At 35.7% G+C, this 144,113-nt stretch overlaps 2 protein-coding genes and 2 long non-coding RNA genes across 10 annotated transcripts; 2 read left to right on the top strand and 2 right to left on the bottom strand.

Annotated features, from left to right (window-relative positions):
- Positions 1-8,414: 8,414 nt before the first annotated feature.
- Positions 8,415-98,685, bottom strand: LOC141378774 (uncharacterized). The gene is made up of 3 exons (XR_012394109.1): positions 98,496-98,685; positions 20,747-20,883; positions 8,415-9,805 (listed from the first exon to the last, which is right to left on the bottom strand). It is a non-coding gene; the product is annotated as an uncharacterized lncRNA (long non-coding RNA).
- LOC794432 (F-box only protein 40) lies at positions 65,407-103,552 on the top strand. Of its 7 annotated transcripts, none has more exons than XM_073930066.1 (6): positions 95,368-95,685; positions 97,517-97,599; positions 98,376-98,412; positions 98,514-99,697; positions 100,278-100,349; positions 102,994-103,552. In XM_073930066.1, the coding sequence occupies exons 3-6, from the start codon at positions 98,410-98,412 to the stop codon at positions 103,070-103,072; spliced, it is 1,338 nt and encodes a 445-aa protein (XP_073786167.1). In that variant the 5' UTR covers positions 95,368-95,685; positions 97,517-97,599; positions 98,376-98,409; the 3' UTR covers positions 103,073-103,552. The 7 variants fall into 7 exon arrangements, with proteins under 7 accessions (XP_073786162.1, XP_073786163.1, XP_073786167.1 ...); XM_073930065.1 differs by lacking the exon at positions 95,368-95,685 and adding an exon at positions 96,823-97,117; XM_073930067.1 differs by lacking the exon at positions 95,368-95,685 and adding an exon at positions 97,289-97,416.
- A 1,862-nt stretch (positions 103,553-105,414) lies between these two features.
- ttc36 (tetratricopeptide repeat domain 36) lies at positions 105,415-109,291 on the bottom strand. The gene is given in 3 exon segments (NM_001007388.1): positions 105,415-105,789; positions 107,859-108,047; positions 109,132-109,291. Coding segments are annotated over 3 exon segments (564 nt in total). The 5' UTR covers positions 109,238-109,291; the 3' UTR covers positions 105,415-105,520.
- Positions 109,292-111,187: 1,896 nt separating this feature from the next.
- Positions 111,188-116,988, top strand: LOC141378775 (uncharacterized). Its single transcript, XR_012394110.1, has 3 exons — positions 111,188-111,346; positions 113,739-113,871; positions 114,678-116,988. It is a non-coding gene; the product is annotated as an uncharacterized lncRNA (long non-coding RNA).
- The last annotated feature ends 27,125 nt before the right edge of the window (positions 116,989-144,113 follow it).

Below are 144,113 nucleotides of genomic sequence, written 5' to 3' on the forward strand. Positions count from 1 at the left end.
CAATTCTTACTAGGACTATGTTTGTCGAAAATCAATGTTACAAAATGTTTTCATACCAACCTGTTTTAAACAGAATTACCAATCAAACAAAAGAAGAGTAGGATCTCAGAGGTTACGGCACATGAAAATGACAAAATGCCATTTGTTTTCATATGGGCTGATTTCCTCCAGCTTCGATCAATAAACACTCTGAGTTGAACCATCTGACTTTTTTTCAAAAATGGCTGCCTAGCAAAGCAAACAGGAAATGACAGGTAGTATGTCACAACCATCAATGTGAGCAAAACAATTGGATATTGATTGAAACACTTGCTTCAGCACATTTTTCTCCAGCTTTTAATGGCTGTCCAACTGATATAGATTTTTGTCAAGGTCAACATGACATTGCACAGGGTCATGAAACTCATCTGGTAGATATGGCTGATAGGAATAGTTAAAATTTTGTTCAAATTCTGAAATCCTGTTATCATTTATTGACGTGTTCTAAACATTATCAGATTTTTTTTTTTCTTATGAAGATGCACAAAACAGGGCAGCTTCCTATGTTCTGCTATTGTTCATTCAACAGTCAATAGTTATATTGTTGTCAAGTTCCAAAAATTGTGTTTTTTACAAATAAAGAATCTAAAAGTCACAGAAGTGCTGATAAAGATCAAGCTTTTTAGTTTGGCATGTGGCTCATTCGGAAAATGTAGCCCAATACAGGGAAAAAAGTTTTTTTTTTTTTTTTTCCCTCTACGCTGTCGCCTCTGGCTTGCATGGTTCAGGATAGGTAGAGCTACGCATCGATGAATTTGCTCTTCAGTGTATGGACTGTCAGTAATGAATTTAAACCACACTGAACTGAGCTAAACTGAACTGAACTTAAACACCAAAAACTGAACTACCCTAATCCAGTTACTATGACCATTTATGTGAAGCTGCTTTGACACAATTTACTATGTAAAAGCGCTATACAAATAAAGCTGAATAGAATTGAATTGAATATACATTTCTGGAAAGTGCCAAATATGTCCCAGGAGCTACGCTTTTTTCGCAGATTTTGTTTTTGCCTATCCACCAGAGACCGCTGTGTACGCTTTTTAAGATCTCAAGTTTCTTTTGCAAGTGCCATTCGTGCCTGCTCTTCTCATGTAAATCCACCAGAGGTCGCTGTGACTGACCAACCGACCAATATCCCCACCCACCCCCTTTCCTAAATCCAACTGATAGTGTTTTAAAAAGCACTGACTGACCAGCGCATACTTACTTCCCTTAACCCAACTGACAGTGTTTTAAAAAGTAATCCAGAAAAAGAAAATCCCTCACGGCACCCTGATTTTACCACATTTTCAGATTGTACCACATTTTCCCCCTGTTATTTACTTGGTTATTTTATTTTTTGGCTTTTGTTTTTGTCTTACCTGCTTTCTGGAACCGTTCTTCACCAAACTCAAACCCAGGACCGTTGTAAGCTTAACTGGCGCTTTGGACAAACGACGATCGTGTCCCCTCATGGTGTTCACACAAGTGAAGAGCGGTAAGGGGTTGGGGTTGTTGTGTTGTAAAAGAGAGTGAAGAGCGGGTGGTTGGGGGCGGTGGGTGGTGGGGATTTGGGGGGTAGGATTTGATTGACATGGACAAAAGATGGTGTGTCATAGTAGACAAAAGTGGGCAGTAGTAAGAAGCAAGTGGTTGGATTGTTGTGGACGAAAGGGAAGTGCGGTGTTGGAGGGGGGTGGGGGTGTTGCGGACGAAAGTGAAGAGCAGGAGGATTGTCGCAGATGATAGTGAAGAGCAGAGGGGCTGGATTGTTAAGGACTAAAAGGAAGAGCAGGAGGGTAGGGGTGTGTCGCAGATGGCGGGGGATTATTGTTGCGGATGACAGTTAAGCAAGGGGGTTGGGTCTACATGCCATCCCAAGCAAGAAGCGCCCTGGCCAATCGCCCATAATGCCATGCCTAAATCTCTCACTGCTTGAACCCTGTTGTTGCGGTTAACTCCACTCAACATCTCAAGTCTGCTGATGTATGGTGCGAGCCACTAGCCGTCCATACAGAGGTAAGCGGTAAAAAGGTTGTGCTAGCAGCTGACCTTTTCTTTAGTCATTTGCCAATACTACAGCTTGAACCACCACAGTACTCACTATCTTACAAGGGTTTTTCACCATGCAGTCTATGTGGGTCCTAATGCCCCAGTACAGAAATGAGGATAACGGTAAGAAGCATTGTCTTTGGATAAGATGTTAAACCTAGATTATCTGTGGTCATTAAAAAACCCATACCAAATAAATCCTGGCCAAATTCTCTCTATCAGTCCTAACTATTATGGTCTCATAATCATCCCCATTCATGGAATTGTCTCTATCACTGGCTCTCCTCATGAACTATTGCAGGTGTGTGGTGAGTGATGTGCTGTGACTGCCATTGCATCATAAAAATGGATGCTGCATACTGGTGGTAGTGAGGAAAGACCCCCCTATATGACTGCAAAGCACTTAAGGCATGTGGCAATACACAATAAAGCACTATATAAATACACAGTGATATTGACCCCTAGGGCTAGAGCTGCTTACTTAGTGTCTGAACCTGTTCCTGGAGAGTAACTTGCTTAAGGCAAATGTGCTAGAGCTAAACTCTGCTAAACTCTCATGCTCTAGGATCAGGATTGGCAGGACCATTACTTCTGTGCCTTCTTGATAAACAAAAATGAATAGTGGTTGGCAAAAAAAAAAAAAACTGCAGGGCATTACTTTTGTGTTACTTTAAAGCAAGCAAATTTAAAACAAACATATAGTTGTTGGAAGAGGTGGAGACAAATCTAGTATTGATATAGTCAGAGACCTTTCACCAAGGTCTCTCAACAATGGTCTGAGGAGAATAGATCTTATCATTGGTGCGGAACAAGTACCAACACTTGTTACTGGCAGTACTGTACATTCACAGAGATTCTTTCTGAGAATTTATCACACTGCTGTTGCTGACATAAAATACATAAAAGGCCTGTTGAAGATCTACACAGGTGGTTCTGGTGTGTGGAAGAGTTTTTGATTACTTGCTGCACATTGCTAGTGCATAAAATGCCAAGGTGTTTGAATGCAGAGCTTTTTGGCTGCTAAAGTGATTGCAACCAATCACCATGTAAAAAATGATATTGTTGGAAGCTATTGGATAAGGTGCAATTAGTCTATGCGCACATAAAGTTTCAACACAGCCTCATTCTGAAAATGTAGCCCTATATACATTTCTGGAGATTGCGAATTATGTAGCCAGAAGTATGTATGGCAGCATTTTGTCCGTATGATGTGTTCTTTTTTTGTGCTTACCAGCTGACCGCTTACCTTCATATGGATTGCTTTCCCGCTGTTACCAGTTTGCCCAGTTAGCTTGCCATGTACGTCAGCAAACTTGAGACGCAGAGAGAAGTTGACTAGGGTTCGAGTCTGGTGAAGAACGGTTCCAGAAAGCAGATTTAAAAAAAAAAAAGACCAAAAATAAAATAAACATGTAAATAACTGAGTGAGAATGTGGTAAAAATCAGGCGAGTAATTTTTTTTTCCTGGTTTGCTGTTTAAAACTGTCAGTTGGGTTTGGTAAAGTAGGCTGGCAGGTCAATCGGTGCTTTTGAAAACAATATTGCTTGGGTTTAGGGAAGAACGAGGGTGGGTCAGTCGATCAGTCAGTCAACAGTAGCCTCTAGTGGACTTATGTGAGAACAGCAGGTGCGAATGGCATCACAAGAAAATTTGAGATCTTAAAAAGCATATACAGCAGCCTCTGGTGGACTTAGCTCCTATATGTATATAGTGTTCCTGTGGGAATAGCAGCACTGCACATTTTCCATGTTTCCTTAAACAAACAAACCTGATTCAGATCATCAGCTCATAAGCAGGGACTGCAAGATCTAAAATGATTGTGGGCAGTCAAAGGAGGCATGCAAAATGTGCAGAGCTGGTGGTCCTCCAGGAACATGGTTTAGAACCATTGGTTTAGCCCATGGCTAATTAACTCTTGACTGCTGAAATATGGATGACTGCATTTTACAGTATGAAAGCAGAGCCATCAAATGTAGGGTAAAAATATGTGATGATTCTCAAATGTAAGGCAAAAAGATGTGATCCTTCTTTGGCTCCCTAACCATGTCACACAGCCACATCTTACACTCAAGTACCTTAACTATGGCCATGTGTGGGAGATAAATACCAAGGTAGCAACAGCAAGGACATGAATTTAAATTTCTAGGAAATGCATGAAAGACCTGCAATGTAACAGAAGTAGCTTTGGATAAAAGAACCTGCCAAGTGCATACATTTACAAACCAGGGCCATTCTGAAAATGTACTGCTATGTACATTTCTGGAGATCACGAAATACGTTCCAGAAGGTATGTTTTTTTTTTTTTGCAGTTTTTGTTTTCGCGAATCCAACAGACACTGCTTTGTTCTTTTTTCGAGATCTCAAATCAAACAAAATCAAAAATTTCAAATCAAAATTTCTTACGTAAATCCACCAGAGGCCCTGTCGACTGACTAACTGACTGACCAATTAACTGACCCAGACTCCTCCTTTCCTAAACCCAACCAATAATGTTTTCAAAAACACTGATTAAAAGCAATCCAGTAAAAGCAAAGCCCTTGCTTGGTTTTTACCAGGTTACACATAATACAAATACACATTACATTACATTGTTTATTTCATATTTTGGCTTCTGTTTTTGTCTGACATGCTTTCTGGAACTATTCTTCACCAGACTTGAACCCTGTCATCCTGGTTAACTTCTCTCTGCGTCTTGTGATGAGATAAGATGCCTCTCCTAAATTTTTCTAAGTGACATTAGGGGGAGCTAGTTTGACCTGTCCTTCCTAGAACTTCCGAACAAAACTTCCGGGGTCAAAATGGAGAAAGCAAAAATTTAGGAGGGGAACAGAAGGTCATAAAAGAGGGAGGAAAAGAAAGAGAGAGCAATTTTTTTTTTTCTGTCTCTGTGTTTGTTGGCCAAGTCTTGGGGAGAGAGAAAAGAAAAATGGTGCAAAGGTGGAGAGCTGTTGGTTTTTGACGAGTGTGTGAAGACATTAAAAAGACTGTGGCATGTAGTGATTGTGCAACTTCACAAGTGATTATTTTGTGCAAGGGGTCTCCTGGATCATCGGTGGAGGCAGTGGGGAGCTTGACCCTTGCTCAAAGCCAGCGACTGACATAGTCTGGTGGGAAGAAATCTTTAAAACTGTTTATCTAATGATTTCACAGTGAAAAAAAAATAATTATATATATATATATATATATATATATATATATATATATATATATATATATATATATAATTTTTTTTTTTTGGAGAAAAATTCTTGGTACTGTGTGTTAATTGTATAACTTTTGATTTCATGTGAGTTGAGTTATTTAAAGAGAATCTTAACTTTTTTTTTTTCCTTTTCTTTTTTATTGTGTGATGGTGGTTATTAGTGCTTGCTGTGGCTATCCTGGGTTTTAATTTATTATTTGACAAGGTAAACCTGTCTGGCACCCAAGGGTTTATGAAAAAAATTAAATAAATAAAACTATAACTATTTTAACTATTCTATAACTATAACTATTTTTGTTTGTCCTTGCTTTTTTGGACTAGCGGTTGAGCGTTGAACTTCTGTGCTGGCGGCCCGAGTTTGAATCCCACCGGGAACAGTTTTTGGAAATTTGAATATTTTTATTTTTTACTTTTTTCTTCTTTGAAAGAATATATAAGACTTATTTAAGCCAACAAAACCACCGTTACAGTCTCAAGTCCCCCGATTTACATGGCAAGCTAACTGGACAAACTGGTACAGTGGGAAAGCCATTCATAAGAAGGTAATCAATCAGCTTGTAAGCGCGAAAAGGGAAGCTGTCGTACCACCCTGTAGTGTCAATTTGTAAAACGAAATGCAGCCATACATACTTCTGGCTACATATATCGCGATCTCCAGAAACATATATCGGTCTACATTTTCAGAATGAGTCTGTGCTGTACATTTAATATTAACGAAACTGTCTTTTTGAAAGCAAAACTATACAGCTTTGCAATGGCATTAGGATAAATGACAGAAATTTCATTTTCAGGTTAACCAGTCCTTTGTCATCCTCATGCACCAAATCTATTGTTAGCATTCAAAAAGGTATAATGACATGTCACTAACACAGAGAAAAATGTAAAGAGGAATATTTTATATGAAAAAAAACGTTCATACGAGGAAGAGACCTAGTTATTCCTCAACCCATGATGACACAGAGGCAGCCATGGATGGCAAGAATGAATCCCGGTTCGAAAACTAAATTGAGGCTGACTCTATGTTTGATGAGACCATGGTTGGGTCAGTGTCCACATGTGAAAATTGCCACCGTTGTTTGAGAGAAGGCAGGCATGAGAGTGTGCTTGCATGCTGCAGGGTCATTTCCAGGGAGAATGCGGCATGCTAGTAATGTCGGCTGAAAATGCTGACAAGCTACGTGAGGTACTTCAGTGGACACACCAGCAGAAAGAGAAATGGTGGGATGGTTCAATCACGGGGGCCCCAGAGCAGAGACGTAATGAATCCACAGTGCTGGAGGAGAGAATGACCACTGATGCCTCAGACGCAGAAGATGTGTGCACAGCATCTCATTTCGGCACCGTCTCTCAGGATACACCATTTACACCGTGTTCCACTCATTATTTTTTTTTAGGTTCCCAAAGGGGAAGATGGAAGCAACGATAATAACAAATTTCAGTGTGTTGTGTGGGGTGTTGTGGCTTGAAATAATTTCTTGTGATGTCCTTGACCTGGTAGTTGGGGTGGTAAATTTGACCCAAGGCACCTGACAGTAGCACTGAATTCATCAGATTTATTTGTCTACGGTGCTGTTTTTCTCCGCTGGCAGCCTCTCAGATGATAGCCTTTCAACCATTTCAATCAGGTCTGTTTTATCTAGTAATGTGCACTAGGCCGTGATGCCCCTTTTCTCTGAAATGAACCTTCAAAGTAGATGGAAGCACCAAGGATGCTTCTTAACTAAGTTCATACTAAGGTGACATGCTTTTTTTACTTTAAAATATCTCTTTCTATCTCTTCTAGCCCAGTTTAATGTGCAGAGACAACTATATGTAGGCTGACTTCTCTGCGGAAGTTTCCAAACATTGCTTTGAGCATCCCAGTATAGCAACTTCTGCCCTAAACTCACGCCAGCCTGTAATAAGCTGTCTAGCTGGGAATACAGTGCAACTGTAATGTTTTGACACTAAAAATTCTGTTAACTTTCGAAATAGAAAAACGGATGTTCCTCATAAAGGTATAAAAAAAAAGCTCCAAGGTTGTTGATACTTGCTAGATTACTTTGCTTCCTAGAGAATAAATTAAATGTGAAGAACAAATATTAAGCAAGATACACAAATCAGATCAATTGATACGAATGCCAACATGCAATGCAAAGAATGTATCCAACTGCAGAGAAGTGTATACAGTTACATTAGACGATTAACTTATCATCCTATAAATAAAAACAATATCAGCAACAACATATTCTACACTCCTAAAACAAATTACATTTGAATGTTATGCTTATAAAGATGTCAAGTCACTTCTGCAGCATTGTATACGGTGTAGATTGTGTCAAAGCCACTTTACAAGGATGAACAGGCAGATAATAAAAGTCAGACAAGGGGATATATTCAATATATCAGTCAGGCAGTAGAAGAGTTGTATTTCACTGGTACAATTCTAGTTGTGGGGTGTGATTTTGCCAAGTAGGATGCAATTCTGGATTAACATCTACCTTCATCCTTGAATTCATTCTTGTTCAATATATAATCTATACCTAATTAATTCCTAACTCTAACCTTAACTGTGCATTAATCCCAACAAGGTGGATTAATAGTTGGATAACGATCATGTAGAAGCAAATTACCTGTAACCCCTGACGTAACACAAAATGTAAACGTATCCTTTAAATCTGATTGGCTAATTGGAATGTTTTTTCAGGACCAACATATATTTGGATCCAGGTACATATCATAATTGGTGAAATCACACTAACTAGTTCTAGTTAGGGTGGGTGTGATTTTGCCAAGTATAGGATGCAATCCTGGATCAGCATTAATGTTGATCCTGGGATGTCAATTGTAACCCATACCTAATTGTTGTTCCAGGATCAACAAAGATGTTACTATCTCGTGTCCTACTTGGTGAAATCACACTAACCTTCTTGTTAGATTCAAAAACTATTTGTTTCGGTTTGATATTAAGGGTGCTGTTGTAGAATGATCTACTAAATGGCAGCTTCACTGATCACAACTAAGCAGGCCACGTACAGGCAAGGGTAAGGGACCAAAACAAACAAACAAACAAACAAACAAACAAACAAACAAACAAACAAATAAATAAATAAATAAAGTGTTTTAAAGGTACTTTACAAGGATGAACAGGTAAATGATCCAAGTTAAACAAGAAAATATATGTAATATACCAGTCAGGCAGCAGTAGAGTAGTATTTCACTGGTATTGTTCTAGTTGTTGGGTGTGATTTTGCCAAGTAGGATACTGTAACCCCAATTTTACCATAAACTGTAAGCATATCCTTTAAATCTGACTGGCTAAATGGAATGTTGCTTCAGGACCAACATACTTTGGACCCAAGAACATGAACTACTTGGTGAAATCACACTAACTAGTTCTAGTTAGGGTGGGTGTGATTTGCCAATAAGGAGGTAATTCTGGATTAAGATATATGTTGAGCCAGGAACATCATCTGTGTTTAAAAAATGTAACCCATACCTAATTGTTGACCCAGGATCAACATAGATGTTACGACCTCATGTCCTACTTGGTGAAATCCCACTAACCTTCTAGTTAGATTCAAAAACTATTTGTTTCGGTTTGATATTAAGGGTGCTGTTGAAGAATGATTTAATAAATGACAGCTTCACTTATCACAACTAAGCAGGCCATGTACAGGCAATGTATAGGGACCAAAACAAACAAATAAATAAATAAACAAATAAATAAATAAATAAAGTGTGTTAAAGGTACTTTACAAGGATGAACAGGCAAATGATCCAAGTTAAACAAGAAAATATATTCAATATACCAGTCAGGCAGCAGAAGGGTAGCATTTCACTGGTATCGTTCTAGTTGGTGGGTGTGATATTGCCAAGTAGGATACTGTAACCCCAAACTTAACATACACTGTAAACATATCATTTAAATCTGACTGGCTAATTGGAATGTTTTTTTCACGACCAGCATACTTCCAAGAACATGACCTACTTGGTGAAATCACACTAACTAGTTCTAGTTAGGGTGGGTGTGATTTGCCAAATAGGACGCAATTCTGGATTAAGATATATGTTGTGCCTGGAACATCATCTGTGTTCAAAAATGTAATCCACACCTAATTGTTGGTCCAGGATCAACAAAGATGTTACTATCTCATTTCCTACTTGGTGAAGTCACACTAACCTTTTAGTTTGATTTGAAAACTATTTGTCTGATCACAACAAAGCAGGCCAGATATGGACAATGGGAAGAAACCAAAACACCTAAAAAAAACTTGGGACAACCCAGGCTCAGTCGAAGGGATAAGTTCACCTCTGGCCAAATGGATAAGAGGCATAGCTGCAGTCTGGAAAGCCGTGGATGATGTCTTTAGCGTCCATCGTGGTAAAGGTGCGGCTCTAATGTGAGGGTTCAAGGTGGCCGAGAGGATCTCAAGGGAGCTTGACTCATTGATGTTCTCTTTGACCCTGTGGGGCTGTGCTGAGTTTGTCTTCTGTGCAGGTCAACCACCTTGGCTGGAAACAAAACAGGTCCAAGTGGCTACAAGAACCTTAGGACAACGGAAAGTAGACAAATTAACATTAGTGTTGTAGATGCCATTCTTCTTGCAATGTCATTTTTGGAAGTGTTCCGGGTCCTGGTTTCCCTAATTAATGCACCCTAACAATATCTTGAGGGATTTTAAGTAAACAAATATTATTTGAATATATTTTATAAGAATGCTTGCTGTGTATCTGCAATTATTTCTAATTTCATGTGAGAAATTGTTAAAAATTTGCCTAAGTAACAACAAATACCATGATAAAAGACACTATTCACTATTTAGTGTTCTGTTCTTTCTTTCTAATTTCTATATTCATTTAATTTTTAGCACATTTTCTAAACTATTTTATTGCCATGCAAAATATGTTGAAATCAAAATGTATTCTTGTTCCTGACCTTGACCTTAAAGACTGACTGTGCATTAATGAATCTTAAAGATTTGCACCACGGTGGCTCAGTGGTTAGCACTGTGGCCTCACAGCAAGAAGGTCACTAGATTGAGTCCTGGCCAGACCAGTTAAAATGTCTGTGTGTAGTTTGCATGTTTTCCATGTCTTTGGGTTTCCTCTGGGTGCTCCAATTTCCTCCACAGTCCAAAGACATGCGGTACAAGTGAATTAAATAACATTAAATTAGACCTAGTATATGCGTGTGTGCGTGTGTGCGTGTGTGCAAATGTGAGAGTGTATGGGTGCTTTCCAGTACTGGTTTGTGGCTGGAAGGGCATCCACTGTGTAATACATATGACGGAATAGTCAGTGGTTTATTCTGCTGTGGTGACCCCTGATGAATAAAAGACTACGACGAAGGAAAACGAACGAACGAACGAACGAACGAACGAACGAACGAACGAACGAACGAACGAACGAACGAACGAACGAACGAACGAACGAACGAACGAACGAACGAACGAACGAACGAACGAACGAACGAACGAACGAACGAACGAACGAACGAACGAACGAACGAACGAACGAACGAACGAACGAACAAACAAACAAACAAACAAACAAACAAACAAACAAACAAACAAACAAACAAACAAACAAACAAACAAACAAACAAACAAACAAACAAACGATTGATTAACCAAATTTTTTATTTAAATGTTGCTTCCCACCAAAACCTATATACCAGAATTCTTGGAACATGCCTCATGAGAACATACAAGGGGTCAGAGATTATGCGGATTGCATTACATACAGTAAGTACCTCAGCTGTAAGAAGAAAGAAAGAAAGAAAGAAAGAAAGAAAGAAACTCCTCTGCAGCAGTCCTGCAGTCAGACTATATATTTTGATTTGGCATTGACACAACAGCTCAAGACCCACATTGCAGCAATGACTTTTAAATATATAAGTTTCTTTGAGAGAAATATTTTAGATATCAAGAAACTCTTTCAAAGTTTCTACAGTTACAGCTGCATGTTGCATCCAAGTCAAAGCTGCCATCTGTTTAGACACTACCTTTAAAGATGTCAAAATACAAAGGCACCAGGCCTAACACCTGCTATCTCTGACACCACTTTTTGTTTAAAAAGAACCTGTCAATTTTCAAGTTTCCCGTGTACCTGCTGTGCCTTCTCACATTTCACCCCGCTCCACCTCCTTTAGTTCTCACTTTTGTATGTGCATTCATCAGCATCCACATCAGCACCAGCCAGCCCTGGAAATCAGCATTATAGTGCATCAACAAGACACAAATTGTTTCCTAAAATCTCGGCTGCAGTAAAACTGCAATAAAGCCATACAGCCCTTTGAAGGAGGTCATTAAAATTTGACAGAATGAAAAATCCCTTCGGAAAAATGCTGCTGTGAACTTGGTGTAGATAAAATACTACCATTAAATTATTAAAAACCATTTGTGACAGGGAGGCTAGGTGCTAGTCAGTGTGACAGTCATTAACCATGACACGATCAATCATCTCATCACCTTAAGCAAAAAAAAACAAACAAAAAAAACGTGAGACTTACACTCACTGGCCACTTTATAAGGTACACCTTACTAGTACCAAGCTAGACCCCCTTTTGCCTTCAGAACTGGCTTAATACTTAATACTGGCATAGATTCGACAATATTTCCTTTTCCACCACATCCCAAATGTGCTCTATTGGTTTGAGTTCTGGTGACTGTGGAGGCCATTTGAGTACAGTGAACTCATTGTCATGTTCAAGAAACCAGTTTAGGATGATTCGCGCTTGGCTCGTTATCCTGCTGGAAGTAGCAATCAGAAGATTGATACACTATGGTTATAATAGGATGGGCATGGTCAGCAACAATACTCAGGTAGGCTGTGGCGTTGACAGAATGCTCAAAGGGTACTAATGGGCCCAAAGTGTGCCAAAAAATGATCCCCCACACCATTACACCACAACCTGCCAAATTACCTTACCATTGGAATGTTGCAGCAGAAATCGAAACTCATCAGACCAGGCAACATTTTTCCAATCTTCTATTGTCCAATTTTGGTGAGCCTGTGTGAATTGTAGCCTCAGTTTGGTGTTCTTAGCTGACAGGAGTAGCACCTGGTGTGGTCTTCTGCTAAAGCAGCCCATCCGCCTCAAGATTCAACGTTCAGAGATGCTCTTCTGCATACCTCAGTTGTAACGAGTGGTTATTTGAGATACTGTTGTCTTTCTATCAGCTGGAACCAGTCTGGCCATTCTCGTCTGACCTCTGGCATCAACTAGTCATTTGCGCCACTCACTGGATATTTTCTCTTTTTCGAACCATTCTCTGTAAACCCTAGAGATGATTGCGCGTGCAAATCCCAAGAAATCAGCAGTTTCTGAAATGCTCAGACCAGCCAGTCTAGCACCAACAACCATGTTACGTTCAAAGTCACTTAAATCACCTTTCTTCCCCATTCTGATGATTGGTTTAAACAGCAGCAGATCGTCTTAATCATGTCTACATGCAAAAATACATTGAATTGCTGCCATGTGATTGGTTGATTAGAAATTCGCATTAACAAGCAATTGGACAGGTGTACCTAATAAAGTGGCCGGTGAGTGTAATTGCAAGGGCTTACAGACTAAAAGGTAAAACAATGAATGTATGTGACACAAATGTGCACGGTGACCCCCAACAGACTGGCCGTCATCAGTTCTGCTAACAAGACTTAATACCTCAGTCATTAGCATGTGATTATGAACGATACAACAACGCTAATGGAAATAAATTAACAAGCAAATAAAATTAGTGGCCGATAATGACAAGAGGCCTCTTGAGTGAATGTAGTCTATGAGCCATGGCCTGGGTAATGACTCTGGGCAGATCTTACAAGTAGCAGCCTTTGCAAGAATGTCTTTTTTATTGTTTGAAAGGGACAGCTCTTTCTCTGAGTGGAGAGATTTATTATGTTGCACGCTGCCTCCAAAAGTTATTTTCTAGTACATTATTTAACATCGCCATCCCTACCTCGTGTTCATTTAATTGGCACGCCAGAAGACGATGTTATCTGAATATATCGATTACCGAGCTGCAATATTTTAATTTGTGCTGCTCTTGGTAGATTGTGTTGGTCATTATGGAAATGAGCTGCTGTGTCTGTGTTCTTTAATTTGTGCATTGTCAGTAGATCACCCAAAGAACTTTCTTTTCCCATTGGTACATATACGTGAATGTGGTGTCAATTGCCCCTTTTAGTAAATCTGGCCCTAACTGTCTACATACTATTTAGTGCATTCGATGGACTTGTGTGTGTTAGACCTTGTAGACTTGTATATGTTGTGGTTATGTGTGGACTTCCAGCTATTGTGCGATGGCTCAGTGCACATGGACACAGTGATGAATGAGAGATATGCATTGTGGGAGGCTATAAATCAATATCGCCTCCTCTCCCTTTTTCTTTCCCTGTCTTGTTCGAGGAGAACAGTCAGATGAGAGTCTCACGGCTAAACGGACACTAGAGGACCAACCCTCACACAACTAAACCTACATTTCCTGCTTCTTCTCTCTATTAGTCTAACATACTCAAGTACGCCAACACATTTTTACATAGTGCGCGGACAACTTCTGAAGTGAGAAGTTTCTTCTGTGCCTTAGGATGTTTTAATAATGTAACTTCATGGTCCATTATATGTTTACAAAGGTTACCAATCAATACCAATTCTATTTTTAACTCATCAACATTATTTTAGTGACAGTTCAAATGAATGTGATGTATTCCAGTCAAAAGTAAACCCTCTGGGAAGCTAGGAAAGTATTCAGCATGGGAAAATAGAGATGCTTTCCAGGACACTAAAGTCCATGTCCATAAAGGTCTTGTAAAGTGCTTTGAAATGTCAGTTTTGGTTCGATGTTTGACGTAATCTCAACTGAAAAAGGAAGACGAGGAAATTAAGTAGCACCCTTTTCCAATAGCCAATAGCCTTTTCTCAGGCTAATCAGGCTCATGACAGCCACAGTCTATAAGAGCAATACTGACTTGCAAGTCTGACTTGCAGTTTCTGCGTTTCTATGTAATACAAATGGGTTGGATACGATTTTTAGACATGATTCATTCTAGGCTGAAGCAGACTGTACCTGCATGGTAATTCACTTGACATTAACATGAAAGCAGACTTCATTTGTCCCAAGAAAATCATATTTAGATGGTTTATATCCTTATTTAATACTTTTTTTTACCAAATAAAAAGACACTATGTACAAGATTTCATTTTCAATCTGCTTGTGTCCTGTATGCTGAGTTTGGCCCAATTCCAATTTATTTATTTATTTTATTTACATCGTGGCCATATTCATCTATTTAAACACATGATAACATTAACATCATACCAAACAATGTAAAAAGCTAACTCCCAGCCATTAGACTTTTCTAACAGGGTACTCAAATGTCATCGAGTGTCAGATGTGATATTGAGTAATGTATGTTGAGGGACAGCTATACAGGGGTTATTATTAGGCATTACAGTTAGCAAAATTTGGTGTTTTTGTTTTAGTGTTTTTTTTATTTTATTATTTTTTTTAGCACAACGGTGAAACACAAATGCCATTATGAATGTGTTAAAACATATGCTTGTTTGTTGTAAAACTTTGTAAAAATGACAAAAAAAAAAAAAAAAAAAAGTAATTCATGCATCTCCTGACACCTGACGTTTAATTTTGTACCTCTTGGTTTCAAGTGTGATCCTGAAAAACATCAGTTTTAAGAGTTATCTAACCTTTCCCTTAGCCCTATGCCTTCAAGCTAAAGAGAATCAGGATACCTCTACCCCTCGTTTTGTGCGTTCACATAAAGGGTTAGGGGTGTCCAAATTCTCTTTAGCTCGAAGGCGTAGAACTAAGGGGAAGGGCTAAATACACCTGGAAACAGAGATTTTTTTTAGGACCACACTCCTGAAAGGGGAAGGTATGGTAAGGTAAGATAAGGTAAGGGGAAGGGGAGGATATTCTTAAAATTTGTTGTACCCCTTGACTTTGAGTGTGGTTCTGAAAAACTTTGGTTTCAAGACTTATCTAGCCTTTCCCTTAGCCCTATGCCTTTAAGTTAAAGAGAATTAGGACACCCCTACCCCTCATTTTGTGCGTTCAAATGAAGGGGTAGGGGTGCCCCAATTCTCTTTAGCTTGAAGGCGTAGGACTAAGTGGAAGGGCTAGATACCCCTGTAAACAGACATTTTTTAGGACCACACTTCCGGAATGGGGAGGTAATCTGGGAATTTTTGTACCCCTAGATTTCGAGTGTGGTCCTGAAAAATCTTGATTTCAAGGGTTATCTAGCCTTTCCCTTAGCCCTACGGCTTCAAGCTAAAGAGAATTGGGACACACCTTCCCCTTGTTTTGTGCGCTCACGTGAAGGGGTAGGGGTGTTCCAGTTCTCTTTAGCTCGAAGGTGTAGGGCTAAGGGGAAGGGCTAGGTACCCCTGGAAACTGAGATTTTTCAGGACCAAACTCCTGAAAGGGGAAGGGAAGGTAAGGGGAAGGGATAAGGAGTAGAATTGGGATCGGGCCTTTGTATGTGTGTGTGTGTGCACATGGCTTGCTGTAGAGAGAAGCTGCACACATGTCAAAGAGTCAAATAAGGAGTTCAGATCAACAATTTAACTAATGTTTATTATTATTATTATTATTATTATTATTATTATTATTATTATTATTATTTTCTTGAAGAAGGATGTACCAAATACCAGAGCGCATTTGACTGGTCAGAAGATGAAAAACTGAAGTATGAGTTGACTGGAAGTGTCAAATCTAAAGATTCAAATGTTTATATCTTGTGAATGCACATTTTGTGACTGCTTTGGAACACACTATCTGCTAGATGAACATACTGATGCTAACATTAAAAAAAAAAAAAAAATGTTTCACATTACTCTAAGAATCTGTTGTATATGAGTATCTTCAGATACGAGGAGTAAAATTTATGTTCAGCTCTTACTAGCTAGTCTGCACTCACTCCACTTCCCATCCGGGTCTTGCGTGTTTCAAACAAGCGTTCTTGACACAGAATTCATAACCTTTAACAAGGGCACTAAGAGCCACAGAAAAAAGGCCACTCTAAAGGCTTCTGATGTCAGTCACTAGTGTGTCTCCCGAGGCCAAGGGAGTGAGGTTTACTTGTACAGCTCGAACTAGCTAGCCTCCATTACACTCACTTGCCTAAGCCTTTCTCCCCTCAGGGTTGCACAACCATGTTCCAGTTCTTGTAATGATCTAAGTTGGATTTGAACCAGTGTCTTCAGAATGGGATGCAGACCTGCTAATAAGGATGCTAAAGACTGCAGTAAACTCTAGTGTGCCTCTTGAGATCAGGTGAATGAGGTTTAGGCGCAGATCAAACCATCTGTTGCTACAGTAATGCACCTCTTTAGATTAAGAGTGTAAGACTGACCACAGCACTTACTGGCTAGCCTTCTATGCACTCTACATGTTACATGTGAGGTGAGAATTATCAGCCTAACACATTTGTAGAAAACTGCCACTGTACTTATGCAGCCTGGATGGTTAGAAGTGTTATTTTTAACAAATGCCTTACTTTATATACCCTAGCTATCAAGACTTGTATGCCTTAGTATGTATATATATATATATATATATATATATATATATATATATATATATATATATATATATATATATATATATATATCACCGGCCACTTTATTGGGTACACCTTACTAGTGCTGAGTTGGACCCTCTTTTGTCTTCAGAACTACGTTAATCCTTCATGGCTTAGATTCAACAAGATACTAAGCCTCAAACGAAATCGAGACAAGAAATCAGGACTCATCAGACTAGGACACTTTTTTTCTAATCTTCTATTGTACAATTTTGGTGAGCCTGTGCAATTTGTAGCCTCAGTTTCCTGTTCTTAGCTTACAGGAGTGGCACCTGGTGTGGTCTTCTGCTACAGCAGCCCATCCGCTTCAAGATTCAACGTTCAGAGATGCTCTTCTGCATACCTCAGTTTTAACAAGTGGTTATTTGAGATACTGTTGTCTTTCTATCAGCTGGAACCAATCTGGCCATTCTCGTCTGACCTCTGGCATCAACTAGTCATTTGCGCCGCTCACTTGATATTTTCTCTTTTTCGAAGCATTCTCTGTAAACCCTAGAGATGATTGCGTGTGCAAATCCCAAGAGATCAGCAGTTTCTGAAATGCTCAGACCAGCCCGTCTGGCACCAACAACCATGTCACGTTCAAAGTCACTTAAATCACCTTCCTTCCCCATTCTGATGTTCGGTTTGAACAGCAGCAGATCATCTTGATCATGTCTACACACCTAAATGCATTGAATTGCTGCCATGTGATTGGCGTATTAGAAATTCGCATTACCAAGCAATGGACAGGTGTACCTAATAAAGTGGCCGGTGATTGGTTATTAGTTACTGTTGCCTTTCTATCAGCTTAAACTAGTCTGTTCATTCTCCTCTGACCTTTGGCATCAAACAGGCATTTGTGCCCAAAGAACTGCCACTCGCTGGATATTTTCTCTTTTTCAGACCATTTTCTGCAAACCCAAGAGCTGGTTGTGCTTAAAAATCTCTTTAGATCAGCAGTTTCTGAAATACTTAGACCAGCCCGTCTGGCACCACCAAATATGCCACATGCAAATTCACTTAAATCACCTTTCTTCCCATTCTGATGCTTGATTTGAACTAAAGCAGATCGACTTGACCATGTCTACTTGCCTAAATTCATTGAGTTGCTCCCATATGACTGGCTGATTAGAATTATATATATAGCAGTGCCATTTGTAAACATATATTAGACCCTTTTTAAGCATAATGTGACAACCCCAATTGTCAATTGATATGTTGCTCTGTTTTGTCTAATTATGGTATGGTTGGTTACCTAGCAACTAGTGGTTCATTTTACGGTATTTATACTGGCATCAGCACCCCTGCTTTGTGACTCACAACACCAACAATCATTACTCAATGCATCAGTTTTATTCTATTGATGTCTATTTTCAAAAGAAGAACATATTTCTCGTGCAATGAGTACAATCAAAAGTGTTTTGTGAACATGCATTTCAACTGCCAACAGGGGGTGAATACTGACATTTGCACATTGAGGATTCAGACAGTTACTTGATCTACATATTTTTTTCCCTCTACAAGCAAACGAACCTGGTCGGAGAGGGTGGGGGGTACTTTCACTGAGAACTCCACTTCTAAATACATCAGTCAGACAGCATGAATGATTCATTTAATGGTTTGAACCTCATTTCTTCCCACCGTGTTGTCTGTTGACCTGCTAGCTGAACCACTTTGTCTTGGTCTCCATTTCCTGAGAGAATATTGGCATTTTAAATGCACTAATCACACAGGAGTTGTGTGCATGGCAGCTGTGAATAGTACAGATTCTTGCACATTATCATCAGGACACCCGTAACCCAACTATTTGATGAAAAACACTCTTCTTATCTTGATCTGGAAGTTTTGACCTTTCCCTCCCTCAGCTGTTCAGTGTGTTGGCTGTGTCTATAAAAATACAGTCAGTCTCAAATATATATTATATTAAAATATTCATATTAAAATGTTTTATGTCAATAACTAAGCTTAGGATAATGACTTTACTTCATCTAATATGCTCTAATTCCATTTAAGACCTGCTATATATATATATATATATATATATATATATATATATATATATATATATATATATATATATATATATATAAATATATATATATATATATATATATATATATATATATATATATATATATATATATATATATATATATATAAATATATATATATATATATATATATATATATATATATATATATATATATATATATATATATATATATATATATATATATATATATATATATATATATATATATATATATATATATATATTTATATTGGTGCCAGACAGGCTGGACTGAGTATTTCAGAAACTGCTGATCTACTGGGATTTTCACTCACAACCATCTCTAGGGTTTACTCTGTGCCAGTGAGCATCATTTCTGTGGGCGCAAATACCTTTTTGATGTCAGAGGGAATGGCCAGATTGATTGCAGCTCATAGAAAGACAACAGTAACTCAAATAACCCCTTGTTACAACTGAAGTATGCAGAAGTGCATCTCTGATTGCACAACATGTCGAACCTTGAGGCAGGTTGGCCACAGCAACAGAGGATCACACCGGGTGCCACTCCTGTCAGCTAAGAACAGGAAACTGAGGCTACAGTTCGCATGAAAATTGATTAGAAGATTCAAGAATAAAAAAACGTTGCCTGGTCTGTTGAGTCTCGATTTGTGCTGCAACATTGGGAAGGTAGGGGTCAGAATTTGGAGTTAAAAACATAAATGCATGAAAGCATCAATGGTTCAGGCTGCTGGTGGTGGTGTAATAGTGTGTGAGATATTTTCCTGGCACCCTTTGGTCCCATTAGTACCAATTGAGCATAATGTCATTGCCACAGCCTACCTGAGTATTGTTGCTGACCATGTCCATCCCTTTATGACCACAGTGTATCCATGTTTTGATGGCTACTTTCAGCAGGACAACATGCCATGTCATAAACCACGAATCATCTTACACTGGTTACTTGAACATGAAAATGAATTCACTGTACTCAAATGGGATGTGGTGGAACGGGAGATTTGTGGCTGACAAATCTGCAGCACTTGCATGATGCTATTATGTCAATATGGACCTGATTCTCTGAGGAATTGTCCAGTACCATGGAGGATTAAAGCAGTTCTGAAGGTGTACCTAATATAGTGGCCGGTGACCATATATATATATATATATATATATATATATATATATATATATATATATATATATATATACAATTTTATGTCATATTATCATTACCATGAAGCTATTTAGTTAATATCACACATAAAATATGAGATGTAGTAGTATAATATTATATTCCTCAAAGTCAATTTTACAAATGAAAATCAAGCATTTGCTAAATTAATAAATCTGGTGATGATAATAAACTATGTTGCCTAAACCAATTTATGCAAATCTGAACCTGCAATGGATTTATGGTTTATAAATGTATCATACACTTCACATTATTAAGTGTGCAATTCCAAATAAAACCTTTAAAAGCATAACTACAGCTCCTTGAGCTCTTTTAATATTCTCCAGCTTTCAATTGCATCAAATAACAAGGAATGATGTATTTATGAAGGATCCCCTATGGAGCAAAAAATCTGTGCCTCTCGGTGCCTTTGTTTCAGTCTGATCTGATCTCTGCCCACTGATTTGCAGGTTAAATCCCTTGCGGCCTGGTTGCAGCCAGCTTGAAAAGTGTCCTAAGTGCTGCCACATGCTTCTCTGGTCAGCGGCTCTAATTTATCCTGACAGCATGTACAAGCTCAGACTGAACCTTAGATAAAGTCCACAGAACCCAAGGAACAACTTTAATTGAAGGAGATGACATGGTCACTTTCCACCGGCTTGTCGCTCGGTCGCGAAATCGAGGCCATTTATCAAAAACTGTTTACATGGATAAACTCTCACCTGGACAGGGAGAGCTGCAGAGCTGTGATTGTGTGTCCTGATACGTCCCAAAGCGAAACGAAATTCAACTCCTTGTGGAATTTCTGGCTTGTTGGATAAGCGATGTTTGCGATGTTTCCTGTTTTAAATGAGAAGCCCTGTGAAAAAGGAGAAAAAAAAAAAAAACTTTCACAGCAACAGCATATCGTTAAGCACCTTTATAAATGGAAGCAAAAGCAGGTGCATTTTAGTAACCGAAAGGGATAATTATCCGTTTTCATCACCATGTGCAAACAGAAGCTAGCATGAAGATTGCAGTGAAAGACCCGTCTTTTTCACAGCCGTAGTCACCTGTTTGTCTGATTGTAGCTATTATGAGTGCAGTCTGCTGTTCAAATTTGATTTCTCATCACCTGCAGTGCAGGGGCGGCTTGTCGGCTATGCATTAGTCCCATCAGGAGCGGCCTTATCGCAGAGCTGTGGGCATTCTGTGAAAAGGGTGATATGGCAGCCCATGGGACCCATACAATGTGGTGTGGAAAATCATCTGTGTGACATCCCTGAGGGGGGGCTGTATTTACCACGCCTGCTGGGCAGAAACAAATTGCAAACTTTTTTTTTCTTAAGGCTCCCAACTGACTTTACTGCCGTGCCAGCGATGCCGGAGAAAATGAAATGGGTACAGAAGAACGCTGAGTATCTTCAATGCCGCAGGTGCTCGCAAAAACCGCACAGGTGGTGTGAACACCTGGATTCCATCGCTCGCTCTACTCCAAGCTGAAGGAGGAGGCGTTTGAGTAGGCATGTAATCACAGTCGTGATGTGAAGCTCTGTAGCATCCGGCGAGCAGCGCGGTCTTGCTGCATATTGACCTACCTCCAATTGCGTTCCACTACAAAGGATGATGAACCATCTTCTGACCTCAAAACGGAGGAAGTCACTCGCTTTGAAGTCGACTGATCTATTCTCTCTTTGTTCTTTGCCTTGGGGTTCTACATTGCTATGGGTATTGCACCCTACAATAAGGCAACCGTTTGAACTAAATGACGGATTGTATTACATTTAAAAGTGAACGTGTACTACTAGGGTCAATGACAAACAAGGGTGTCCAAAATGATGAAAATGATTAATCTGTTAGCAAAAAAGTTCTGCTCATCACCAAGGGTGATAATAGTAATTTGAGAACAATAGACAGAACTACAGTGATAATGGTACAGATAAATAGCTTTATGAATTATCTTAACAGCCAGACAAATCCCATTCCATTTTAAAAAGATGACTTAGTTCTTGTAAGTGCTATACAATACAGTCAGTGCTAGGTAAGTTGCTTCAGAAATATGACTAATTACATAATTAACATTTTATTTAAATTGCTTTTATAATTACTTTTTCAGAAAAGTAATTAAGATTTATTAGCCAGCATCAGGATGCGGATGCACTGGGGTGCTGCTTTTTAACCCTCAAGCAGTCATTGTAGCCAGTTGTTTTTCAATGGGAAGCTTGTGCAGAAGGTATTAGCTAAATTTGTGAAATTTCTACAGAACACACTTGGATATGGAGTACATACTCATTCATTGCTGTACGTCAAGGTTTATTTTGAAAGGCAAGACTCCTCAGAACACCATCGCATAGAACACATTTAGTCTAACGAGACAATAGCATGGCATTATGGATGGTTGTTTGTTCGTTTATGTCACTGTATCTGCCCGAGACCTGTTGTTTACATTGTTTACTGAGTTACTTTTAGGGCTGCTCAATTATAGCAAATTATGTTTAACAGAGCAAGGAATTTTTCACAGAATTTCCTATAATATATGTATTTTTTTCATCTGTAGAAAAGCTTCTTTGTTTTATTTTGGCTAGAATAAAAGTAGGTCTTAAAACCTATTTTAAGGTTTATATTATTAGCCCTCTTAAGCAATATTTATATTTTTGATTGTCTGCAGAAGAAACTACTGTTATACAATGACGCCTAATTAAGCTTTAATGTGAATGCTTGTATTTAGAAAAATATCTAGTGAAATATTATGTGCTGTCATCATGGCAAAGATAGAATAAATCAATTATTAGAAATGAGTTATTAAAACTAGTATGTTTAGAAATGTGTCGGAAAAAAAAAATCTTCTTTCCATTAAACAGAAATTGGGGGAAAGGGTCGCTAATAATTCAGGAGGGCTGATAATTCTGACTTTAACTGTATATACAGTTATTTTCCTTCCAGTAAATAAGGAAAGGTAAATAAATACAAAAGAATGAAAATCTAAAACAAACTGTGCTTTAAGCATCTTCACTGTAAGAATAAAAAAAAAAAAAAAAACTTCAGCTACAGCAGTCCTTCAGTCAAGAGCAATAAGTGATTTTCTTCTTTTGTTGTTTGATTAATGATAAAAACAGTTGGCAGCAAGATTATTGTGTGCTGTCACTTTAAGAGCAGCGTGGTTCTGATTTATGGTTTCTCTTTCACATGTCTTTTGATTTTCAACTTGTTTGTTTATAACACAAATAAGGGTTAATATGAATAATCAGTAAACCCCGCGTTTTGACACATATGTGACCATTAAAGTGCTTTCATTAAAATTTACATCTGTGTGCTCTGCTCGTCTCTAAGGCTGAGCGCACACACAGAGCAGCATGTGGTCCTATTTGGGTTTTTAAAAACATGATGGATTTCAATATACATTAATATATGATGCGCATCCTGTGCAGCATATGTTACATTACAGTGCATGCTTTTAGTCATTAGCTATGTTTCCATCCACCTATTTTTATGCGCATTTTGCTTATGCGCATAAAAAAATGGCTGATGGAAACGTTATGATGCGCATACATTTTGAAAATGCGCATAATAAACTTACGTGCATAACTGAGTAGGATAAATGCTTTAATCGAGAGGAAAAGATGCGCATAAACTACGATGGAAACACTTTAGCGGCACTAATTTAAGTTTGCGCATTAAAAAGGTCATGTGATTCTGTGATAAGAGATCATGTGATGATGGGAAATGGACAAACCAGCAGGCTGAGCACACTGTAAACCAACTAAACTGTTGTTTTGGCCATTCTAAAATGCCTTACTGTTTAAATGTTAGTGTTATTATATTAATTATGACCTCCTGATTCAAGAGCGTCTGTGCTCCGCGTCTGACACCTTCAAATGCCACCGTGCGTTCGCATCGTGTCAGGATTGCCTTCTATTGCACAAGCCATTTATTAGATGAAGAAAAGATTGACACAGCTTCTCCCACTGAAGCAAATTCAGTTTTTATTGTTAATATTTGGTGCCAGTTAATCAGCAAGTGATGATTTTGTTCGATTTGATTCATTGGATGGAAACGCTGCTTTATTTGCATGTCTTTTATGCGATAATCCAGTTTTGCGCATAAAGTTCATTTGCATTTTTGGATGGAAACATAGCTATTTTCACGTGAAACTGAACTTTGCAGAGCAACAAGTGTGTACAACTGGAAAGGGGTGGTATATAATGCAATAATCGTTTTATCTTGATTAATGTTTTTTCGTAGTCGTTAGAAGCTAAAATTGTATTTTTAATTAAATGCTCAGCCCTAGTTACGTTTGCACGGAAATGGCGCCTTTGCAGTAAAAAGCAAGATGATGTTAAAGCTTACAGCATTACAAATAAAATAAGACCACAAACTGAATAAAAAGTCAAAGGGATAGTTACTAAAATCTAAACAAAGCAGCCAAGTGTTTTCACATTCTGTATATGAATCACTTTTAGCCAGTAGCTCACTTTCTAGTTTATCTGATTTAGCCAATGGGTGCAAGCTGTTTTGAAATATGGTGACGTTTATTCATCCGTTGGATGCGTTGTTGTTTTATTGCTCTTTGTGCACAGTCACTGGCTCAGTGCCCTGTCGATCATTACGTGACGTGACGCACCTGGCCTGTACAGCTTTATGCTAACAGTTCAAGCTAACGGCAGAACGACTGGTTTACTTGATTCGATACTACAGAAAATCCCTACAAATCTGAATTAATAGACAATAAAATTAAACTATTTCATTCTTAAATATAGGTTAAACATTATATGTTTCAAATCACAAAAACATTCATTAATTTTCTTTTCAGCTTAGTCCCATCATCAATCTGGGGTCACCACAGCAGAATGATTGCCAACCTATCCAGCATATGTTTTACGCAGCGAATGCTCTTCCATACACTATGGATAATTCAGCCAACCCAATTCATGTGTACCGCATGTTTTTGGACTGTGGGGGAAACCGGAGCACCAGGGAGAACATGCAAACTCCACACAAAAACACCAACTGACCCAGTCAAGGCTTGAACCAGTGACCTTCTTGTTGTGAGATGACAGCACTACCTACTGTGCCACCCCGTCCCCCTTTCAAAGTAATCCTAATAAATACCTGCAACCTAATAATATTGCAAACTTTATTGAGACAACAGCCGAAACATATTTTCCTCACAGACAGCAAGAGTCTTGAATCAGCACTTCAGGCATCAAAAATCCATATTCTCCCTGACGTAACTAAGACATGAGTGTCAATTCATATGAACCCTCATCAATTAATCTGTAGCGACTGCAGTCTGTCATCCGAGAGGGTTTATGCTAGATTCCACTCCCAAGGGTGTTCGAGTAACCTCTTCAACCTTTGCGAAGGACTAAATAAGTCACTGGCAGACCCAGCATGAAGACGGAGGTAAATTAGGTTTTGGGACAAGGGTACGAGGCAGATTTCATTAGAATCCCAGAGGTAACCCGATACACCTGTTCCTGCCGCACAACAGGAGACGTCGGAAACACGGCCACAAGATTAATCAAGATTGACAAGCGGCGTCTCGGCCAAGGTGATGATTCCTCAAGCCGCAGACTCCTGACATGCCTAATCTATATTGAGCCAATGAGATTTATGACAGGGAATCCTGGGATAAAGCAGCATCGAGCTGAGCAAAAGGTGCGATCATTATGTCTCACACTGAGGCCTTCTCAAATGGACAATCATGTGATCCGATCAGAGGGAAATGTTTTATTTACGGTATAGTAGACAAAACAACAGGATACATGAAGCTTGTTTTCTCGGTAGAATTCAATATGTGTAAAATAATAACATAATAGTTGTAAAGAATTAAAAAAAAATTTAAAAATGAAGCCTTTGTTTGTCAGTTTTAAGGTCAGGACTCACAATTCAACTGGTTTTATTTTGGACAATTACAAGCTATAAACTTGTAAATGTTAAGTGCCATTTACACTAGTGTTTTTTTAATTTTTTTATTTTTTATTTTTTAGTTTATGTCTGGAGTAGAGATGCGCGGATGGGCTATCATTTCATCCGCAACAGCATGACAAAATTCATCATCCATCCGCCATCCATCCGCACTAACATTTTTGACCAATTTTTAAAACCGCACCCGCCCGCCATCTGCTGATTGGGCTCTTTATTTGAATGGCTTATTCCTTTTTATTATTAAATGAATGTTTCTTTATTGATCATTATAGAATAGAGAATGACTTTAATGTAGACATGCAGTTAATCCAAACGTGCAATTGAAGACGCTTTGAAGTGACGCTAAAGATACGAGGACGTGTCTTTTCACTTGATTCGATTCCTCGGTCCAAGAGTCTTTTCCTTGCGTCCTTCCCTCGTACCGTTATCCCGGTGAGGTGGAAACACGGGAAAGAAAGCAAGGAAAGGAAACGAGGATGCACAAATAAGAAATGAGAAGCACCCGAGCTCTCAGAATATCAGCAGTGAACTCCGTCTCCAATCGGCTCACAGGGACAAAAATAAATAAATAGCCTAAATTAAACACACTGTACTATACAACTTTTTTTATTGTAGTCTAATAGAAAACGCATTGACACATCATTTCAACATGCTGCTATTTAGCCTACTTCTAAATGCCTATTTCACTTTATTTTTTAGTAAATAGATAGAAAAATAAGTCCTTTACATTATAGCCTAATAATGTTTACATTTTGTAGTTGTCCATAGCAACCCCAAAAACGTACCTGATTGCCTTCCACATCTAATTAATGGGCACAGTTTTTCGACAATTTTTTAATTTATTTATTTTTTATTTTTTGCTGTGGATGTTATTGAGCTTGTAGAAATCGGAAACAACACCAGTTCTGCGACACAGATGAACCTTTATTGATACCTCTAACAGACAATACCTATTTTATGTGCCAAAAGAAACAACAGGCAGTAAAAAAATATTAACATAAATATCTTAATGTAGGCATAGGCTATAGTCGCATGCTTTAGCAAACAGTTGAAAAAAGTTTTAATAAAAACGTCATATCGTGCCTAAACCTTGTAGGCTCAGTCACCCCCACAATTAGAAATTAAATTAGAAAAACAGATATGCCATCCCTCTTTGAGCGAACATAAAGTCTGACCAGGCTAAAGTGCATGTATAACAAGTGCCCCAATAACCCATGGAGGATCATCCCCATTCCCCTCAAACTTGAAGCATAACGAAATACTACGCCATTAAAGTTGCGACAAAGAAATTCTGGCAAAATAACCTTAGCCTCGGAACATAAAAGCGAGGCCAACATGTCTAGAATAGAATAGGCTAAACCAATATGAACGTAAAATTATCAGCTGACCGAACTCAAAAGTTTATATTGAACATATGTGTAGCCTAAATAACATAGGCTAATTGGTTTAATATGCCTGACCTTAGGTCTAGTTTGATTTTTTTCTTGGCACAATGCAGGAATAAAATAGCATCTGTGTCAGGATTCAGACGGGAGCGCCTGCATAGACACTATAATGCGCCCTGCTGCACTGAAGGAGCGCTCGCTCGCAGCACTTGTTGCTGAAATGCATAGAATTCTCTTGGAAAGGTGCTGTAGTCGTGGGAATGACTGGCCTTATTTCTCCCAAAAGGAAAGTAGATTTTCCTCTGCTGATCCGTCTATACGGAAGTTTGTAGAGGAATACTTCTGTACTTCATCCAGAATTAGTGTATCCGATTCCTCCTCCCATTCTGTGAAGTCACTCCTAGGCTTTTTTGTTGGTGCGCCAGCTATGCCTATAAAAACAGTACAACCGCGCGCCACCCGACCGAATTTAATTAAAATATTATTTTTTCGTAACGTCATCCGCCCGATCCGCGGTTTATCCGCGGAGTCCGCGGCTATAACCGCCAACCGCACATCTCTAGTCTGGAGTCCAAACTGCAGTCAATAAAATATATTTTGGTTCTTGTTCAGACTACTTATATAAAATGAGCTTTAACAACACAATTCTTGTTTTTTGAGGGACAATGTAATTGTTCCATGTTCAATACATTTAAATTTGTGAAAACAATTAAGTAAACTTAATTGATTTGTGTTGGGACAACATGAAGGAATTGTGTGGAGCCCAGAATATATATATATATATATATATATTTTTTACAGCATACTCCACCATATTATACACTTAAAAATGGGGCATTTTGAAAATGCTACAAACCCCGTTTTAGGCTCTGTCCACACAAACACAGGTCTTTTTCAAAACCACACTTTTTTTAACATATTTTTACTGTTTTTTCACATGAAAATGGAATATCAGGTGACAGAAATAGAAAATTTCTGAAAACTTGGGACAGGGTGACATTTCCTGAAATTCTGGGCACAATGTGATATAACTAAAGTTTTGCATCATGACTGATTGGATTCTGACACAAAGGTGGGGTGGATGTTGGAGATTGATTGGGGCGGTAGTTTGTAGGTTGCTAGGCGACCATCAACATTGCTGTCTCTCTGAGGGGCCTACTCACACTATGCTATCCGAACCATGGCAAGGCCCGTTTTCCGGATCGTTTGAGAAGTGCGAGTGTTCAGAATCGGGCTTAGGCATGGTTCATTTGGCTGGCCCTGGCCAAGTTGGAAGAGGTGTGCCAGAGGGTGGTTCACTTGGGTTCGGTACATTTGTGTGTCAGTGCAAAATAAGCTTGAGCCTGAAACTGAAAGCGAGACGTGACTTTTACAGGACTGTTTCATATGGATTACTTAATCGTTCTTACTGTTCAATGAACGCAAACTGTCGTAGTTTATTACAGACACAAACCCCTCACTGCAATACAGCTGCACCTTCAGCAAACCTTATAATTCCTGTAGCACGAGAACTGATTGTTTATTAGCGTCAAAAGTGGCTGATCTGTTCAGCCAAATGTTTGACTGCGTGTCACTGCATGTCAAACGACATAATCGATGTAACTAAAGAAATCTCCACTGTGCTGAGCGAGAGCTCTTACTGAACAGCGCATAATTGATGAAGTAAGCATGCCCAGGCCCGAATGTAATGTGAGTATGGGCCGTCAGGGAAGATGGGAGGGGGGACAAGCGTGCTTTGGCCCGGTTCAAGGCAACTGTACATAGTGTGAGTACGCCCTTATACAAGTTTTATTTATAGAAAAAAATTACAAAGCACTGCAGTGTTTTGGTGTTCTGTGTTTGTCTGAGACAATTAGTCAACCAAAATGTGTAAATGCTTTACAAGCTGAAGCTGATCGGTCAGTTCTTGTCATGCGACTCGCGGTGTGCTTGTGGTATTCATTTAACTGTGTGCATCTGGAAGGCGTGAGCGCGTCACTCCCATTGTAAATAATGAACATGTGTGAACACTAGAAATGACATGATATGCTAACAGCCCCTAAAGGTGCCGTCATATGCGTTCTCCAGCAGTTAATCTTCTTGCACAGTCATTGTGGATTCACCTGATTTGTTGGAAAAAACAGGTTGCAGATCCATTCTTTGACGGTTCATGGGTCCTTCACAGGTGTAATGAGATGCGACTCTGACAACGAAAGTGTAGATCCAAATGCAGGTTTATTAGAGAGGTCCCAATACACAGGCAGATGGTCAGAAGGCAGGCAGCAGACATGGACAAAAAGACAAGCAAGGCCAGGGTCCAAAACACAGAAAAGCAAGACAAAGGAAAATGCGTTTTAATGTCACAAGTATAGTAAATAAGACTCAGCAACTAGTGTGTGTGTATGTGCTGCTTACATTGTTCATGTAATTAGTCTTTGACAATCCTCCGGCTGTTTGTTAGCAATCAGTCAGGATCAGGAAAACCTGTAAGTGTGTGTTGCACGATTGGAGCTTGTAGTCCATGATATGGCGGATTTGTAGTCTGTTACCTATCAGTGTATATACCAGCGATCTGCTCAGGCTGGATCCCTGGTGACTGTAACAACATCGCCTTTTCCCCTAAGCAAAGCAACTTTCTAAAGATGTCTGTTTCTCACTCATTTCGCTGCTTGTGGGTTAAATTTGGGCACTTAAGTGACCGAGATGTAACCAAGAGAATACAGTCATTTTTATATATTTTGGCAAGATATTACCTGCTGAACACTAAACAAATGAATACTCTTGATATTTAAATTTTATATCTTGGCTTTGTCAAGATTCGGTGTTTTCCCGTCATGTGTTCCATGTGTTTGTTTAGTCATGTGATTCCTTTGTTCTGTTTTCCCGCCCTTTTTTTCCCATATCCATTAGTTTCACCTGTGTTCACACACCTGTTTTTCATTGGTTAGTCATGTCTAGTGTATTTATACTCCTTCATTTGAGTGGGTCTTTGTTCAGCTTTAATTGTCATCGTGTTGATTTGTGTTGGTTGTTTTTTTTTTTTTTTTTTTAATATATCAGAATATCAAGTAAACAAGAAGACATTTTATGTAATCTGTTTTATGTATGTTTGCTGAAGAGCAATCATGAACGATGCATGACCGAAAAGCTGGATATTTAAACTAGTCCCTTGAGTTTAGAATTATTAAATGTAATAAAAATTGAGTAGTTAGTGTGACCAAAGAGTAGATACAGAGTTTTAAATTTAAAACTCTTTAAACTTAAATTAAATTCAACTCCATTTACATGTCTTAAAAGCACAAAACACATGATTTAGCATTGCCGACTCTAAATATGTGATTGGAATATCATCTCTCCAAAATACATTTTTTTTTTTTTTTTTTTTTGAAAAAAAGAGGACCGACGGGAAAGAAAAAACAAACAAAAAAACAACAAAGTGGTTGTTATATGGGTTACACAATCAAGTCATAATACATTTGAAGCACATTATCACATATTGTTTACAGTTATTTAGTCATTTTTCTTTTAAACTTGTTGCACTTTTTGAATCAAGTCTTTGGTTAAAAGTCAGTCTCTCCATACAGTGTATTTCCATTAGAATTCCTTTCCATCGAGCCCTTGTTGGAGGATCAACCTGAAACCATTTTCGAGTTATGGCTTTCCTGCCACTTACCAAAAGCAGTCGAAACAATTTCTGCCATTTTCCTAAGGTATAATGTAATAAATGTGTAGTTCAATTCTGCTACAGGTATCTTTTTTATTTCAGTCATTTTTTTACCAGAAAGGCTGTGTTTTTGGGTAAGCCCCCCAAAAAACGTGAAAATGGTTAAACATTGAGGTTCCACATTGTCTCCAACAAGAGTTTAACTTTCAACATCTCTATGTAAAGTTTAGGAGTTTTAATTACCTTTATCAGATTTTTTTTTTTTTATCCAAACTCTCTCCAAGCTCTCCAATTTTTCCAGTCTTCCTTTGTTGCTTGTTTGGTTTGACTCTTTCTCCCATTTTTGTTGTATGTAATTTGATAAAAACATAATGAGTCTTACTGTTTTCTATGCATTCATATAATTTAGAGACAATTTTTGTAGTTTTCTTCTAATATGCAACTGAAATCATCCTTTATTGTTTTTATATTTTTATTTATTAAATTCTAACTCGAATGTACTGTTTCTGTAAAAATTCTGCTTACATAGACCAAATGTTATCTTCATCTTAAAGGAATAGTTAGACTACAATTAAGATTCTGTAAAAAAATACTAACCAGCATAACATTTAACGTTAGTAAAAAAGCTTGCAACACTTTATTATGTCTCCAACCTGTGCATTGTGTAATACAATAGTATTTAAAATGTATAATAACAATATTGTACATAGAAAGATATAGAAGAAACTGAACATGCTTGAAAAGTTTTTAATTCAATACATAATGCCAGTACTTGTAGTAAGACCTGGAGGCAGAAATAAATAATAAAATAAAATTACTTCACACAGATCAAACGCAGCTAAATTCAGAATTTCAAGAGACAATCCTCTATCGTAATGAATCCCAGGTGGGTCTCTAAACTATGAATAACAGGTATTAACATTTCAGAGCGCTGCTGAGTATACAGAGATGGGCTGCGAAACCTTCAGAGGATTTTTTTTTTCCTTTTTTTCTGAGATCTGCCACTTCTAAACATTCCACTGCTTAAAATTTGAGCTCAAAGCACATTTTTTTTTTATTTATTTATTTTTTTAAAGAGAGAGTGACAGGTTGACTTTTACTCTGTGCTTCTGGACCAAGCCTGATGAGCTGACAGCAATTCAGCACTAAACAAACTACAAAGCTCACAAAAATCAACAAGTACAATACAAGGAGCTGCTAAACATACTCTGCCCACTCAAATTCATATAGAAAAAACAATGATAAAAAAAAAAGTTCTGCCTGAGAGACTGGATGTAAAATTTACTGTATCCAGTATTTAAGTAAAGATAACATTTAGAATTAAAAGGTTTTATTTGACATTTGTCAAAATTAAGTTATTCATATATTCTTATTAAATGACAACTTATTTACATTATGTGATGTTTTTATATGTTATTTACAGTTTAAGACTTGAAAAAAAGTCTTTATCAACAAAGTCAAACTCTTAGCTTGGCTCTATAAAGTTCTTTCTGTGAGCCAATCAGCATTTCAAAAGCAAGCACGAGGGCAAATCAAGATCAGCTTTCTTTGTCATTCCGACACATTGCTCTGTTGACAGTAGGAAAGGCCAAATCTTTGGATATTTCATGTACAGTATTTGTGTATGTCTATATATAAAAATATGCAGTAAATAATTACAAAGGTTTATTTTGGATGTAATTACTATTTAATGAAATTATACTTACATTGCTATATCATTGTAGTTACACTGTTAAAACAGTGTATTAGGTAATTAAAATGTAATTACTCTGTGGTAACATTGGAAATACTATGTCATTACAAGTAATCACATAAGTTACATCCAAGTTAATATTCATAAATGCAAATGTTTCTTTATATATTTAATGTAAAGTATTTGTATGTATATACAGTACATATTGTAATTACACTGCTATTACAATGTAACAACATTGTAATTACTACATTGTTATAATGTTGTAGTAACATTGTTATAACACTAATTGCATTTTTATAACATTGTATTTGGTAATTGAATTTATCTTGGATGTAATACTCTGTAAATACAAATTTTGTCTTGTGTGCGATTACTGTGTTGTTACATTGTAGTTATTATGTCTTTCCATTGTAATTACCTTGCAGTTACATCCAAGATATTATTTATAAATGTTAAAATTTCTTTGTATATTCCATGAACAGTATTTGTGTATACAGTATATAGCTACATATAGGCAGTGCATATGTAATTACAAACATTTATTTTGGATGTAATCACTATGCAATAACATTGTTGCTACAATGTAACTACTAAGTAATAACATAGTAGTTACATTGTTATAACAGTGTATTAAATGTGTCATACCAGTGTAATTACATTGTTATAACGTATTTACATCTATGATAGTGCTATGAATGAGTTTTTTTTTTTTGTATATTTAATTTACAGTACAGTATTTTCATATGATGTACAAATGTTTGTTGTGGGGTATTTTGTAACCCTTTGAGTTGTCACTGTGCTCTTGAGGTAATTTTGATTAGAGGGCTTTCCTGAAAAGGTTCTCAACTGGTCCATGTTTTTTTTTTTTTTTTTTTTTTTTTTTTTTGAATCCCATAATAATGTCTAGCTTTTGAGAATATTTTGGTCTACTTCTTTGGTTTACTTTGTCAGACGGGTCCTTTTTAGTGTTTGCTCTTGATTGAGAACAGGTGTTTATTTATATAGCGCTTTTACAATGTAGATTGTGTTAAAGCAGCTTAACATAGAAGTTCAAGAAAATTGAAACTGCATCAGTCCAGTTTTCAGAGTTGAAGTTTAGTTTAGTTCAGTTTAGTGTGGTTAAATTTCACTGCTGGAAGTCCAAGCACTGAAGAGCAAATCTATCAATGCCCATCTCAACAAGTTTAAAACCAAGCAAGCCAGTGGTCACAGTGGCAAGGGACAAACTTCACCAATTGAAGAAGTTAAGGAAAAAAAAAAAAAACTCAGGAGAAACCAGGCTCAGTTGAGCACAACCATTTCTCCTCTGGCCAAACGTCTTGCTATGTAGTTTTAGATTTAGTTTTCCTTTCATAAAAAAAAAATAAAACAATTAAAAACTGCGGTCCCACTTTATATTAAGTGTCCTTAACTACTATGTACTTACATCAAAAAATAAATACAATGTACTTACTGTGTTTATAATGTATTTGAGAACACTTGTAGTGCTTTTGAGTTAGGATAGAGGGTGGGTTATGGACAGGTTTGGTGGTATGGGTAGGTTTAAGGGTGGGTTAAGGTGTAAGGGATGGTCAACAGTGTATTTACAAATGTAATTATAAAAGTTAATTACAAATGTAGTTACAAACATGTATTTAATCAAGCATAAGTACACAGTAAATACATGTATGTACACAATAAGTGCATTGTAACAAACTATTAATTCCTGTGTTAGTACATATTAGTTAAGGCCACTTCATATAAAGTGGGACCAAAACTGCAATAAGTGTTTACTTGTGTTATCTTTGACTAATATTTAATTTAGTTTATTTATTATAATTTTTTTGTTATATTTAATCTTATTTTACAATTAAGGACCAAATGCCACTGTGCCTAAACTGACCCACATTATTTCATAAGAGAAAATGTTCCTGTAGTGCATTATTTATATCCATTATCTAACTCTTGATATATTGCATAATATTCCTCTCCATGCCTAGCTAGTTATTGGTTTAATATAATCCTTAGTAGCTGAGAAAAAAAAAATCAAATTCCCTGAAAATCAATTCCAGAGAGCAATTGCTGCACCTTAATAGAAAGAAAAATGCATTCCTGTCTCAGGGACTAGGCTACTTACACTGCCTATGCTATTCTAAACACAAAAATTATATACAGTATACACCATAATATTCGCGGCTGCGTCTTTTACATTGTATGATTATCTACGGTAGCTAGTGTATTCCACAGCAGAATAATTAATTACCAAACTACGTCTGCTAAGAGTCCATAATTATACTGACACGCATTAAACGAGGCAGACAAAAGAAAATAAGCCCATGGCCTGGAAAAAAATTGTAAACGCGTTAAGCGTGACAGCCTCAGAAATGACAGATAAAAATGATGCGCGCCGCTGTAAACGTTTCTCTCATGTCTGCAATCCCGAGCGCCGCGCCTCCTCGCCGGGATCAATATGAGGAAGGAACCGCGGGGAACAAATAAAACAGCGAGCAGCGGGAGAGGAGCTTCAGCCGCCGCGGTGATCGATACATGTATCAGTAGCTCTGAATTGCGGGCCGACATGAAAGGCAGGGCTCGGTGGGGCGCTCCTTGTCCTGGCAAAGCAAGCGGCTGAAGTTCAATCCCCCGCAAGTCAGGAGAAAGTATGAGAAACAGCGGCCCTGCCTCTTGTCTTCAAAAATGATGCTGTGTATGTGAGCTTTGCTTCATTTGATGTTGTGCTCGCGCATTTCTTTGTATCTTTGTACGTGCCCTTGCAAGTGAAGCGGTGGGATATCGAAGAGACATGGGCAAGTTTTGCGAGTTGCCTCATACTTTGTTTTTCTCTGATATGTGGAAATTCAAACATCTTATTGCTAAGGTAAGGCATTGAAATCAATACTAAAAAAAAAGTGCTTGAGATACAGACAACATTACAAAAAGAGGAACATGTTGGGCTGTAGTAGGCTATGACTGCATATTTTATACCCTACTCCACAATTAATTCAATTAATTCAAATTCTCTTTAACATCATTAATTTTTAACTTCTCTCTCTCTCTCTCTCTCTCTCTCTCTCTCTCTCTCTCTCTCTCTCTCTCTCTCTCTCTCTCTGTRTATATATATATATATATATATATATATATATATATATATATATATATATATATATATATATATACATTGCTAAATCAGGACCACAAAGTGAAATGCGCAGACACGTTAGGTGCAAAGTGAAAACAGTATGGCAAACTCAAGGTTGAATATATGCAAATATTTTCGTTAATGTTATTGTTATTATTATTATTATTATTATTATTATTATTATTATTATTATTATTATTTGCTTTGCTTGATTTTTATTTGCAGTTTTTTTTGTTTGCAAATTTCATTCTTATTTCTCAAAACTTAATTTTCCCTTTGCAGTTTTTATTTTTGTTAACAAAATTAATCTTTATTTCTCCAAAATAATTTTTTTGTTTTGCAGTTTTCAAATATTTGCATTTATTTATTTATTTATTTATTTATTTATTTATTTATTTATTTATTTATTTATTTGTTGATTTATTTATTGATTGATTTATTGCTTGCAAAATACATTATTTTTTGTTTGCAAAACTTTCTTTTATTCTGCAAGTATATATGGCCCTAGATTGACTCTATACCAGGCAGGCTGGTCTGAGTATTTCAGAACTTGCTGATCTAGTGGGATTTTCAAGCACAACCATCTCTAGGGTTTACAAAGAAGGGTCTGATAAAGAGAAAATATACAGTGAGTGGCAGTTCTGTGGGTACACATGTCTTGTTGATGTCAGAGGTCTGAATTTGGCATCAACAACACGAAAGCATGGATCCATCCTGCCTTGTATCAACGGTTCAGGCTGCTGCTGGTGGTGTAATGGTGTGGGGGATATTTTCTTGGCACACTTTGGGCCAATTGGTACCAGTTGAGCATTGTGTCAATGCCACAGTCTACCTGAGCATTGTTACTGACCATGTCCATCCCTTTATAACCACAGTGTACACATCTTCAGGTGCCTACTTCCAGCAGGATAATGCACCATGTCATAAAGCGCAAATCATCTCATGCTGTGTTCACACCAGATGCGGAAGAAGCATCAAGCATGAGTGATTTACATGTTAAGTCAATGCAAAAGCACGAATAGACATCCTATGGTGCGGCGCAAATGACGAAACACTTTTTTAACAATTTCGCAACACGAATGGCGCAATATACGCGAATTGAGCGTTTGGAGTTCAAAAATCTGAACTTAAGCGAACATTCACGCCGCGTTAACCAATCAGGAGCTTGCTCTTGTGGGGGCGTGATTGTGACGTAGCACCTCTTGTTGGTGTCCCGGGGAAATCCTCCAGCCGACAACAGTTTATCAAACTGGGCTTGGCTCAGTCAGAAACACAGCTGAAAACCTCCATCATCCAGGTTAAGTTTCTCGAGGAGTTTATGAGCTCACAGAGCTGGATGCACTAAACATATTGACGCTGTTGTTTAGCCTTCATAAAGCACATAAACACTGTTATTTTCTTAATAAAATCCATGTTAGCCATTTAGCCATTTAGTATTGCCCTTCATGCAAATCTGCGTCTGTTCTGAAGTGAATGGAGCAGATTTGACGCTTGAATCAAGCAGGGTTTGATGCGCGAATAAAGCAAGAAAACTCAAACGTTCACGCGGCTATTTACGCGCAAATAACGCAATTTATCCACATGTTCTGCATCTGGTATAAACACAGCATCGGACTGGTTTCTTGAACAAGACAATGAGTCCACTGTACTCAAACGGCCTCCACAATCAATAGATCTCAATCCAATAGAGCACTTTTGGCATGTGGTGGAACGGGAGATTCATATCATGGATGTGCAGCTGACAAATCTGGAGCAACTGCATGATGCTATCAAGTCAATACAGACCAAAATCTCTGAGGAATATTTCCAGTACCTTATTGAATCTATGGCATAAAGGATTTAGACAGGAAGGCAAAAGGGGGTCCAACCCGGTACTAGTAAGGTGTACCTAATAAAGTGGCCGGTTAGTATATATATCTTTGTTTTTATGCACCAAGACAATAATGGCATTTTTTTCATAGAGAGAACTTGCATATTAAAACATGTTTTCAAAGGTTGGCGTAGTGTAAAACGAACAGCAAAAACATAAAGGCCAAAGCACATCAAATATGTAAGTTAATATCTTCATTTTACAACTTTTACAACTAAAGCTTAATTGGCCATAATATGCAAATAAGTTATTTACTATAAATAGACAGCAAAAAGGCCTTGCAGTACACACACGAGATTGGAGCAACCTGAAAGTCTGTTTAATGACAGCATTTGTCATTTTTATTCCAACATGGTATATATGACCTGTAAAAATCAATATAATCATTCAAAGCCAATACTTCTTTCTCACACACAGACATGTAATTTTTAAAATTACAGAAAAAGATAACAGCAAATTGCTAACCATAAAGAAAATTGGCAGTCTGTCTCAGCATGGAGTCTTTTATTAAACAATAAATTTAAAGCTATAATGAACCTTACTTTACAGTTCAGAAAGCCTGTGCTCCACAGAGATACGTCGATGTACTGTTTATGTTCGCAATTATCTCGGTCTGGAAGCCACACTTGTTAACTACCCAAGGTTTACCCTCTTGATAGCACTTACTCAAAACAAAACACATTCACGCTGAATCAGGGTTCATTGCATATGCAAATTATTATTCTTTTAAGTTTATATCCTACTACTGGATTGACTATTATTACTTTTGGCCAAAATGCAAATTAATCGCTTCATTTTATCGTGTCCTTGTTATGCGTTATGTGTACACTGTAAAAACTGTTTGGTTCCAAACAATTACTTTATGTTGTCCCAACACAAGTGGATTAAGATAATTTATTTGTTTTTAAAAATTGAAGTGGATTGAACATTGTCCCGAAAACACAATAATTATGTTGTTTCAGCTCAGATTAAATAATTAGTTTGAGGTTTGAACAAGCAGTGATATTTCTGAGTGATATATAGTATATACATAATTCCTATAATTCTAAAATTCCTATATTAAATTATATTTAATTGCATGCAACTAACCCAAACCTTTCCTTAACCCTAACTGTACAGTAAGTACATTTTAATTACACTGTAACAAGAATACATACATAAAAAAAAAAAAAAAAATATATATATATATATATATATATATATATATATATATATATATATATATATATATATATATATATATATAAAAATAAAAAATACAATCATCATCTACTCACCTTTACCATGCTTGGGTAGTGTTTAGAATGCCATAATAAAATTAAAAATGTATTTGAGTAATTAAAAAATTGCAAAATGAGACATGTGATCACTTGCAATTATGCAAACTGTACACACACAATCTTATTCGAAAATAAATGCATGACTGTGTAATACATATTTTATTATGTAGGTTTCAATACATTATGTTTATAAAAGTACACTAGAAACGTGTACAAAGTGAAACAGCCACTACATTAACAGCAACAAATACAATAAATGTTTGTTTAATTAAGTGATAAAGAAAAAAATAGGCAAGAGACTGATTTAAAACAAATATTATTTGTGAAAATGAGTCTCACATTCAACCCAGGCTCGTTCTACGGAATACATATCCCTATATATATATATATATATATATATATATATATATATATATATATATATATATATATATATATATATATTTTTTTTTTTTTTTTTTTTTTTTTTCTAGAGGATGCCTAATACATTACAGAAGGTACACTTTTCTGCAGTTTTTGTTTTCGCGAATCAACCCGAGGCCGCTGTGTACGCCTTTTGAGACCTCAAATTTTTCTCGTAAGTGCCATTTACGCCTGCTCTTCTTACATACATCCACCAGCGACCGCTGTTAACTGACTGACTGACTGATCGACTGACCCACCCTCCTCCTTTTCTAAACCCAACCGATAATGTTTTCAAAAGCACAGAGTGACCCGCCAACCCACTACCCTAACTCAACTCACAGTGTTTTCAAAAGCAAGCCCACAAAAATAAGAAAAGCCTTCATGGCTGCCTGATTTTTACCACATGTTCAGATTTGACAACATTCTCACCCTGTAATTTACTTGTTTATTTTTACATAAATAAATTGTTTTTGTCTTACCAACTTTCTGGAACTGTTCTTTGCCTTCATCGGGGTCAACTCTGATCATGTCTCATGTTCGCCAACGTACACTGAAAAAAATTATGTCAAAATTATTGCAAACAATTTGAGTGTTGAATTTAAATAAATTTAATTGTGTAATGTTCAACTTAATTTGTTTGTTTAAATGCAGCCCAAATTAATTGTTAACAACAACTCAACTTAAAAAAAAGTAAATCCAAGAAATCATATTTGAGTATTTATTTATTTACTTATTTTTTCAGTGTACCCGGCAAGCCTATGGACAAACTGGTAACATTAAAAAAGCCGTCCATATGAAGGTAAGTGGTCAGATGGCGTGAAAAGGAATGACTTCATACTGCCCCATAGCGTTCATTTCAAAGACGAAATGACCTATCATGCCACATTAGTGCTATTAGAGTTTGTTTTGTTATCAGAATAAATTACACTCATAAAAACTGACATATTGTAGACATACATTACCACCAACCTTTACAATTTAGAACAGTGCTACAATATTTCAAACCTATTTTGTGAAGGGCAACTAACTAGTAATAACCAGTTATTGTATTTTTGTAATATAATATCATTATTGTCTCAGCAACTTGTAAACATATCATGGACATTTATTTATTTATTTATTTATTTATTTATTTATTTATTTATTTATTTATTTATTTATTTATTTATTTATTTATTTATTCATTTATTCATTTATTTATTTATTTATAGTTTTATGCATGTTTATTGATCAAACCTATTATGTATTTGTATGATTTCACTGTTTTAAAAAAATATTGTAATTTTTGTACTTGCGTGAAGAAGAGAATGCTATTTTTAATATTATCAGCATTCATTATTATTATTATTATTATTATTATTATTATTATTATTATTATTATTATTATTATTATTATCATTATTATTATTATTATTATTATTATTTAAATGTCCACATTGTAATCTAATTTCCCAAAGCTGCATGTTAATGTTCCCAAACATCCACTGAAAGAAACATGAATGGCTAAAAAGCATGGACAATTTACATTTAATTTTCAATTGTTAGTTAAAAATGATGTTATGTAAATGTACCCTGAGTACCCTCAAACATTACTTAAAGCAAATTCTCAAAACACTTTTAACTGTATTTGATCAGGTTGCTTTGCACATGCAAATTCAGTCTCTGTCTGAGAATCCCAACAGCACTTGTGTTTTTAAGATGGCGGCACGTCGTAAATTTCATTGATGAGTGCTTCCTGTCCGTCTCTTGTTGGGCCGATCATACAACATCCCATTTGGAACTGTCATAAAACTCAGCTTCATCCTGAAATGTCTCTGAATTATTCATTTGTCAACAAGATATGCATAGAAATGCATGCACCCTCATACATTATTTAAACAGCAGCAACCATCAGCCACTTCCTGACAAGATTAAAAGTAAATAAATAAATAACATTTAAGTAACATTTTATCTGTTAAGGAATAATATGAGTAAATCTTTGACGGGAATCTAAATGTCTCATTAGCTAGGTTTCCATCCATCGATTTTTATGCACATTTTGGAATATCACATAAGCAATGCTAAATTTAAATGCCAAGACGTGCATGAATGTTGAAAATGTGCATAAAAAATGTATGTGCAGAACTATGTATGATTAACTTTTTATTCAATAAAAAGTTGTGCATAAACCATCATGGAAACACATTTACAGAATAAATTGTTGTATGAGCATCAAAAAAGTCATGTGATTGTTTATTTTAAACTGTGTTTTGACCCCAAACTACGTTATCACCCAGCGCCCTACTGTTACACCTCTTTTTCTTTGACAACTTGACATTATCAAGCCAACATGACTTGTCATAAATCTGTCATAAACATGACTGTCATCAGGCATTATAAATTTCACGAATATTTTTGATAGTTTGAATAATTTGACACATCAGATTTATCTTTGGGATGTGATACCCTACATAAAAAAGTAAAATATATAGAATTCACATGTATTGATTTTGTGTGTGTATATATATATATATATATATATATATATATATATATATATATATATATATATATATATATATATATRTRTATATATATATATATATATATATATATATATATATATATATATATATATATATATATATATATATATATATATATATGTGTGTGTGTGTGTGTGTGTGTGTGTGTGTGTGTGTGTGTGTGTGTGTGTGTGTGTGTTTAGAACAACAATCACTTTAATTACACAACCATCATCTATGATTTTTATAAACCTCTTAATTTTCAATATAAATTATTAGTATTGGGTTATAAAACCGATTTGACACCTGTAAGAAAGAATGCAATACACTCAGATTAGGATCTGCCAGCCTGATCTCATGAGAAAACGTAAGTATTTTACGTTTTGCCAGTTTAGTGGCTAATTCGTAAGAATTCGTACGAGTTCAGTCGTACGAAATGGTACGATTTTAAAAAGGAGGCGTGGCACCTGACCCCACCCCTAACCCCAACCGTCATTGGGGGATAAGCAAATCGTACTAAATTGTATGAATTACATCGTACGAATTCATACGAATTAGTCACTAAATGAAAAAGTTACGAATTGCCGTGAGATTGTGTTGGATCTGCAGCGTTGTGCTTAGTTTAATTCACCTTATTCTCCGCCAACAAGTGGGGGCTGCCATTTGAATCTTTTTGGCTTGAGACTTCCGGTCTCATTCACTTCCATTCATTTTTTGACGTTAAAAACTGCTCATTGCGCTGCTTGATGTTGCAATTTGATATTTTCTTATTATATTATTCTACTTGGTCTGTATAGTCATGCAAACATTTGTTTGTAGAGCAAGTAGTTTGACCGTTTTCTGCCGTTTATTATTCCTAGTCATTTCTCCCATAGGCAACTGAATCGGAAGTTTTAAGACAATCGCGAAAACAGGCGCACTTCCGCATTTTAGAATAAGGTCAATAGCTTTGCCCTATGCTCTTTGGCCAGAACATAACTTCCTCATTGCGCTAGTGTAATGCGCCACCTACAGGCATCTTGTAGAACACACTTCAGCTCATATACAATAACACAATTATTTTTGAGGTCTTTTTAAATATAAAACCAAAATAAAGTTTATTTAGGGTGCACTGTTTTACTCCAACTTTTATATTTTACTCTCACGTTTATAGTCTGTCACACATTCACACTGAAATATTATATTATTCTAAAAATAAGTGCACTTTAAATACTTATTAACACTTTTATTCAACCGATAAAATATGTATGCAATGTTGGACACTTCATGCACTCAACGACTGCAGCTTTGTTCACGTAGCAAAAGGGGCGGAGCTTTAGAGCACTAGTGTTGGATTACTTTATTTTAGATTATGAAAGCAAACTTCTTCCATTTGGAATACTAAATTAATATACTATGCTGTTGAGTGTTTAAGTGCATAAGTGCATAGCATGTAAGTGCATAGTGTATAGTATGACATTTGGGATGTAGTATATGTTTATGACAGATTTATGACAAGTCTTGATTTCAAGTTGCCATGACAAAAACAGGTTGTGATGTATTTAGTTATGTCAAGTTGTCATAAAGAGATCTCAAACAATGCCACCTTTGCACTTAAAATGACATAACTGGGGAATGACACATAATGATAGCTTTTATAAACATGCATCAAACATCCTTCATATACAGCTTAAAATACAAAATGTTTCATGGCAGTTCAGTGAACAGTCTCTTTGAGTAAAGTGTTACCTGATCTTTTTATTTACAAATTAAAGAAACTCAGACTGTGATCACATCTCTTTAAACCCTGTCAATAATCTCAGCGATGCTATAGACAACAATAAAACCTTCTTGGTAACTATGAGTTCTCCTTTAAGGCACATTTTTTCCCCTGCCTTCATTCCTCACCCTTCATGATTACAGTCTTCTCACACATGCCTGATTTACAGCCGCACTCACTCCTGTCAACCTGCTGCTGCAACTACACTCAAATCACACAGGCTGATTTACTAGAGCACCTGCACAGAAACTGCAAGAACAAAATGCTTTTAGAGACGTGAAAAAAGCAGGTCCAGACTAAGATTGCATTTGGAAAAAAAATAAAACATTCAATTTCCACTAACAACATTGCAAAATTGGGTTTATGGAGAAGTTGTTAGATGTTCATGCTAATGAAGCAGTTGAGTGCTGCCTACCAGTGAATCAAGAATGCTTGTACTTCTGACAAAACAAAAGTATTGTGAACAACTAAGCAAAATCGGTACATGTGTATTTCATATATGTTACTTTTTATGTATGGTATCACATCCTAAACTATTCAAACTAATTAAGTAATAAGTTATTAAGTAATATCAGCACCCGTACAGCCTCTTTACCCTTTGTGTATTATTCCGCCCACATATAGCCAGCAAAAAGCAGACACTACAGATCTAAAGTTTAAAATATGCTTGTTCAGCTGTTTAACTGTCAGCTTATGATTTGAATCCGGAAGAAAGTAGTTCCTCATACAAAAGGGTTTTTGAGACTCTCCATGTTTGATTTTGTTTTTATATACACAATCATGCCGTCAAACTGTTGTATAAACGCAATATCACACTCGTAGCAGTGCTACGAGTATATGTATATCGGCACTGGTGGGGGTACTAAGGCACGCCTCCCACCAGTGCCAATATACAGCCATATCACACTGCTACTCGTTTGATATTGCTCATACAAATATAAATTTATACAACAGTTCTGTCTGGTTCTCGAACCTGATTGGCTGATAGCCGTGAAATATTAAGTAAAATCAGCACCCGTACTGCCTCTTTACCCCTTGTGTATTACTCCGCCCACATACAGTCAGCAACAAGCAGAGGATGGTCTACAGTTTGACAAATATTACTGTTGTTGGACAACATAATGTGCTTTTGAGGCTTTTTTAGTCGAGAATGTAGTTGTTTAGATTGCAACTATGCAGTTTATTTATAAGAATAGTGCCTATTTAAAAATATTTACAAAGACGGTTGACGTTTTCATCCACAAGATGACCGCATAATAGAATGTAAGTTTTTCCTTTCACTATTTGAGTTAAGCTGCATCCCAAATTGCATACTTATGCACTATTCTACGCCATTTTGTAGTATAAATAGTGTAAGGAGTGTGTTCACACTGAAAACTCTAAAAATGATAAGTGCACTTAATTTACCCAGATGATGCACTTTATATCATGCATTTTAATGAAGCTGCATCTCCTTCACAATAGAGTTCGCTGATTGGTTCAAACCAAAATTTTCTCACGAATTAATGAATGGATGTGCTGAAAACTCAAAGACGTCACATTGTATTGGCCGGTACAGACATCCAATCTCCATGCTGGAATTTACACAATGATGTCATCGCCGTGACATTGCTTAAAAATCTATTATGAGGAACGAATTTGCTTTAAACTATGCAAAAACAACCAAGTTTTACTTTTTAGTGAAATACTGTATATGTGCCCTAATAGTTTTTTAAGCAATGTTAGACATATATAAGACTTTTAACATCTTAAACAATGTGGTTTTTTTTTATTTCGTGACCCTTTAAAGTGACATTTAAAAGATTAATTGTAATTAGGTAAGTCGTTGTTTGTTCTGAAAATCAAGAAAAAAATGCTTAAGGTTGCTAATAATATGGGCCTTTAAATTGTTAAAAAATCAGCTTTTATTCATATAACAACAAATGTAATTGTAGAAAATCAACCACCACTTGCAGTTGGATAAAATAGTTGACTAGATGCATCTAACAACTACAGCAACCTTCAGAGATTTAATCAGCATTAGTGTCAAACCTGACCTGCTAGAAGCAGCTAGAGACGAGGCAAATCTAAAACTTGAGAATGTCATTTTTAACCTGTAATAGTGTGATGACGGCAGAGCTGCAAATGTAGCTGTTACATGGCAGATTCAGAAAGTTAGAAATGAATCAATAAAATAAAATAAAAGGTTCTAGATTGATTTGAATTAGTTTTTACAGATGTTCTTTGTGTTAGCATTGTCTACTAGCATTACTTACTAGCTTGTGCCTACTTAAGGGATACTGAGTTGCTTCCTGACTCACACAATTTGCATTTCATAATTACTTTTTTTCTGTTTGGTCTTGTTGTTCTTTTAAAAGTAATTTCAAGTCAAAGAAAGGAAAACAAGGTGTTCCTAACAATATGAGAGGTCTTTTCATTTGAAAGCGTAAATGCTAGTAAGTGCTTTATAATTAGCATTGAGAGTATGGAATAAACACAAATAAACGTCAGATGACATCAAATATGGATAGAACCAAATTGATATTACATTTTACTGTCAACTGGAGACACACTGCAATGTATGCACAAGACAATTGATCATGCTGATGTGGCATATATTGTGCCATGCATTGTTTGTTTCTACATAAAGTGACTTGTATTGTTTCTCCAAAACTGGTACACAAATACGCTACCACAGAATTTGCAGTTATGATGCTTATTTATTATTATATATAATAAATGTTTTTTCTGAGTGTATACACATAAATATTTGCATTTTACAAACCAAAAAAAAAAAAGATTTTAAATTAGGCTACATTCACACAATAACAAGGTAACAATGTCTTGCATCTTGGGAAAAGGTTAACGTCTTTGATACATTCATTCATTTTCTTTTCGGTTTAGTCCTTTATTAAACTGGAGTCACAACAGTGGAATAAACCACCAACTTATCCAGCATATGTTTTACGCAGCGGATGCCCTTCCAGCCGCAACCCATCACTGGGAAACATACATTCATCCATCCACACACTCATAAACTACGAACAATTTAGCCTACCCATTTCACCTGTAGGCCTACTGCATGTTTTTGGATTTGTGGGGGAAACCATTAGGAGCTCCTTCACGGGACTCCACACTTGTAAACAATCGCTCCATTGGGCTCGTGTCCAGCTCGCGCCATTCGCACGGCTCTCGGCCCCGCCCAGACTCGTCATCGCTACCAAGCCGACCAATCACGGAGCTTGCGTTTGACGCAGAAGTATAAATCAGCCTTAAGAGTCTCACGTTAATGCATCATGTTGATGCCGATAATGGCCCAACACTAATATATATATATATATATATATATATGGCCGAAGCAGTGGAGCAGTAGGTAGTGCTGTCGCTTCACAGCAAGAAGATCGCTGGGTCACTGGTTTGAGCCTCAGCTCAGTTGGCGTTTCTGTGTGGAGTTCGCATGTTCTCCCTGCGTTCGCGTGGGTTTCCCTCGGGTGCTCCGGTTTCCCCCACAGTCCAAAGACATGCGGTACAGGCGAATAGGGTAGGGTAAATTGTCCGTAGTGTATGAGTGTGTGTGTGGATGTTTCCCAGAGATGGGTTGTGGCTGGAAGGGCATCCGCTGCGTAAAAGCTTGCTGGATAAGTTGTCGGTACATTTTGCTGTGGCGACCCCTGATTAATAAACGGACTAAGCCGACAAGAATATGAATGTATATATATATATATATATATATATATATATATATATATATATATATATATATATATATATATATATATATATATATATATATATATGTAATTATTTTAGATATGTTTTACGCAGCGGATGCCCTTCCAGCCGCAACCCATCACTGGGAAACATACATTCATCCATCCACACACTCATACACTACGAACAATTTAGCCTACCCATTTCACCTGTAGGCCTACTGCATGTTTTTGGACTTGTGGGGGAAACCCACAAGAACATGCAAACTCCACACACAAATGCCAACTGACTCAGCCGAGTGATTGTGCTACCCACTGCGCACCGCATTGCCACTTAATAGGTAATTCACCTTTATTTATGAGAATAATTTAAGGATGTTGCAGACTATTTGGTAATCTTAAGTAAAGGAAACCATTAAGTGTTTCAGGACATGAGAGTAAGTACTAAAATATAAGCTATAATAACTATATTTCGTTGTGCTCAGCACATTATATAAAAACACATTATACCACATTATATCACATTATATAAAAACATAAACATGTGTTTGAGGGCATAGAGCACAATTTTTACTTGCAGTTTTTCCCAGTCCATTTATAAAGCAGCACAGTGCAGAACTGGATGACAGAAAAGAAGGTAGTTTCTGCTTTCACTCACCCAAAAAAAATTACTGTTTGCACAATTTGATTAATATCATCATATCCAAATACTTTATAAATAATATTTAAAAACTCCTACATTGCTTGTTGTTTTTAGAAAATATCTAAAATCTTTTTTTTTTTTTCAAATAGGCCTTTGTAAAATGGAAGTTTAAAATGGCTTGAAATGGTTTAATTTATTTGTATTGTATATCCCTAAATTGTTATAGCTTTTGTTTGTTTTATATATTTTTTATTTATTTAATGTGATTCGAGAGCTTTGACCCGGTCTCTCACACACACATTTAAACATGCATGTTTCATGCACACACAAACCTTTTAAACTTGACAAAAACTCTCGACAACTGTTACTGGCTGCTGTGTCTTTAATATGGTGTAAAGTTGCATATGTTGTAAGTTACTAAAAATCAAGGAGGATGCAGCAAAGAATTATCACTTATTAAATTAAAACTACTGTTTTATTTTATGTAACACCCTTACATTTAAAAGGTAAACATAAGGGGTGATCATAAGTAAAAAGACCCCTAGCCTATAAGGTGGTTTACGGAATAGCCTATCTTAAACTGATCAGCTATATGTTTCTTTCTCTTATGGTAGTTACACAGTAGGAATACACACAGGTTCGAAGACTCGTTCTTGGCACCTAAAGTGCAAATCGGTCAGGTATTCATCCGTGCTAAAATACAAGGTGAAAGTCATCATAGCTTGTGTAGAACAGACCCTGCTACCAACCCAACTTTGAAAATAGATAAATGACAATATTTTTTTAATCGGCGTGATAAAGCCTGGTTTATACTTCTGCGTCAAGTGACCGGCGTAACCCACGGCGCATGCAATGTGCGTAGCTGCGAATTTATACTTCTGCGCGCTGTCTCTGTTGGTCTAAATTAACACTTCCGAAACGCTAGTGGGCAGTGAGGTGTAAATGCTCCTCTGTGTTGAGTTTCTTCTGTGCTGTTTTGCTTTTCCTGAACACTTCCTGGATGTACAAGTGGCTCAAACTTGCTCATTTTGAGGCAGGATCCGGCGGACGTGCAACAACTTTAACTATGAGGTAAACACAAAACAAAACTTTCCATCAGGAGCTCCTTCACGGGACTCCACACTTGTAAACAATCGCTCCATTGGGCTCGCGTCCAGCTTGCGCCATTCGCGCGGCTCTCGGCCCCGCCCAGACTCGTCATCGCTACCAAGCCGACCAAACACGGAGCTTGCGTTTGACGCAGAAGTATAAATCAGCCTTAAGAGTCTCACGTTAATGCAGCATGTTGATGCCGATAATGGCCCAACACTAAAATATATATAGCAGTGGAGCAGTAGGTAGTGCTGTCGCCTCACAGCAAGAAGGTCGCTGGGTCACTGGTTCGAGCCTCAGCTCAGTTGGCGTTTCTGTGTGGAGTTCGCATGTTCTCCCTGCGTTCGCGTGGGTTTCCCTCGGGTGCTCCGGTTTCCCCCACAGTCCAAAGACATGTGATACAGGCGAATCGGGTAGGGTAAATTGTCCGTAGTGTATGAGTGTGTGTGTGTGGATGTTTCCCAGAGATGGGTTGTGGCTGGAAGGGCATCCGCTGCGTAAAAGCTTGCTGGATAAGTTGGCGGTACATTCTGCTGTGGCAACCCCGGATTAATAAACGGACTAAGCCGACAAGAATATGAATGAATGAATATATATATATATATATATATATATATATATATATATATATATATATATATATATATATATATATATATATATATATATATGTAATTATTTTAGAGCATTAAGGACATTTGACATTTGTTAATGGCATATTTATTTTGAGCATACCAGTATGTGTTTCTGTAAAATGTATATACTGTAGCCAATTGAAAAATAGTTATATCCAGTTGCAGAGCTTATTATTAAAAAAAGGTATCGCTGACATTTCCCTTGCTATTTTTACCACTGATCAATTACTGATTAGTTTCATATCTTTAGCTCAGAATCTTATCATTACAAATGACATTTCATTTTTGCAGAGCGGAAATGCAATATTCGCACACACACATACAGCCTAATAGGCCAGTGCGGTTCCTTTCATGATCAGCTTATTGATGTCTCTGCTTCAACCCTTCCCCTTTTAAGTATCTGTGCCAAATGAAATCAAACAAACCAGCGTTTCCTGTATTAAGCCCTGTACCAATTATGAGCCTTGATCAATAACACCCTCCCTCTAGATACCACTCAGACACAAGCCGGAAAACCTTCTGTGGCCACTCTTGGAGGAGTGCTCTCCATAGTGAAGCCCTAATGAGATACATCGCTGTGACATCTAAATCGATATCCATGTTAAATATAAATATGTACATAGTTTGGTAGCTCATGCTGGTTGGAGTCTGGTGGAAAACTGCAAATAAATCAATGACTCTGCCCGTAATGTAATGCAACACCCCCTTTTTTCTGACCCGATTGTTCTGGGATCTTAGAGTAATGCAGAACAAATGAAATTTCTTTGGAGGAGAAATCATATCTGATATCAGATTATGGCTTAGGTATGATGAGGGAGACACAGTATATCTACATATGGAAATAAAGATTTGTTGTAGACCCCTCATTTCCACTTATGGATTAATAAACTGGTACTTCTCTCTCTCTTTCTTTCTCTCTGTGTGTTTTAACTACTGTACCTTCAACCTCCTCTTAAAACTATTTTTTTAACAATTTATGACTTTATGAATGCATTTTTTTAAGTATTTTTAAACATTATTTATTTTTTGCAATTAAAATGTATGGAGTGTAAAGGGTTTTTCATTTATTCTCCCTCATGTGGTTTAAATCATTATAAGATTCTTAAAAGTTGGATAAAAAATAAATAAATCTATGGAATTCAATCACTACCAGCGGCGTTTTTCAAAATATTTTATTGTGTTTCCAAAAAAGAAGAAACACAATTAGAATTGTTGGGTGAACTATCCCGATAAATGAATGAATGAATGAATAAATAAATAAATAAATAAATAAATAAATAAATAAATAAATAAATAAATACAGTATTACATATTTATATATGGGCAAAGCAGTGGTGCAGTAGGTAGTGCTGTCTTCTCACAGCAAGAAGGTCGCTGGGTCGAGCCTCGGCTCAGTTGGCGTTTCTGTGTGGAGTTTGCATGTTCTCCCTGCGTTCGCATGGGTTTCCTCCAGGTGCTGCGGTTTCCCCCACAGTCCAAAGACATGCGGTACAGGTGAATTGGGTAGGCTAAATTGTTCGTAGTGTATGAGTGTGTGTGTGTGTGTGGATGTTCCCCCGAGATGGGTTGCGGCTGGAAGGGCATCCGCTGTGTAAAATCTTGCTGGATAAGGTGGCGGTTCATTCCACTGTGGTGCCTCCAGTTTAATAAAGGACTAAACTGAAAAGAAAATGAATGAATGAATAAAAGATGTTAACCTTTTAATCCGACCATGGATTAATAAAAGGACTAAGCTGGCAATAAAATGAATTAATATTTATATGTTATTATATAATAATAATAATAAAAATAAAAGTAATTATATTTTATTTCAAATTATTTAAATATGTATTGACAATAATTTGATAATAATTTGGTTGAAGAAAGAATAAAAAAACACAGCTTGTGAAGTACAAGACTTTTTTAAATAATGTCATTAGAAAATTTAGCATAAACACTAAAACACAACAGTATGTTCTTCTTCCATTAGTCTTCATAAAAATCAGTGAACTCCACATCAAGCAACGCAAGACACGTTTTAAACAAGAATCAAATGTTACTGAATAAAATATGTTACAGTAATACAGGCTTTAAAAGCCCCAAATAAATATGCATTAATATTAACTAAATTATTTACATAAAATAATTTAATCAAACAGAACCAGTGTGTCTCAAATCAGAAGGTGTGATGGAGAATTGAGGCGCATGGGCGTTTAACATGGACTAAGTAATTAAGTAAATCACCACCAGGAGCCAAATTAATATCAATAAATGAGAGGAAAGTGTTCTCTTATTTAACCAATTGCTGTTTCAGAAATCACCCTAAAGCTGAGGTCACACTGGGCTTTTCCTTCCATAGATTTCCATTCATACGCACGCGAATGCATCAGACCGGAAACGCAGGGTCATGCGTCAAGTTTCGCAGGTTGCTGTGAAATCGCATCACTTGACTGTGTGAGACCAACTGAGGGTCAAAACATGACCTCTCTGGACAAAAAATTTATACATGGAGCAATCTCTCGCTTTTTTTAATTGTCTAATAAACTTGTTTAATCCCACCCCTTTTTCGCAGAGCAGTACGACAGAATTACGCACACACAAACTCTAGTGTGACTGCAGCTTTATACTAAACTATAACTAAGCCTTCTGGACAGGCCTTTTGGACTATTGTGAATCATTCCCTGATTCTGTAAGCCTCTCTCATATGACCATTACACAAACAGTACACTGCAGGCACAGTACGTTTAGCAAAGATATAAGCATAAATATATAGATAAAGATTTAACGCATAAATGGTTACTTCTGATGTATTTTAGGATCTATAGTGAGGATGGAATATGTTTTTCTGAAACAAATTAAAAACACTACATGCGGCTTAATTTACAAATTTGGATCCACTTCAACATCCCCTAACACCTTGCTAGGGATTCAGTACCTGATTTGCACGATTTCAACGATATCATGTGATCAAGTGAGTCAGTTAACCATGTCAGTTTTTTAAAGCTAAAAAAAATAGATAGAAGTTACACAGCTTCAGACTCAAGTCCCTAAAATTATACTATCATCCAACTGCAAGCTTATCTCTGTTATTGTTATATCCATATTTAGATGGTGGAGATACTGCACTGTCTATCACATCCAGCAGGACTTGAGGTGAGTCCAGGATCAATACCACAGGCGATGAGGATAAGGAGCCCTTAACAGCCTTAATATGATTGAATCCATACTGCAGCACTTTTCCATAAAGCGCCGATACTGGATTTAGCTGTTCTTGCTCGGCAAACTGATTGTTGTATTGATTGTGAATATCTAGATGTCCCATCTGCGTTGATCCTCTGCGTCTGGAGAGTGATATTAATGAGACACTCCAGAAATCTCGTGCATCATCACAATCCAGGCTCGCCGCTGACTGCTGCAAGTCAAGGTAGATGGTTTGCACTATATAAATGTTGCTGCCTTGAGCGGATACGCAATTTCGATTCATTTTCTTGGATAATAACTTGGCACAGGTATAACAAAACAAAAGATCTCGGAGCAGGCTACTGGCGAATTGATGCAAAAATGATTTTCTGGGATCCTGACATTGGTGCAAGTTTACAATCTATTTAACAGTCCATATTGAGGGAGGTTTATATGAAATAGATAATAATATTCAGTCTTTTCTCCGTATTTAAAATCAGTCCAACATTGCTGTATGTAAGTTTTTGACTCTTCTAAAGCATACAAATACCATAATATGTTTGCAGATATTTAAAAAGCATGCTATGTGAAGATTGTTTGTCTGAAAATCAACGCTGAAGTTAGATATTTTGCTTTGAAAATGTGCTTTTTGTGCCGGAACATCTGTCGTTGTTACGATTCTTTTAACCCACCCAATGCCAGTTTGCGTATTTCATTAATTCAGTCAGAAAGGCTCTCAAAGTGTGCGTCCGCGACTGAAATGTGACTTCTGGTGGAGGTAGCAGCCTACAAAATTAGATGCAGATTCACAGTTCCACATGAGATGTTTAATAATTAGCAAATAATATGAATATCATGAACGGAAACATAAGGTGAGTAGGTTCTATTGTAACCCCTTGTCCTAACAACAAGAAACGTGACAAGCTGTGCAATGATTTGCAATCGGACTGTTTGCTCCAGACGAAACAGAAATTTAAATAAAGCCATTTGGAAGCACAGAATAGTGCACCTACTGCACTCCAAGAAATTGTAAGGTTTTTAATCTAATTATTACATAATAAACCTCTTTAACATTTTTGAATGTACATGCTGAATCACTGATATATGTTGGTTTGCACAGTTCTAAAATTGAATTTCAAACGGTTTATTTTATTAATAAGATCTGAGGTGAACTATCTGCAGCTGCTTTCAGAAACAGAAGCATTTTCAAAAAATCTAAATTTTATAGAAACTTTTTAATCATGAAAATATTCTTTCTATCACGTGCTTTTGTATAGAGCACAGTTTAAATCAGCCTTAAATCAGCATTTAGGCTCAACAGTCAGGCACACTGCTGTTGGTATTGTCAGTCTGCCATCCTGCACTTGCGCGCTTTTTTAATCAGGTGTGTAATACCTAAACGTACATCCTGCACCTTTAAATTGTATTTAAAGTTTTTAACATAAACAGCATCACTTATGGTGCTTTCACACTTGGTTTAATTGCCAGGACCGTACCTAATTTCGATTAATCCCTTTGCCACCTTCTCGTTTAATTTGTGTTCACACCATCTTTTTTCCCTCTAAACTCCCGTACGCTTGCTTCATCGAGTTGCTTTTTTGTTTACGGTTGTTGCTAGATGACGATCACAACAGCAAAGCACCAAAATGTAAAGACGTCTGGACATCACAACCATTTTACTTGTACTGAATATATATATATATATATATATATATATATATATATATATATATATATATATATATATATATATATATATAAATTATTATAAACAATCAGAACATAATGCGATGTCTTCAGAATCTGTTAATGAAGGAGACAAGCAGACATTATCACTGTTTGCCCTGGCTCAGTCCCGCTGAGACGTGACACACAAACGCGCACATACACACACACACACACACACATGAATGGTGTTTGGTACAATTGCATTCATATCAGAAGTGAACCGGATCTGAGCTCTTAGACCAGACCACCTCTTCCAGGCGGACTCGGGTACAGTTCACGGGTGCGCATCTGAGTTCAAAAGACATGTTCACACTCGCTAAATGTACCATACTTTGATATCAAAATGAACACGCTGTGGACTAAAAGTGCAAGTGTGAAAGCACCCCTACAGTTGAAGTCAGAATTAATAATAATCTTTTTTTTTTTACCTCTTTTAAATATTTACTAATTTATGTTCAACAGACCAAGGAAATTTTCACAATATTTCTAATAATATTTTTTTTTTCTTCTGGAGAAAGTCTTATTTGTTTTACTTCGGCCAGAATAAAAGCAGTTTTTTAATTGAAAAAAAAAAAATAATAAAATTTAAGGTCAAAATTATTAGCCCCTTAAAGCAATAATTTTTTTGATAGTCTACAGATCAAACCATCAGTATACAGTAACTTGCCTGATTACCCTACCTTGCCTAGTTAACCTAATTAACCTTGCAAACCCTTTAAATGTCACTTTAAGCTGTTTAGAAGTGTCCTGAAAAGCATCTAATCAAATATTAATTACTGTCATCATGGCAAAGATAAAATAAATGTGTTGAAAAATTATTCTATCCATTAAACAGAAATTGGGGGAAAAATTAACAGGTTGTTTAAAATTCAGGGGGTTTAATAAGTATGACTTCAACTGTAGCTGCACAACATATAAGACCTCTATAGATATATTTTAAATTTGCAGACTTCTAATATTTTATTAAATACACTTGATTTCCATATAAGCTCATTTATGCAACTGTGTACACTATTGCTACACCCCAGGGGTGGTTCTGTTAAGGAGATGATCTTCATGCTAATAAAACAAAACAATACAAGTTTTATAGAATTCACAATTTACAAATTCATAAACTTGTGAAGTAATTATAATCTCCCATATGATTCAGGTTGCTTCTAATGATTCTGAAGTTTCACACGTCACATTTGTTTTCAAACCTGATACGTTTTCTCCTTTAAACTCAAAGCATAGCACTTGTTTCAGTGATATGTGTGATATGGTCCCTATACCCGCTAATTTTCTCATTTCCATTTCACAAATTTTACGATTGCATGTGCAATTGAAAAGACACATTAGAGATATGTTTAAGACTTGGTGTATTCTAGATATACATATTATCAGCACATGGGTTCCCTGAGAATGAATACACAATTGATTATTATGTAATGATTTATAAATCAGTTACACATACTGTAGAACTAGTGAACTGATAAACTGTAATAAATACTGTAGTACACCAGCTTTTACTAAAGTAAACTGTTGTGTAGAGTAATATAGACAATAGACAATATAATTTGGTCATATTAGTAGTTTATATATTACCATTAAATACTGTATAGCATTACCAAATAAATTCAGGTAATTACTATATACTATAGGGTTCAAAAACACTACAGCACTTACTATAAGTTACGCAAATAGCCTATTTGTTTATATGTGATGTAAAACCACAATTGCAACATCTTAAATAATTCTAGAAGTAGATGGTACTATGCTAAATACATGTTAGTTAAGGACAGAAACATGTCAGCAAAAGGCTAATTCATGCTACATGCATACAATAGTTAAAATGTTAATCAAGGAAAGAAACACTAGCAACAGGCTAATTCATGATGTTGATTAGTGCTAAAACATGCTACTGCAGAAACAGTTTTTGCTAGCAACATGCTAATTCACATTAAAAATTATTTCTTTCATGCTAAAAATGTGATAATGACAGATTCACATCATCAACATACTGTAGATGGCTAAAAATTGCTCTGCTAAAATGCTAATTTCTGCTTTTGACATGCTAATTCATGCAGATCTGCCTAGGCTACATCGAAGTTTGTTTACTTGACTCATGCAGTTGCAAAGAGTAGAGTTATCCATTATAAAACTAGCTTTATATATTAAAGTTACTTTCACTTTTTGTCCACAAAATTGATCAAAATAAGCTGCTTTAGAACTGCTTTATTCCAATACTTGCTTCACATAGCAATGCAGCTTAGAAGACGCAGAGTTAAAACTAGATTTGGAGTGTTAAAATCCCCCGAGAAAAATAGCACATTTATCACTGTATTCATAAAATGAAATGTGGTTTATGAATGATATTAAAATGTGATGTAGGATGTGAAGGAGGTTTGATTTTCCACATTTAGACTTACAATATTAATCAACACCTTTGATTGCTACATCAAAGTGCTCACAATGTTTGTGTACCATGAAGAACTGTATGGGTTGAGTTCCTACAACTCATGACTGCTGTTTAATCTGCTCCTCATGTTTTAATACTACTACTACGACTACTACTAATAATAATAATAACAATAAAACCATCCATCTACATTATCCATCATTCAGATTCAGTTAAAATGTAATTAATTTATACAGTTAATTGTGTGAAAGAGATAAATGGATAGTTTTGCCCCTTATTTATCAGGGGTCACCACAGTGGATGCCCTTCCAGTGCAACCCAGTTTTGGGAAACACCCATACACTTTCACATTTATACACCAAGGCCAATTTGGTTTACGCAGTTGACCTATAGTGCCTGTCTTTGGATTGTGGGGGAAATCATAGCACCCAGACACAACCCATGTGAACACAGGGAGAACATGCAAACTCCACACAGAAATGCCAATTGGCCCAGCTGGGACTGAAACCAGTGACCTTCTTGTTGTGAGGCGGCCACCCTACATTTTATTGACTTCTAAATGAATAAACACACCTGTGTTGACTTTACAACAGCAATCACATTCTGCTCAATATCTGGAGACTATGCTTAGACAATTTCACTGTGAGATTCCCCCTGTCTTGTAACTGAGTTCTTTTTTTATCCATATTGTAAAACCAATGAAAATAATCACATTGTGCCTCATTGTAATGAAGTACATTGGTTTCTAATATCAGGTTGTTGGGAAGGGTGAACACAATCTATTCCAGCTGAGGATTGGACCACTTTAAATTAAGCTAACATCTAGACTTGCTCTGCTGCCTTTAACTCATGTTACACACTTTTTTCCCACCTCTTCCGGGCACAATCGGAATGAAATAAATTGCATCTTGGAAGTACAGAACAATGCAAAAGTCATTTTTAAGTCTTTGCAGTTAAACATAGCTATATATATATATATATATATATATATATATATATATATATATATATATATATATATATATATATATATATATATATATATATATATATATATAAGTTAATCTACCAACGATTCTATCTAATGTTAAAGGCTGAGGTGTCAGTTTCATCACATTTTGTACTGAAGCTTACAGGTTATTCCTGTGCTGTGGGACTTTGAGATGCAGCATTATTTCAGCAGTGTGGCCGCTGGAGATGTGTGCTACTCCACATGGACAACAAGTCAATAAGAAGCCATTAGCACTCAGAGGGAAGCTACTGTATGAGGACATTATAGTGATGGCATTTCACATATAATCCTTCCCTGTCACTTCCTGATTATTTGTACACAGCTTTCTACCTCTTAAAAAAGCAAAGGTCAAGCACAAGGTGTTGTAAAAAGCTTTTTACACTATAATCCCTTTCTCTTTAGGGAAAAACAAAAAACAAAACAAAATGCCTGATGCTTTGTTTAAAAATATATTTATTTTCTGAGCTGCATTGCATAACATCATCCAAAAAGATATTTGGCACATCATGTACAGAAAAGATTAATATTGTTATATCTATTAATGTAATCATTCACTGTAGGATTGTTATACCAAATTTATAGTTTATTTTTATAGCTTAATTTATTCAAGATTATTGTTACAGTCCCAGCCCTGTTTTTGTACATGTGTTTGACCCTGTTTTGGTATGTGAGTCTGTTACTTCTTGCTGTTGTTATCTCTTGTACAACACTCATGTTAATTGTAATGGTTACCTGTGTTAGTTGCCCTGGTGAGTCATTAGCTGCGTTCAAAATCACATACTTCAATACTATATAGTATGCTTAAAACAATATGCTAGCCAAGTGGTATGTCAGAGTAAAAAAAAAAAATATGTGAGAAGTACCAGCCTGAACTCACAAGGAAACGTAAGTATCCGTTTAGTGGCTAATTCGTACAAGTTCAGTCGTACAAAAATGTGCGATTTTAAAAAGGAGGCTTGGCACCTGTAACTGTAACTCTAAGCCAATGATGTCATATAAGCAGGACATTTCATGTTCCTATTGGCTAGAATGAGTGTCAGTCAAGTTCCTCAAGGAAATGATAGAGAGAATAGAAAACAAGGGAACGCATGCGATGCTGTAAGAGAGCGCTATGTTCTGAGTTAAGTTGATAAAAAAAAAAAAAAAAACTACGTTGTTAAAGCCAGCCTGTGAGTGGTCTAATATTCAACTTACACAACAGCACCCAACTGTGGTTGTCTGTAGTTGTAGTTTCTGCTTTATATGTCATGGTCACACTAGAGTTTGAGTATGCAAAGTTCTGTCATATGGCACAGCAAAAAGAAGCAAGATTAAACAAGATGATTAGATATATATAAAACAAAGAAAGTTTTTTCAAGGTCATGTTTTGATCTTCTACTTCACTTGATATGATTTTGCAGGTCAGAGTTCACCAAGCTTGAACTTTTTAACACAACAAACTGCGAAACTTGTCGCAACTTGCAATTTCGATTTGTCACATTTAAATGCGTATTATTGGAAGTATATGGGGCAAAAAGTACAGTGACCACAACTTTATTCACCAGTTTTCCTGAGAGCGAATTTGTATTTATCAATTTGTTTGTTTGTTTTTTTTGTTTTGTTTTTCAACTTTGGTTAACATATTGTGTGTTGTGGCCTATAAACAGTGTGTAGATAAATGACAAAATAATTCAAACAGGTAATGTTTCATAACTCAAGATTTCAAAAACAAGATACAGAATTACGCACAATTGCTTTTGCTGTTTGTTTAGTCTACTTATTTAAAATGAGTCTTTTTTGCACAACTTAATTGTTTTATGTTCAGCCCATTTAAATTTGTAAAAAATAACTTAATTACTTAATTTTGTTCCAACACAAATCAATTGTGTGGAATCCAGCATTTTTACAGTGTAAATACACTCAAAAATTATGTTTGTTCAAACTACTTATTTAAAAAATGAGCTGAAACAACACAATTATTGATAACCAACTGGCCTAGCTGGGACTTGAACCATAGACCTTCTTGCTGTGAGGCGACAGTGCTATCCACTAAGCCACCTTGCCGCACACAATGGAAACATCCATTAATTTTCTTTTCAGCTTAGTCCCCTTATTAATCAGGGGTCGCCACAGCAGAATGAACAGCCAACTTATCCAGCATATGTTTAACACAGCTGATGCCCTTCCAGTTGCAACCCATCAGTGGGAAACACCCAAACACATTTGTTTACACGCATACACTACAGACAATTTAGCTTACCCAAATCACCTACACCACATGTCTTTGGACTTATGAGGGAAACCAGAGCACCCTAAAGAAACCCAAGCAAACAAGGGGAAAATATACAAACTCCACAGAGAAATGCCAACTGACCCAGCCGAGGCTCAATCCAGGGAACTTCTTGATGTGAGGTGACAGCACTACCCGCTGCACCACCCCACAATAGGAACATTAAAGCCATAAATGATTTGTTTAATATATATTTTTAATTATTTGGTGCATATTTGAAATAGAAATCAAACTCCAGCTAAACACAAGAGACTTTCATGACAGCATGCAAATTACATTTCAAACCATTGTTTCGTTTTCATCTGACAGGAAAGAAACCTGAGGTAGAAACAGGCAATAATTCATTCATCCCAGAGGACTGCATTGGCCATGCACTGGAAATATTGAAGTAATCCATAAGAATATAATTTATAGAGATAAGGTATGCACATGAAAGCCTGTTGGGACCATAGATGATACAAAGGGAAATTATACATCCACAAAAAAATATTGTATTTTGAACACAGACGGCAGAGTAACACTGTGCATGAATAATCAAGCTAGTGAATATCTGTTTGAGATTATGCAACATATCTTCTGAGCTTTAAATGTATTTGCAGTAATAAAAAATTTTTTTATTAACAAGAACCAGCATGTACAGTTTTCTTATACAATAAAATCACTTTACATTTCTTAACAAGAATTAAATAAGTGAGAAAAAAAAAATTAAAGGAAAAAAAAAAAAACAGAGGAGAGGGTACATAATTATCAAATTACATACAAATATATTACGCACATTTTTCAATTTTAGTTATTAACAAGAGTTATTAATGCATTTTTACTACAGGAAATGCATATATATATATATATATATATATATATATATATATATATATATATATATATATATATATATATAGATATATATATATCTATATATATATATATATATATATATATATATATATATAGATATATATATATCTATATATATATATATATATATATATATATATATATATATATATATATATATCTATATATATATATATATATATATATATATATATATATATATATATAATGCATATATATTTATGTAAAAATGTTAAAGGAGTGAGGTTTTTTTCAGTATGTCTGATGATATTTCTTTTCTTCTGGAGAAAGTCATACTTGTTTTATTTCAGCTAGAATAAAAGCAGTTTTCTTTTAAAAAACGTTTTGGGGACAAAAATATTAGCCTCTTTAAGCTATTTATTTTTTTCGATAGTCTACAGAACAAACCATCCTCATACTATAACTTAATTACCCTAACTTGCCTTAAAATAATTAACCTAGTTAAGCATTTAAATATCACTTTAAGCTGTATAGAAGTGTCTTGAAAAATATCTAGTAAAATATTATTTACTTTCAATATGGCAAAGATAAAATAATTCAGTTATTAGAAATGAGTTTTTTAAACTATCATGTTTAGAAATGTGCTGAAAAAATCTTTTAAAAAAGGGGCTAATAATTCTGACTTTAATTGTATATATATATATATATATATATATATATATATATATATATATATATATATATATATATATATATATATATATTTTTTTTTTTTTTTTTTTTTATAAATAATCAGACATACTGTAATATTATCGCAAATGTGTTTAAAATGTGATAATTTCCTTGCTTAATTAAACCACTTGAGAAAGATTTGAAAATAATACATATTGCAAATGAGGGCTAGTAATATTTTTCCTCAACAGTATATTTTAAAAAAACAATCAAACTATATAAAAATTATTTTTTTATAAAAAAAAAATAAATAAATAAAAAATAATTTTTACTGTCTATTTGTCAACTATGCATACAAAAAATCCATGCTATACACAAGAGAATAAGGTACTGCAGTAAAAGAAAATAAAACCCCATGAACATTTGTAGCAAATGTATCTGGCCATCAGAGTATAGCTCAAGGCTGTGCTTTGATTCAAGAGTCAAGGTTTCAAATATCCAAGGTCTTTATATTGTGGAAAGGATTTGAATTGCAGCACATTTGAAAGGACAGTTTACATGAATCCTCAGCTGTATTGGAGTGTGACAGAAAGCTGCGCGGCATACAGAGTGAAATCCCATTTATTTTACATACAACCCTGTGTGTTGTTACACAGCATTTGTCATTAAAGCAATTCCTGCCATAGAGCAAACATCTGTTAGTCTTAAACATAAAACTTTATTATGCGCAGAGTGAGTTAAGGTTTTTAATATAAATGAAATGCTTTATAAGGCAACAAACCACAATATGCTTGTGCATCCTCAAGGGGCTTGGTTTTTATATTCAAATACAATAGATACAAGTATATATGTGTGTGTGTGTGTGTATATATATATATATATATATATATATATATATATATATATATATATATATATATATATATATATGTATATGTATATATATATATATATATATATATATATATATATATGTATATGTATATATATATATATATGTATATATATATATATATATATATATATATATATATATATATATATATATATATATATATATATATATATATATATACAGTTAAAGTCAGAATTATTAGCCTCCCTTTTTTATTTTTTCCCAATTTTTGTTTAACGGAGAGTATATATTTTTGACACATTTCTAAACATAATAGTTTTAATAACTCATCTATTTTAATAACTACTCTATTTCATCTTTGCCATGATGACAGTAAATAATATTTGACTAGATATTTTTAAGACACTTCTATAAAGCTTAAAGTGACATTTAAAGGCTAAACTAGGTTAATTAGGTTAACTAGGCAGCTTAGGGTAATTAGGCAAGTTATTGTATAACGATGGCTTGTTCTGTAGACTATCAGAAAAAAAATTAGCTTAAAGGGGCTAATAGTTTTGTCCCTAAAATGGTTTGTAAAAAATAAAAAACTTATTTTATTCTAGCCGAAATAAAACAAATAGAACTTTCTCCAGAAGAAAAAATTATTGTCAGACATACAGTGAAAATTTCCTTGCTCTGTTACACATCATTTGGGAAATATTTAAAAAAGAGAAAAAAATCAAAGGGGGGCTAATAATTCTGACTTCAACTGTGTGTATATATATATATATATATATATATATATATATATATATATATATATAATAGTACTTGTTATAAACCATGTATCTGTGCATTTCTTTATTTTAGCAGTTTTTTAATGTACATCAGCAGACAGGAGAGGAGTTGACCATGGCGGCGGGGTTCGAGTCTGGAGAAGAACGGTTCCAGAAAACGGGTAAGACAAAAACAGAAGCAAAAAAAGTTAAATAAACAAGTAAATAACGTAATAAAAATTAGGCGAGGGCTTTTCTTTTTCTGGATTTCTTTTTAAAACTATTGGTTGGGTTTAGGTGTGTGTGTGTGTGTGGGGAGGGGGGTGTCAATCGGTACTTTTAAAAACACTATTGGTTGGGTTTGGGGAAAGAGGAGGGTGGGTCAGTCTATCGGTCAGTCAGTCAGTTTGTCAGTCAGTCGACAGCGGCCTCTGGAGGACTTATGCAAGAACAGCAAGTGCGAATGGCACATGTGAGGGAAGTTTGAGATCTCAAAAAGCATACACAGTGACCTCCAGTGGGTTCGCAAAAAACAAAAACTGCAAAAAAAGTACTTCTTGGGACGTATTTAGCGTTCTTCAAAAATGTATACAGGTCCACATAATCAGAATGAGCCTGGGTCAGTTTAGTGGCTACAATATCAAACAGGTTCAGTCATATGAACATGTACAATAAAAGGAGGCATTGGGCGGTCAGCAAATCATACTAAAATTTACGAATAATATCTTACAAATGCATACCACTATGATTTATGAATTAGTCACTAATAAAAAAAAACTACAAATTGGCATGAGATAACGTTGGAAAATGCTCAAGGCCCTGTTCTATTTTAGAATTGCTGGTATGAATGCTAGTGTAAATAGCACCTAAAACAGTAAATTACATTTAAAAACAGATCTGCTTCTCCCAATATAGGCTCATTCTGAAAACATAGCCCTATATACAGTTATGGAGATTGTGAATTTTGTAGCCAGAGCTATGTATGGCTGCATTTCGTCTATAAAGCGAACGCTATGAGGCAGTATGACGCCGTTCCTTTTCTCGCTTACCAGCTGACTGATTACATCTGTATGGATGGCTTTTCCGCTGTTACCTCTTTGTCCGGTAGCTCGATATGTATGTTGTTGAACTTGATATGCAGAGCAGAGTTGACTATGACAATGGGGTTTGAGTGTGTAAACCCGCCAGTCCTACACCGCCCAACCCGCTCCAAGCTAGGTTTGAACCGGCGACCTTCCGCATGGGAGTCGGTCGCTCTAACAAGGAGGCTAAAGACCATGGCCCCTATCGTGTCGCTAGAGCTCCTTCAGAGGTCAGGGGAGTGAGGTTAACCGACACAGCACACACTAGCTGGCCTCCGTTACAAGTGCAGTAAAGAATGGTTCCAGAAAGCTGGTAACACAAAAACAAAAAAAATAAAAACAAACAAGTGAATAACAGGTTGAGATTTGGTAAAATCTGAAAATGTGGTAAAAAAAAAAAAAATCAGGGGGTTTTTCCATTTTTTAGATTGCTTTTTGAAACTGTGGAGTTGGGTTTATGGAAGGGGGTGGGTGGGTCAATATGTGCTTTTAAAAACACTATTGGTTGGGTTTAGGGGAAGGGAAGTATGGAGGGACCGGTTGGTTGGTAAGTCAGTAAGTCAGCAGCCTTTGGTGAATTTACGTCAGAACAGCAGGTGCGAATGGCACTCGTGAGAAAAATTTAAGATCTAATAAAGCATACTTAGTGGCTTCTGGTGGATTCGCAAAAACAAAAACTGCAAAAAAAAAACGCAGCTCCTGGGACGTATTTGCTGCACTACAGAAATGTATATAGGGGTACATAATCAGAATGATCAAAAAAGTTTGGTTTCTCCCAAACGATATGTATAACCCAGCCTTTTTTGTTGTTGTTTGTTTTTAGTGTATTAAGACTCATACAAACTTTGTGGCTGACTGGAAATGATCCCTCACTTACAGCAGCTCATCCAGATTCAAACATGAACTGATTGGCAAGCAGCTCGTGTTTTGAGGCGTATACAGACTCTGTAAATCAGCAGCTGTGGAGCGTCTCACCAATCAATCAATCAGATCCACACAGCTGCATGTTAGGAATCAATGGTAAAGACTACCACCTGCACAGAGGAAGTCTGAGCGAGTGCATCTGTCAAAAAAAGAAGAGAGAAAACTACAACAGTAAAAAAAAATGTACATTTGTGGTTAGTGGTGTGTGCGGCAAAATTACAGTAGAATTCATAATTATTAGCCTTCCTGTGATTTTATTTTATTTTTTTCTGTTCAATGATGTTTAACAGAACAAGGAATGTTTACTTTTACGGTATTTCCTATAATGTGTTTTTCTTCTGGAGAAAGTATTATTTATTTTATTTTATTTTGGCTTATTTATTTTAAATATATAAATAAGGTCAATATTATTAGCTGTCACATGTCTGGTGTGTCTGTGTTGTGTCATATGATGTGCCGCGTTCCATGTGCGTGTGTTTGTTATTTGACCCCTTTGTTCTGTTTCCTGCTGTATTTGTTAATGATCATGAGTTCCACCTGTGTCACCCCTGTTTGAAATCTGTTTAATCGTGTCCTATGTATTTGGGCACCCACTTCGAATGTTATCACTTGATTGAATGGGTGTTATCAGTGTTTATCAGCTGTGAAATATGAACCAGTAGGGGCCTTCTTCACCTAATAGGCTCAGAAGGCTGTTATCATCCATCCATATGGTTTAAACGTAAAAAAAAGTAAAATAACAGCAGTTAAATTACAGAAATTTACCATAAAATAACGGATATTAAATTACAGAAATTGTATTAAATTTTAATTTCTGGTATTTTTTGTAATTTCTGTAAATTTCTGTTATTTATGTAGACCTATTATATTAATTTAAAATATATACTAATTAATATTATTATTTTTATTTTGTGTTAAATTATTAATTTTGAGTTGGCAATTTTACATAAAAAAACAAATAAACAATATGTGCATCATATAACATATATAAGCTTATTATTATTATTATTATTATTATTATTATTATTATTATTATTATTATTATTATTATTTTATTATTATTATTATTATTAATTTTATTGGTAGTAGCTTTCATGTTAGATTTAGTTACCCACACTGTAAAAATGTCTGATTTCAATGGTAGGAAACTGTAAAAATTTTCGAATCTTCGAAATCTTTTAATTTTCCCTGCCTACCATATTTTATGTTTCAAAATTCAAGGTTTTTACAGTAAATCCTACAGATATAAATATTTTTACAGTTTATTATTACCTTTAATAAAACTACGCCATCCATTAAAGACAGACGAGACAAAACGTTTACCATCAGCTACTGTGGTAATCCCCAGTCTTTCTCCAGAAGATCACAGACACACTATTTGGGTTTAAATTATGCATACTGGCTTCAATCGGCCTGATGCTTGTGGGCTGTACGTGCCGAAGTCTAGTCTTGACTCAGTTCTGGTGTCCTCTAGAGAGTCCTTTACAGCCCAGTGCCACTCTCAAGAGCACATGAAGAGCAGATGCCGCCCACAGCATGTATAATGACCCCCATCAAAGTCATCAATAACCGTAATGGCCAAACAGACAGTTACGTTACATTTACCAGAATGAAGAATGAGGCTTTTGTGGCCCAGGACAGCCTTTTACACACTCAGTTTAACTTCCTGTTTATGTCTACCCTTGTGGCCAGGTCTCCATTTCCGAACAAGTGCTGGAGAAAAGACTGAATGTAGACACTTGTAGGATTTACAATGATTGACAGATTACTGAGTGATTATGCCCAAACATGTATGCTTGATTACATTGTAAAACTAGAACCACCACAAAATCAATTTTACCATTGAAACAATGTGACTTTGCTGTAAACCTAAAGTCATTAAAAAAAACTATTATTATTGTTTTAAATAAAATTTGATAAAATATTAGTTGAGTTATAAATTTAATAAATAATCATAAATCAAATAAATAAAATATGTCCTATCACTTATTTAAACTTTTATTATTATTATTATTATTATTATTATTATTATTATTATTATTATTATTATTATTATTATTATTATTATTAAGCCACAGCCATATCATCCTGCAGCCCAAGACTGGTTATTTACCGTAGCTAAGCAGTGCTAAGCCTGGTCAGTACCTGGATTGGAGACCACATGGTTGGTTGCTGTTGGAAGTGGTGTTTGAGAGGCCAGCAGGGGGCGCTCAACCTGTGGTCTGTGTGAGTCCTAATTAGAGTTGGGTACCGAAACCCGGTGCCATAACTTTGGAACCAGTATGCACCGGATCAAATCAGCATATTAATTTTGGTGCCTAATTTCGGTGCTGCAACAAGAACGTAAAGCAGGTCATGCACCAGAAGCGCCACTTGGCATCACGGAGCGCCATGAATTCGCAAGTCAGCGGCTGTCCGCGTCAAGACATGACTCATGACTGTTCATATTTCTGCCATGCCACAGAGCGCAATCTGAATAGTTTCATTTTAAATATCATGCGAATGTGCACGCCTGGTGTGTGATCAACTGTCATGTGCACGCCGTGCCGCGGCTCTGAGCGGCACATCGCTAACGCCCTTAAGAAGCACAAAAGGGTACCAATACTCTGATTTTAATATGATTAAGACAATTTTAGTGATCTATGTGCTATAACGTAATTTTAAGCATGCTCAGGCTTGAAAGGTAAAATGCAATATAAGTGAGGGCCATCAGGGGAGATGGGAGGGGGTATAATCAAGCGCATGGTTCAATGCAACCGTGCCTAGTGTGAGTACACCAACAAAGACCTGCCCCTTTAGCTAAGCCCTTTTTTACAAATATGGTTAGGATGAGGATTGAAAATAGTATTGCTTTTCTTCTTCTTTTTCTGAGTAATTATATATAACCAGCATAAATATAATTAACATTATAAGCAAATCTCAATGAATATAGAAACAATTGTATATATTGTGACTAATGCAATAACAAATTAAAAAGCTTTGTTATATAATTACTGTATAAGCATGCCTAGTAGAAAAGTACCACTCCCACAGTGTCATTCTAAGTACAGCGGTGCAGTAAGAATAGATCTACGTAACATGCCTTAAAAACATAAAGCTAATCCATAACACATTTCTTAATTACAAATCAGACCTTTTTAGCTAACTTGTTAATTTATCATTAGAGGTTTCCAAGGCAACTGAAGCGATCTCAACACTAGACAAATAACAGGTTTCAAGCCAATATGTTCAGAAATGTCATAATTGTTTTAACCTCTGGTGTACTATACTGACGACTTACCGTGAAGCTTTTAACTTTTATAATAAAGTAATGATAAAGTATACCCTCAAAATCCAAACCTATCTCTTATACAATCTTGATCAATAAATAAAAAAGGAAGGGGGTGGCGATTGGCAAGTCATGCAGGCCAGATTCAAGGTGGCAGGCCAGACTGACCATCATACTCCCTATGGCCAGTCTGCCCCTGCTCAGTAGTATTATCTACATGCATGCATGATGGAGGCCAGCTGGTGAGGGTTGTGCAGGTAAACCTCACTCCCCTGATCCCAAACCTGCTCTTGTGACAGATCCTAATATCCGCAGTCTTTAGCCTCCTCATTAGAGTCCAGCCTCTCATGCTGGAATCACTGGTTCGAGCCCTACTTGAAGTGAAGGGTTAAGTGCTGTACCAGAGGGGTTGCGTTGGTGCCGTGACCCAGATGAATATGAGGTTTAGTTTAGAGTACTGAATGTAATGGAGGTCAGCTGGTGAGTTCTGTGTCGTATAAACCACATTCCCCTGATCCCAAGGGGTGCTCTAGGGACAGAATCTATTGTCGTTAGCCTGCTTGTTAAAGCATTTCCTCCAAAATGCTTTGTAAAGTCTTACTGTAGCTATGTGATCACCAGTATTGTCGCAGAATGTACATCATATAAACATATAACATTAACGATGCCTCAGAGCCTACACTACCTGACAACAGTTTTGTTGCCTATCCAAGTTTTAAGAACAACAAATATTAACTTGACTTTCGGTTGATCGCTTGTTATCAGAAGTGGCTTATATGAAAGGCAAAGTCCTCTAGATTATGCTCATTTTACCAAAATAAAATATGATCAGGCCTTGATATTATTGATATTATTATGAATATTACTTAAGAATTAATCTTGTGTATTACTCCAATGAGCTTGGAGGATTGAATCCAAACATCTCTACAGTGACTCACATAGCTTATTAATAAAGTTCTCTGGAATGGCAAAGGAAGCATTCTTACAAGACTCCCAGAGTTCATCAAGATACTTTGGATTCATCTTAAATTCCTATATACGCTTATTTGTAACTTGTTCAACAAGTTCATGAAACAGATCAAGTATGCCTGATTTACAAATTATAAGACCATCTTCACTTATAACTTGTTAGATTTAGATGGATAGTAGTAGTAGTAGTAGTAGTAGTAGTAGTAGTAGAAGTGCTTTAGTAGAAGTGCTTTAGTAGTACTACTTTAGTAGTAGCAGAAGTAGTAGTAGTAGTACTTTAGATAACTTTATTGTCCTTGAAAGGAAATTTGTTATGGGCATTACCATGTTGCTGCAGATATACAATAATTCAATACAACAATACTGTAGTTCCAATGGTCTGCAATAGCAGATTGCTAGCATAAGATACGCTGAGCTATTTTAAATGTCGAGGAGCAAGTTTATTGGCTGCTGTGGTGATTACAACCAGTCTCCTGTGGCATGTGATTGAAGTCAGGTTGGACAATGTCCTATCAGCTTGCATAAACATAGTGTTATTATTGTCATTATTTAATTGAATCGTTATTTTGTTTGTTTTTATTTGCTATATTGTCCATTCATCCTTGCATCATACTTTTTTTCTTATAGCAGATTCCTTGCCAATTTCTTTAGCTTGACCACACACACACACACACAAACGTCATTCTTTGAAATATTAGTCTAGTAAGTTGTCTTAGAAATTGATAAATGAACACCTCACAAGCTTAACCTCTTTGAAAGTTGCCCTTTCGACTGCAGTTTTGACCCTCTGGCCTCTTCTGGTAGCCTGGGAGTATTATGTGCATGTGGGCCCGCATGTCCACAGCATCTGTCTATCTCTCTGTACTGCGTGTGTGTGTGTGTGTGTGTGTGTGTGTAGTAGCAGTAATAGTGAGGAAGTCATTGAGATGTAGTAGCAGGTGATGTGCTCATGGGCTGGCAGCAGGGCCTCTGGAGAAGTTGTGTGAGATCAGTCTTAACCCGGGTCTGCTCAGGGTGATGGATGTAACCAGACTCAACTCTCACGCCAGCATTCACACCTGCTGCCCCACCACTGCTTATTGAGCCCATGAATCAATTTAATGAGAGATGGAAGGGTTCAGGACTTCAATAAACACCCAGTTGAATCCCCTCCAATACATGTCCCATAAACTGAGTTTTGTGTGCAGACACCACTGGGGGGAATCAGATCACTTTTCTCTTTTCAACAGAATGCTGTCGCTCATTTTGTTGTCATCTTGCACCTTGGGCTGTATGGTATTTGTTTTATTTTTATTTATTTTTCTAAGCCAGGATCAAAGATATTTGTTGGGTAACCCACCTCCTTTTATTTATTAATTTTTTTTTTTTACAAATTAGCCACTAAACTGACAAAACGTAAAATTGTTTCCCTGTTAGATCAGGCTTTATTTTATTTTATTTATTTATTTATTTATTTTATTTTTATCATTATTTATGGTACTTGCTTTATGGAGCTGTCCTTTGGAAGACTCAAATGTCTACCTCAGATCACTCTGCATCAAAAGACGTATGCAAGTCCAGTGACGTACAAGACAAGCTATCTAGCAAACTGATCATGCCAGAAAAGCTGTTCATACAGAGTTTAGCTGTCAGCATAAGCGCAAATGGAACAACAATTTTCGGCAACATCATATCGCTCCATATACTTACATTCACATACAAAATGCAGCTGGACATATGCCAGGGCATGTATATGCAGTTTTCCCAAATATGTATCCCTGGGCACATGACCCGAATAAGATGGTGTTGAATAATACATTCAGATTTTAAATAAAGTATAAAGCACATCCAGGCAGTTGTTATCACAGAATAAATTGTGACAGGCTTAACTGCAGTCCTATATTCAATTATACTCATTATAAGTGGAGGGCATCTCCCTCCAAGCAGGCCTTTTACATCTCAATAGGTTTTCAAGAGTTCACACTTAGCTGATGATTGATAATAAAGCTAGTTTGGCGTGCTGTCCCGGGAGAGAGCCCTGAGCTTATAAGATCCTCGAGTCCTGGGCTCCCTCGCGTTGCAAGGCGAGAGGGGATTTGAGCTCAGGTAGATCTCGATGACTCCCCCTCTTGCTTGTTGTAGCTAAGTGTCAGATATGGATGCTGAAAGATGTACTCAGAGTTTAGCTAAGGTATTTTGGATTCATTGTTTAGAGTGCCTGTTTTTGAACTGTGGGAGGAAACCGGAGGACCCAGGGAAAACCCACGCGACCACAGGGAGAACGAGCAAACTCCGCACAGAAATTGCGAGTTAAGGATTATCTGATAGGATAATCAGTCGTTAGCTAAAGTTGGAACAGCTGTGAACAATCATAAGCACGTGATCCTCTCGAAATTTATTTATAAATAAACTTCACTTACTTGGCTGTCAGTGTTTAATTATTAGTTGGCTAAGAAAAAAAAGTTCAGAAAATAATCACAATGATATTGTTTCTCTACACATTGTTCTAGCTGTGGTCTGAACTCTGCTGTTGAGTTACATTCAGAACATTTTACAATTCCATTTTTTAAGTTATCGTATTCTTAAAAGATACTGTGCTTGGTGTAAATGGTTTCTAAGCAGGGTTTAATTTGTGCTAGACAAGCCGGATCAAACACCTCTGAAATCTGATCTAGCCCCTTATTTTACTGATGCCCCTCCTCACACACCATGCGTAACTCTTTCAAGACTCTCCAGTTCTCTTCACTTTCGTCCGTATTAACCCACCACATGCCCCCCACCCCGCTTTTCACTTTCATCCACTACATCCCCACTCCACCCCTCCATTACTTCTGCCTCCTCTGGTAACATGCTGGATCCGTTAGCCCAATACGTTCCGGGGCCTCACATTTTACAAATTAAAAACTGGTCTTAAAGGAATCATTTTTGTCCCCACCAAACTTTTTCTTTGTAAGGAAAGACTTTTCACTCATTGGCAATATTTGTAACATCCCCAGGCAGTTCATCCAAAACCAAAGTCCTACATATATGGGGGAATCCTGAAATCTCGGAAACTGCTCGTTAAGCTCACAATTAAATTACGTTTTTTAAACCAGCTATAAAATCTGAAGCAGCATGTCCCTTTGTTGTTGTTGCTTAAGCTCAAATTACATTTAAAACATGTTATTTTCAGTTTGTGTAAATACTGTCATGACTCCAATCTTCATTATGATTGTTTCAATATAAACACTGGAGGAACAGAAACAAAACTTGAGCAAAGACTGTAGGACGGCACTGGATGGACCAATCGACAGGGCGTGATATAAAAAAAAAATAATAATAATAAAAAAAAGCAAATATGTACAGATACCTGCCCCAAAATTCCATATGGCTATAAATACTCTCGTTAGGTTATTTTGATCAGAAGGCGAGACTGCCTTTGCTAATGCAAATAAACCATCTTTGGCTATCTGTAGAATTTCCCCACTAGAGCAAACCAAGGGTCCACTCTGTCACAATAGTCGAAAAAGCTCTTTCTATAGCTCTGCATGGCATGCGATGAGCATCTTTAGTGATATGTCTTGGTAATTACTACTTATGTGATACAGATACTCTCTTCTAAATCCCTTTTGTGAGAAAGCAGTAATCAGGATCAGAAAAGAAATAGGAGCAGAAGTGAAAGGTTAACAACACAAATTGTGACAACATCAGTAGCTTTACTCTGTGTCAGAAAAACATATCATTTTCTACAGCTCTCTTTCTGACATCTCTGTCAACTCTTTTGCTCAAATGTTTCTTCCCTCCATACTTTTGTGGTTGTGAATCAATCTAAACTGCCAGTCATGGTGTCATTCTTTCTTATTTCAGGCTGAGGCAAAGTGAGTCTGATGCCATGACTACAATATACACAATACATATTCTGTGACTTTATATTGATGTCAGTTTGATATAGTTCATTATATATAATGTTAAACAATAGACCATGATGTTGTATTTAAGGGTGTATCACTAGGCAGGGTTGTCTTGAACCATACCCAGGCTTGATTGCATCCGCACCCCTTTCTCCTTTGGCCAGCACTCACATTACACACTTATGTCATCGATGATGTGACTGTTCAGAAGAAAAGCGCTCTTGCTCTGTATAATAGAGATTGCTTTAGTTATGTTTTTTATTAAAGTCATTGTACTGCACATATTAGGAGGTTTGCTGAATGTGCAGCTGATTTGCATTGTGAGTTTGGATCTTTAATAAACTATGACGGTTCATGTTCATTGAAAAGTAAGAATGATTAATAAATCTGTATGAAATTATTCCTTAAAAGTCAAGTCTTCAGCATCTTCGGTTTCGCCCTCAGGTACACTCACTACAAGCGTACTATGCCAAAGCCCAACCTAACCGCGCTCTAGCACGTCTCTTCTAACCATGCCTGGCCGGCCAACTGAATTGGAGCCCCACACCTGCCAAACGAAATGAGGGTCAAACATGCATGAGCATGGTTCAGAGAGCATAGTGTGAGTACACTCTTAATCTCTGGTGATTACTGTAGATTAGTTAAAGAACTGTTGTTTTTAATTTTGTTTAATTTTCACCTTTATTCCTCCGGTTTTGTTTTAGTTGATTTTGTTGCTTTCATACACAAACACACTTGAGTTATTAGCTCAACTGATATTTAATGTTCAGTAAAAATTAAATAGAACAAAAAGCAGATAACATGTGTGAAAAAAAAAAACATATCAAATATCTTTGAATCAAATGTACATTATATTAATAAAAACAAAATATTTTAGTTTTACTGGAATTTTAGTAATTAAATCATTTTATTGAGTAAAAAAAAACTATTCATGTAGAATGTTTGTTGAAACATTTATGATTTAGGCTTGGTGAATCTGTCTCGGGTAAATTATTTTAGAATGATTTTAATATAAAGTTGTGTTTATATTTTTGTTAGGTTTCGTTTTTATTTTATTTTATTTTTTTGTTGAAATTGCAGTCAGTGATTAGACTTTTTAGAGTCAACTTTAATAGTCAAGTTTATTTAAAACAAATAAATAAATAAAATACAGTTATATGTAATAAATAAAATAAGTTATATGCATGTTGACATGATCAAGACGATCTGCTGCAGTTCAAACTGAGCATCAGAATGGGAAGAAAGGTGATTTAAGTGACTGAACGTGGCATGGTTATTGGTGCCAGACGGGCTGCTCTCAGTATTTCGAAAACTGCTGATCTACTACAATTTTCACATACAATCATCTCAAGTGTTAACAGACAATGCTCTCAGAACGCACAACACATCTAACCTTGAGGTGGATGGGCTACAGCAGCAGAAGACCACACCGGGTGCCACTTTTGTCTGCTAAGAACAGAAAAATGAGACTACAATTTACACAGGCTCACCAAAATTGGACAATAGAAGATTGGAAAAGTGTTGCCTGGTCTAATGAGTCTCGATTTCTGCTGTGTCATTAGGCGACATTTGGCGTCAACAACATGAAAGCATGGATCCATTATGCCTTGTATCAACAGTTCAGACTGCAGGTGGTGGTGTAATGGTGTGGGGGATATTTTCTTGGCACACTTTAGGCCCATTAGTACCAATTGAGCATTGTATCAATACCACAGCCTACCTGAGATGTGTTGCTGACCATGTCCATCCCTTTATAACCACAGTGTACACATCTTCTGATGGCTACGTCCAGCAGGATAACACGACATGTCATAAAGTGTGAATCATCTCAGACTGGTTTCCTGAACATGAAAATTAGTTCACTGTACTTAAATGGCCTCCACATTGAGCAGATCTCAATCCAATAGAGCACCTTTAGAATGTGGTGGAACGGGAGATTCACTTCATGGATGTGCAGCCGACAAATCTGCAGCAACTGCATAATGCTATTATGTCAGTATGGACCAAAATCTCTGATAAATTTTTCCAGTGCCTTTTTGAATCTATGCCACAAAGGATTAAGGCAGTTCTGAAAGCAAAGGTAGACCCAACCTGGTACTAATAAGGTGTACCAAATAAAGTGACCAGTGAATGTACGATTGTAAAAAAAAAAACAAGTCATGGCCGTAAACCTACCCCCCTTTGTGAGACAATTAATTCTAACTTAAATGTATGAATGAGATCATATAAATTAGCCACTAAATCAAAAGGTTACTAATTGCTTTGACATTGGTTTGGAAATGCACACTATAATACTGTTTTCCCCCAAGTTAAAAATAAAACCGAGTCATTTTAATTGAGTAATTCTTCACCAGGTACTCGATTTGTGTAATTTATCCAGCTCCCCTTGTCACAGTTGCCTCTCTCTATCAAAACACAGCATATTTCTGAGCCCAAGCTTCGCTTCACGGTTAACTGACACCGCAATGCGTCTTCAGGCCAAAGCATTCAATTCTGTGCATTGTCAAACCAGACTTAACAAAGTGACTCCAAACAAACATTCCTCCTCGTGCCGTGTTTTTGACATCTCTTCCTCGCTTTGTTTTTGTTTGTCTGCATTTGTGTCTAGAAGAACTTATGAAGACAAACCAGGTAGAGGTGAGAGTGATGGAGAGACTGTTTTACGAAGGAGAGAGCGGGAGAAAGAGATAGAGGTTGAGACAGATAGCAGGGGTGCCATAGGTAATCAATACCACAGCGGTGACCTAAGTGTTTGCTCTCTCGTTTATCTCATTTCAAGCTGCAGGTTTGGACCATCTGACCGAGTAAACAAGAGCAACCCTCCTGAATTTAACCCTGTTATATTAGTGGTTTTCTTTATCTATAGGTCATTTGTAGACAAATTAGATGTTTTTTTGTGTGTCTTGTGTGCAATTTTAATGAAACATAATTGTTACTAATCAAACATTAGTTCCACAACACCAGATTGTCCATTAGGATTTTATGATGCAACCCCAAACTAGAAAAAAAAAAAGAGACAGTATGAAAAAAAGGAAATAAAAACAGAAAGTAGTAAATTTAATTACTGGTGTTTTATTGCAGACAATACAACTTACATTATTTAATGTGTCCCTCGTGATTTATTTATTTATTTCATTTACTTTAACACACATTCGAATTTTGGTTCAGGCAAAAAAAAAAAAAAATAAGTTTAAAAAAAATGGAACAGTAATTTTGTAACCACTTTGTAATGTTGCTATTCCTTTTTACAACACTTAGAAGATGTTTAGGGACTGAAGACACCAAGTGATGAAGCGTTTCGGGTGTAATTAAATCACATTCTTCCTATAAACAAGTCTTAAAGTGGGTAACAGTACAGGGTCTGCATTGTTGCATTTTGCACTTTAAAATGTGCTACACGTTCTCTATTAGAGACAGGTCAGGACTGCAGGCAGGCCAGTCAATCCTCCACAGCATATTGTGCTTCAAAATCTCAATGTACTTTTCAGCATTAATGGTGCCATCACATAGTTGCAAGTTACCTTTGTACTTACACAACCCAATACCATGACAGACCCTGGCTTTTGGACTCGTTGCTGTCTTGATGATCCTTATTCCAATGGTCTGGAGCACACAACTTCCATTTCTCCCAAAAAAAAAGTACCTGAAGTACCTGATTCATCTGACTACAGTACATGTTAACACTGTGTGATACACCGGTCCCTCCCAGATGCCACCAAGCCATGAGAAGTCGACGGCACTTCTGGACACTGTTAACGTAGAGCTTCCTTTTGGCACATTTAACTGGCATTTGTGGATGTAACTACGCGTTATGCTACTTGACAAAGGTTTGCCAAAGTAGTTCTGAGCCCATGTAATAATATCGCTTATAGATGAATGATTATTCTTGATGCTGTGCCACCTGAGGAATCAGAGATCAAGGTAATTCAGCTTAGTCTTGGGACCTTTATGCACTGAAATGCCTTCAGATTCCTTGAATATGATCTGGTATGTTACGAGAGGGGCGAAGGAGTGGCGCAGTAGATGGTTCTGTCGCCTCACGGCAAGAAAGTCGCTGGGTCGCTGGTTCGAGCCTCGACTCAGTTGGCTTTTCTGTGTGGAGTTTACATGTTCTCCCTCCGTTCGCATGGGTTTCCTCCTGGTGCTCCGGTTTCCCCCACAGTCCAAAGACATGCGGTAAAGGTGAATTGGGTAGGCTAAATTGTCTGTAGTGTATGAGTGTGTTGTGTGAATGTTTCCAGAAGATGGGTTGCGGCTGGAAGGGCATCAGCTGCATAAAAAACTTGCTGGATAAGTTGGTGGTTCATTCCGCTGTTGGTGACCCTGGATTAATAAAGGGACTAAGCCGACAAGAAAAAGAATGAATGAATGTTGCCAGAGGAGGGAGAGGTGACAAAAGTGAGGAGTGGGGGTGTGGTTGTGGATGAAAGTGAAGAGCGGGAGGGTGTCGCAGATGAAATTAAGAGGGTTGGGGATTTGCTTAAGAAAGTGGTCCTTTTTCTATCTTTCTTTGAGCAATATTGTTTTTAAAAATTTCCATAATTTCCTTACATATTTGTTAGCAAACTGACAATCCTCAGCCCATTTTTGCTCTAAAAGCACTGGACCCTACTTTGATGCTGCTTTTGAACCAAATCATAATTATAATCACCTGTTAACATCACCTGTTTCTAATCACACCATTTAACCAATTTATCTAATTACTAGCTCTAAATTGCGCCTGTCCCAACGGTCTAATGTGTTGCAGGTCTGAATGACAGGAAAAGAGCTATATTTACAAATTTAAAAACATTGACCAGAAAAAAAAAACACAAAATATTTTATAGTGTGATCCTATTGTATGCAATAAAATACAAGTCAAAGTAAATTTGTAAATCACTACTTTACTTTTTATTTGCATTTTCCATGTTGTTCATTTGGGTTTTACATTACATAAAGTGGAACTTTTAAACATAGTTGTTTATTAATATGAGATTACTATACTATTAATATGATACTAGACGTTTTGACAAAGTTTAAATTAATGTTTGTGTCTGTGTATATAAGAAAAACTGATAACCAAGAAATCAAGTTTTGTTTTTAGCAGTTGTACTTGTCAACTTTTAATGCAAACATATAAATATAAGTATAACAAATACTTTTTTAGTCATTTGAATAAATTCCGGGAATCATATTTGTTTTGCAGTTGTACTCAATGTACTCGGTCAAAATTATTTAAAATTAAGTCATCTGTTCAAACTCAGCATATACTGTGTGTATATATAGCTGACAACCTCGCAGGACAGATATTTCAGAGGGTACTGTGCCATCCAAGCAGTTGTCATTGAAATGGAATGCTAACAGATACTGTCACACTTTTCAAGTATTATAAACCTCCTCTGTGCAAACCCAGATGAGCTGCATATAATGAACAGCCATCATCGCTGCCGCGGTTATGCTACGGAGCATTTTATGTGCTCTTCTCTGTTCAGTAACACTTTTGGCCCGTGGCGCTTACGATTCCCTCTTTTCCTTCCGAGTGTGTGTCGCCGAACTGTCTTTGTGGGCTACACAGTCACTTTTTTGCTAGTTTCCCAAACTTGAGATGACTTTGAAATGAGTTGATTTTGGAATAAAATAACCTACAGCTGAGCCCAGAAGGGCCCGATTCCTCACCGCGCTGGAGTGCAATCCTCTTTATCTATAGCAGCTCGAGAGTTCCTATTTTAAAACGCATCTAAATTCAAGGAAAAAAAAAAAAAACGATGCAAGGTGAAACGCAGCTCATTTGAATTGTGGATGCGTCAGTTTCAATATGCCTCTCCAGGTCTGGTTTAGCTGTAGTTTGCGGAAAGATCAGCAAACCAGGAAACCATTTGTGTCGGTCTGATAAAGTGTCACGGGCACTTATGCTGAGGGAAGCTGATGCTGGCTGTGTACTCGCTCATTATGGTGGCGTGTGCCCTTGGACCGCAGGTTGTTGGAATTAAGCATGGCATCCTCTAGAAGCCCTGGTAAAAATCTATCTTTCGGACGCCTACAAATCTTCTCAGCAGCTTTTTTTTTTTGTGTTATCCGAGGTGAACCCGAACCTGCAGACTCCCAACCGGTTTATCCAGCTCTACACAGTTGAAGATGCAACAAGCGATTGAAGTGGATTTCACGCTGAGGTTTCTCAATGAATACGTTTCTCTTCATTGCGGGAGGTTTTGAGAGTAATGGGGCATGGTGGAGGCTTGGCCCTATGGTGCCAGCATCAAGGGGGGTCTTCAACTTAGTAGTGGAAACATGGGTAATTTGTTAATAAAGAAAGGAAATGGCCCTTCTTTAGCTACGATTACTGTAAAAAAAAAAAAATCTGTAAATTGAAAGTTTTCCATATTTTTTGATACATATTTTTCCATTATGCTGGGAAGGATGGAACGTGAGATTTACAGGCAGATTGCTGCAGCAGCGGCAGTAATGCGGTCGATATATCGGTTTGTTGTGGTAAAGAAGGAGCTGAGTCAAAAGGCAAAGCTCTTATGACTATAGGTGAGAGTAGAATGGAGATTAACCAGTAATGAGCTTTAAGTCATGACCGAAAGGACAAGATCACGGATACATGTGGCCAAAATGAGTTTCCTTCACAAGTTGGCAGGCCACACCCTTATAGATAGGGCGAGGAGCTCTGTCAACCCGGGAGGAGCTTGGAGTGAAGCCATTGCTCCACCACATCGAGAGAAGTCAGCTGAGGGGGCTCGGGCACCTGTTTCGGTTGCCTCCTGGATGCCTACCTAGGAAGGTATTCCAGGCAAATCACACTGGTAGCAGGCTAAGGGATGACCCAGGGAACGCTGGAGGGACTGTCACTTGGCTGGCTTTGGAATGCCTGGTCTGGGGTTGTCTCTCAAGACTGCTTCCCCCATTACCCGGCCCCATAAAAACCAACAAAAGTGTGATTAGATGAGAGATATTTTTCCACATAATTATGCTTTTGAATTGCATTGTAGAACCTTGATCTGTCCTCCAAAAGGGTTTGATATTGAAAAGTTTGTAAAAGTGACATTTAATGACATGTTTATGGGCGCTTTACTATTTCTACGTGATATATCATGCATTCAAATGTGGCCACTTGTGTACAGATTTCATTAAGACCCTTCTCTCTTATTTCATCATCCTCTGTATATCACTTTTGCTGGAGCGCTCTATGTGACACATACATACTATTGAATAAAAGAAGTCTGTTTCACAGAAAGCAAGTGATGAAAAGTATGTTGAAGGCTACAGTTTATATACAACGCATTGAAACATGCATACAGAATGTAGTATGTAGTAAGTAGACAGAATGTAGGTGGTCTTTTGAGGTTTTGTGAATGCATTGACCTTGAGTATTTACACTATGAAAACAGTCCAACCGGATGTGTTTTTAACTAAGTTTGTTTATCCATCTACACTGCACTTAGCATCATTCTATTATAATTGGACTGAAAAAAAAAGTATGTTAATTATCAGGTGTAAACAGAATTTAAATTGCATAGTGATACTACTACTACTACTAATACTACTTCTACACTACTAATAAGGCTTGAGAAACACATTGGCTTGCTACTAAACTAAAGGCTTCATGCAATTTAGGTTACAATATTCATTTTATTACATACTGTATTAAATTATACCTTTATGCACTGAATAAGCTAGTTTTAACAGTCTTGAATGTGTTGTCCAGTATTATAGTGCACCTATTTTATTCCTTTTTCAAGATTTAAGATAAGTATTTTATGTCTCCAAAATGTGTCTGTAAAGTATCAGCTCAAAATACCCATCAGAGTTTTTATTGTACCTTAAATTTGAGCTGTTATGACTTGGTAGCTGTTTTTGTTTCCTGTGCCTTATATGTCTCACACATAAGCAGCACAATGACAGACAAGAATGAAGCAGATTTCCCTTACTACAGTAAAAACTTTTATTTGATGAGCGGTTATTTGATGTTTTTGTTGTGGATTTTATTCAAGCCTTTCTGCAACAATGAGACACACACACGTTTAGCTTTGCACTGTATTTGCAAATGTGACAGGATATACATTAATATACACTGCGGTATGGACATCCTTATGCTAATGTACAAAAGAAAATAGATTTATGTCCATGAAATGGGATTGAAACATCTTCTTTTATAATTGTACTAGCGTCTGTGGTGATGAATTATGAAGCGAATTTCACTGGATTTATTTTAAACATGCACTGTTTTAAAAACATTAAAAACTTGTAAAACTTATACTTGAGGTGCTGATGATCACAGAGAGTTGGAACAGATCTTTTAATCTCAGTTGCTTTGCACACATCCTGTCTTGTAGATATGATTATACGCATTAATATAGAGACATATTTATATGCGGCTGTCAATTCAGTGGGCGGGGAAACCGCACTCCTGTCAAGTTGTGGTGGGCTTCAAAATGGGAGGGATTTGTATCCTATTTTTAACGTCAGAAAAAAGCGTCCCAGTCCAAACGGGCCTTTACAAAGTATACATTATGACATCCACTGTATATACTGTATAAAGTTTTATATTTTATATCAATTTAGGTTACTTATTGTCTTTTTTGTTTGTTTGTTACATGATAAACTAAATTATCCAATTGTCATTTTGCTGCATAAGCACAATATTACAGATGGTAAACACTGTATATACGGAAATGTATTTTAGGCACATAAACTGCATATATTATAGATATAATGTATGTGCCAATATGTGTGCTTATGCATTATCTTTTATTACTGAAAATAAACTACAGATGTACCCGAATGAAATGCTTCTATCAAAAATAAAAGTGTTTCATTATTGTGGTTTTAAACAAAGCATCACACAGAAACGGTGACATTCCTCAAAACACATTTGGGGAACAAGGGGGAAAAAACACCTTTGATGATCTCGTATCACAGGGGCTAAAAATGACTGGATGACATATATTCGGCACTTTGAGGTTCTTATGTGAAAAGAAAGGAAAAAATCACTTTCTGTTCACTACATAGGGGGCTGTGATTGTGAGAACACAGAGCTTGGAAATGCGTTCAAGTGTCTACGGGCTTTTTAAATGGAGCTGTTTTTATGTTTGTGTATGCACTGGGTTCTATGTGCGTATCTTGATAATGCAGGTTAAATTTTCAAAGCCTCAATTTTATCTAGTAACTGCACTTATTTCCTTACAAAAAAAAAAAAAAAAAAAAAAAAAACTGAATATCAACAAGGGATCTGTTTCTCAAACTACTAACTACTACAGTATTTAACCTGGCTATAAACCAAAGAATGATACATTGATGCATGACATGGATGCTTCTTAAATCGTGTCTTAAATTAAAATTCAGACACTGACTATATGTTTTAATATGTACAGTAAATTAGTAGTCTCATAATACTTCAAAATAGACTAGTTAGCATGCTAGCACGACTAGTCTATTTTTGGATTGTTGTTAGCTGTCTACTAGATTCTGTTTTCGGTCATTAGTTGTTGTTGTTGTTGCAACATAGGCTCATTCTGAAAACATAGCCCTATTTTTGGAGATTGCAAATTTTGTAGCTAGAAGTACTTATGGCTTCATTGCTCTTTAAAATGAATGCTATGAGGCGGTATAATGGTGTTCCTTTTCACGATTATCAGCTTACTGCTTAGATCCGTATGGATGGCTTTCCCGCTGTTACCAGCTTGTCCAGTGGCTTGCCATGTACGTCGGTGGACTTGAGATGCAGAGAGAAGTTGACTAAAATGACAGGGTTCAAGTCAAGTGAATATGGGTTCCAGAAAGAAAACAGAAGGCAAACAATAAAATAAACAGGTAAATAACAGGGCGAGAATGTGGTAAAATATGAAAACATGGTAAAAATCATGGGGCTTTTCTTTAGTCAGGTGGGCTTGGAGAAGTGAGTGAGTGGGTCAATCGGTGCCTTAGAAAACACTATTGGTTGGGTTTAATGGATGAGGAAGGTCGGTCAGTGGATCAGCCATTCAGTCAGTCAGTCAACAGTGGCGTCTAATGGATTTACGCGAGAACAGCAGGCGTGAAGGGCACTTGTGAGAGAAATTTAAAATCTAAAAAGTGTACACAGCAGTCACTGGTGGATTCACGAAAACAAAAACTGTTTCAAAAACACCTGTTTTGTCATCACTTTAGATATTGTGCTAGAGAATCATTCAAATACAAGTTCTAAAGGTGACGTGTTTTTAAGCAACGATTTCTGCTGTTTTGACTTCAGGTGCAGATGTGAATGGCAGAAGAAAGAAGTTCCTCTTACAAAAGGATTTTTGAAACTCTCCATGTTTTTTATAAACACGACTAAGCTGTCAAACTGTTGTATAAACGCAATATTACATTGATAGCAGTATATCGTCACTGGTGGGACACAAGGCACACCTCCCACCCATGCTACTGTGATATTGCTCATTTATATATATATATATATATATATATATATATATATATATATATATATATATATATATATATATATATATATATATATATATATTACACATTTAAAATTTTTTTATAGTTTTCATTTTAGAAAGACATAGAAATACTATTTAGTAGGGCTGCACAATATTGAAAAAAATGAACATTGGGATATTTCGATTTTCTGCAATATACATTGCTATATGAATATAGTTTCAAAGAATTCATACATCTTTGTAAGCACTGAAGAATACAATAGAGCAAACTTTATTTATTTATTTTTTATTGTTTTGTGTTTTATGTTATTTATTATTATTATTATTATTATTATTATTTATTATTTTTTGTGGAGTCTAAGAATATAAATTCAACATTAATCAAATAATCTTTCAGAAAATGTTTCTCTCTATTAGGGTTCACATTTAAGATGACTCCTCAAATAAATATGGTTCCTAGTCATTGTAATCACAACTCAACATTGCAGATCCTGCGACATGACTATTGCATATTCAAGACAATATTGCAAGACAATATAATGTGCAACCCTAGACTAAAATCTTGACAGATGACTTAAAGAAAACTCAACAAATGTGTTTTGAAGGAACAACAACTGAAATTCATCACTTTTAAGCTTTCTGTCTTTTCAAAAATTGTAATAATCACTTATAACAGAAATGAGTATGTATACAGATTGGACTCATGTGACGATTACTTTGACAGAATGGTTTTTCTCTAAGCACTTAAACAACATCCTTTTTTGAAAGAGAGACAGATCAAAAAGCCTGTCAAACTGAACGCTCATCTAGTTTAAGAGTGAGAAGAGTTTACTCAGTGTAGCCATCTGGATGCTGTTGTGCCCTTCTGTGCAACTCACTGCGACAAACTAGCCTACAGAACCCGAAACAGACACCAGACACCCACAAAACACCCTGCAGATTCAAGACCAGACACACACTCAGCATACATAGAAATGACAGAAAAAAGACACATTATTTATTTATTTATTTTATTTTTTTTTAAAGAAAGAAAGATTAATATTCACACTATGTTATACTTCAATAATCTGTTATAAGTCTGAATGGATGGCTTTTACTCAGACATAAATGTGCCGTGAAAAAAATAAAAATAAAAATAAATAAATAAATAAAAATAAAATTCTGGAATCTAAAGAAAAAGGACCAGGATAAACATTCTTGCCCTCTTTCCTGAACGTTCTTTTCCCTCGGGTATTGATAAATACTCGGGTGTGACTGATAATAATTTTGATACTTTTATTAAATTACATATTAGATAAAATCAAATTATATATTTAATGCCAACAGATGAGTAAATCTTTAAGTCACTGGTTAACTTTAACAAAATAACCATTCATTGCTCTCATAGGGTATTTAATGAGAAGGAAGAAATGTCACGGGGTCAAAAGTGTGTATCCGGACCGACCCGTAGTGAAGAGCTCTCAAGCTCAGCAATATGTATAATTTGGACTTTGTCTATACACTTATATCTTTGAGTAATTGGTGTTGAACATTTACTTCTGAATTGGCTTTTATTGTTTGCTTCTGTAATTGTCATGATACACTTTTAATAAATGTTAACCTATTTGATTAATTCTGGAATCTCCTGAATTCATTGTATCCAGTATATTATGCAGAGTCTGCACTACCTCTATATTGTGACACTGTGGTGCCTCCTACTCTGTACAGTCAAATGTGCTTAAAAATCAATAATCTGCTATTATAACAGATTATTGAAGCATGAAAACCTTTTAATCATTTAATCACTGACATTAGCAAGTTGTATGGAAATGTCTAAATTTGGCAAATTAACTAATTGGGTATCAGTTAACCCTACATCCTTTTACTTTAGTGTAGAAGAAACGAGAAGAGAAGTTCCATCCGTAGAACTTAAAGCTGCGTTTGGTCCATAATGAACGTATAATTAAGAATATAGGACCCAGGAAAATATAAAAATAATAATATGATTAGATAAATACATAAAATTGGAATAATTACAATTGGAGTCAAATTGAACTCAGAGCTGAAAAAGACACATAAATAAATTCTAATATATACCAAAATTATTTTTTCAGAAGCGCTAGAAAAGGCTTACATGCATTTAACCTTTGATCATTCATTAGATTCCGTCGTTGAGCTGATAGAATGGAAGTCAAAATACCTCCAACTAGTGGACAAGTACACTCAAAAATGAATCTCAATAAAGTTTATGATTAACTGTTAGTGACTTTTTGATTTTATTTATTTATTTTTTAATGGATGTTGTCATGCTTAGAATCAACCTAAGTTTGTTAAAATCAAATACTATTAGATTAAATCAATTTAAAAATATAAATGTGGTAGAAATAGGTAGAATAAGCCAAATCAAATGTGTTAAATTCTATGAGATTGGCTAATTTAATATTCAGGGGCAAAATTGACATAACTCCATATTCTACACAATAGATCAGTGGTTCTCAAACTTTTTTCATCAAGTACCACCTCAGAAAAAAATTGTCTCTCCAAGTACCACCAAAATGAGCAGTATTGAAATACAGTAGCGTAGTAGGCCCAGTAAAGCAGCTACAACTCTGCACAGTTAAAAAAACATGGCTGATTACCTCAGAAATATAGGCTATGTCATATATGGGATATAATATACCCAATTTTTGATAAATTTTGAAATATATGTAGCATGTACATGACATATTTCATTCCTCCGCGTACCACTAGAAGGAAGCCTGCGTACCACTAGTGGTACACGTACCACAGTTTGAGAACCACTGCAATAGATTAATTTACCCAGCCGGCACACAATGTTATATACAAAACAAAGACGTTAATATTAGGTTAGATTTTGGTTGTGATGTCAGGTGACCAAAATTCAATGTCTAGCCAGCATCTAATCATTATTTTGAAATCTAATAATGACGTCAAATGACATTGATATTTGATTGACTCCAGGTTGTGTTTGGAAAGTAATCAAAATCCAACATCAAGACAACATCCTTAACCAACATCATATTGACATCAAATACTGACATTTAAGGTTATTGCACACTGAATCCAAAATTTTTGTTTGTTTTTTTTGCACGTTAAAACATAAAATCGACCTCACATTGTGTAAATAGTATTGAAACTTTCGTCCATCATAAAAAAAATTGATGATATTATTACATAAATCTTGTTCTTATTTGTTTAATTTACTTTCAACAAACAAATATTGTTTTATTTCAACATTAAAAAACATTTAAATAATTTTTAATTTTATTTTTTTAAGTCATTATTTTACTGCTAAATCAAACCATACCTATGAAAAAAATTAAATAAATCAATAAAAAAAAAAGTACTTAAACATTATTGGCAGACTGAAAGATTTATAAACTGATGGAGAGAGAGTAATAATGTATTTTAAAGAAACAAAAAGCTTGTTAAAATATGCTATAGTTATATTTAATATACAATTAAAATTAAATACAATTAAAAATTCAACTTGGTTTCAAAATTAAGCTGTGGTAAGAAAAAATACAGCCTAATAAAGCTAGCACTGCTTTATGTTGATGATATTAATCAATCAATAAAACAAGAAAATCACTGTTTACATGCTTTCATGGAAGAAACTGTTAGATTAGTAACAGAAGAAACTGTTTACTAATCTGTAAAATACTCAAGCTAAATGGATTTATTTACAGGCATTTGCATTTATGTGAATATTTGTTAACTTTTTAAAAAAATAAGGGAGCCTGCATATTAATCATGTGCTGCTATACACAATACTATAAAGTTGTGGAACAATGACAATGAGTTAGTAACATATTCAGAACAAGCCTGCGACATTCATCCTGTAGTTTTTAATCTCTCCAACTCATTTCATAACAAAGGAGTCTGGAAACTATGAAAAAATATATGTTTTAAAATGCTGACTGTGATTAATTGAGGATTGCAGTACGTTTATGCAGAGCTCTTTGTTTTTCAAGTGTGAGAACAATTGAAAAAATGCCAGCACACTTTAAAAAAGAGACTTGTATATATGTATAGAAGACAGTAACATTTATTTCCAGTGAAATAAGTTTTATTAACAAATGCATTCGAAGCAAAAGTCTGTAGGAGTCACTTTCTTTATCTGGAGACATAATATGAAGAGAAAGTCGCCCACATATTTGCGTCTTTCAACTGTAATTAGGTTTCTTACCACAACATTAGATCTACGTGATGTTAAGGGTAACAAGGGTGGTAAGCTTTTTCACAGAAAGTCAGAACATTGTTTAGGTTGAAACATATGGCTCACGACGTAAAAATGAAAAACTCACCTGTGAAATGAATATTAGTGAAAATAAAACATTATTGTACCATCACCACAGACTTTTATTTATTTATTTATTCATTTATTTATTCGTTCATTTTCTTTTCGGCTTAGTCCCTTTATTAATCTGGGGTCGCCCCTGCAGAATGAACCGCCAACTTATCTAGCAAATGTTTTACGCAGCAGATGCCTTTCCAGCCGCAACCCATCACTGGGAAACATTCAAACACACTCATTGTCACATTCATACACTACGGTCAATTATAACTTTTTTAATTAACCTGTAACACGCGTCTTTGGACTTGTGAGGGAAACTGGAGCTCCCGGAGGAAACCAACGACCTTCTTGCTGTGAGGCGAACATGCTACCCACCGCGTCACTATATATATATATATATATATATATATATATATATATATATATATATATATATATATATATATATATATATATATATATATATATATATTTATACAGGCATGTATTTATTTATGCATGCAGTTATTTATCAGATTTATTTTGTTTGTAACAGTAGCTTTTTATGAATAGATAGATATTAATAATAATTATTTATTTATTTACTTATTTATTTATTTATTTATCTATTTATTTATTTATTTATTCATTCATTCATTCATTCATTCATTTATTTATTTAGTTATTTTTTTATTTGGTTGGTTTGTTTGTAACAATAGCAGAAGCCTTTTTTGTAGTGAATATATTGATCTTTAAAAGGTTATATACAATATATTACAAAATATTTACAAATTATTGATAGCAATAGTAATAACAATAATAATACTAATAATTATTATTATTAATTTTATTTATTAATTAATTAATTAATTAATTAATTAATTTATTTATTTGGTTGGTTTTCTGTAACAAAAGCAGAACCTTTTTTGGGGAGTGAATAGATTGATGTTTAAAAGGTTTTATAGAGAACCTATTTGCATATTGACTATTATGCATTCACAATATTTGTTGCTTGATGACATTATATAATCACAATTACGAGTAGCAATCCAATATGGCTGTATATTGGCACTAGTGGGAGGCATGTGTTGGCTTGAGGCTGCAGGCTGAGTGCCTTACGTCCCATTCACACGGGGCTTGACAGAGGGCGTGTCTGAAGTTGGGGCTGACGCAATCATCACGGAGTGTCTTAAAAACACTTTAGAGCTAGTATTTGAATGACTCTCTAGCTTAATGTCTAAAGTGATGACAAAACAGCTGATTTTGTTCACATTTTAAGATTATAAGGCTGAACGACATGAATTGCCATCAGTCTACAGAAATTTTCCAGTATTTCTCTGTTGCAATCGGGAGATCACAATAATTTAAAAATATATATAAAAAAATGAAAAAGCCAACGCAAAGCATACACTAGTAGATTATGCTACTGTATAACTACAGAACTACAAAATTCAAGAGAGAGATTGTGTTAGAATATCACGTATCTGTTTTATAATGATTTGATCAGCTGTAGAAAAAGAGTTTTTCTCACTCTAAGGACTTATAAGGATTTTGCAGTCTCTGTCTCCATCTTGTGGCGGTCAAATAAACTGCATAGCTCCAATCTAAACACCTCAAAAGTACATTATGTTGTCCAACAGCTGTAATATTTGTTAAACTGTAGAATGTCCTCTGATTGTCACTGTATGTGGGTGGAGTAATAAACGAGGGTGAAATATGAAAAGTGAAGAGGCGGTGCCACAAATCATGACTGAAAACTTAAACTGCAACAAAAAAATTCTGGGTTCCACATTCAATTTGTGCTGGGACAACATGAAGGAATTAAGTTAGCTTACTTGTTTTTATAAATTTAAGTGGATTGAACAAAAAATGATGTCCCACAAAAAGTTCAAGAATTAAGTTTTTTCAGCTCATTTTAAAAATGTAATTTGAACAAACAGCAAAGCTCATTTTTAGGTGTATATAAACCAGCTACCATTGCATGGTTACTTCAGTAAATATGATTTTTATTCTGTGTTTGTATCTCTGAACACTATTGGTCAGGTTTACATTGGTGTTTAGTGGCTATTTTCGAAAGCCACAGAGCTGCTAAGTGAACATCTTATTTTGGAACTGCAGCAGTACATAAAAACTAAACTAATGAATCATTTCCAGATACGTGTTCATCTTTTTTTTTCTGCCACCCTTTGCACATTTCAATTTGAAAGATCCACAAAATGTGCGGAAATCAATGCATATGATTACAGTCGCCGCTGGCAATTTTTTTTTTCCAATGGGCTGCATTTACTTTCTTTCTGTGTGGCACACAGGGTCATTCCTCTCAGAATGGTAGTTTTACTATGAAGAGAATTTAAAGTCTATAATTGTATATTGCTAGAGACTTCAGGCTAATGTCAATTATTCAAGCCTTGACATCTAATGCAGGAAATGTCTGGGCTCTTTTTTTAGAATTGAGAGAATGGAAAGTGTTTTAATAAGAGACATGGTTAGTGGTCACAGTTTGTCATCAGAAGTAATATACAGTAGTCACTCACTCCAGATTGGATTTAGCTTTTACATTAAGGTGATATGTTTAACCTGCTGCTAACATAATAGTTATACTTATTTTGTTTAATTTACTCACTCTTATTGATAGCTTCTAGCTACTTTAGGGTGTTCAGTAGGTTTACTGTATTAAGAATAAAGAGATGGAAAAGTCAAATAGGTTTGACATTTGTAAATAATAGGAATTTTATGCTAGGAGCAATCACATATTGGCTGTCATTGTCTGAAAATACTTCATGACATTAAATAAGCAGACTATTGTTGAATTTGGCCAACCTAATGTGGCAATTTGCAACTTTTTGTTGTAGTGGCTAATTTGTATAAAATTGTTTGATGTGACACGTACATTCTAAAAAAAATATGCTCATCCCCCGGGGAGGCTTAAGGGTGAGCTTTGAGGCCAGGCCTCTCTTTAAAAATCATACTGTAACGAGTAGGCAGTTGGGCGGGGCTGAGAGCCATGGGCGTGAAAAGAGGCCTGTGGCGCAAGTGTTAAAATTGTTGTGAAGTGCTTTGAAATGTGCATTTTCTATTCAATGCCATTAAATGAAAAGCAAATGAGAAGCGTCTTGACGGAGGCGGGACATGGCAGATATTATAGAGCATTTGATTGGTCAATATTTTATGAGAAACTGAAGTTTGAGGTGATATGAAACAAGTGGTCTATTTAGGTGGAAGTGAAAAACCGTAAGCTTTGTATGTTTATATTAATTTCAAGAGTTCACACTTAGCTGATGATTGGTAATAAGCTAGTTTGGCATGCTATCCCGGGAGAGAGCCCTGAGCTCATGAGATCTTCATGCCCGGGGCTCCCTCCCGTTTGCAAGGCCAGAGGGGAGTTTAAGCTCAGGTAGATCTCGAGAATCCATGAGACATTTAACGAATGTCACCTGTGTGCGCCAGCTGTCTCGAATCTCACTGAGGAGAGTTAAAATGAGGAAAGACAGCAGTTCAAGACGAGAGATGACCTGGCTTAGAGTTTGTTTTGGTTTGCTTTCAGTTTCAGCGGTAGTTGCTGTAAGGGACTCCCATCGTTTAGCTTATTTATTTCATCAATCCATTTAAATGTTTGCCAGTTATCCGCCTGCTTCCTGATGGGAAGCCATTAGCTTCCTTACACATTAGTGATGGGAAGTTTGGATATTTTTTTCTACAAACTGGATCTTTCCGGCAGTTCTAGAGATTGTGCATCAACACTTGATGAGTTCCAAGACCTGTGAAGAGATGATGCCAACTATCAAAGACTTTGAGGACAACACATATAGAAATACAATTCATTGAACATACATCTAGATGTCCTGCATAGTTTAGCTCCAACTTCATTTAACACACCTGCCTGGAAGTTTTTTATACCTAGAAAGAGCTTGATTAGCTCGTTCAGGTATGTTTAATTGGGGTTGGAACAAAATTAAGCTATACTCCGGCCCCCCAGGATCGAGTTTAAGCACCCCTGACTTTTTCTTACGAATAAAATCATGCATATTTGAAAGAATTACACACTTTTCTGACAATACCAAAAATAGTTACGTTTGATTCTGAGATCAGGCAGATTTGGCTCATAATTTCCTTTTAGCATGGTGCAACTTTAAGAAGTGACATTAAACTTTCCAAATTCACCGTATTCAGGTTTGCAAACCAGATGGGGTGCAAAGAGAATAAACAGATGAAGCCTTCCGTCCTCACCTTCCAAAATATACAAACACCATAATTCATTCTAAACAAGAAAAAGATTACCAAGGTGCACTGCTGCGACTAGCACAAAAGCGAAGGTGAAATATGGAGCAAGGATAAATGGGCTGTGTTAAATAGACCATGTTTCCATCAGCCGGCCAAAGTGAACCACATGTGCCATCTCCCAGAAGTCTGTTCAGTTCTCTTATCAGAAACAGGCCTCTTATCTCATAGCTCCATAACAGCAAATACACACAGAAACAAGTGAACACACACACAAACTCGCACACTGTTCCAACACAAGCCCTGATGCTATTGAAGTTATCTTTATCAGTTTGTAGCTATAGGTGACATTTGGTTGCCTTTTTGTCAGTTGTTGATAGAAAGGTTCATTTCACCGGTAGCTTCAAAGCAAAGAAGTAATGCATCAGAATGAATGTATGAATGTACCAACACAGGCTCATTCTGAAAATGTAGCCCTATATACATTTCTGAAGATCACGAACTATGTGGCCAGAAGTCTGTTTGGCTGCATTTTGTGTTTAAAATTAACACAACGGGGTGCCTTTTCGCACTAACAGCTGAACACTTATGTCTACATGGACAGCTTTTCCGCTGTTAAAAAAGTGGTTCTAGTAGCTCGCCATGTACATTGGTGAACGTTGGAGATGCAGAGAGGAGTTGACCACGGCGATGGGGTTCAAATTTGGCAAAGAACAGCTCAAGAAAGCAGGTAAGACAAAAACAAATGCCAAAATTTTTTTTTATAAATCAGTAAAATAATTCAGTAAATAGCAGGGTGAGAATGTGGTAAAATCTGAAAATGTGGTACAAATCAGGGGGCTTTTCGTTTTCTGGATTGCTTTTCGAAAAACTGTTGGTTGGGTTTATTGATGTGGGTGGGCGCGGGTCAATCAGTGCTTTTAAAAACACTATTGGTTGGGCTTAGAGAAGGGGGTGGGGTGGGGAGATAAGTCTGTTGGTCAGTCAGTCAGTCGACAGCAGCCTATAGAGCAGGGGTCACCAAACTTGTTCCTGGAGGGCCGGTGTCCAGCAGATTTTAGCTCCAACCCTAATCAAACACACCTGAACAAGCTAATCAAGGTCTTACTATGTATACTTGAAACATCCAGACAGGTGTGTTGAGGCAAGATGGAGCTAAACCCTGCAGGGACACCGGCCCTCCAGGACCAGGATTAGTGACCCCTGCTCTAGGGAATTTACGCAAGAAAAACAGGCATGAAAGAAATCTAAGATCTCAAATGCACACACAGCAGCCTCTGGTTGATTCGCGAAAACAACCACTGCAAAAAAAAAAAAAAAAAAAAAAGTCACTTCTGTAACGTTTTTCACAATCTCTAGAAATGTATATAGGGCTACGTTTTCAGAATAAGCCTGGGTTGAAATGTACACTCATTGACCAGTTTACACCTTACTTTGCCTTATCATCTTGGGAGCATCATATATAACGGAAGATACATCGCACTATTCTCTTTATACCCTAGACATGATTGCGCATAACAATCAGATCAGAAATTTCTGAAATTCTAAGAACTCCATCTGACTTTGACAAACATCATCTTTATTCCTCATTTCAATTCTCGATATGAACTGTACCAGATTGTCTTGACCAGGATTATCCAATCCTGCTCCTGAGGTCTAATTACCTACTCCGAAACACTTGCCTACAGTAGAAGTGAAGACCTTAATGATGCAACCAAAAGGATGCTATCAAAATCGAATACTTTTCTACTATGGAGAATGTGGAAAAAAAAAAAGAAATAGTAAGTGAACCAAGTCGCAGCAGATCTGAATTTACTTAAATTAAAAGATCAGGTTGGAAGCGAGATTCCAAAATACACATTAGCATTGTAAGACAGAACGCTAATGTCTAAAATGTTCTAGTTTTTATTGGTTTGATGCCATTTTCTCAAGTAAGGTGTACATTTTCAATTATTTTAGAACAAAACTGATTTTTAAACTGATTACACATCTTTCGAGTCATTATTGTAATATGCATTTAGAACATTTGGTATCCACCAAAACACTACAGTAAAATATTTATTTTTTTCCAACATAGTACTTTAACAATTAGTTCATTTATAGCAAACAATACAAGGTACATCTTTCAAAGTCACACTCAGTTTTGAATGAACAATACTGGGATGTTACGGGACTCATACATTAGTTTCCTTTAGCTTAGTCCTTATTTATCAGGGGTCATGACAGCAGAATGAACCACCAACTATTCCAGCATATGTTTTTTTGCACCGGATGCCCTTCCAGTTGCAACCCAGTACTAGGAAATGCAGCAGATACCCTTCCAGCTACAACCCAGTACTGAGAAATACCCATAAACTTTCACATTCACACACACACACACACTCAAACACTACGCTTAGCCAATTCAACTATGTCTTTGGATTGTGGGGGAAACCAAAACCCCGGGGGAAACCCACGCCAACATGGGGAGAACATAATAACTCAACACAGAAATGGCAACTGACCCAGCCAGGACTCGAACCAGTCGCCCTCTTGCAGTAAGTTGTATCTTATAAATGATCAAACAACAATCAGACTAGTTGAAAATATCTAGAAATAATAAAATATTAACAGATTAAAGACAAATGTATTAAACAATGATAATAGATGCAAATGCATTACTACAAAGTTGTACAGTTATACTTTTGATGATCCCTTGTGGTAAATTGCTGCATTGTGATTGGCTGGGTTGGGTTCCACACCTCCTTTTTAAAATCGTACATTTTCGTACGACTGAACTCGTACAAATTCGTACGAATTAGCCACTAAATTGACAAAACGTAAAATGCTTACGTTTCCTCATGAGATCAGGCTGGACAGACCGGATCAAAAAGCTTGTGAACTGCAAAATTGCATCACATGACTGTGTGAGACTAATCATAGATCAAGGCATGACCTCTCTTGAAAAAAAATAAAAAATGGACCAATCACTACATTTTTTTAAAAATGTCTAATCATCTTGCTTTATACCACCCCTTTTCCCAGCACCGTACGACAGAATTTTGGAGGTGCAAACTCTAGTGCAGAGACACCCAAACTAGGGTCCACAGGCCAAAGTTGGTGCATGGTAACCTTTTATTTTGCCTGCCATCCCATCTGAGAAGAGATTTAAAATGAATCTTGGGAAAAATGTCTTCAACAGAGATTGTCATTTCTATTTTAACATAACCTTTTGATTGTTTGTTTAATTGTTGAGCTACAAAAAGCCAACTGAAAAAAAATGTTTCAAATAAATGCTGCGCATGAATCAGATTTTTAAAAATGTAAATGCTGTCACTCGAAGATAGAGGACAATACACTTGACGAGCAAATCAAGGCAAAGGCAGGTGCAGCTTGACTATATTTAGCATTGAACACCATTGTGTTATACATGTGTTTATGTTTTTATTGTAAGAAGTTCAATATAAAATGTAAACAAATGTATAATTATTAATACTATTCAAGGTTTTTTTCTATTTATTTTAAAATATGAATAAAGTAGGAAATTACTGAGGCAGCTTTAATGTAATCATTTGGTATATTTCCCTTTGGCCCTCCACCCTCAATCAAGTTTGGTTTTTGGCCCTTCATAAGAAAAAGTTTGGGCACCCCTGCTCAAGTTTGATGGCGGAATAAGAGTGTGTGTGGTAATTAATAAGTTACAAAAATGCAGAGAGAATTTGTACTTTTTCAAGCAAGCTTAATTATCCATCACTAAATTATGATTTTAAAGGTCAGAAATGAAGCCATATGGGTGCACTCAAGAGCTTCTAATAAACCTGTAGAGAGCAGCAGCATTTCCATTAATCTCAAATGGCAGTTGCTAGGCTATCTGTCTTGAAAGCACAGGGCCCGGATCTTCCCTAAATGCTTTGACACAATTACTGCAATATAATGGACGTCTTGCGATACATTTGCTGTTAAATTTTTCTTTCCAATAAAGAGCTACTTTTCGTTGACCGTCAAAGCAGAAACATACTATTTGCCCGTTCCAACAAGGCAAACCTTGACCCCTTGAGTGCATCATTGTCAGAGTATTAACGTTTAAAAAGAGGTTTTTGAAATCTGCAATTTCCCGTGACACAGAGCTCTGACATTCAGAGTAGCCTGACCTTAATGAGTTGATGTTTTTCCATTTGATGCGCTGACCTACGGTCACGTCATCCTCTTGTGGCTATAGCTGGTGCTCTAATCTGTTATTAGTCTGTCTGCTTGTAAAAAAAAAAAAAACAGCTTCACTATAATGCCTCGTTTCAATTTAACTCATTTTGTCCTGATTAAAACTTTCTTCATTAAAATTAGGCAAAGTTTCGTGTCCCGAGGGAACCTATAAAACCCCTTTCCTAATTAAGTAGTATTAGCAGTAAAGACATCATCGCAAGGTGGCTTTAATTACTTTTTGACATTAATAGCATGAGACTGGATGCGGGTCTGTTGTTGATGGGCTAAATTTATATGATCATTAACACCTGCGTGCATTGGCCATTTTTTTTATACAGGTTGAATGAAAGCGAGAACCGATAATTTCACTAGGAAGGCATCAGCAGTTTCTCATTTTATTGACTGGCTTCACTTCAGAGCAAACATCTGATTAACTTGTTTTTAATACTCCAAGGATGCTAATAAGGTCATTGTTATGTTGTCGACACAACTAGTTTTTGAATGTAATTTTAAAGAGCATTGAAATCACAGAGTCGAATAAAGCCAATGATTAAAGATCTTGGATAAATTAGCATAAACCAAGGCAGGTTGAATCAATAAAGGCAGGAAAAAAGGTCAGATTGTCAGATGTATGTTCTTTAAATGCTAATGCTTTCTGTTCAGTTTTATGTAACTTCACTGGTCTTGACGCAAACAATGTCTAAGGGATAATAATCATCTTGAAACGCTCCATAATCTGTATCAAAGTGCTGTATTGACATCTAGTGGACAGGATGTGCACAGACACGATAATAAATCTGCAACTTATTTGCTTAGATGAGTTTCTGTGAACAGATATGCTATTTATAAAACAACATATTAGCCTTTTGATATCAGTTAATATTCACTCAGCACTGCAAAACTCAATTGTCTGGTAATTCAGTGCTATCAGTCTTTCTGCAAAGACTGTAATTGTGTGTGATGTCACCTCTTTTCACAAAGGCTCAGTCTGACTGATTGTCTATTTATAACAGCCGAACAGTGGAACGGTATTTACATCTTCACAGACCACTTTAAACAAACACAAGCCACACTGACATCGTCTGAGCAGCCAAGGGTAAGTGAGACTGACCTATATTTATACTTAAGACCCTTACATAGATGTATAGACAAGTATAGTACTATGGTATTGACAAAGCAATGGGTGAATTTCTTCTCTGTTTGATATTTACAGGCTTAGTAAATACTAAAACAATCCTTGAAGGTGCATAGTGGGCCAGAGCATGTCTGCAGATTAGGTATTTTAGCTATTTCTGCACTTAATTTTATAAATAAATACATAAATAAATTAAATGAAAATCTGCAGAAGGTGTAGAGCTGAAAACCTAAATTAAAATAATACATTTTATATTATACAGTAGTAGGTCTCTCATACAAAACATCCACCAAAATAGAGAAAGTATTACTTTACAAATTGTATTGTGCATACATTTTAATAATATGTGCATGTTATTCAATAGTATTACTAAAAGTAATATAAACCAGAATAAATTTACACACATTTACACAGGTAAATAAATAGATTGATAGACGGGCTCAAAATCTGTGGATTTAAAAACAAATTTTGTATGAGCCTAGTTATTCTTCACCTTAGGAATTCTGCTATTCACATGGTCAAATAGCTTCAGGTTATACAGGTTATTCTCTCTCTTCTGGAAATCATAGTCTGATATGTAAATATGTATTCGGTGTAGTCTGAGAATCGTCTTGTTATGTGGTTTTATGCTGTGTCTAGTCTAGAAAGACAAGTCAATAATCGTCTAGACAATAGCAACACTGAAACATTTCCGAGACTTGTTTCCTTTCAGCGTCTATTCCCTTGTCTCATTACAGAGTCTATTTTCAAACACAACAAATATCAACAGTCATGGTAAGCTTCGAGTTTCATGCACTTTTGTTTTCAAACAAGCAAGTGTTATGTATCGAACAGTAAAAATGCAATAATGTGATTACCTCATACGTCACCTCCAGGGCAAGAATAGGACCACCAGTTCTGGTTTTCATCCTCACTGTGAAAAATGTCACAATTGGAACTGCAAGTTTCCCATAGAAATCTCAACATCTTGTATCTTCATTTCCTGCCGCTTGAACTGCGGAGCTGCCTTCCACCTTTGTAAAGAGGATGAGCATCGTCTTCTATGCCCTAAAGAAACAGTACCATGCCTCAACTCTGGTTATGGCTGTCCCATGACTATGACACGAAAAAGACTTGCCCAGCATCTAGAAGTGTGTCCTGCCAGTGTGGTTACATGTACCTTGGAATGGAACCGATGGCCGGTAAATGAGACTGATACCACCTTCTATAGGAATGCTCTACAGGATCCAAACTGGATGAGTCAGCTAGACCTTGCAATGGCACTTAGAGATCAGAAGCTTCTCTTTGATTCAATCCAGATGAAGACACTGTTTCCTGAGTTGATAGAGAAGGTAGAGGAGCCTGCGGTTTCACTGGACGGTGCTGTTGGAGGACTTGATCCAGAGTGCTCAGAGTCTCAGATCTTAATCCCAGAAGAGTCGTTGGAGGATAGCCTTAATGGAGAAGAGATCAAAGAACTAACCCAAGAGGAACGTCTCGCTTTGGCTGAGAGTAAAGATGTAGCCTGCTTGGAGAACTACGGGATATGGGAGAGAATGTTTGCGAAGGAGAAGCAAGGGTGCAATCAGACAGTGAAGAAATTAGAGGATACAAGTTGTCAGATTAAAGACAAGAATTCCCCTCAGAATTCCGACAATCTAGACATTGATAGGACAGGTTTAGCTCCTTGGCAAGATGGTGTTCTTGACAGGCTCCGTAAAGAGGTCAACGTGGCTGAGTATAATATGTATCTGGTCCACAACGGATGCATGCTTATCAACTTCGGCCAACTGGCAGCTTGCACGCCTAAAGAAAAAGATTTTGTTTATGGCAATATAGAGCCCATTGAAGTTCAAACCATACACTCCTTCAATGTGCCAACCAGCTACAGAGCCAAACGTAGCCATCTGAAGGATCCATCCCAAATGATTAAAAAGACACACCGATCTGTGGACACATCTGATTTAGGCATTGCAACTGAAGTGCTTCCAAAGGCAAAAGTGGTAGAATCCACACTGCTGTGCTCTCTTGAAAGAGAATTAAAAGGTCATCAGATTTGTGAGAGTGTTGGGATCGACGGGCTATATGTTGACGTTGGCACCCAAACCTTTGACTTCCATTCTGCTCCATTCAAAAGTGATGCAACTTTGGCCAATGTTGTTGCAGATCAGCCTCAAAGCCTACACGTGCAAATTCAAACCGAATGTGTTACTAGGAGGCACAACAAATTATGCTCAGCCTTTACTTACCTGTGCCATCATGCCTTCAGGCGTGATGAATATCCCTGGCACTTTAGGAACGTGCATGGAGACATCCAATCATGCCTTACTGGCTGGTTTTTACAGCGGTGCCCACTGGCTTACCTCGGTTGCACCTTTAGCCAGAAGCAATTTCGGCCATCTAAATATTATGCCACTGTAAGCTATGATGCAGATCTTAGTACTTTCATCTTACAACCAGAAGTGACAGCATCTCTTTACAAAGGAGTAAAAAACGTTAACAGCGAACGCAAACGTGCCAAGAATTTGGATTCCTTGAGCAGACTTCCTTTTGAAATCTTACAACACATAGTGAGTTTTCTGGATAGCATTTCTTTGGGTCGTCTATCTCAAGTTTCCCAGCTAATGAGGGAAGTTTGCAGTGCTGTTCTTCAGCAGAAGGGCATGGTGTCACTCAAATGGGAGAAAAAGACATACTCTCATGGTGGATTCACTTGGAGGGCACGTAAAAAGGTAATTGCCTTGATCAAATTGATCTCTTCATACTCTTCAAAGGTTCCAACTTTAAATCAGATGTTTGTTTGTTTAAACTATAAACTTTCAGTAATAAAGGCACAACGGCTGTAACTGGGTTGGTACTTTTTAAAAAGCCACACTTTTGTACCTGCCAGGTCCAAATTGGTACCTTGAAGGTATACTTTTGGTACCTTCAAGGTACATATTAGCAGGGCTTAATTTTACCAGGCCTAAGCAATTAATTTTACAGATCGCCCCCTCCTCACATGCACAACCCCCTGCCCTTCACTTTCTTCCGCAACTCCCCAACCCTTTTTCACTTTTGTCTGCGGCACAACACCCCCTGCTCTACACTTTCATCCATGACACAACCTAACCCACTCCCTTTGGCTCTTCACTTTCGTTCGTCACCCCCCCCGCCACCTCTCCCTCCTCTGGTATTATGCCGGATCTGTTACCCCGATCTCTACGAACCTCGCAATTTACAAATTAAGCACCTAAAAGATACAAACTTGTACTTTGTGGAACTTTAATGGTACAAAATTGGAACTTTTAGGTACAAAAGTGTACATTTTGAAAATATACCATCTCATTGATAGATTTTGTACCTTTTATTCATGAGATTGTACTATTTCTGTCAGTTCACTGTGTACTTACATCAAAAATGTATTGAATATTGAATTTATGTGAAGCTGCTTTGACACAATCTACATTGTAAAAGCGCTATACAAATAAAGCTGAATTGAATACTTTCTGATTGAAAAAACCCTTTTACTGAGGTACGAATCGGGGCATCATATATTGCACACAACAATTTATAAAAGTTATTAGTTAATATTTATCTTTATATTTGAAAACATTCTTGTTAGCTGGGAAGTCCCGATTTTCTGTAAGTAGTTCACATCAACTATGGATCATTTTCCAGTGCTTTTGAATGGGATTTTATTATTAATTTTGGTTTATACTCGACAATTCATTTAAAGATTCATAACAAGACTCTCATGAGTCTCCAAATCTTCTGCACAATCACAACCTTAAATATTTTCCAACCATGTCTAATTTTATTTCAGGAACATTAGCGGTATTGCAGGGCATGATAAACATCCTAAGTACGTTTGTCCTCTGTTATCTGTTCTCTGAGGTATGTGGGTCAGAGAGCAGCAAAGAGGCCGTACATGGGTCATTTTACCCTCTCTGGCTCAATGTCAGTGGGCTTCATGCTTTTAAAGGTTTGATATTGGATGACAGGTGGTCAGTCCCCCTCTCTGTTTTTCTCCCCTCTTGATCCATTGTTTGGGAAGTAATTTATCTTCGTGTTAAACCAGTAGGTGATATAACTTATATTGAGGAAGGAATACTGATCAGGTGAGTGTGTTGAAGCACAGTTGGAATTAATCTATGCAAGGCTGCAGCCCTCCAGGAACTGTGCTTGACACCCCTAATTTAAACTATCAGTTCCCCCCTATATATATATATATATATATATATATATATATATATATATATATATATATATATATATATATATATATATATATATATATATATATATAGATATATATAGATATATATATATAGATATATATATAGATATATTTTATAGTTTTTTTTTATTATTTTTTTTTATAATAAATTACAGACCCTTACGTTGTTTCAGTCCCCTGAGATTTTCTTAACACAATTTAAGATATGTTACATACAATCAGGGAGCTCTGAATCTTCCATAGACCGCAATGCTCCCAGTCCAGGGAGGGAAACATTGTCAAAAAAAGTCCAAGCTCCCAAAAAACAAACATGTGTGTGCACAAAAAAAATGCTGTAAAAACAACTTTGTTCGCCAATGTGCCTTAACTACAGGCAATTCAACACTTGCATGTTGCGCTTCTGATTCCAGTGGCCAATATGTCATATTGCCCAAAGTAAAAACAGAGTATCAGAAGTTACAAAGTTATTTTAAATTGGTTGTGGAACATAGACATGTCCTTGGAGCTTCATGCAATTATATTTGAACTACTGAAGTCACATGAAATGTTTTGACAATGATTTGGTTTCAACAACTTATGTATAGATCCTGAGGTTTGAGATGGCCTGAAAGTATCACTCAGACATTCATGAAGACAGGCACAGTTGTTGGGATCCGGCCAGTGGCTTTTGCATCACTTTGGGATCTCAAACCTGGGCTGGGCTAGAGTTTTGAATGAAATCATGTTTTTATAAAACCCAAAGAATATATAAATTTTCAGTTGTATTTGTTATCAATTTTAATTTGGAACTAGATTATATGCATTTTTTTAAATTTCCACACATTATGTCGCTAACTTTAATGCCAAATACACTGATTACCTGTAGAAAACAAGCAACCTAACGTTATGATTGCAGTTGGGACTTTGAACAATGTTTTTTTTTTTTTTTTGGTTTTAGTTACTTTCTATAGATTGTTTCTTATTTATTTTGCACAGTAGCCTGTTTGGTTTACACAAACTGACAAAAAAGGTTACTTGAGTTTTTAAGATCATAATTCCAGTCATTAAAATAATTAATAATAATAATAATAATAATAATAATAATTATTATTATTATTATTATTATTATTATTATTATTGAAATAGTGCTGATAGATATCTTCCTCATCTTCATCTAGGCATGGGAGTTTAGCAGTCTGTTCTCTCCGGTGGATAAATGGGTTTTTGAAGACATGCCCCCTATGGCAGAACACCTGAAGGTTTGTCCTTTCTACCAGAAGGAGATCAGAAGCGAACCTGTGGCGTTACCCAGTATGACAGATCTCCAGAAGGGAAGAGAGGAATTACAGACTCTAGTCAACAACGTTTTTACTGCTGACAAGGCTAATGGAGATTAAGAGGCTGCTTGTGGTACCAATGTTATTAAATATGCATTTATGTATTGGTCAGTGTTAACTTTAAAGATATAGTTAATTTGTCACTATTTACCCTATAGCAGTCAATAGCAGTTTGCCTTTTTTGTGTCCCATAGAGTCATTTGGTAAAAAGGTCAGCCAACTCAAAGTCAGGACTGGAACAAAATTACAGTGAGGAAATGATGACATGGTTTTCTTTGAAAGATCTTTGCTGACATCTAGAGGCTGAAAAATACACTTACAAATGTTTCACAATGGATAAATGCATATGGATTAAAGAGAAAAAAGGGATTCATGTTAAAAAAAAAAAAATAAAATAAAATTTTATATATATATATATATATATATATATATATATATATATATATATATATATATATATATATATATATATATATATATATATATATATATATATATATCTTTTATTAAATATACTTAGAAAATTAATAATATGATGACATTATTTAAGTATCACAAAGCATAGCCCTAAAATAATCAAATTCAGTATTCATTATTGTTAATATTTAAATGAAACAGGCCCGGAATAAATATGTTGTTTAATTTTTTGTATACATGTTACACTGACAATGGAGCACTATATCATTCGTATTTTGACAATTTCTGTCCACAAAAGTTATATAAAAGTGTAAGTGTAAACTTGGATTTAACATCTTTTCTATGTAAATTAAAACACTTTTGCAAATTTAATCTGACTAAAATGCAACATGTCTTCAGTATTTTTGTATACTTCACAAATGAAAATGCTTGTTTTGGGGTTTAATTTGTGTCATTACAAAATGTACTATTGATATTAACACAAGGAATGTGTATAAAATGTTAAATATTGGACACTTTTATGTTTGAATATGTTTGAATATGTCATTAATTAAGTTTTATTAACATGTCCAGAAAGATATGATAATTTTAAAATACACTACCTGACAGAAGTTTGTTGCCTCTCCATGTTTTAGGAACAACAAATAATAACTTGACTTCTAGTTGATCATTTGGATTCAGAAGTGGCTTAAATGAAAGGCAAAGGCTTCTAGATTACGCTTATTTTCTTAAGAAAAAAAAAGATCATGCCTTGATTTTGAATTATTTAATTAGGAAAGTAAGGATAAACAGTATAAAATTGAAAGTCATTGTGAAGTAGAAAAATAATTATTATTGTTTATGACTGCCATGAGCTTGGGTGACTCGATCATCTCTGCAATGACTCAAATAACTGATTAATAAAGACATCTGGAATGCCAAAGAAAGCATTCTTGCAGGACTCCCAGAGTTCATCAAGATTCCTTGGAATAATCTTTCATGCCTCCTCCTTCTTCTTACCCCAGACAAGCTCAATAATGATCACATCTGTTGATTGGGCTGGCCAATGCTGAAGCACCTTGACCTTTGCTTTCAGGAGCTTTGATGTGGAGGCTGAAGTTTAAGAAGGAGCGCTATCCTGCTCAAGAATTTGCACTCTCCTGTGGTTTGTAATGCAAGGGGCAGCACAAATGTCTTGATACCTCAGGCTGTTGATGTTGCCATCCACTCTGCAGATCACTCGCACACCTCCTTGCTGAATGTAACCCCAGACCACGATTTGTCCTTCACCAAACCTGACTGATTTCTGTGAGAATCTTGGGTCCATGCAGGTTCTAATAGGTCGTCTGCAGTATTTGTGATGATTAGGTTGCAGTTCAACAGATGATTCATCGGAAAAATCTACCTCCTTTTTGAGGTAATGATTAATGATGATCAACTAGAAGTCGAGTTATGATTTGTTGCTCTAACAACTGGGATCAATAACAACACTTTTGTCAGGTAGTGTAGTTATTGTTTCATTTTTGCATTCCAAAATAATAAGAATATGTACACATTATGAGTATTGAGTAATTTAAAAAATCATAATTTTATAATATTACCAGTCTCACAAGTTTCTTGAAACTCTGTTTTTTACCTTATTGTTTTAAGCTTAACAATGTATTATCATTATTATTATTATTATTATTATTATTATAATTATTATTATTTAATAAATAACTTTGTTTTTTTAAATTGCAAGATGAAAATATAATTAAAAATAATAATAAAATAATAAGTTATATATACTTTAAGATGTAAACTTGCAGAATTGTGATTCCTGGGTCGAAACAATCTTGTGTATCCCACATCCCAATTATACAACAATTACTTGAAAACTCTTTGACTTTATTCACTTATGAAAACTACCGAGTAAAACGTTAACAAAGTCCTTTCCCTGAATACAGTTCATATATTTCTGAGTATATTGCCTTTATTGCATTTCGGACACTTCTGGGTTGCGTAGTTTACTGATGACCTCTGACAACATGCGGTTACACAGGGCAGCGTAAGGGTTTAAGATCACAGCCTGCTGCCGGGCAAACTCACTGCCCAGAGCTGCTGCCCTCTCAAAATCTAGCCGAGCTTCTTCATCACGACCCGACAGCCTGAGAAGAAGCCCACGCTGAACCAGAGCCTGACAGGCTGAGCGCCCTTTGCCATTACTGAGAGAGATGGCATGCTCCAGATCTTCAACTGCACCTAAGAAACATAATAGGTTTAATACATACAATGTACAAAAATGAATTAGTTGCCTCATATAAATTTTCTAAAATGTAAACATGTCTTACAGGAAAGGCAACATTAGTTATTTTAAATATGAAAGCTTGAAAGACAGATTACTGTTACTGACTAATAAGTAATATTATTACAATTTTTAAAAAGACAGAAAACATAAAAGACATCAATTATAACTGATATTTCTTTAAAAACAAAAACAAAAAAAAACATATTTGTTGAGTGTTCTTTAAGTGTTCTGTCAAGATATTTGTGGTAGATAGTCTTTCTATGTATGCCAGAGGAAGGGACATTTATCAGAAGAGAATGCAAATGGAGGGAATAAAGAAATGAACGAAGGAAAATATATATATATATTAATTTAGAACATTATTTGACTCTAATTTAAAAACAAGGCAAATAAATTCCCAGTTTCAAACTGCAAAATATGAAATAAAATATAAGATGTGTATTTGGAATTACTAGAAAAATGGTAAACTTTCTAAAACAATTAATTTAAATACGTAGCCGTATAAGTCAGAGAAAGACAGAGCTGCAAACCCAAATAAAATTGCAAGAATATATCTAAGATTTCTAATTTGTTTTCTCCCACTCAGAATTGTGATAATTGTATGATTCACAATTTTACACATAAATAATATTTAATTTTATTTTTTTTTTTACTTAATTTTATTTTATTTAAAAAATAATAATAACCTTGACCTAAAAAATAAAATCAGAAAAGGTTTGTTTTCTGTTTCTCTTCTATAAACAGGCTTCATAGCTTGTTAAGTGGAGTAAAATGTATTATATCACTAAATGATGAATTATTCTAAACGTGTCATGACATTTGTTAAAAAAAAAAAAATAATTGTGAAAATCTTAATCAATATTTTGCTGATGTAAATGCAATTTGTCTGAAGAGAAATTAAACTTGTTAGTGTTTTACAGTCACTTCACATAAATAAATAAATAAATAAATAAATAAATAAATAAAACATTAATTAGTAGTCTGTAATTCTCTGGTGTTTATTTTTTGTTTGTTTATTTGTTTTGTTTGTTTGTTTCAGTTGACTTATGCTTTCAAATTGCATTATGGGACCTTTATATCTGCACTGACCAATTTTTACTTGACAATTTTAACAAAGAGACTTTTTACTGGCACTTTAGTGGTCTGTAGATTAAGTTGAACAGGTAAATTAATTAATTAATTTTCCTTACCGTTATTCATCTGGGGTCGCCAACTTATCCAGCATGATGTATTTTTGGGAAACATTCATACGCACTTAATCACACACATACGGCCAATTTAATTCACCCGTACCGCATGTCTTTGGACTGTGGGGGAAAACAGAGCCCCCGGAGGAAACCAACGTGAACACAGGGAGAACATGCAAACTCCACACAGAAATGTCAACTGACCCAGCCAGGACTCGAACCAGTGACCTTCTTGCTGCAAGTCGACAGTGCTAACCACTGAGCCACTGTGTCGCCCCTTGAATAGGTAAATTATGATACTAAAACAAATTAATATCAATTAATTTCTGTATACACGGTCAATATATTGTTATAGATCTCTAAAAGTGTGAATAATTAATAACTGTAAATTTCAACATGAAAAGTTGATGGAGCAGATATCAAAATACCAAAATGCAGTTTGAAAGTATATAATAGACTTTTTTTTACAGTGTAGCCTAACACATGGCAATTAACCAGCCTGATCTCACAAGAAAACGTAAGTATTTTACGTTTTGCCAGTTTAGTGGCTCATTCATACGAATTCGTACGAGTTCAGATTTTAAAAAGGAGGTGTGGCACCTGACCCCACCCCTAACCCCAACCGTCATTGGGGGATAAGCAAATCGTACTAAATTGTACGAATTAGATAGTACGAATTCATATGAATTAGCCACTAAATGAAAAAGTTTCAAATTGCTGTGAGATTGTGTTGCAATTAACATGTCCTTCCATGATGGTCTATCCGTCACCATTAATATGTTTCAGAATTTAAAATTGGAAAGCTGATTGTATCAGAAAAAGCATAGATGTGTCACCTTTGGTGTCTCCCAGTAGGCGTTTGGTCTGGGCTCGGTTGTTGTAGGCTGAAGCTCTTTGAGGAAGGACACTGATGGCCTGATTAAAATGTTGAAGAGCAGCAGGCAGATCTCCAGACTCAGCAGACGAAACTCCCTGCAGTTCCAGATCTTTCACCTGCTTCACCAGCTCTGGGTCAAAAGCACTGTCTAAAGAAAGACGGATATGAAAGAAATACAAGAATATGCAGCTTTATAGCATTAAAGACTTTTAATAAAGACACAATATAAAGTACAACAGTCTGTCTTGTTAATGGTTATCTAAAATAATGGTTATCTAAAATTTAAGATAACATTTTCTTAAAAATATTAAGGTAATATTGTATATCTATCTATCTATCTATCTATCTATCTATCTATCTATCTATCTATCTATCTATCTATCTATCTATCTATCTATCTATCTATCTATCTATCTATCTATCTATCTATCTATCTATCTATCCATTCTTCTACCATCTATCCATACATCCACCCATCGTCCATCCAGCCTTCCATCCATCCATCCATCCATCCATCCATCCATCCATCTATATATTTACCTGTCTGTCTACCTATCTATCTATCCATTCGTCCAACCATCTATCTACACATCCAGCCATCATCCATCCAGCCATCTATCCATTTACCATTTATCCATTCGTCCGTCCGTCTGTCCGTCCGTCCGTCCGTCCGTCCGTCCGTCCGTCCGTCCGTCCGTCCGTCCGTCCGTCCGTCCGTCCGTCCGTCCGTCCGTCCGTCCATCCATCCATCCATCCATCTATATACTTATATTTTTATATCTATCTATCTATCTATCTATCTATCTATCTATCTATCTATCTATCTATCTATCTATCTATCTATCTATCTATCTATCTATCTATCTATCTATCTATCTATCCATCCATTTACCTGTCTGTCTGTCTGTCTGTCTGTCTGTCTATCTATCTATCTATCCGTCCATCCATCCATCCATTTACCTGTCTGTCTGTCTGTCTGTCTGTCTGTCTGTCTGTCTGTCTGTCTATCTATCTATCTATCTATCTATCTATCATCCAACCATCCATCCATCCATCCATCCATATGTTTTCCTGTCTAGCCACCTATATACCTATCCATACATACATTTATCCATTCATCTATATATCTATCTATAAACTCTTTAAAAGTGCTAAATGAACTCTGTTGTTGTCAAGACGGTAATTTATGAAATCTGGCTGTTACATTTAATCCTAATAGATCTTCACCTTACCATCATCCATCAACTCCTCTTCTTGATTTAATCCAGGAACATCTCCAATAGGACTGGTAGGGTTGAATATGGCCTGTAAAACTGCTCTGTCGTGTGCTGATGCCATTTTCCTCTGGCTGTAGAGATCCAGAGTAATGTTTAAAACCTAAATGCAATTCTGGAGGAAAAGAGGAGTTCCCTGCATTTCTCTCTCTAGCACTCCACACTAGCCAATAGGAGGAGGGGGTGGAAGCAGGACTTTGAGATGGTCTGTGTTTGATTAGGTTTGTTGGATATTCAGGAACTAAAAGCCAGACAGGCGTGCTGCTTTTTACTAAGTCACTATGTGTGGAGCACCTTCAGACTTTTCAACAAACAAGAATGTGATGTATTATAAAAAAATGAACTGCAAAAAACTTTAACATGAAAACAGGATTTTTATTGTATTTCACATTTTTAAGTCTATAAAATGTTTGAGCAGTATTATTAGGCGATTTCTAGTAGGTTCCTGATGATTAACAGCCTGGGTTTTTTCTCTCTACACCAGAGATGCTCAAAGTAAGACCAGCAGGCCAAAGTTAGCCCATGGTAACCTTTGATTTGGTCCGCCATCCCATCTGTAAAGAGAAGGAGAATGATGGGGAAGTGGTTGGGGCGAATGCCTTTGAAAGAGATTGCCATTTTGAATTTAACACAACCTGTTTTTCTTTGTTTTATTTCTAGGCAACAAAAAAAAAATTATAAAAAATTAAAATTAAATAATTCAATTAAATGTTGTAAATGAATCAGGCTTTTAAAATGTAAATACTGTCACTTAAAAGATAGAGGACAATGCATAGGATATCTGCGAGCAAGTCAACGTAAAGGCTTGACTAGTGTATTATAAAGCTTGTTTGGCATACTGTCCCGGGAGAGAGCCCTGAGCTCATGAGATTCTCGAGCCTGGGGCTCCCTCCTGTCTGCAAGGTGATATGGGAATTTGATCTTGGGCAGATCTCGAGAACTCCTCTGCTGTATAGCTAATAAACAGATAGTGATTGCTCTTAATAACTACTTACTATGAGCATGTCTATGGTGCCGATTTGGACTAGTCCAGGACTAGATTAGTTAAAATCTAGAACCAGTGACAGTGACAAAACCAGTAAGGCAACAGTGCTAACCATTTGGCCACTGTGATAACCATCTAGCAAAGTAGGAGGTGTAGGGGTGGAAGGAGGGATTCTTCAAAATGTAGATGGCAGTTACATGGAACTTAGGGTAATTATAGTTGCTTAGAAATCGTCTGATTGGTGAATCTTAAATTGGATAATGCGGGACCGCCTGCAAGCAATTATAAGCACGTAATCCTCTCTAAATTAGTTTATAAATAAACTTTACTTAAAACAATGTTTTCTAAATAGTACCGAATAAATTAGGAAATTACCCATGGTAAATGTAATAAATATGGTTTGGTATATATATTTGGTCCACAACCCTCAATCAAGTTTGCTTTTTGGCCCTTTTTGGCCCTTTATAGGAAAAAGTTTGGGCACCCCTTCTCTACACTAAAAAAAGGGATTAGTTGACTTTACCTAAAAAAGAGAGTAAACATGTTTTCTTTATAATTATTAAGTAATCAAATGTGTATTATTCTAAAAGTGAAGTCAATGGGTTTACTGACATTTTAAAGTAAAATCAACTTGTTGCCTTTATGGCAACAAGATTACTCTAAAATTAAAGTAACTGATCACATTTTTACAGTATAGGAAAAAACTATAAAATAGTGAATGTAAGTTGTTTTAACAAAATACTGTATGTTAATAATGAAGTACAACATACTCATACAGTATTTTCATTTTCCCTAATAGTGTTGATATTGATATTTCATGTAAACAGTTTTAATTATTATGCCTATTTATGTTTCTACCTTATGTTGTATTTGAACTCTACCTGTGTAGTTGTGTCTTATCACATACCTACTTTTCCTTGGGATGTGTTCACCTGTAGAGGGCACTGGTTGCTACTCAGCCAGAACAGACAATGTGGCAGAAGCAGAAGCTGCTTTGTTTTTTAAAGCAACAACATGCAAGTTTTTCTTGTTACTCCCTCTAGTTGCTGATATGTGCAACCGTCTATTGCCAGTGTTTTAAAAAAATTGTGGCACGTTTCCTTGGGCAAAACAACACACATGCATTTGTTGACCTGACGGATCCAGTGCATGCTGAGACTTTGTTTGGAAACCATGTCCATCAACCAGGTAAAATATCCTGTGTTACTCCATTATGTTCCACAAATATGATCAGATAGGATTTCACCATTAGCGTAAGCGTGTTTGTTACAAATCTGTGTTTTGCATATATATGATAAGTCTCTGAATTGTTATTAATTTCTTCTGGCTAAACCCTTTTATGTTGCTTTGGTAAGTCTGCCATGGCATTCGTGTGGTGTTGGGTTTTTATTAAATTGTTCCTTCTCACAGTTTGCATTTAGCTAACTTCTGCTATAATAGGCTACAAAAAAAAAAAAACATGTTCCATGTGCCTTAAAACCAGATCACTGTTTCACTATTTCTGTATAGTATGTTCAGGGTTCTGTTAGCAGGGTAGGCAAGGTTGTGTGTACGCAAAATTGCATGAATGAAAAATTCAAAGAGTTGAGTGTTTATAACTCATTCAAGGTTAAAGACATGCTACTTAAGTTTTAATATCAGCAATTCAAAATGAAGAATTTATATACCTGACATATTTTAATGCCTAGATTAAATGAGATGCTCCAGTTTCCCCCACAGTCCAAAGACATGCGGTATAAGCAAATTGGGCAAACAAAATTGGTGTGTGAGAATGCAAGAGTGTATGGGTGTTTCCCAGTACTGGGTTGGGGCTGGAATGGCACCTGCTGCATAAAACATATATCGGAATAGTTGCCGGTTCATTCCGCTGTTGCAAACCCTGATAAAGCAGTAGGAAAATTAAGTTATTAATATTTTCAATGACTCAGATTTTGTCAATCAATCAAGGAACTGTATTTTTGGATTTTTCATCTAGATTTAATTGCATTAAAGCTATGAGCCTTTTTTTTAGCAATTATTTCCAAAAAGTAACTGATGTAGATCTTGCAGTCTTGACAGAAATTGTCTTCTTTCTTCCCCTTACACCCTGCTGTTGTACATTTACATTCCTGCCTAATGGAGTGGTGCTCAACTAAGCCAGGGCTGACTGTTTATTTTTATTTATTTATTTTTTTTATTACTTGAGAGGGGAAAACTTTTGTAAAATTTTATTGCTGCATCAAATATTGTAACCAATTCAGAGGTGTCTGAAGTGCTGGTAATAACTTGACAACTAAAAGCAGCTTTAGACATTGTGACTGCGTGTATGTATATATATATATATAATTAACTTAACATAATTTTTTTTACAAATTTTAGTAGATTGAACATATGTCAGTTAAGTTAAAAAAAAAAAAAAAAAACTAGGAATCTTGTTTTCAACTCAATTTAAAGAAAAAGGTTAAAATGTAAGTTGATTAGTGAGATTATCACGATAAATTTTGCCTTCCTGTGTTATCAGAGTTATTATAAATATGAGATTCCTAGTCAGAAAATGACACAAATGGCATGTGAATTTACTACTGAGACTCAAAGATAAATAGATTTACGACTGTGTGAGATTAAGGTCTTATTCATACATACACGGGTATAAACAGGGTTTTCCTCCCTTTTTATTTTTTATTTTTTTATTTTATTTTTTTTACTGTGATGTTAATGGCCCGCAGAACCAATAGGTGGTGATAATGACATTTATGCTGGCTTCACACCAAATGGGAAAAGAAAAGAGGCGGATACTCCTAATTCAACAAGCGGATGTCCTGTGGAAAGTTTAGGTTTCAGTCACCTGACACTATATTTTCTTAGAAAATAAAGTCAGGTTTCAAAAATACCCATATTTGCATGGACGGCCTAAAGCAGGGATGTCCAAACATGTTCCTGGAGGGCCATTGCATAGACCATAACATCTTTACTGATTAAAGTCACCTGAACCAGTTAATAAAGTTCTGTAAAAACCTCCAGGAAATGCTTTGTTTTACAGCAGTGGTCCCCCACCTTTTTATCAAGCTCACAAAACATTACTGTCACTCTGATACAAGTTTTATTTATGGATAAAATTACAAAGCACTGCTGTGTTTGGATGTTCTGTGTTTGTTAGAGATAATTAGTTTACCAAAATGTGTACATTACATACAAAGTATAAAGCTGATCGGTCAGTTCTTGTCACGTAACTTGTGATGCGCTCGTGGCATTCATTCTACTGGGTGTGTCTGGAAGGCACTAGCGTGTCACGCAGCCAGCATGCACAACCTGTGCACCTCCTTTAGAAGTAACAAACTTGCGCGAAGATCATTTGCGATCTCCAACAGTTGATCTTCTTGATGAGGCATGGTGGATTCCCTGATTTGTTGACAAATGGGTTGTTGATCTATTCCTTGGCAGTTTGCGGGTCCTTCACTGGCCCTTTTCCTCTCAGCAAAAACTTTTCAAAGACGTCTGTTTCTTACTAATTTTGCTGCCTGTGGGTTAAATTTGGGTGCTCAAGTGACCAAGAAGTAACAGAGAGAATACAGTCGTTTTTTTAAAATAAAAGACCGTTCAGATGATTTGATTCAAATTCTACAACAAGTGCCCTGCAGAGGTGACTCCACAAGATCTCCCACTATGATTTGAGTTTGAGCTCTAGGAACATGATTGAGAACTACTGCTCCAGGAGAAGGATTGGGCAACACCAGGTGAAAACAGTGGCTAGATCACCACTTGAAGGCATAGTTTACCCAACGGAAATGTACTCACTATTTCACCACCCTTAAATGATTCCAAACCTTTATCAGCTTCTTTATTCGGTTGTACACAAATAGTGGCTATTTTAAAGAAAGTTGAAAACCACTACACTGTCATGCATTGTAAGAAAAACAAATACTATGCTACCTAAAGTCAACAGTTACATGTTTCCAGCTTTCTTTGAGATATCTTCTATTGTGTTCAACAGATTAAAGAAGCTCAAAAAAGTTTATGGCAAGCCTAACAGGTTTGCAAAAAGTGAAGGGTGAGAAAATAATGACAGAATGTTCAGTTTTGGAGATTTGGAGAATTATAAAAAGTAGGCAATGGTCAGTTCACCAGTTCACTTTTCGGCTTACATGATTTTGGCATGTTTGTAGACCCAGAACTGTGAATTATGTTAAATATAAGCCAGGTTTCCATCCTAACATGAAGATTGACATTTGAAGATTGAACTTTTATGTCTACATTCTATTTCAGTAACCATATTTCAGTTTGTATTATCGTGCAATCGTGTTAACATATCTCTCAAGTTGTTGCCCTTGGGGAAAATGTGGTTTTCTTTTACAGACAGTATTCTAGAAAGCAAATATGATCAAAGTGATCGTAACACTCAGACCAACAAGTCTGAAGTAGCAACGAATGGGTAGTTGGACATAATGATGAAAGATGCTAGTATAAGATTCACATAAGTGCAATGAGACCCCTGGTGAATATAACATTCCTCAAAAAGCCCTGACTTTGTTTGTTTCTGCAGGAAAGCGGGAGAACGAATTCAGATGTGACAGCTCCAGAGGAGTGTAAAAAATGCATCCTATTTATGCTGGTGCACACTGTAGCAGGCAAGTTTTGCCTCATAGAAGGGCCAATCCAATATCACAGCAATTACTATCAAAACTGATATTGGCATTTTGGTGATTAAATGATCTGATGAAATTAACAAGTAGACCATTTAAGATAATTTATCAGTATTTCTAACAGGTTAGTACACAACACTAATGAACTTTGTTGCTGATTTTATACATGGACATTTTACAAAGCATCAATATGGCCTCTTAAGGGGTGGAATACACAACATGATTCTGAGCAGGCTTTAAAATACTTGGCATTTTTTTACTTACTATTTGCTTTGTAAATGAATACAGTGGAAAAAAAAGAAAAAAAACAACTTGGCATTATCCAACAGGATCACACACTAGCAGACTTTCAAATCATTGTGAACACAACAAACTTATTGCCTCAAACAGCATGCATTCTGAAATTGGCTCTATACTGTACATGAAGCATGTTTAAACTCATCCAACTGGGCCATTTATGTGAACTATCAGAATCTGAGCCTGTGATCTTTCTGCTAATTTTGTCAACTCAAACTGACCAAAATCTGAAGTCTGTCATTAATGCAGTGCTTCTTGTCCGATCTGAGACCCACTTCATATCCTATATCTAACAGGCAGTGAAGATCGCAGATTTTTAAAGAAATCAGATCTTAATCGTGACAGTTTTGTAATGGAAAGACAGTTCACCGGAAGCCCTAGGGCTGCCTGGCTGAAAATTAAAAGTCTGTGTGCATATAGCCCTTTAATTCATGCAAGTTAATCCACTTTAACAAAAAAAAAAATAATAATAAAAAAGTTTATTATGATAATCTTCAGCTAAATTCTGACCGTTTGCTTTTGCATTTTGATTGGCTGTAATTTACTGTTGATATCCGTTTGATGGCTTCAGCAACAATATTATTAACAAAGCCACTGTTGCCATTAGATTGTTATTAGGAATGTGCAACAAACCCCACTCCCTACTCAAAATTCAATTTCAGTGAAATAAAAGTCTCAGCAACTTCCTCATGGAGACATGTTATATAACTACCAGGGTCTGACCATAAAGTTAAAAATATAATCTGTCTGAAGGGTTTATCAAGGTTTTATCGAAGGTAATGTGCACTCATTGATCACTCACTCGTTTTCATTCACTCCTTTATATTAGTAAACTAATGTAGGGAAGAGTAAATGAGAGTAGCAATCTCAAATGCAGGCTAGGACAGTAATATCTTAATTATCAGGGTATTTAGAGATGAAACTGAACTTTTCAAGACTCCAGGAACAAAGAAACAAGTTCTGACAACCTTGCTCTACATCAGAAATGGATGATGGAAAGTGGTTGTATTTCCTATCCCTGACACATGAGGGAGACAGACACCTGTTTATGTCTGGACAATACTGCGCATTCCCACAAAGGTACTAGGATTGCTTGATTACATTAGCACTGTTTTATATGAGAATGTGTTAGATAAATACTTTTTTAATGTATAATTACAATAAAAAAGGTTTAGGATGACACTAAATAAATATTAATAAATAGCCCAGATATTAGGAGATATTATTCCTTTCAGTGTTACATGATTAATCAAAAATTATGTTCATGTTATCATGTAAAGGTCTTAAATAGCTCAGATTTAATTGTCTAAAACATATGTCAGTGTTCAGTTAACAAGAGAACCATAACAAAAATATCTATACACATTACATTTTGAGTTAGACAATTCACACACAAGTTTCGTCATTAGAAATATTTTATTATGGTTAATGCATGTTGTAAAAGGTTATGTCTGCAGCCCTTCATATTATGAGTGAATCACATAATGTAACTGTCAGCAAAACATTAGCCATGCTAATCTGCGCACATTATAGTGGATGCTAAATCATCATGGCTTCTTCTATATTTTACTTTGTATACAGTATTTATTTGTTGTTTTGAGTTAGAACGTTTACTGAATGTCAAACACTTGTTTATCTGGTAGTGTATTTCAATGGAAAGATCTGAGCTCAGCATGTACAGTACATGTAAGCTATATTTATATTGGAGGGGGTTCCGATCATTCCCTGACCACCCTGTGAAAAACACTGATGATGACAGATGAACATGAGAAATCACATCCCCTCGCCCCTCTACAACTGATCAGCTCAACATCTGCACATCACTCGCACATAAATTAGCATGCATTTACATGGCAAAGCCTGGCAGATTCAATGTTTTATTCAGATTAAACCTGCTTCTCTGTTAGAAACAAAGACTGTCCACAACATGAATATCTCTCTTAAGTTTACAAGATTGGAACACGTAGCCTAGGCTTAAGAAAATTATAGCTACCTATTAATCAACTTTGTTCTGTCTTGTAAGAAGTTATTTCAAAAACTAAGAATTTGAATTGTAAACAATATCAAAAGTTCTGAAGTAATTGACAATACATTGGATTTTAGCTTGCAAAACCACTAGCATTTTGTCATCTAAGCTAGGTAGCATGATCATAGTAAGAATTGCTAACATTTTCATGTAGTGAGAAATGTCTCTACTATTAGCTATTTGTAGTACAATTGTTTTGCTATGTAGGTATAGCATGTTTCTGCTAAGATCTAGCACATATCACATTGCTAGGATGATATAGCACACTGCTAACATGTTGTTGCATGCAGCTAGCGTAATTCGATGTATATAAACAGTCTTAGCATATGTTTGTGAAATAGCTAGCATGAAAGCAGATTTAGCACTCGACTACCATGTTTTATGACAACCTGTAGCATGATAGCACAGTTTGCAGTAAATGTATAATAACAGTGCTAACATGCTGTCTCATAGGTAGCATGTTTCTAACAATTTAGCTCTATGTTTTAGAGAGTTGGCTTTTTTTCCTAACAAACAACCAAACAGCATGTTTACAACTGCCAGCATGTTTCTAACATTTTTTAGCTAACAAATTGCACTCTGAAGCACATTAGCATTCTGTTACTTTATTTAGAATACTGCCCTTTTTATCACAAAAATATCATTTTATGTTTTAAAGAATTTGCTATCATGTGTTAACAACTGCCAGCATGTTTCTAAAATTTTTAACACAAAAAATAGCACTCTGAAGTACATTGCTAGCATTTTGTCATGATTTAGTGGCATACTGCTGGTTTATCACATGTATTGCATTTGTATGTTTTAGCACATTTGCTATTATGTGTTTACAACTGACAGCATGTCTTGAACATGTTTTAGCTCACAAATAGCACACTGTAGTACATTGCTTACCTTTGGCATCGTGTTTTTACAACTGCCAGCATGTTTCTAACAATTTAGCATGCAAATACAGTAGCACGCTGTAGTACATTGCTAGCATTTTGTCACATACATTGGCATACTGTTGTTTTATCACATGAGTAGCATTTTTATGTTTTAGCACATTTGCTATCATGTCTTTACAACTGCCAGCATGTTTTTAACATTTTTTATCAAAGTGCTCTGAAGTATATTGCTTAAATTTTGTCCTGATTTAGCATACTGCTGTTTTATCACAAGTAGCATTTGTATGTTTTAGCACATTTGCTATCATGTGTTTACAACTGCCAGCATGTTTGAACATGTTTTAGCTCACAAATAGCACACTGTAGTACATTACTTACATTTGTTATCATGTTTTTGCAATTGCCAGCATGTTTCTAACAATTCAGCATGAAAATAGCATGCTGTAGTACACTGCTAGCATTTTGTCACATGCATTGGCATACTGTTGTTTTATCACATGAGTAGCATTTTTATGTTTTAGCACATTTTCTATCATGTGTTTACAACTGCAAGCATGTTTTTAACATTTTTATCATAGTACACTGAAGTACATTGCTAACATTTTGTTACGATTTAGCCTACTGCTGTTTTATCACGCGTAGGATTTGTATGTTTTATCACATTTGCTATCATGTGTTTACAACATGTTTTAGCTCACAAATAGCACACTGTAGTACATTGCTTACATTTGTTATCATGATTTTACAACTGCCAGCATGTTTCTAACAATTTAGCATGCAAATCACACGCTGTAGTACATTGCTAACATTTTGTCATACATTGGCATACTGTTGTTTTATCACATGAGTAGCATTTTTATGTTTTAGCACATTTTCTATCATGTGTTCACAACTGCAAGCATGCTACTAACATTTTTTATCAAAGTACTCTGAAGTACATTGCTAACATTTTGTCACGATTTAGCATACTGCTGTTTTATCACGCGTAGCTTTGATATGTTTAACAGCATGTTTTAAACATGTTTTAGCTCACAAATACCACACTGTAGTACATTGCTAGCAATTTGTCAAATCATTTAGCATTCTGACATTTTATAACAAATGCGCATTTGTATGTTTTAGCACATTTGCTATCATGTTTTTACAACTGACAGCATGTTTTTAATTTTTTTTCGCACACACATAGTATTCTGTAATTCATTGCTAGCATTTTTTCACATGATTTGGCATACTGCTGTTTTATCATATTATCTATCCTGTTTTTTCACACAGCTGTCTAGATTACTTGTTTTGGATTGGTACTAGTATGTTACTCCCTAACAGCAACAGCTGAAACTAAAAACAAAACCTCATCCAGGTAATTTAAATCATCTTGATCATCAATGAATACAATCCCACAGTGATATAATTGTCTGTCACACTGCTTTTTGACTCTTTGTCGCACTGTTTTTTACTGTTTGGTGCCATCTTGTTACTAAACAAATATGTTGTTTTCTCCATTAAATTGTTTTCATTTCTGTCAGCTTAGCATTTAAACAATAATAATAATAATAATAATAATAATAATAATAATAATATGATTACGGCTGAGAAATAATACTTTATCCCTTACATAAAGACTGACAGGCTTTTCAGCAACACAATGTGAAGCGAAATCAGAAACAGGTATTTCAGACAGCCATCTGATATGTAAGGAATAAAGTACATCCTGGTGGTTGTCATGACAGAATAAAACATATTAGGCTTATCAGTTGTGTAAGATAGAATGGCTTTAAACCGAGGCCTGACAGAAAAGCATATGAATGGAAACACATTCACTTTTCAATGCAATTCATATCCATTATTGTTATTAGTTCAGTGGTTGTTATGCGGGAAAAAAAAAAAACATGATTTGAAATCTTCCGACTGACCAATCACCATGACATAGAATGAATTAGATTAGAAACTATGACAGATGTTCTGGTTTTAAGTGTTATAATGGAAATTTTATAGGATTTAATTGAAACTTGCAGTGTTGTTTTGAAAGTAGTTTCATGTGAATTTCCACAAGAGCATTTGGACACCATCAAAGTATTCTAGTAAAAGCTTTAGACAAATAGTTAAATCTTGTTGTTTTATATTTATTTTTATGTTGCATTGTTTTATGCTTCTAACACTACGGTATAATTGGTTTGCTGTTTATAGCTGAAAACTGTGCCATAGCCTGATGCAAGGATCCCAAATGGTGTCACATGCTGTGTGTAAAATAAACTGTATATCTATTTTTCCTTCAATAATGATGAAAATGATCACTCGCTTTCAGAAGACAAGACTTTAAAGACATACGGCTACGAAATGTCCACTGGCATAACAAATGGGATAACAAGCTCCAGTATGCATAAGCCGCATTTATAATATGTCAGTCTTTAATCTCCTGCATTTCTCAGCCCAGCATGACAAAATGAAAACACAAACAAGCTCCTGCTAAGGACAATGACGATTAACTTATATATTTACATAATATTAGCAGCACAAAACATACAGCACAGCTGGTGGCAGGACACAGTCTTATTATAGCTGAAAGTAATTACATGAAAGACAATGAGTTTCATAGTGTACAGCATGAGAGATATGTGACCGGAAACACACTGACTCAAATAGAGGTTGTAAAAGTCAAAGATAAAATGAGGATGACTTAAAATTACATTATTAACAGGGAGAATGTTACAATATGCAATTATAATTATATGCTATTAATCATTTAAAGTTATAAATAATTAAAAAAAACAAGCAAATAAATAAATAAATACATATTTTATTATTATTATTTTATTTATTTATTTATTTTATTTTTTATTTTTTTGTTTGTTTATTTTAATGCTGATATTGAATACAGGAACACACGTGATACAATATTCATATTTTACAATCAAGAATTTATTTATAGGTATGTGTAGATGTTTTAAAATTTTGCATTTGGAATGATACATATATTTAATGTTGATAGTAGTAATAATAATAATAATAATAATAATAATAATAATAATAATAATTTATGCTTCATATACAACAGTGCTATCTGTTTCTTGAATCTGATTGGCTGACAGCCATGCAATATTCTGCAATAAGTACAGCCTCACTCTTGTGTATTACGCCACCAGCAGAGCAATAGACTCACTACAGTTTAACAAATATTGCAGCTGTTGGACAAAATAATGCACTATTGAGGTATTTTAGTCGAGAATGTGTTTGTTTAGATTGCAACTATGCAGTTTATTTATAAAGATAGTGCCTATTTCAACATTTATAATTTTGTCGGTGGACTGTCATACTGAGCAGAGCAAAGACGGTTGTACTACAAAATGGCAGCAGGAAGTGCAGAATAACTCCTTAGAACAGAAAAACTACAGCTGATCTGCTGGTTTGACCATCAGCTGCAGATATGAATGAATGGCAGAAGAAAGTAGTTCCTTGCAGTAAAGGGTTTTTGAGACTCTCTTTTGATTTTCAGTATATAATCACTGGTGGGAATTAAATATACATTAGGGGTTTCAAAATTAATCATTTCTTTAGTGCACCACGATGTAGATGCGGACAGTTCATTAATGGTTCATTTTTCAATTCATGTTAATTTTTATAGTGCTTTTTTTACAATGTAGATTGTGTCAAAGCAGCCTAACATAGTTCTAGTCAAGTCTTAACATAGTTCAGTAATAGATTCTAACCAGTTATTACATAATGCCATCATTTATCATATATGTGCTAAATTGTGGTAGCTAACTATGGTGAGGGAGGTGAACGTGAGTAATTAAAACACTCCAACTACTTAAGAAAGCAGAAACTGTGCACAATTCACTGTGTGTGAGTTTGCTGGACAGTCTTTCACTGACACTGAAGTTATAATAGAAGCCCCTATTTCACTGTTGTGCACTGTGTTATATTTCACAAATATGTTTAACAGAGCAATGCAATTTTCATAGTATGTCTGATAATATTTTTTTTTTTGGCCCCACTTTATATTAAGTGGCCTTAAATATGTATTTACACAGGAATTAATAGTTTGTTACAATTTACTTATTGTGTAAATACATGTATTTTATGTGTACTTATGCTTGCTTAAAAACCTGTATGTAATTACATCTGTAATTAACTTCTGTAATTACATTTGTAAATACACTGCTGACCATTCCCTACACCTTAACCCACCCTTAAACCTACCCACACCACCAAACCTGTCCATGACCCAACCTCTATTCCAACTCAAGAGCACCACAAGTGTTCTCAAAAACATTATGAACACAGTGAGTACATTGTATTTATTTTTTGATGCAAGTACATAGTAGTTAAGGACACTTAATATAAAGTGGGGCCTTTTTTCTTTTGGAGAAAGTCTTATTTGTTTTATTTCGGCTAAATTAAAAGCAGTTTAAAAAAAAAAAAAAAAAAAACATTTTAAGGCCAAAATTATTAGCCCCTTTAAGCTATATTTTTCCCCTCGATAATCTACAGAACAAATTATCGTTATACGTAAAATTGCCTAATTACCCTAACTTGCCTAGTTAACCTAATTAACCTAGTTAAGCCTTTAAATGTCACTTTAAACTGTATAGAAGTGTCTTGAATATCTAGTAAAATATTATTGATTGTCATTATAGTAAAGATAAAATAAATAAGTTATCATAGATGAGTTATTAAAACTATTATGTTTAGAAATGTGTGGAAAAAATTCTCTCCCTTAAACATAAATTGGGGGAAAATTTAACAGGGGGCTAATAATTCTGACTTTAACTGTGTGTGTGTGTGTGTGTGTGTGTGTGTATATATATGTTATATATGTATATGTGTGTGTGTGTATATATATATATATATATATATATATATATATATATATATATATATATATATATATATATATATATATATATATTATTATTATTATTATTATTATTATTATTATTATTATTATTGTTGCCCATCACAACTCATCGCTTCAAACTTCCATATTGAAGAAATGTGTGTGTGCATGTGCCTGCACGTGGCCCTTGCGTGTGTTTATGTGTGTGAGTGCACTCAAATTCATGGCCTCTGTGTATATTTGTACTGTTTTGTCCTTTGTCCCATGTGGTCCGGTGTGAATGTGAACATTAGCAGGATGCTATTACCGCAAATGTCACTGCATCAGCGCCACTTTTCCTGATTATGTCAATACCAGCTGACATCTGTGCGTTCACAGACAATAAAAGCACGCCAGAAGAGACTGAACATGACTGCAGGACAAGGGGGAAATTAAGAAGGAATAAAGCAAAGTTGACCTTAGAGACAGACGCTGGCTTTGGCACTCATTCAAACCAGAAGACCTGCTGAATATTTCTCATTTATTTTTAACTGGTGAAGAAAACACTTGGATCTCATTAAAACACTATGTATTCACACATGCTGAGGTTAAGAATTGTCATATGGAAAGTGTGGTGAGATCACAGCTGTCTCTGTCTAATATGTTTGAAAAGCTGCTGTGGTTAAGCTTTATTTTTAGCGATATCTACTATATGTGGAGGTCAGTAAGATTTAGAAATGTGTGCATTTAGCAATGGTTAATTTGATCCAACACTCGTAAAAATACTGAATAAATTACATCCTAATAAAATGCTTTAGAATTCATCATAATAACTACAAAAAATAGACTGCAATGTTTTTGAAAAGCTGCTGTGGTTGAGCTTTATTTTTAGCGATATCTACTATATAGAGAGGTCAGTAAGATTTATATCACAGGTGAAAATTCCAAATACATTGCATCATATTAAAATACAAATTAAAATGCATCATTAAAAAAAAAAAACAGACTGAACTATGTTTAAAAAAAGCTACTGTGGTTAAACTTTATTTTTAGCAACATACAATATCTACTATAGGTGGAGGTCGGTAAATGTTTGCATTTAGCAATGGTTAATTTGATCCAACACTAGTGAAAATTCTGAATAAATTACATCCTAATAAAATGCTTTAGAATTCATCAAAATAACTACAAAAATAGACTGCAATGTGTTTGAAAAGCTGCTGTGGTTAAGCTTTATTTTTAGTGATATCTACTATATAGAGAGGTCAGTAAGATTTATATCACAGGTGAAAATTCCAAATACATTGCATCATATTAAAATACAAATTAAAATGCATCATTAAAAAAACAAACAAAATAAAAACAGACTGAACTATGTTTAAAAAAAGCTACTGTGGTTAAACTTTATTTTTAGCAACATACAATATCTACTATAGGTGGAGGTCGGTAAATGTTTGCATTTAGCAATGGTTAATTTGATCCAACACTAGTGAAAATTCTGAATAAATTACATCCTAATAAAATGCTTTAGAATTCATCAAAATAACTACAAAAATAGACTGCAATGTGTTTGAAAAGCTGCTGTGGTTAAGCTTTATTTTTAGTGATATCTACTATATAGAGAGGTCAGTAAGATTTATATCACAGGTGAAAATTCCAAATACATTGCATCATATTAAAATACAAATTAAAATGCATCATTAAAAAAAAAAAAAAAAAAAAAAAAACAGACTGAACTATGTTTAAAAAAAGCTACCGTGGTTAAACTTTATTTTTAGCAACATACAGTATCTACTATAGGTGGAGGTCAGTAAATGTTTGCATTTAGCAGTGGTTAGTTTGATCACCGGTGAAAATTCTGAAGAAATAGCATCTTAATAAAATACAAGATAAAATGCATTAAAATAGACTGCAATATGTTCAGAAAGCTATATATATATATATATATATATATATATATATATATATATATATATATATATATATATATATATATATATATATATATATATATATATATTCAGGTAGCATTACATTCAAATACAACATAAATACATTATAACATACAAAAATAAACTGCAATATGATTGGAATTAGCTGTGGCTGAACTTTATTTCTAGCAATATCTACTATATGTGGAAGTTAGTAAGATTTATAAATGTTAACGTTTAGCAATGGTTAATTTGATCCAACACTGGTGAAAATTCTGAATAGATTGCATCATATTAAAATACAAAATAAAACACATTAAAATACATCATAAATACAAAAATAGACAGCCATATGCTTAAAAAGCTGCTGTGGTTGAACTTTTTTTTTAGCAATGTATCTACTATATGTGGAGTTCAGTAAGATTTATAAATGTGCTATTTAGGAATGGTTTATTTGATCCAAATTCTGAATAGATAACATCATATTACAGTTCAAAATAACATAAATTATACTGCAATATGTTTTAAGATAACATCATATTACAGTGCAAAATAACATAAAATATACTGCAATATGTTTTAAAAACAGATGTGGTTGAACTTTATTTTTAGCGATATCTACTATATAAGGTCAAAAAGATTTATAATTTTTTGTGCATTTAGCAATGGTTAATTTTATCCAACACTGGTGAAAACTCTAAATAAGTTATATATCAAATTAAAATATAAAATACAATACATTGAAATACTTCATGATAGCATACAAAAAATAGACTGCAATATGTTTGAAAAGCTGCTGTGGTTGAACTTAATACTTTACTAATACAATATGCAGAGGTCAGTAAGATTTATAAATGTGTGCATTTAGCAGTGGTTAATATGATGCAACACTAGTGAAATTTCTGAATAAATTGCATCATATTGAAATACAAAATAAAAATATTAAAATACATCATACATACAAAAAATAGACTGCAATATGTTTAAAAAGATGCAGTGGTTGGACTTTATTTTTAGCAATCTACTACAGTGTATGTGGAGGTCTGTAAGACAAATGAATAGAACACACACACAAAGAAAAATTTGTTCCTTACTCAAGGTTGTTTCATGTACTCTCAGCCATCTTATTAGCTTACATACAAACTAATTTACTTTCAAAGATTTAGCATGTAGAATGGCAAATAACTGAGGCCCTATTAACACTAATACTTTTTAGTTTTAAAATGGAGTTTCAGAATGAAAACAATTCCCATCCACACTGGCGTTTTATCTAGCGTTTCTGAACAACTCTCAGTCCACACTACACTGCTTAAGACGCAAATCACATGACCACACACACTCTGGCATGCACTGCAGCGTGTTTTGAGCACATCTACCCATATGAGAGCTGTGCACGTCGTACTGCTCATCAAGGATCTACAGCAGGACCTACAGGATCTCACTATATTTGCTAAACGTGATATTTAATTCATCTTGTTGTGTATATCTAACAACATATTCCCAGACTTTGGTCTTTTGAGTCTATTACTTGTTCTCAGGTAATGTGCTTTGGCTGAGCGCAAAGATAAGATAAGTTAATATGTTAATTAATGTAACCGTGTACACTGATTCTGCACATTTGACTTATTCATTGCCTTATATTTCTATATTGTATAAACGTATTGTACATTATACTTTTATAATAGCGAATATTGATTATTAAAACTGATATTTAAAAGAGAGGGTATATTTTGTATTTTTAATGAAAATGAAAGGAGTCTGCTCTGTTTTGTTATAAATATGCATACAGTGAAGATGGCAATCATAAAAAAATGTAGCTACACGACCCCTCAACATTTTTGGTGTTTGTTAAGTTGCTAAAATCAGATGAAAATAGGCAGTTCCTTATATTATGACTTAATTTTATTGATTATAAAGTGAAACAATGTAGCCAGAGTGTTGTGAATGAGGTTATAAAGTGCACTGTTCCCTTTGAAGATTTACCTGACGTGTCCTCGGGAGTTTGTTTTCCATATCAAACTTGCAAAGTCTGAATTTACAAGGAGAGGATGCAAGACTGAACTGTGTGTAGGCTACTTAATATTGAGGAAAAGGCCCAATCAGTGATTGTCTGCAGCCCCACCTCCGTTTTCAGATGTCTCCGTTTTCCCCTATCCACACTGAGACAAAGCAGCTGCAGTTTAAAATGAAAATGGCCTCTCTAGCGTTTTCAAGGAGCTCCATTTTTTTGCACTTGAAAACTCAGGGGTAGTGTGGACGGAAGGCGTAACCGTAGCAAAACTTGAGCGTTTTAAAGCAAAAACGTATTAGTGTGAACGGGGCCTGAGGAAACAGTTTATTTATTTATTTATTTATTTATTTATTTATTGTATTTATTGTTTATATTTCGTATCACTGTAAACATACATTGTAAATTATTGTTATTGTAAAAATTACAATGCATGAATGTATTACTTGTCTCATGGAACACTTACAAAAAATGTTATCACTTGCATAAGGGTTCACATAAAAGTTATAGCCTGCTACTTTTCATGCATCTCCTCCAGGTTAAAGGTGATCTAAATGCAGCAAGGCCTTAAAAAGGACTAAACTAACCCAATATTTCATCCTGTACTTTGCTTATCATTAATGCACCTTACACGTACAGTACGAATGTATCTCTCGCATTAAAAAAAAGATCACACATTAAGCGTTTTCTTTTCAATTCCCTGGTGTTCTCCGACTTCTGAGCGCTTCTGCTCCTTGTTATTTTGAGTTACCAAAGTAACGTCATGGTGTGGATCTGATTTTAATCCCGATGGGCTCTTGCTGTGTATTGACTCTGTGGGTGAATCTGACTTCAAAGTCTTGACTGGCTAATCCATGCCTGCCCCGTAGAGTTGAACAGAGTGTGGAAGTGTGGATACCTGGGTGAAAGAGCTGTAGATACTAGTGTTACGCTAAGGGGTGGCCGTCACTTGGCTATGCAGGGGTAAATTCAAAGCGGGATTATGGTTGAGTAATCCGCTCAACGATATATAGACCCGGCGATGCATGCATGTACAGCTGTTGAGCTGATGAACAGAAAACACTGGATCTTTTCCAAACTCTGCAAGGTTTAAACAAAAATAATAAATAATACTAAGAACCAAGATGACCTCATGCTTTAAAATGAAAGGTGACACTTTTTAAAGTAAATGCAAGGGCATGGAGTACAGAAGGCTACTTGGTTGCACGTTAGTTAATATTAATGTGTTTGCTAACATGAACTAATTATGAACAATACATGAACAGCATTTATTCATCATAGTTCAAATACATGCTTGTTAGCTTTGGTTATTGTACTGTGGGATAACATGAACTAACAATAGACAACTGCATTTTTATACATCGATACATAATTTACATAATGCAATAAATGTATTGTTCTTTGTTTGTTCATGTTACACAGTTTGCTTTTGAAAACACTTGGTTGGGTTTACTGGTCTAGGAGGTTATATGTAGGACAAGCCATACAAAAATGTGCAACAAAACCTCCTATAAGTAATGTATTTCAGAGTCACAGAATATGTAGACAGCACCCTCTAGTGGATTTGCCATCTGAAATGTGCAATCTGGAGCATATATATATATATATATATATATATATATATATATATATATATATATATATATATATATATATATATATATATATATATATATATATATATATATATCATGACTGTTAATATTAGATGGTGTTGGCATACTGAAATGCCGGTGGCGCTGCCTTAATAAGAGTGGAGGGGTGCTGCTATACCGCCCTAACAAAGTGTTCCTCTAATACAGGGGTTCTTAACTGGTTTGACCATGGGTCCCACATTTTTACATGGAACTATAATACAATTTTAGGAATTATAATTCATTTGTATTTATTTGTTAACATACACAAGTAGTGACAGATAAATCATAAGAAAATCACAAAGACTTAAAAATAAACTTCATTTTACTGCTGTCATTTAACAAAATGTATCAAATTATAGATATATTACAAAGTAAAAACGTCAAATACTGTAAACAGTGGTTAGGGTAAGGAAAGGTTCAGTTATCATGAACTAAACTGTTAATAAAACATGTTGTCTGGTTTCTAAATGTCGTTTTAATCTAGGTTTCATGCTCTCTTGTGAGAAAACCTCGCTACTTATGACACACTGAGGTTTTAAGTCTTTTTTTTTTTGTCATCAATATATCTAAATCCATACTTTACATATTCAGGGTCGTACTTGCGCTTCGACATATTTGTTGATATAAATAAATGAAATTTCACATGTCAAACGGTAGGGTTGTCATGCACGCATTTCAAAATTAAAGTCAAAACAAGTTAAAAGTTAAACTTTTTTTTATTTTTTTTTTTTTTAACCACACACTCCGCGACCCACTGAAAAGGTTCCCGCGACCCACTCTTGGGTCGCAACCCATCAGTTGAGAAACACTGCTCAAATACATCTGTGTTTCCCACAGACACTTATACTACTCCAGACAGTAAAGTGTCGCCCACAGTTGAGCCAACTCCCTCCTCAAAGGTTGTAATTCAGCATCCCCTGTATCCCCGCCTGTTCGGTCCAAACTTTGACAGTGCGCCGATGTTCTCCTCTTAACTTGCACCTTTACTTCGGACCATTTCTTTTTTTAATTCACACACAGTCAGCTAAACTGCATGCATGTGCGCTCAGTTTCACGTTACTTTGGATGTACAAAGAGAATATGCGTAGGAATCCATGTACGCAGTATTTCATACATCTGAATTTTTTACTGCCTACACACATTTACAGCTTTGTCCATATGCAATGTTTTAGTATTAATTCAACACAAGGCTTCGTACATGAGGCCCTAGGTGCCTTACCAACTTGGTAGGGCTTCATTCCAGGACTGAATTGGATAAGCACCTCTTCCTGGAGAGACTTGGCAACCAGCTCCACCTCTAGTGTGATTGAGGTTTAAAACCACTGAAGTGTGGTCCTCTGAGGGAGCGATAATCCAGGGTGAGGAGGGAAAAGGTGAGCAGCTGGAAGAGTCATGCTAACCTTTAAGTTCAGTATTCTGTTAAAGCAAAGCAGACAATGATAAAGAGATTGGCATCTTTTTTCACAGATTTTAAGTTAATTTTGTGACAAAATATTCCATATATAATATGGAAAAACGTTGCCTGGTTTGATGAGTCTCTATTTCTGTTGTGACATTCGGATGGTAAGGTCAGAATTTGGCATCAACAACATGAAGGGATGGATCCATCCTGCCTTGTATCAATGGTTCAGGCTGGTGGTGATGGTGTAATGGTGTGAAGGATGTTTTATTGGCACACTAGTAGGACCCATTAGTACTTACTGAGCATCATGTGAATGCCACAGTAAAGTGTGGATCATCTCAGACTGGTTTCTTGAACTTGAGAATGAGTTCACTGTACTCAAATGGCCTCCACAGTCACCAGATCTTAATCCAATAGAGCACCTTTAGGATATAGTGAAACAGGAGATTTGCATCATCGGCAACAACTGTGTGATACTATCATGCCAATATAGACCAAAATCTCTAAGGAATATTTCCAGTACTCGTTGAATCTATGCCACAAATGATTAAAGCAGTTCTGAAGGCAAAAGGGGGTCCAACCTGGTACTAGTAAGGTGAACCTAATAAAGTGACCGGTAAGTGTCCACTAGGGAACTAAATAACCACAGAAACCAACTCCAAACATGAATAATCCCAATAGGAAGTCTGTAAATCATTTAGTCTGCACTCAGATCATTAGAAAACACCATCACTCTGTGTTTACTTTAAGGAGCACCCTTTGCATCAAGAATTCTGTTTAGCTAGGTAGCTCACTGCAGTTTGGAATGGAGCCAACGAGTAGGTTGAGCTGCCATGAATGCCAACACAGAACGAACTCTGTTTGATGGAGGTCTTAAAAGCTCCTGTTATAGTCTTAATGTGAGTGATTACATTTCCATAAGCAATCCAGAGCCACATGAATAAAGTCAAGGCATTAAAGTAAGGAAGGATGAAGATGGATAGCAAACTAAAACTGCCTTTCTACAACTCATAACACATACTGCATGGAATCACTTTGTAAGTGGAACATTTTTTTTTTAGATAAATGTATTATTTAGTAAAGTGAGTGCACGGTGTCATCACACTGCATAAACAAATTATGAGTCATTCAAAAATTGCTGCATTAAAGTGGAACTATCTGAGGAAAACAGTCGAAAAACGTGTCACATTCTGATCTCGTTTTTAACAGAACGAGCCTTTGAGATTAAAGTGCAAATGTGATCTATTTTTGAATGTCTTTAACTCACCAAAAAGTTTTGCAAATGAAAATGGGTTTGCTACATCAAATGCTTGAAGCATTCTGATTATTTTTGATAAGTCACTAAACGTGCAGATTTAATATTCTAAAACAAATACTTTTAAAACCTGATTGAGCAAAATAATCTGGCTTTAATAGGGGGTTAAATAAATAGTTAATTATTTTACAATATAATTGGCTTAAATTCAGTTTTTTCAAATTCATTAGCCATTTTCATAATGTTGTACACTGTAAAAAAAATGCTGGGTTCCACCAAATTTCTTCATGTTGTCCCAACACAAAGTCTTCTCTATTAGTATAGCTGATTACTCATGATAATTATTTATATTATTTATTAAATTTCCCAATAATTGTATTTCATTAACGTCTACCCCTACCCCAACCGTCACAGTAATGTAAAACAGATCTGGATCTGAAGTCTTCTCTATTAATATAGCTAATTAAGAATGTGTATGCATGATAACTGCCTTCTGAGCCTACTAGTAGGCGCAGAAGGCCCCTACTGGCCCATATCTATCACCTGATAACCACTCATAACGCTCATTCAATCGAGTGTTAGCATTTAAATTGGGCAATTTAAACCCAGGAGTTGGGTTAGTCTCTATTACACAGAATTGGGGCTGAAATAACCCACCATTTCTTAGAGTGTAGTGGAAAGGTTGGGGCAAGGGTGTAGAATATACAGGTTGAACAGTATAAAAATAATGATGTCTATCGTAAGTCCCGATAAAGATAGCTGTGCATGTATGTGTGTGTATGTATGTGGTTGCTCACCTGTGTGCCTCAATCTCCATAGCCAGCTGGTCATTTTGAGGTCAAAGGTCTAAGCGTACTCAAGCACAGTGAAAGAATAGTACTCTAGAGATTCCTCTATTAAAGGTGGAATGAGATTTTTCCCCTCTCCGGGGTAACAGGATTTGCTCACTGTTTTTGGCCTAAGGGTGAACAGAGGCTGTCGATATATTGTGGAAGAGTGAAGACTGCTGTTAATAAGTCATTATGCTAATAGCTTGGGTCTGATTCAGTCCAAATGATCTTGCCCTGGTGTCATATTTACTAGCAGGATTATTAATAAAAATGTAATAGTTTGGAAATGGGAAATTTACAACCAAAACAACCGGTTCTCTCCTCTCTACCCTATCAAGGTTATGGCCTCCGGTCATTATGCGCTAAAACTACGAATGCCATTTCCTCATATTGTAAAATAGAAATGTTGTATTTATGAATTAATTAATGAGTTGAGATAGTAATTTACTGTGAATTAACACATATACACACACAAAGACTTATTTACACATTAATTTATTTTACTTTGGTTCAGTCCCTTTATTCTTCAGGGGTCGCCACTGTAGAATGAACTGCCAATTTATCCAGCATATGTTTTACACAGCAGATGCTCTTCTAGCTGCAATGCAGTACTGGGAAACATCTATACACACTCATTCACACACATACACTACAGACAATTTTGTTTATTCAATTCACCTATAGAGCATGTCTTTGGACTGTGGGGGAAACCAGAGCACCCCTAGAAAACCCACGCGAACAGGGTGAAAACATGCAAACTCCACACAGAAATGTCAACTAACACAGCCAGAACTTGAACCAGCAACCTTCTTGATGTGAAGTGACAGTGCTAACCACTGAACCACCTTGTCACCTCTTTATTTACACATTTAATATTTTTTTTATTTGTTTTATTATATATATAACCACCTAAAATAAAAAGAAAATGCATAAATCGTGCTGCTACATTGAAAAAATATGATTCAGTTGGCGCCTTCTGATTGGTTCTCGAGACATAGCGCTTTTGCTGTCAAAGACAAGTGCTGTTTAGAGGCTTTTGCCAATGAATTGTTGTTTCTGAATGTGTTGATGCTGGGATTTGGATGATTAGAAGCAAACTTATTTGTTGATGGTGTACTTCGTGCCTGAAGCATTCACTCAATCTCATTATCAAATGTTTGGCGGAAATGGCGTTTAGTGGCTTTTACATCTGAACTCTTCATATGAAAAGCTTATGCTTGTAAATGCCTTACTGTTATTAAAAAGCTAAACATATATTAGTGGAGTGAGATAATTGTTGCTTTAATTTCCTAGCTTTGAGCATCGTTTATGGCTTTGGGGTGCCTATTAGGTGCAAATAGTTGTCTTTGTGGCAAAGGCTATCCAGACACCACTGTCTGGCTGTGGCAAGCAAGATCCTTTATATTTTTCTAATCAGTTATCAGAGAAATGATCAGGTTTAGGTGTAAATGGGTTGGTCTGGCTGCCCATAATGTCTAAATAATGTAATGGAAATGAAATATTGTCACTTTTTAAGTAGAAAAATCATATCCTAGCATAAATGTCAATATGACAAAATCATACCCCAGCTTATATCATGATATCAAAATCATACCCTAGTATATAATTTCCCATTCTCCTCATGACTGTGTTTTGACAGCAAAGGCTTCTCATTAAAAGGAATGATCTTCCTAGTTTGTTGATATGGTTACACCTAGAGGGGTCTAAAGCAACCTAACAAGACATATGAGTCAGTTTTTGATGCTTTCAGAGCGAGAACAGCTTTTGTTATGACGTAATCCATCGATGTTAGACACAGCCAAATATTTAGTTCCGCATGATTGGCGTGTGCTGCAATTGACATGCTAAAAGGTAAAATGACTGGCTGTCTGGTTTGCTCAGCCAGAGGTTAAATAGAGAAGCTGGTAATTCAGAAGCTGATAATAATACTCGACGAGACCCTATTTGTCATGATTATATTTGCTTCAGGTGACATAATACACTTTAGTATTCAGGATAGTTTTATATGTTCAAATAATTCATTTATGCAAATGACCCCAAGGAGCAGTAGATCATCCAGTTGAACTTGAGGAGAGTGTGTTAAATGTGAACCCAGAAAAAAAAAAAAAAGAAAAGTGGAATTTATTACAGGGGTACTTAAAAAGCGTAATCATTGACAGTGAAAATGGTTTGAATGCCCTCTAAAAACGAAATCTATTTGTCTCTGTGTCATCTTACAACAGAGTTTTATGCAAATGCCAAAACAAGAGCCGAATAAATCAGTCGATGCTTTCGGGTCAAAGATAAAACCGTATTATCATGATATAACAATTCAATAACATGAAAATAAAGCAATCCAAAATTGAACCCTATAACAATAAATTCAGTCTCTCCGTTTGCAAGTTAATTGCCATTCGCGAGATGACAAGAGGTACAACACTTACTGTTAACCTCAAAAAAGTACAATGGCATCAGGAAAATGTATTACATCCATTTTTGTCAAGTTTTGTTCAAAGTGCAAACGACATTATGATAAGAGCTATCACCTCATCTATAATTATAAAGATAAAAAAGAGAAACTTTCATTTTCAGCAGTCATCACGAGTTCTCAAATTGTTCCTGTCTACAAACAGATAACATAATTTGAGACTTTTTATTTCACGTGTCCTGAATTATTCCTTCACACTAATAGTCTTTATCAGATTGACAGTTCTTTGCCAACTACTTAAAACAAGTTACAATTCAATAATCCTCCACATACTCCAAAATTGTCTTGATGAACACCCACCCGCACACACTTATACAGCTATTGTTATGGGGACATTCAATAATCATAAACAAAATGTATGCTGTACAGACTATATAATACAGTATTGTATCCCCATATCTCTAAACTTAACCCTTAAGAAAACAATCTACACTTTTACATCTTCGAATAGTAATTGTATGTATGTTTTGATCTATTTTTCTTGATAAAGAACAAAACATGGTTATCTAGTTTTTAATTCTGTCACAAGCCACTTTATTAGGTACATCCATCCAACTAGAGCCTTGAGGGGTACCTCAAGGCTCTGTTCTTGGGCCACTTCTCTTCTCCATCTACATGACATCTCTAGGACCAGTCATCCAGAAACATGGATTTTTCTACAACTGCTATGCTGATGATACCCAGCTATACCTCTCTTTTCATCCTGATGATCCCTCGGTTCCAGCTCGCATCTCAGCCTGCCTGTCGGACATTTCACACTGGATGAAAGATCATCATCTTCACCTTAACCTCGCGAAAACGGAAATGCTTTTAGTTTCTGTCAACCCGACTCTACACCATAACTTTTCAATCCCGATGGATGGGGCAAACATTACTGCATCCAAAATGGTGAAAAGCCTTGGAGTAACGATTGATGACCAACTAAACTTCTCTAACCACATTTCTAGAACTGCTCGATCATGCAGATTTGCACTCTATAACATCAGAAAGATCCGACCCTTCTTATCTGAACATGCAGCTCAACTCCTTGTGCAAGCTCTTGTTCTCTCCAAACTGGATTACTGCAACTCTCTACTAGTGAGGCTTCCAGCTAACTCTTTCAAGCCTCTTCAACTGCTCCAGAACGCAGCAGCACGAGTGGTCTTTAATGAACCTAAAAGAGCACATGTCACTCCGCTGCTCATCCGTTTCCACTGGCTGCCAGTTGCTGCTCGTATCAAATTCAAAGCTCTGATGTTTGCCTGCAAAGCGACTTCTGGCTTTGCTCCTTCTTATCTGCTCTCAGATCTATGTGCCCTTCAGAAACTTGCGTTCTGTGAATGAACGTCGCCTCGTGGTTCCATCCCAAAGAGGGAAGAAATCACTTTCCCGAACGCTCGTGTTCAATCTGCCCAGTTGATGGAATGAACTCCCTAACTGCATCAGAACGGCAGAGTCACTCGCTGTTTTTAAGAAATGACTAAAAACTCAACTATTTAGTCTCCACTTTCCTTCCTAATCTGCAATAGCCTCTCTGGATATACCACTAACTGTACTCAAAAAAAAAAAAAAATAATAATTACTAATACTTTCCTTCTTAGACTTTACAGACCTGAAACTTACCTATAGTACTTATTCATTGTTGCTCTTATAGTTGTGTTAATTGCTTCCTTGTCCTCATTTGTAAGTCGCTTTGGATAAAAGCGTCTGCTAAATGACTAAATGTAAATGAAAACTGCACGCTAACGCAAACTTCTAGCCAATCACATGGCAGCAACTCAATGCATTTAGACGGGCTGGACTGAGCATTACAGAAACTGCTTATCTACTGGGTTTTTCATGCACAACCATCTCTAGGGTTTACCAAAAAATGGTTTTAAAAATAGAAGATATCCTGGGAGCTGCAGTTCTGTGGGCGCAAGTGTCTTGTTGATGCCAGAGGGCTAGATTGGTTTCAGCTGATAGAAAGGCAAGGGTAATACATATAACCTCTTCTTAAGACTAAGGTATACAGAAGAGCAATTCTTAACAAACAACACATCGAATTTTCAGGCATATGGGCTACAGCAGCTGAAGACAACACTGGGTGCCACTTCTATTAGCTAAAAGCAGAAAACTGAGGCTACAATTCGCACAGGCTCACCAAAATTGGACAATAGAAGATTGGAAAAACATTGCCTGGTCTGATGAGTCTCGATTTCTGCTGCGACACTAGACATAGGATGGTAGGGTCAGAATTTGGCATCAACAACATGAAAGCATAGATCCATCCAGGTTGCTGGTGTAATGGTGTGAGGGATAGTCTGAGTGTTGTTGCTGACCATGTTCATCCTTTTATGACCACAGTGTACCCATAAAGGCTAGTTCCAGCAGGATAATGTGCCATGACATACAGTGTGAATCATCTCAGATTGGTTTCTTGAACATGACAATGAGTTCACTGTACTCCAATGGCCTCCACAGTCACCAGAACTCAATCCAATAGAGCACCTTTGGGATGTGGTGGAACGGTAGATTCACATCATAGATGTGCAGCCGGCATAGATGTGCAAATGCGTGATGCTATCATGTCAATAAGAACCAAAATCTCTGTGGAAAATTTCTAGTACCTTGTTGAAGCCACAAAGGAGTAAGGTAGTTCTGAAGGCAAAAGGGGTCCAACTCACTAGTAAGATGTACCTACTAAAGTGGCCAGTGAGTGTATTTGTGGGGAGTTTTGGTCCACACAATGTAAAGAATAAAATGTACACACACATTAAGTGCTTTGAAATGTGGATTTTTATTGATGTTTCACATAATCTCAACCACAACATGAAGAGTGGGTGGGACATAGTGTAGCTCCTCCCATTTTTATTAAAAAAGCAGAGTGGTTGAGTGCATCAAATGTGAACTGTCTTGAATGGGGCGGGGCATGTCAGATACCACTGCGCATTTGATTGGTCATGATTTGTCAAGATACTGAAGTATGAAGTGACATAAATAAAACCATTGATCCATTTATGCCGAGTTCAGACTGCATGATTTTCAAAGTAGTCACGTCACAGATGTTTTCACACTGCATGACTATCTGGGCTAGCGTTTCGTCGCTGCTTTGTTTACACTGCAAGATGGATCGGCGACAGGGACTTTCACATTGCATGACTTTACTATAGGAAGAATTGCCAACAACTTCGTACAAACTACGTCTCACAGCCAAAAACATGTAATATATCATTTGTTATTAACTACATAATGAGAAAGAAGCCTTTAATGGGGTAGAACATGTACATGTTTGCTCACCTGGGTTTAAAGGGAATTAGCCATTTCTCCTCAACGTTGATAATAAACTAATTTCTTTCAGTATGAAACATCAAATAGACACGGTTGCTCCTGAGTCCTGTCAAACCTCCACTAGTTTTTCCTCCATTTCGTGGGTCCGAATAAACCGAAAAAGAGCGATTTTTAACTTCTCCCCCAGCCTCCCGCTGGCCTGCAGCAGGTATACACACACGCACACACAAGTGAAAGCTGCTCTCTCATGGCTGATGTTAATTTCAGTCAAAACTCAATTCACACGGCATGATTTGAATCATGGATTATCTCAGATCGCGTCTTTGAAAGTTCATACTGTGTGATTGTCACTCACATACAAGAGCAGCGATTTGCCTGTGATTTCAGGCATTTGTCGGCGATTTCTCAAAACCTGTTGGCTAGCCAAAATCGGGGCTAAAATCACGCAGTCTGAACTAGGCATTAGGCGGAAGTAACAAACTACAAGCCTTATATGTCTATATCTGTTTATATCTTCTAAACATGAATTGTGTCACTGTTTTGGAGCGCAGTAGCTTATAGATATTCTTAAAACAAGCAATACTGATACTAACATAAAAAAAAAAAAAAACTTTATTATAATTTCATGGAGCCAGTTGCTTTGAAGCCATATTGTGAAAATGGCTTTACAAAGAATCATAAATCTGATCAACTCTGGCCTAAAAATATGTAAATGGAGTCCAAAACAACAACTGACTAATGTATCAGAAAATACTTTGGTGTTCCACAGATGAAAGAAGAGCAATCAAATAAGAATGGAGGGTTTGTGTGTCTGTTCTTCTGGGCACGTCTTTTAATTTGACACATTTAGGATAAAATGCAAAAGTTTGAAAGCGTTTGAGAGCTTATTCCACATTGATTCCTGTTTTTGTAAGCCATTTATGGATTTTCTTTTTTCTTTCTTCATTTTATCCTCTTCAAATTTGCGTCACTTCAAAAGAAAAAAACAAAACAAAGCTAGACGTTTTTTCATACATGGATGCTTTTGAAGAAGTCTATCAGACGGTCCCGAAATCTCCATATTAAACTTGCATACAGACTAGCTCTGCCTGTCGTTTGCCTATCCAGGGTGGGAAATACGATTTGCATGGTGGGACACACATTACAATGAAGCCACAAAGTAGAATGAATAGCTTTGGGCCTGAGCTTATTTAACAGTTGATGTCATGCACCTAGATCATTTGTCCAGGCGGGGTAACTCATACGGAAAATGTAAAGTTCTTTTCAGCGATGAAGAATCTCTAATCATCAAGCGGTGTGTAGGAGACAAGGATTATGTCTCTCAGTCAGTCAGCGCAATGCAAGGGTGCCCTTGCTAGTGTCTGTGACAAAACTAAATGAACGATATGTCATATGCAATGTCACCCGGACCTGCATTTCAGAGAGAGCTAAAAATATACAGAAAGAGGTGTGTGTGAAGGCTAAATTAATCAAAATTCCTCTTTTGCACCACTGGAAAGTTCATTTGCTGTCAGACTTGGGCTAGTTTAGCTTTATTTTTGCCTCTTTGGGTCGGCACTTAATACATTTTTAATCTGTATATCCTGCATTTTGTGTTGTGACAAGCTGTAAACAGATTAAAAACAATATGTAAAGAGTACATATTAAGTTTAATATAAGCTTAGATCCTAAAAATAAGGTAACACTCAGTGTTTGTTTAGATTGTCACTCAGTCCGTCAGCACAATGTTAGGGTGCCCTTGCTTGTGTCTGTGATAGGACTAAATGAACAATATGTCATATGCAATATCAACTGAACCTGCATTTCAGAAAGAGCTAAACATATACAAAGACTAGCATGTGAAAGCTAAATAAATCCGAATTCCTCATTCGCTCTACAGGAAAGTTCATTTGCTGTCAAAGTTCGGTTAGTTTAGCTAGCGTAAAAGCATTTCCAAACCTGAATGCACACCACTAAATGTATTTTAAAAGATTACCTATATGGTTTGCAGCCTCCATAAATGCAATTCCTCCTAAATCACGGAAGTGAACCGCTATTGATGACACATAATTTAGGTGTTTGAATGCTCCTACTCAGGCTTATTAGTGTGCATTTCTCATGGCTGCTTGTCTCCAAATAAATTGCCTTTGCATCTCTTGCAGAACATAAATAATATGAAAATGTCAATAAATTCGGTGCATATTAAGTTTCACTGTGGAATTTTAAATCAGTTTTGTCTAGTATATGTTAGTCAATGAATAGATGAAGTCAAGAAATGGGAATGGTTACAAAGGCATAGATAGGAGTTTTAATTAATACTATTTATACATTGTACCTTAGTTTATTGAGTGTGTATTTAAAGGGATAGTTCACCCCAAAATGAATATTTACTCCTATTGGGTAATGAATTCTTTAACAATTTAGTCACCCTGAAGTGGTTCCTTTATAAAATTTGTATTATGTTGAACACAAAATATGACATTTTAACGAAAGCTGAAAACCTGTAACCATTGACTTCTATAATAGAAAAAAAAAATAGTATAGAGGTCAATTGTTACAGGTTTCCAATTTTCATCAACATGTTTATGTTGTGTTCATCAGAAGAAAGAAAGGCAACAGGTTTGCAACAATTAAAGGGAAATTACAACAATTACATATTTCCTTGTTTTAAAGTTTATCTATGCTTGTATTGTTGTTACTGAGGACGCTGGCAACAGAGGCAGTTCTTTATTCAACAGAGAATGGGGTCCCACTTTATATTAAGTGGCCTTAACTAATATGTATTTACACAGGAATTAATAGTTTGTTACAATGTACTTATTGTGTAAATACATGTATTTACTGTGTACTTATGCTTGATTAAATACATGTTTGTAACTACATTTGTAATTAACTTTTGTAATTACATTTGTAAATACACTGTTGACCATCCCTTACACCTTAACCTACCCTTAAACCTACCCATGCCACCAAACCTGTCCATAACCCAACCTCTATTCCAACTCAAAAGCACCACAAGTGCTCTCAAATACATTATAAACACAGTAAGTACATTGTATTTATTTTTTGATGTAAGTACATAGTAGTTTAGGACACTTAATATAAAGTGGGACCGAGAATGGTTATGCAGTCAATGGTCAGAGCAAAACAGAAGCATACAGGCAATCCAAAGTCGTAGCCTAAACAGGCAAATAGTAAGGCTAGACAGCTAGCAATCAAGACACGGAAAACTGGGCAAGCATCGATAAATGGAAAGACTAGACTAGATAAATGCTTAGAAGTGTTACCGGAGATAAACACCAACAAGACTCAGCCCTGATATGTGTGTGTGAGTTGTATAAAGAGTCCCAGAATTAGTCTTTGATGAACTTTCATCTTTCTGTGTGCAATCAGTGGGTGAACTGAAACTGGTGTGTGTGTGTGTGTGTGTGTGTGTGTGTGTGTGTGTGTGTGTGTGGATGGGTAAAATGGGAGCTGTAGTTCTTTTGGTGGCATATTTGTAGTTCTCCACTGATCTGTATAGACTAGATCGCTGTTGATTGTGATAATTACAGCTAAGGCTGATTTATACTTCTGCGTCAAGCGCACACGTATGCTCCGGCATAGCCTGCATGTGGTTGCATAGCCCTCGCACACTTCTCAAAAAATGTAACTATACATGGTAACCTCCTGTAGTGCAATCTCTGTGATTGGTCGGCTTGGTATCGCTGACGAGTGTGGGTGGGACCAAGAGACACACGAACTCCTTGGAGTGAGTGTTTACAAGTTTGCCCCGTGAAGAAGCTCCAGATGGAAAGTTTTGTTTTGTGTTTACCTTATGATTAATGTTGTTGCACGTCCGCCAGTTCTTGCCTCAAAATGAGTAAGTTTAAGCTACTTTTACATTTAAGGTAGCATTCAGAAAAACAAAACACCAGGGAAGAAAATCGACACAGAGGAACATAAAAACCTCACCGCCAGCTAGCTAAGACTCTTATTTTGAAAATGAGAGAGGCATTATAGAGATCTGATGTAATGCAATTTATCTCACCTCGTCACACCTGTGTCTCATTGTTTTTAATAATATTTATTTATTTATTTATTTATTTATATTTTATTTAAATTTTTTTTTTTTTATATATATATTTCTGGGTGTGCTTTTTGCATTTATTGTAATGATCTTGGATATATTTTGTGTCTGAGTTTGCATTGTTACTTTGTTATGTTCCAATGCCTATAATAATAATAATAATAATAATAATGATGATATTTATAATATTTATAATCATCACACCTAGCTATGAGAAAACAAAACTTGGCAAAGATAGAGTATAAATGTACTCAGCACACCCAAAGAGTCACAAGGTCTGTTTAATTTCATCTTTTGTTAGTTTAATGTGTATAATGTGAAATATTCCACAAAATGAGGCAACAAACACATGTAGACAGTATTTAATGAACGCTTATGCATGTCATATCACTCAGCTCTTCCTAGACATGGCAGACATGACTATAAACAATAAAACCGAGCTATTGTCTACACTAGATGTGGCATGACTGATGCCCCTTTCTATTTCCGATTCTATTTTCTCCAAAAGCTGTTGACACACAGGCCAAATGGACTTGCAACGATCGCTTTGCTGTGTCCAGTGGACCAGTGTAAACATGATGTAAGATTCAGCAATAACACAACATGCATTCAAATCACCTGTCTGGGTTCTAGTAAAGAAAGAACTGTTAGTTTTATGGACGGTGTATTGTGATAACCCAATGTTCAGACCTTATGAATTGGTTTTGAATATGTTTTTAATACAAGTTTTTTTTTTATTTTACTATTGGAAATTTACAATGTTATTATTATTGATATTATTATTATAAATAATAATAATAATAATTTATTTTTCAGCTGGTGCTCACCATGGTGTATTGTATGCACAAACCCTTGTTTGTTGCTTAAAGCAAAAGGAAACGTAATTAAACCAGATTGTGTGGGCTCAGTTACTAATGAAAATGTTTATGCATTTAATTAACATAAATGAGTAGGAGAGCTTTAGTTAACAGCATTTATATTCACATATGCACTCCTGGGTGTGCAAAAATAACTTTTAAAACTATATATCAATAGCTTATAGATACTGAATGTAACTAAATAAAATAATAATAATCAAAACTATATAACAAAGAATTAAGAATCAAATCACCAAATTGATCCCAACAGTTGTATAACAAAAAAAAAGGGGCGAAAAAAAAAAGAAAAAAAGAATCGTTTCAAATTGTTTAGTATATTGCTGGATATATATATATATATATATATATATATATATATATATATATATATATATATATATATATATATATATATATATATATATATATTGTGTATTTGATCCTTCTCTTGTAGGCTATAAGAACCTCTGATTTAAAGAAATTTTTAGAAACTATCTAGTCAAGATCTACAGTACCTGAAAATAATAACGCCTCAAAATGTTCATCATCCAATCAGAACTATGCATTTAATGAACTGTCAGATGCTTAAACTATTTTTATAGTGTGCCACCCAATAAAAAAAATAAAAATAAAAATCACAATAATCTGTGTGCTTTGTTCCTTTTTATATGATGATACTTTTAATGTGGTGTGACAGATTGCTGAACACAATCAGTGTTTCAGCCTTGGAAAGCTGTGAACAAAAGAGCCTGTAGACAATGTCACGTAATGTCATATTTTTTCCCCCAGGAAAGCTATTCATATCCATAGCTCGTTAAATCAGCTATAAACAAAAAACACAATGATAGCATGAAGGCAACAGGAACTACAGTTGTTTTAACGTTTTGATTGGAATTTAATCATGCTATTTAGCATTGATCTAAACAGTTTCACATGAATATTGATTTATATTCTAATCAAAAACTAAAGTTAGCTTGCATAAATGAAAGGGATAGTTCAGCCAAAAATGAAGATTTTTCACTATTTACTTGTATTCAAGTTGTTCTAATTGTTTATGAATTTCTTTCTTCTTTTGAACACAAAGATGTATAAAAAAGGTTATAAAGCAGTACTCAATGCCTTCCATGGAATTTTTTATTCCTACTATGGTAATATACTGGTTGCTGCTTTCTAACATTCTTCAGAGTATCTTTTTTTTTTTTGTGTCCAACAGAAGAAAGAAATGTATATAAGTTTAAATGGAACTGAACCCGATGTATTTTCCCAGCTGTATATGTACTTGAATAAATATATGGATTTAATTCACTGAAATATTACACAAACTAACATTAACAAAAAGATTAAAAAAAAAAAAAATACAGTAAACCCCACCAAACATGAAATCATCTATTTAAACACCGCATACCGCAAAACTGCTTTTCTTACTTTCATTGTTTGGATCCTAGTCCAAATATATAAAAAATAAAGTAATAAAATAAAATAAAAAATAAATAAAATCTTAATGCAAGAATTATTTTTTTAAACAAACAAAAAATAATATGCTAAAGTGAAGCAAAACAATCTTATGTCAAAAAGAAAGATAAGTTTTAAGGAAAAACTTTTTTTTTAAGGAAAAGCCCACCTCAAATAATT

Source organism: Danio rerio, chromosome 18, assembly GCF_049306965.1.
Source record: "Danio rerio strain Tuebingen ecotype United States chromosome 18, GRCz12tu, whole genome shotgun sequence".
NCBI lineage: Eukaryota > Metazoa > Chordata > Actinopteri > Cypriniformes > Danionidae > Danio > Danio rerio.

Coding starts and splice junctions, on each gene's coding strand:
- LOC794432 (XM_073930061.1), top strand. Junction 100,350..102,993: donor CTTGGAGGGCACGTAAAAAG/GTAATTGCCTTG, acceptor ATCTTCATCTAG/GCATGGGAGTTTAGCAGTCT.